This window comes from Maniola hyperantus, chromosome 4 (genome assembly GCF_902806685.2).
Source record: "Maniola hyperantus chromosome 4, iAphHyp1.2, whole genome shotgun sequence".
NCBI classification, from domain to species: Eukaryota; Metazoa; Arthropoda; class Insecta; order Lepidoptera; family Nymphalidae; genus Maniola; species Maniola hyperantus.
In genome coordinates, this window is record NC_048539.1 from 9,828,075 (window position 1) to 9,972,253 (window position 144,179).

At 36.1% G+C, this 144,179-nt stretch overlaps 2 protein-coding genes and 1 long non-coding RNA gene across 4 annotated transcripts; 1 reads left to right on the forward strand and 2 right to left on the reverse strand.

The window, feature by feature from the left end:
- Positions 1-11,297: 11,297 nt before the first annotated feature.
- Positions 11,298-93,520, reverse strand: LOC117996882 (uncharacterized). Of its 2 annotated transcripts, XM_069498367.1 has the most exons (11): positions 93,190-93,520; positions 44,143-44,388; positions 17,619-20,709; positions 17,297-17,535; positions 16,637-16,713; positions 16,179-16,554; positions 15,575-15,705; positions 14,767-14,916; positions 13,662-13,813; positions 13,200-13,360; positions 11,298-13,035 (listed from the first exon to the last, which is right to left on the reverse strand). In XM_069498367.1, the coding sequence occupies exons 2-10, from the start codon at positions 44,216-44,218 to the stop codon at positions 13,240-13,242; spliced, it is 4,413 nt and encodes a 1,470-aa protein (XP_069354468.1). In that variant the 5' UTR covers positions 44,219-44,388; positions 93,190-93,520; the 3' UTR covers positions 11,298-13,035; positions 13,200-13,239. The 2 variants fall into 2 exon arrangements, with proteins under 2 accessions (XP_069354468.1, XP_069354467.1); XM_069498366.1 differs by having other exon boundaries at positions 11,298-13,360.
- LOC138402235 (uncharacterized) lies at positions 33,618-36,560 on the forward strand. The gene is made up of 3 exons (XR_011236646.1): positions 33,618-33,985; positions 34,100-34,294; positions 34,985-36,560. It is a non-coding gene; the product is annotated as an uncharacterized lncRNA (long non-coding RNA).
- Positions 93,521-117,894: 24,374 nt separating the features above from the next.
- On the reverse strand, positions 117,895-122,821 carry LOC117996953 (odorant receptor 4-like). Its single transcript, XM_034985095.2, has 9 exons — positions 122,550-122,821; positions 122,142-122,294; positions 121,826-122,008; positions 121,283-121,466; positions 120,379-120,475; positions 120,151-120,252; positions 118,591-118,679; positions 118,416-118,482; positions 117,895-117,971 (listed from the first exon to the last, which is right to left on the reverse strand). The coding sequence occupies exons 1-9, from the start codon at positions 122,818-122,820 to the stop codon at positions 117,912-117,914; spliced, it is 1,206 nt and encodes a 401-aa protein (XP_034840986.1). The 5' UTR covers position 122,821; the 3' UTR covers positions 117,895-117,911.
- Between the last annotated feature and the right edge of the window lie 21,358 nt (positions 122,822-144,179).

Here is a 144,179-nt window from a genome sequence, read left to right on the forward strand (position 1 = left end):
CGTGAGGGGGCCGCGGCCGACCCAGTCGATGGCTTCGGTGAGGTCTCTACTAACGAAACTGTTACTGACTTTCATATTAAAGGAAGCTTTGTGTTTCAACCCAAAGTTTCCTGTCATATCAGAGTTTGGCTTTGTCTATACTGATATTACTAAAGTTTTTCGCTCACCTATTCAAAAAGTAACGTACCTCCAGACTTTGCTCTACAAAGTACGCATATTAGTATTTACTTAACGGGGAAAGAGGGTAGTTTTTTGCCTATAGTGCTCGGAAGATCTTTTTCGCAAAATTTTCATAGAGCTTGGTAGAAGATTTAATATAAATTACAGGTATTTTATTATAAAGTTTTTTAGTTACTTAATAGAGTTATTAATAATGGCTCCGTCGTTAACAGTGCGGTTTAAATAAATGAAAATAAATCAAAGTTAAATTGATTATTGTTGATTATATTTGATTATTAATAAATGATCCATACTTAATATTATAAATGTGAAAGTATGTCTGTCTGTCTGTCTGTTAGCCTTTCACGGCTCAACCGTTCAACCGATTTTGACGAAATTTGGTACAGAGATAGCTTGCATCCCGGGGAAGGACATAGGCTACTTTTTGTCCCGGGAAATTGAGGAGTTCCCCTAGGATTTTTAAAAGGTTTTTAAAATCCATGCGGACGAAGTCGCGGGCGTCATCTAGTTAAAAATAAATGAATAAAATAAAATTATACTTTTTATTAAAAAAATTAAAATTTTGTCTTTTATTTGTTTTAATATCAAATAGTTGGTTATAGGTAGATCGTATATACATATATACTATACCTACCATCGTTTCGGAAAGAAAATTAAACTGAGAAAATCTGCCAGAAAATGGCCTTTTCAAAAGGCAACATGATACGATAATTTTACGAATTGTTTTTTCTTGAAGTAAAAACTGGTAGCTAGAGTTATCAGTGGCCCTACCGCGGTTGTTTGACAGCTACAATGTCACGATCGCAATCATCTCTGATTGGTTAATGCTCGCTCACTATTGGCCACAATGCATTGTTGCAACAAGAATCGCACAAATTCAGCCAATCAGAACAATAGAGATTGTAATAATGATTGATGCAGGTTTTAGATAATCGCCCTACGGGATGATCCAAGGCTCCAACATGAAAACAAATAAAAAGCTGCTTCAGTTTCGACGGGGCAAAGTTTTCCTACCCAGTCACCATTAACCAAAATTACACAACAAACAAAAACTCTTTGCGAGAAGATCCAAGAAATAAATTGTTATGTAGATATAAGAATTTATTTTGCAGTAGGTAACTTTGGACAAGAAAAATAGATTTATTACATTTGGTGTTGAACTTATTAGAATTGTATTCGGAGTGCGCTCCATACAATCAGAGTTTGTTCTTATTTGAATATTAACCAATCAAACTCATGAGCATGTTCAATTTTGTATTTACTTACTAGTACTTAGTAATTAAATACTTACCTGTGTTTGTTGTTTGTCAGATTTTCGGAAAAACATGTAGTTTCATAGTTGCGCGAGCTCAAATAAAAACTTTGTCTTACTTCTTACGCTGAATTATGATTTTTATATTGCTTCTGAAGCAGCCCGAGTACAATCAGTGCGATGTCTCTAATAGATTTTGCAATTTGCTACCTTTGTTTTTGAAGAAACCGCGGGAAAGAGTTGTCGCAATGATTGTGCTTGGGCTCCTTTACCAGTAGGTACATAATAGTCTATTTTATGGTAAAGGAGTTGATCTAATATTTAACAATGTTAAACATGATAAATATTTCTCTTCCTCTCTAATTAAGTGTAAAGTTTATGTTGGGAATAATTAACGATTAAATTATTTAACAATAGTAGGTACTATAAGCGAAAAAGTGATGATAGTCTAGTGTTTAAGACGTCGGTCTCCTATTCGGAGGTCCAGGGTTCAATCCTGCACTTCCAACTTTTCAAAGATACAAGCGTTTAAAAAAATATTGTTACAATGGCGAAGGAAAAAACATCGTGAGGAAAGCTGCAGGCCTGAGAGTTCTTCACAATGTTTACAAAGGTGAAGTCTCTCAATCTGCCACTAACCAGGGTGGTGGATTATGCTCTAAGGTCTTTTCTTTCTTATGAGAGAACTATGCTCAGTAGTAGGCCAACGATTGGCTGAGATGAGGTGATGAGGAGGAGTACAACGAGAGGAATTTCATTCCACGTCCCAAACAGTTCAGCTATTGAGGCGTCCTCGCTATTGTGCTACATGTTTATTGTATGTCAAAACAAAACTAGAGTTTCCACTATTTTATTCATTTTCATTAGATAAAGTTGTCTTTTGCCATTAAAATAGCTGTAGCTGGCGGCAATGCGCTATTTGCATTGAAATTCAAATTAAGCAACAAAAACAAAAAGCCTTTAATGTATATTTTCTCTTGTTTATTACTAAGTGGATTTTTTTGCCGAGTGTTCAGAGAAATATGAAGTAGTGTTGACAAGTGTATTCTAGTCAAATAACTGTGATAGTCTAGTGGTTTGGGCGTCCGCTTCCTATACGGGAGGTCGGGGGTTCGATCCCGGGCCCGCACCTCTAAGTTTTCTAAGTTATGTGACGGAAAACATCGTAAGAAAACCTGCATACCTACCTGAGAGTTTTCCATAGAGTTCTCAAAGGTGTGTGAAGTCTGTCAATCCGCACATGGCCAGCGTGTTGGACTATGGCCTAACCCTTCTCATTCTGAGAGGAGACCCGTGTTCAGTAGTGAGCCGGCGATGGGTTGATCGTGATGAGAGTACCGATGAAGGATGAGAAATATTGTACATCGACTTTTGGAAAGATAAAGCGGTTTCGTAGAGCGTTGTCTCTGTCGTTGAGACCGACGAAACGTCACATAGGTATGAGTGACAAAGACGCTCTACCACAGTTTTACGATATACAAAACGGTGGCTCTGAAGCCGACATCCCTTTCTAAAAGTCGATGTACAATATTTTCTGCAAACTAGTGTACCTAATGTGTTTTTGCTTTTACACTTTATTATTATTATCAATAGAGAAGACGTTTCTACTTTGATTCAATATTCATTCGAGTGTTAATTAAATACGTGCAAAATATTATAATTGTTTTCTACAGACTAATATCATTAACGATGGGCGTGGGCGTTAAGAGAATTCTGAGGAAATTAATAATTTGAGTTGGTTTGCTTACACAGCTGTAAACAAAAACAGATCAGAAGTTTACTTAAGTATATTTCGAGTGGGTGCCTATATTGAGTTAGGTAGGATGTACCTACTTTCTAATTTTACAGTAAAATTTACCATATCTATTTAATCAAAGGTACAAAATATTTAAGTTATACCTATTTACCATTAAAATGATTGTTTTTTAGGGTTCCGTAACCGGAGGGTGCCATCGAGACCCTATTACTAAGCCTCCGTTGTCTGTCCGCCCATCTGTCCGTCAACAACAACAATTCAACTGCAACAATAATTCGGAATGCGAAATTCGAAATGGTACTGAACCCCTCGTGTGCAAGTCGCACTGGGCCAGTTTTTTATCGATTATAAGGTAGTCCTTGACTGCGATCTCAACCGATGGTAAGTGCAGATGATGCAGTCTAAGATGAAAGCGGGCTAACTTGGCAGGGGTGTCGAAGTTACCCATACCCCTTATCGGTTTCTAGGTTTCTACACGGCAAGGGAACGCTAACACGTTTGGAAACACGGCTTTACCGGTACGGTGGCAACTAGCAACGGTTGTAGCGTCCACCAAGACCAGACTAGAAAAAATTTAAAAATTACAAATTCCCAAGTTGCCACTGCTGGGAATCGAACTCGGGCCCTTCCACATAAGCGCTCACCATTGCACCAAGGAGGTTGTCAATTTAATGTGCTCTTAATGAATCTACTAGCGTTTCTATAAAGGGTGGATTTACTTTATATCTGCTGGTACGTGCTCTGTCCTGAATAAACTGAGGGTGCTGACTGTGGCACGATTTAAAAAAAATTAGGCCTGGAAAATAACATTTAGAATAATCCTTTCGTTTTCACAAATGAAAATGAAATGAAAACAAATATTGATAATGTTGGTATCTATAATATATAACGCTTTACTATGTAAAAAGAAACTGTTTTAGTAGTCGTCGATTTCCCACGCCAGTTCCACTGAGAATTCACTGTCTTTTTCGACGGAGACACTAAAATGGAGGCTGAAGTAACGTGTTTTAATATTTCATCCATATCCAGCACGGCTCTCACCAAAGAGGAGAAAGGATTTCGGCACAAAGTAGGTAACTTTTTCACGTTAAAACGAGCAGCACCTGTACTTTTATTCGATTTGTTGAAGTAATAAGTACTTAGTAAAAAGTAATTACTGTTGCACAACTTACCGACTGACAACGAGATTATAATATTATTTTATGCTACGAACTACGCAGCAAATAATAAGCAGCGCCGGGTCTAGTCCTTGATCAGGGTAAAGCAAGATTATTTTTGGTACCCTTTCGTCAACGCTATCACATCACATTAATTACTTCTTTAACATAAACAAAGTTCCTACCACCATAATATCTATATTCATATATAATGTTCAATCTCACCTTGTGGTAAATATGTCTGTCTGTCTATTTACTAGTTTTCACGGCCCATGTGTTTACCTAATCGATTTTGACAAGGTACAGAAATAGCTTGCATCCCGAGGCTACGTTTTATCCTGGAAAATCAAAGAGTTCCCAACGGATTTTAAAAAAACCTAAATCCATATCGATGATTATTGCAAGCATTATCTATTTAGCACATAGCTTGCATCCCGAAGACGGATATAGGCTACTTTTAATAGGTTTTTAATCAAAAAGTTCCGAAACTGAAACTAACGGGCATCATTTAGTAATTGAATAAGTATTTGGTGTTAATTGGAGCTGCCACACTGCCCCCACCTATCGTGTACCTAACCCCGCGCCTCTCAAAAGGCGCCATCAAAATTTTATTTTCTCTTCGAAATGTTTTTCGCGTTTGATATTAAGTTGACGCCTCTTGACACGCGTCTAGAGCGACCGCACCTGTCGCCATCACCGCACCAGGGCCGGCGCTATTAAAATAATCCCAAATACCTGTCACAAAGTACGAATTATGTGAACTTATAATACAGACATAAGTATTAAAATTAAACTGACTGACTGATACATTTTATCAACGTACATTACACGGACCGCTGCGGACGGACGTACCTAAAAATACGTTTACGTTTCATGATGATCAATCTATCGCCGGCTCACCATTAGCACGGATCTCCTCTTAAAATGAGAAGGGGTTTGGCCAGTGTCCACCACGCTGGCCAAGTGTGGATTAGCAGACTTCACCCACCTTTAGGATCATTATGGAGAACTCTCAAGCATGATGCAGGTTTCCTCGCGATGTTTTCGTTAAAGCAAGTGATATTTAATTGCTTAAAACGCACATAACTGCGAAAAGTTGAATGGTGCGTGCCCTGGATAGAACCCCCGAATATGAGACTGACGTCTAGTAACCACTTGGCTATCACCGCTTTTATATGATTACATTTATAAGATTACATTAATTACTAGTATTATACATACCAAATATAATTCCATTTAATTGGCTCACATTCCGAGAGGTGTAAAGGAAAATCTTGAAGCACTTAAAGCAAAGATTCGTAGACTTTATTAGAGCTCTCCACTAGAGTACTAGAGTACCGTAAGCTCTGCCAAGGCGTGGCTTTTTAGGGAGAGTTTATAAAAGCTTTGAAAGAAACTTACAATTTTACTAGTAAAGCCGCAAGCTTTGAGATATCGCGGTTTTTGAGGAAGGCTAAGTAAGTAGGTACCTTGATCATTTCATGATCCATGTTCTGAATTACTTATTGTAATAATTAATTCTCATTAGAAGTTTCTAATGAGCATTAATTACATATTTTTTTCTTATGAGCATTACATTTTTATCTGAAATGGTGAAGAAAAATGTGATTGAAAACTTTAGAGCACATTTTTCTTTTCCTCTTATTTTAGATACAAAATATTGTTAGGTACTCTAGAGTTTAAGAGCTTCTACAAGTTTAAATACCTACTTATAATATTTTAATGATGCAGGTCGGATTTCATGATGAGCGAACTTAAATATTCTCGTGTATAAGTAATAAGTAGGCACTTTCTCAACTAAGTCCGCCAAAGAGAAACTTTGCGCTCGGGAACTTCATATCAAACAAGAAGGATTTATAGGAAATGTTCACAAGAGTTCACAATAATAGTAGTTAAATCCTCTTATTAGGGATGTTATCATTACACTTTCGATGAAAAAAAACACACACACACGCATCACGCACGTCACCGCACATGCTCCACACACGCTTCACACACGCGCCACCGATTTGATATTATTAAAGAAGCTGATTTTTCTTAAAAAGTTTATCTACATATAAAGATAAATCCTTAGCTGTTTGCTATGCAACCCATATCCGCGTAGAATTGTTTCCAGAATACGAGCTTTTACACTTTGTATCAATGAGCTCTTATCCTCTGCAAAAAAGTCTTTTTAGGTAGAAATTCAAATAAAGCTTAACTTATATATTTTTTTCAGCAGAATATGACACATTTTCTGAGTAAGCATAACAGAGGCAGCGGTATTTAGCGGATTACTTAGGTATATATATTAGGTATATATTTCCATACTTTCTAACCGCGGTACTCAGAGTCGCCAATCGTTAATTCAGTTAAAACGAGACAGATTTATGTGAGAGATATAGCTCTGTCTCGTTTTAACTAAACTTAAGACTCTGAGTACGGCTGTAAGACTCACGGCAAATCTTTGTCGGACAATGACATTGATGGTGTTAGGTATTCTATCCTTGCTGGAAAATGTATGTTGCGGTTACACGCTTTACTATACAATTAATCAAAGCTAAATCCCATACGGCTCAATTATTCATAGCCCGCATACCGCTTACCAAAAATTAATCCGGAAAGTAATTAAACATTTTCGCCTAATTATAAAATGTTGCGCCGTTTTATGGGAATATGATTTTACATTATCCTCCGTTTAATTCATTCCCATTTCGGCGCTTGAAGTTGAAGAACTTGAAGCCGTGGTAATGATTAGGGATCTGCCCATGACCCATTTCATAGATTTTGATTACATATTTATGTATCAGGTATTTATTGATGCTGAACCAGTTTTTTGGATTTGTTAGTGTGGCATATTTTCAGTTGCCACAGAGCAAGATACTAGAGCAATACTATAAAAATGAAATATTATATACCTACTTTTAATTTTTTTAATTTATATGACGGTTAATTTGAATTTTTTATTGTTTGTTGTTATAGCAGCAACAGGAATTTATGACAGAACAGAGCAGTCTGAAAATTTCAACTCTACCTATTACGGTTTATGAGATACAGGCCGCTGACAGACAGACAGGCAAACAGACATACAGACAGATCAACGGACAGCGGAGGCTTGATAATAGGGTTACGTTAGCACTCTTCGGATACGGATCCCTAAACAGGAAAAAAAGTTTCGTCCCTTTAAAAATATTGCTATCAAATATTTTTCCTCGTTGGTGCTTGCTTCTCTTTACGGTTCACCCATTGAACGCTAATTTGGCCTTAAACCGCCAGCTGTAAATCACGGCGAGCCCAACATTCATCACGGTAAAGGATCAAGTTCGACAAAGGGTTTAAAGCTCGCTGCAACGGAAATAGATGATACCTAAAAGAAAAACTTGTGATCACCAGTAAAAGATTCGTTGATAGAAACAAACTGGGTATTTGAAGCTCGCATACTAAGCGCGTGTTTTGACGTTTGATAAAAAGATACTGATTTGACTAGTTGTCAAACACCTGTACGGCGATTATTGTCTAAAACCTGCATCAATCATTATTAAAATCTTAATTGTTCTGATTGGCTGAATTTGTGCGATTCATGTTGCAACAGGATGATATTAGTGAATTTAGTGGACGAAGCTTATTAATCGAGGTTAGCTTACCCAGACGGTGGACACTGACAAATAGTTTGCGACGACTAAATTCCGATTTGTGTGGGTACTCTAGAGCCTAGACTGCAATAAACCTGGTGCTGCTAATTTATTTTGGCTAATTCTATTAAGCTACAGTAATTAGATAAGGTTAGCTTGAAGTTCAATTGGGTATTTGACTACATCAAAAATAAATTATTTCTCAGTGATTATTAAATAGAGGGTCTTCCAAAATACGTAAAATCCACGTCCTTTGTTGGTTTTGAGTGTAATTACCATTTTAAATTATCGATTAAACTAAAAAAAGCACGTCAAATGATTGTGACGTCACACACCGGTATTTCATAGAATATTGCATACTAAGCGCGGGTTTTAAAGTTTGCTTTTTTGCATGGGCATAATTTAAGACCTGGAGAGTGACATAGGCTACTATTTGTCCCGGAAAATCTAAGAGTTCCCACGAGATTTTTACAAAAATCCACGCGTACGAAATCGCGGGCATCAGCATCAGCTAGTATGACATAAAAAATCTTTTCTCCACATCAGTGGTTGGGCATGAAGTATTATTTTTCTTTCTTGCTTTATTAGGATTCTTTCGCGGAATGGTGTCCATTTGTTACTGGCACAGACAAATGTGGTAACAGACCTTGCATCGCTTTGTGGATGACACAGAGTAATATCTCTCGCCGATCTCGGAGTGCTCACTTGTATGATATTGATTGAGTAGATAGTAGAGAGGTAGGTATACTTACCTATATAACACGTCCATATTTTTTCCTTATTTATTTCAATGGTCCGAGAAGAATAAATGGATGGAGACGTAATTATTACTCTCTCCTCTGATAAAAGATTTATTTCAAACTAGATGATGCCCGCGACCTCGTCCGCGTGGATTAAGGTTTTTAAAAAATCCCGTGAGAACTTTTTAACTTTCCGGGATAAAAAGTAGGTTAGCCTATGTCCTTCCCCGGGATGTAAGCTAACTCTGTACCGAATTTCATCAAAAGCGATTAAACTGTTGGGCCGTGAAAAGCTAGCAGACAGACGGACACACTTTCGCATTTAAAATATTAGTATGGATGTCGAGCGATTTAACTCTAGGTAGGTACTCTGGACAAATTCTATCCAATACCTTGATTGACTGACTGTCTACGTGGACACACCAAACGGTTTGACGGTTCACCGTGTCACAGTTCACGATAGTTAGGGAATTTTAACAAAACGTTGAGGCTTCGACGTCACTGGCAGGAGAGGCAGGCGTCAAATATTAGTAATTACCACGGGTAATTACATAATATTGACGCTAGGTAGCTCTAAGGTAGCCCCATTTTTCTTTGATTTCATGTCACCATAGCCTAATATTTGACATATCGTCGATTCAGGATCAAACCGAGAGATCCCTCACTCTAGTTCATTCTGACTATGGTCCGTGGATTAAAATATCAGGTTAATTTTGAAACAAGTAGGACTTCGATGCGTTAGGTATGAAAAAGAAAGAACTTTGGAGCAATTCAATCCTACCTATTGTAGTTTAAGAGAAAAGAGAAAATCAAGATACAGTTAAGAGAAATTATACTACGCCGTCGGCGTCGAAGTCAGTTAGTTGTGTTTAGTAGGTAATCATCATCTTAATCATACTGAGCACGGGTTTTCTCTCAGAATGAAAAGGGTTAGGGGTCACCTCGATGGCCAAGTAAGGTTCAGCAAACTTTACACATCTTTGAGAACATTGTGGAAAACTCTCAGGCGTGCAGGTTTCCACACGATATTTTCCTTTGCGGTTAAAGCAAGTGTTAGTTAATTGCATAAAACGCGCATAGCTTGCTAAAGTTAGAGGTGCTCAGGATCGAAACCCAGTCCCCCCGAATATAAGACCGATGCCTTACTTACTAAAACGCGCCGTCGAGTTTCTGGCTGGTTCTTCTCGGTAGGAAAGGCATTCCAATTTCCGCTCCTATTCCGATTAGATGCATTTGACGATTCATAAGTATAGGTACTTGTACAAAATTTTACTTATTTGAGTAATAAATATTTCAATTATCCATTATGTTTTTTTCTTTGCTATTCTGTTCTTTTCTATTCTATTCTAGGATATCACCGCTTTTAATAAATATTCGTAGTTAAATAAAAGCATCGAAATTCCTGTGAAAAATGTAAATACCGAGGAAGTTTATCTCCCGTAGGTATATTGTTGTTTTGCTCTATCTTTCGCGCACTCTGGCGCGAAGGGACGTGTGACGGGAAACAGTTGGCGAGGTTTACTCTAAAGCCGGCATCAAGCGATTACTTACAGACAGATTTATACCAATTGCCGGCTTGCCCCTTGTTCATACAATAATATTTCCAACAGACGAGTAGGCTCAAAATTGCATTTATTAATAGGTAGGTTTATAACTTTTAAGTATGTACTACTTACCTACTTATATTTATTACTAAAATGTTATCTGCTCAGCGCGGATTTTATGTCTGCATCATGAGGATTTTCCCACGAAAAGAAAGAAGAATAAAAGGATGAGGTGCCGTAAAATATCATTGTTTGCCCGTCGTCCCACCCGTAGTCCCTGGAAGGTATGTATACCAGTTACCACGGGTATTTTTCCTATCTCTCCGAGAAATACAATGCAAATAATAATTATCACAAGATCAATCTGGCATTACGTTACAATATAACATTATTCAATTAGATATCTATACCCAGGTAGGTAGGTACTTTAACCTAAAGATTAGCCGAGTGTCAGATGTCCCGTAACCTTCGTCAAGTGTAATAGCTAAGCTGCAAACACATTAGATTCAGACCAAAAATATTAGAATTACATAGCAATAGAAAATTTTGGCGCAAAATAATTTTCATACAACTAAAAGCTCCCAGTAGGGTTCTAAATGAGGTGTTAGAAGACATTCTGGTGGAACTAAAATGGAGAACGTTTCCATTACAGTGACGCGTAAAATTGTAGAGTAGGATAAATTAGTTTGTTATTTTTTAATCTGTTATAATATTAAGTGCTAGCTTATGCTCGCGACTTCGTCCGCGTGGACTTCTCAAATTTCAAACCCCTATTTTACTCCCTTAGGGGTCCACCCCTATTTTAAAAATCCTCTTGTAGCGGGTGTCTACGACATAATAGCTATCTGCACGCCTAATCCGATCCCTCCAGTAGTTTGAGCTGTGCGTTGATAGGTGATCAGTCAGTCATTTTCCGATCTAATCAGATCTATGAATATTCCTTTTGCTTCTTTTAGCATAGTATTATATTTTCTGTTTTTTGTGTTATAATTATTAATACTTTAGAGTAGGGTAGGGTAGGCTTAATTAAATGGTTAAAATAAATACACTTGATAAGTACATTATAATATTACCTATATTCAGGACCTTACAGGTTTAATTTGTAACTAACTATAGTTGTAATAATTAAATTAAAGTTCTAAATGTACAAAAATGTTTATATACAAGAATAACTATGCATATACGATAATATATCTAGTTTATCTAATTGGTATAAGGTTCAACACATTAGGATTTTACAATAAACAACAATGTTCGCGAAATTTGACGACAAACATGAAAATGTGCAAAATACACAATTAATTGATAAAAATTATACAATACACTTAATAATTATTACGATATTTACAATAAATTGACAAATATTCATTAAATTTTCGTACGACATTTGTGAGTATTAAATAAGTTCATTTGGAATAGTTATACCTACTATAATGTTAAAGATTAAATCCGCTTTTTTGTTGACTGCGTAAATGAAAATACAATATTTTTAGAGTGCATTTATTCTAATAATGAGAATGTAGTTGTGTTAATGAAGATTGACGTTTTCATTTTTTAAATTCTGAGATGTCTCAATTATTATTTGAGCACTTATTTATTTTACAATGTTTACATTAAAAACTACTGCCTATTATAGAAATAGCAAACTGAATAAAATTACAACATTTAAAATGAATTTCATGCGATTTGACACTCTGTTTTGTGTCTAGTTTACGCAGTTACGCAGTCAATTTTTGATATCACAAATTAAAGCGTACGATATAAAGATATCGTTATTGATTACTGTTAAGGTGGCGCGATAATGGCAGTAAGCCACCCACTAACAAAGTAACCACGACGTATAGTTGCTATCGAAAATGATGGGTAATTAGTATAATGGAATACAGAAACAGAAGTTGATGATTTCTGTTAAATGTCTACAATTACACTTACTTCCTTATGTTATTATTAAGTTTATCTCAAACAAGCATACAATGCTTCATTACGATCTATATTTTAGGGTAGGTACTCAAACGTTGTCATTATCATAATTTTGTTCAAATAATATCTAGGTAGGTCATTTCTCGTTACGAATTGTAATAGTTAATGTGTTCTCTAATTTAAACACGAAAAACGTTCTTTCACACCAAAAAATGTATATTGCTTTCCACTATATTTACATCAACAATTCGACTTTTGGCACTAAGGCGTTTCACGCTGACACCGCCGTCTTTATGGGTTCTGAGCAAATGTAGGTATGCCATGATATCTACAGAATTCTGTAAAGACTCACCTAATTCCGACTTAATTTAACGGTGAGCTCTTAGTCTATCTATGTACATCTCACAATCAGTCAAAGTTTCTATTTTGGCAAATTACCTTAATTATTATGGACTTAATTTCGAATCCTCTATAAATTTTTAACAAACCTTTGTTTAAAATAGTCAATAAAAACTGTAGGCCCATCTAACTCGTTTCATCTATTTAGAATAATATTCGTACCATATTGAAAGCTAATCGAAATTCTTTTTTGGCACTGAACTTAGATATTCCTCGAAGTACTACCTACTTCGAGTGCTTATAAAATGTTTTTAAAACGATAGGAAATTTTAGTAAATCGCAATATATCGATGAACAATGACTTGACGATGAAAGCATACCTATTTCACAACCTGTTAATGATGTAAACTGGGTTTTTACGTTAAGTAAGTACTTTTTTAATTTCTTACAGCCCAGCGCAATAGTAGTTAATGAGTTTCTACAAGGTAAGATTGAACCTAGTTACTATTTCTAAACTCGAGGTTTAAAGATGATATTGGGGCCGATTCTCTTGTACACAATCTCTAAAATAAACTAAATTAACAGGTCTATATCTAGTGCTATCCTTTTCCGCAAGCAACATTATGAAAGGGATAGCAATAGATTTAGACGTGTCGTTTTAGTTTAGTTTAGAGATTGTGTACCAGAGAATTGGCCCCAATGTCAAGGGGTTAGTTTAAAGTTTTAATGTTGAGAAAGTTCTAGAAATTGCTGTCGTAGTCAGAGCGGCGACGTGAGTAATGGGAGCGAGGGAACTCCCCTGTGTAACCATATCCTTGTGATCCCGCGCCCGTCTGTCCGTAAAGCTGCGACCCTCCGTATCTGTAAATATTTGATAAGTTATTAATTCAATAGTAGAGTTTTTTAACCATAAATAAGAGAGTTTTACGATTACGCCTAAAGAGAGTTAGTAAAAGAATTAACTTCTATTTAATAGTCTAGGATTGAAATGAAAATATCTAAGGATAAATTTAGAGCGAAATGTTTTGTTTACAAGTATGCTGTGTTTCGAATTTAGTTCCATCTTATGTTGTAAGAAATGACCTTTAAGAAATTTGATTTAATTTTAGAATTTAGAATCCTACAGTTTGAAAGACAAATATGATTTTTGTACTTTTCGTACCCGTTGCCGGTGGTGCCATAAAGCTGTGATCCTCGTCCAGAGTCAGGTGTATAGTGAGACATATACTTTTGGAGCTGCGGAGTCCATTCTGATCGCCAAGAATCGCCTGGGTTTTGGTACGCTAGCTGTTCTATGAACGCTGTCGACATGCGCTAAAAAAATGTTTACAAACAATAAATCAGCAAAGAAAGCATATTAAAATTAGAAATTTACATTAAACACACTTGCGTTGGTAATTATTTATTTATTAAAATATATTAATTTATATAATACTAGCTTATACTCGCGACTCCGTCCGCGTGGACTACACAAATTTCACACCCCTATTTCACCCCCGAGTTGAATAATCAAAAATCTTTTCTTAGCGGCTGCCTACGTCATAACAGATAGCTGCATGCAAAATTTCAGCCCGATCCGTCCAGTGGTTTGAGCTGTGCGTTGATAGATCAGTCAGTCACTCAGTCAGTCAGTCAGTCAGTCAGTCAGTCATTCATTCAGTCAATCAGTCAGTCAGTCAGTCAGTCAGTCAGTCAGTCAGTCATTCAGTCAGTCAGTCAGTCAACAGTCACTTTTCCCTTTTATATAATATGTAGCTACGGACTAGCTGATGCCCACGACTTCATACGCGTGGAATTAGGTTTTTTAAAAATCCCGTGGGAATTCTTTGATTTTCCGGGATAAAAAGTAGCCTTTGTCACTCTCCAGGCTGTACACTATACCCATACAAAAAATCACGTTGATCCGTTGCTCCGTTGCGAATTGCGATGTGATTTAACTACAAACCAACAAACACACTTTCGCGTTTATATTATAAATAGGGGTAGTGGTTTTATTGTTTTATTGCAAACAATTTACAGCCCCGTTATTAATAATTTTATTACCTGCAATGCGCAAGACATAAAATATCCGGAGAATATCTAAAAATGATCAGCTATAAACGTTTTATGGATACTGTAGCAGAAGCAGTGACTTCCTGGGGCTATTATTTTAATATTTGTATCAAATCATATTCTTTTGCCTGTCTACACTTCTATTATCTAAAAGCAACCCTAGTTCATATTTCAATTTTTTTCAAATGATACATGTATTAATTAATGACTCTTACCTTTCCCGTAGGTAAATATGGCAGATCGCGTTCCTTAAGTTGATGCATATCATCGAAGCCACCCATGTGACTCTTATCTAATTCTCGGAGCATGTCTTCACTCAGTGGAATAGGCTGTTTCGTTTTTGTACTCTTCTGGCGATTCACAAGCTGTAAAATAATTTAAGATATTGTAACTAATTAAAAAATTACTATGTTTCAAAACCAAATAGGTAGATGATACCCGCGTGATTTTTTTTAAAACTCTGTGGTAACTGTTTTTCGAAATAAAAAGTAGTTTATGTCACTCCTCAGGTCTTGACTTATATTTTATGCGAAAAATCACGTAGATCTGTTGATTTGTTGTTGTGTGACTAAATGGCAAAGGTGTGAATAAAAAAATGACATCCCGCAGGAACCATTTGTTTTCCCACGATAAAAATTAGGCTTTGTCACTCTCCACGTTTTTATCTATATCTGTGCAAAAAATCATGTTGATCCATTGGTCTGTTGCGGCGTGATTGAAGGACAAACCAACAAACAGACACTTCCGCATTTATGATATTACAGTAGGGATATATCCAATTACATCCATACTAATATTATAAATGCGAAAGTGTGTCTGTCTGTCTGTCTGCTAGCCTTTCACCGCCCATCCGTTCAACCGATTTTGACGAAATTTGGTACAAATATAGCTTGCATCCCGAGGAAGGACATAGGCTACTTTTTATCCCGAATAATCAAAGAGTTCCCATGGGATTTTTAAAAACCTAAATCCATGCGGACGAAGTCGCGGGCATCATCTAGTATATTATAAACCAGTACGTACCACTGTAACACCGAATATAACAACGAATAGCAGTGATGCCAGCGCTATAACAATAACGGCAATACCCCACTGCGGTAATAGAGACTCTTCGTCTGGTTCAATTATAGTAGGTTCTTCGTGCTTTGGCAAAACTGAGGAGACAAGTTTTATTAATTAATAAATTTATTTATTTATTTATTTTACACTTTATTGCACACAACAGAAAGTAAACATTAAAAAAAACACAATACAGGATCTTAATCTAATAGCTGTAGCATGCAAAGGCGGCCTTATCGCTAAAGCGATCTCTTCCAGGCAACCTTTGACGAAAGGAATCACGAAAGCACGGGTTGGTGCGGCAGCCGAAAATGGCCCTAGGTATATTATATTATTATAAATTAGACTACATACACAGTACATTCTAATAATACACAAATATATATAAATATATATGGTACCTATATACATATCTCTATAATATACTACATAATTCTGTTTACATAGCTGTGTGTAATAAATGTATGGTAGGTTAGGTAATATTGATAAACAACAAACTGCTATGCTCAATAGTTAAAAATATTAAAATAATTTATGTTTTAAATTTATCAATTTTTATTTGCTTTACCGATAAATTCAGTATACGCCGGATCCATCACGAATTTTCCCATTTCCAATTTTCCTGCAGATTTGTCGATATTTTTAGTCATTTTTTCATTGCTCTTTTTCATTCTTTCTTCGTCTGGTTGGTCACCTAACATCAAATCAGGATCAAATGTGTCAGGTTCGTCGTCTTCTTCTTCTTCTTCCATCACAGAGCCAGCTTTAGCATCATTAAGAGATTTATGGAAGAACTTTTTAAGTTGCAAAGTATCAACTTTTTCTTCAACGTTATTTAGTTCGATGAAATAATCGACGAGTACAGAGCCTTGACTGAATCCGTCTATGCGAACACCTTTGTACCATTTGCTTAGAAGATCAGATTTTGAATAAACGGAATTGAGCTGTAAAATATATATAATATATTTAATTATTAGTATTTAAGCATTTAATACGATAGTAAAAAACTGTTTTTTTTTAATTTACCTCATGTTTCACCTCCCTTGCCAGCTTTTGCCATTCTTTTGTATGATGGTCTAAAAATTCTGGAACCCACTTAACTCCTGTAAATAAAAAAATTCTATTATTTTAGGGCACTTCTAATAGAGAGAGCCAGTGCGAACCAGACCTTCGTTATCAAAATATATAAAAGGAAAAGGTGACTGACTGACTGACTGATCTATCAACGCACAGCTCAAACGACTGGATGGATCGGGCTGAAATTTGGCATGCAGATAGCTATTATGACGCAGGCATCCGCTAAGAAAGGATTTTTTGAAAATTCAACCCCTAAGGGGGTGAAATAGGGGTTTGAAATATGTATAGTCCACGCGGACAAAGTTGCGAGCATAAGCTAGTTTTATAAAAAGCTGAAACTTTCTCTGCGTGACGAGATTACTATTTTGAAAAAAATTAAAAAAATGACTTTATACTTTGACGTAAGATTTATTACCTGTTATCGCCTAAAGCCACCATGATCCGAACATTGTTTTGTTGAAACATCCAAACAAACGTTCCTCGCAGTGTTGGGAACAATACGCAGAGAAACTATCAGTTTTCATAAAATAACGAAAGTCTGGCACGCGCTGGCTCTCAGTCCACAATGTAATAAAGCAGGGAATAAATCTTCATAAACATACAACAGACCTGAAACAATTTTGATAGTTGCTGCTATATCACATTCATGACGACATACTCCAGGAGTGGTTGGCTGAGGTGGGGCTATCGTCGTTGTGGTCGTGGATATCAATCGGCGAGTCGTTGATTCGGTGCTTATTTCTTGTAATGGTGTTGTAGAAGTCGCGTTGCGTTGTAATTCTAGAAGTCGTTCTATCGAGAAGGGAGTCGTAGATGGCGATGGCCAGCCGGTAAATTCAGTAGAAGCTCTGCAATTAAAAAGTTAAACAATGTTTATTTTAAATAGTATAAAATTAGTTTATAATTTTCATACTTTTAAAAATCCGCTTACCTAGTTGGCCAGCCTTTTTGAATCTTAGGAGTTACTGCAGGTGGGCCAATACTTGATTTTTGAGTTGTGCTTTTTCTGGTTGCTTTGCCTCCTGGCCTCGACGGGAAAACTACTTTGAAGCTTCCAGATGAAGCTGTAGTAGTGCTTGTTGTTGCAATTTCTTCTGCAGATTCTTCTTTATTTGGTTTAAATCCTGCTGGTATCAGGCTGGAAATGTCTTTAATAATGAATTTACTTAATGGATTCTCTTCGGCTTTATCAGAATCGCTGGAATTCAGTTTAAATCCTGGTGGTAAGAATGCGGAAATGTCCGCAGGTACAATAATCGGTATTTTCGGAATTATTTTATTTTTTTCTGTTGTGGCTGTAGTACTAGGCGTGGTCCCTAACTTAAATCCTTTTGGTAAATCTGCTGAAATATCTACCTTTTCTACGGTTTTCAATATATCTTGTTTAGTATTATTGTAAGAATCATTATTATCAGGTTTATAGCCAGGTGGTAAAAATTTGCTTGGGTCGTCGGTTTTAATTTTCTTAAATAAGTCTTCCTGCGTTCTTTGCTTTGGTTTATACTCCTTTGGAAGAAGTGATTTATCATCTAAAATAATGACTTTGTTTTTGGAACTTATACCAGACGATCGTCCTTGTGTAATATTAATACTTCCGATTCCTGTGTGAGGTATTGGAGTCGTCGTGGTAGTTGTGGTAGTTGTTTTGGTGGTAGTAGTTGTCGTGGTACTAGTACGTTTGTCTTTAAACGATTGCCGTGGTTTGTAACCAGGTGGAAGCAAACCTGATAAATCATCCATAACAGTCACTAATTTTTTCTTTGGTTTAGGCGTAGTAGACGTCATTACTCGTGGAGTAAACTTCTTTATTTGCACTGGTAATGGATCTGGAGAAGACCTTTCTGTAGCTACTGAAAATTGCGTACTTTTTAAAGTAAACACGTTCACTGTAGATGGTGTTGTTGTCGTCGTAGTTGTAGTGCTAGTTGATGTTGGTTCCGTAGTTGATTCGGTGATTAACTCAATGTTTTTGTTTTCCTTATTTAGATTTCCTGACAAAACTGCGCTGGATAGTTCTGATTGAATGCTGTCTAGTTTATCGTTTATATTTTCTGTAGATGATGAGCTATTGATAATGCTACTTAAATCTGGCTTAGGGTTTTGAGTTACATTTTCCTCATCTTCCTCAGTCAGTACTTGTTTCTTTTCTTCTTGCTCTACTGTGGGGAAAGGTAAGAATCGGGCTCCAGAAACACTACGACTTGTCTGCACTGATGCCACTACAATCCAACTCTCCGTCGTTACTGGAGACGAGTCATTTGTGTCGTTAGATTCAGAGGTCAGACCGGTTTTAGGAGTTGGTGGATAAGTGACGTCGGGTATAGAAATAGTTCCATTTACAACACTTTTAGTCGTTACAACAGAAACTACTTCCTGCCCCAAAATTGAGGGCGTTTCTATCGAAGGATCTTCTTTCGAAAACGTAAACCTCAAGCTAGGCGCAGTTGTATCGTTATCTATTCCGAATTCAGGTTTATCTATCACGTCAGTATCAATAAACTGTTTAAAGTTATCATCTTTTACTAACGTATTATTACGTTCCATTGCTAGAACTTGGAATGAGTTTTTAGTGCTAGTTTTCATTGGCACCATAGTAGTATCCTCGGCTTCATCAGTGTATTCAGCAGTATGCTCATCAGTATGCTCATCAGTATGTTCATCAGTGTGTTCATCAGTATGTTCATCAGTGTGTTCATCAGTATGTTCATCATTGTGTTCATCAGTATGATCATCAGTGTGTTCAGCTGTATGTTCAACAGTGTGTTGATCAGGTTGTTTATTAAAGTGTTCATCAGTTTGTTCATCAGTAGCATCATATTCATCATAAATATCTGTAACCGGCTCTGCAGAAGTAGTTATAGGCTTAGCAGTGGTAGTGTGTTTAACTTCAGTCTTGTCTTCTTCATCATAATATTCAACATATTCCTCATCATCTTCGACTTCTCCACTAAGATTTTCATCGTGGTTGTCATCAGCATGTTCGCTTGATTTTTCAGTTGTAGAAGATGTAGTAGAAGATTTTATTTGCGTAGAAGTTTCAACAGATGAAGTCATAAGTGCTGAATCATTTGCAATGTTATCAGTATTCATTGAACTCGCATCAGGTTTACTGTCATCAGAATCTCCACTACTATTCGACTTTATAACTTGAACATCAAAAGATTCTTGAGTATTTTTCATTAATTCTCTGAAGGAACTTAGATCACTTATATCATCTTCAAGAAGTGGTTCTAAATCTAAAAGTGGCTTGTATTCAGTGGAAGAACCTTGATTAAAGTTAGGAATATTATAGGATGGATGGAAATTATTGTTGACCTTATAATTGTTTGCTGGTACATTTTGAAGAACTTTCTTAGCGTTTGGTGATGGAGGATCAAAGTGAGAAAATCTTGAGTTAATTGGTTTATTATTTATCTTTTGTTTACTTGCATGCTTTGTAGGATTATACGTTGTAACTTTGTGTCGATCGAATAAATCCTGATCGTCATTATCAAATTCCTCGTCATGTGCAATATGACCAGTTTGCCCGTTACTTTTGAGACTATTGGTATCAAATGGTATATTTTTAAATCCATTATTTTGTAAGTAATCTATATCAGGATTGTTAATGGTTATTTGGCCTAAAAATGTTTCTGGTTTTGATGGATCATTTTGATAAGCAGCGGAGTGTATTTGTGAAATATCAGGCCTTTTCGTTGAAGTAGGATGATGTACAGGAAAATTATAAGGTAGAGCAGGCCTAAATCTTTGCCGCTGTGATGTTGTGAATTCGGGTTGGTTAATATAATATTGCGTTCCAGATTGACTTCTTCCTGTTGGTAGTTGGAATGGGGAAGGGTTCTGGTTATAGTTCGGACTAGGAAATCTCGTATGACCGTCATTAAAAAGCGGCTGTTGCGCTGTGGGAACTGCTCTATAGTTATCTCCATGCTCGAAGAATGATGTTGGCCTACTGTTGGGGAATATAGGCGGTTGAACTTGAGCAAAATTTCTTTCTGGTGTGTAGTAAAAGCCGTTTTCATCTGAAACAATAAAAAAAGACTTTATTAATTATTATTAGTTTTGCAGGTTTGATTGTCTTTGAATTTTTGAATATTAATAAGTAATTCTTAACATTAAAGATTATTTTGTTTAAAAAAAAATAGTTTTTACAAGAGACAGATGCGATGTTTTAAAAAATGTTACGTTGTCGATAAGTAATCAATAAGAAATGCATAGAATGCAGTCCATATTTTCTTTGAATGCAGCTGCTCTAGGACCGGTTGTTAGAGAACAAAAAGAATTTGCAATTTATTAGGTATTCTGTTTAAAGCACTTATAGAAAATTGACATGAAAAAAAATGTTTATGGAATGGGTATGAAATGTGAGATCGATAGGAAAAATTTATCGCACCGCTTTCGCGACAACACTACTCGTAAATATTAGGACAATTTGAAAGCTATGCAAATTTCTGTATTCGGACTATAAGCTCACTTAGCACTACAAAGCTACACTAAACTGTGAGCCAACAGAACAATATATAATGAATTTTACGAGTTAGCTCAGTACGAATTTATCTTTGTTAACTACCTTAATCCAATTTCATACTTCACCAGAAGTTAACATTTTAGTTTATACTTTTTAGTAATATTGTATTGGATAAATTTCAAAACATAACATAACACATCTAGGGACAGCTTTCTATAAATCATTATATAAATGGAGACCCAAGGATCACAATGCGTTGGATTACATTTCTTTTCAAGTCAATTTTGGGAATTTATAATTTTTGTTAATGTTTCTTGAAGGGTTTCGACACACCACGGTCTTGCGCCGCCTGGATCCAGTGGCTCCCTACGACTCACTTGCTGTCTCTGTCCACCCAGTGGGAGGTCTTCCAAAGACCTAGCACCTTGGGCCCCAACGTCTATCGGTGTTTCGAACTATGTGCCCTGTCCATTTTCACTTCGGCAACTCGTTGAGCTATGCGTGCAGTATGTGGGTTAACGATACCCAAAAATCTATAAACGCTCTCCGAGTCCAGTATAATCTACATCTTCAGAATAATGTTGGGACTGCCTCGGTACTGTAGCGCGTCCGGTATGTTTGCGGATAACTGTGTAGACGGCTTCTTCGCAATCATACGGAAAAGGATCGCCTCAATGAAAAGTAGTTTGGAGAGAAGTCCCAACATTATCCTGAAGGTGATAGCAGACAGACAGGACAGCGCTCTCAAAACGCACTGGATGTCTGCATTAGTTAATAAGTATATTAATTATATTAACTAACATAGAATAAGTTTCTTACTAACATAGGTACATACATAACATAACATATTATAATATAGTTACTAACATAGGTTAAGATGGTTACTAACATAATATTGTGGGACTTTGTTGTCTGACAAAATAAAGATTATTTATTTATTTATTTATGTCAGTTACTCTGGTTCTCCTACGGATCTCCTCATTTCTGATTTGATCACGAATAAATAAAACTTACCAACAAGTAAAATTGCATCAAGCGGTAAAACAATTAATAAGGATAGAGCGTATAGGACAGAATTTTCATTAATAGGACAGAAAGCTTGTGATCCAACGTCATTCCATAATGACGAACAACAAAGAGGTACTCGTCTAAAACTATAGGTATGTAAAAGCCTTCTCCCTATTGTTAGAGTTCATGTGAGCTTTTGTTAATTTAGTTGTGCATTATGGTGTACCTCGAAAGGTATGTGTATAGGAACATAATAGGTAGGTATCTATTTTGACTCTGCTTAATGGTCTTCTCTAAAGTTTGCTTAGAACTTGGGCTATCAACAACGAGACCACAGGTGCTGCTGCAGCGATTATTATGCTATAATGGCTCACAGATAAATTTATGTGACATTGTAATATAGGTGATAGCCGAGAGCAGTGATAACAGTGGTTAAGACATCGGCCTCCTATGTGGGAGGTCTAGGGCTCCATCCCGGGCACGTACCTTAAATTTTTCGGAGTTACGTGCGTTTTGAGCAATTAATAATATCACTTGCATTAACAGTGAAGGAAAACATTACGAGGAAACTGTTAAACTGATTTTGACGAAATTGGGTTTAGAAACAGCTTGCATCCCGGAGATGAATATAGGCATTTTTATCCCGGAGAACCAAAGAGTCTCCACGGGATTTTTGAAAACATAAATCCACGTGTATGAAGTTGCCGGCATCATTCAGTAACAATATGAAATTAAATATAACGAAGTATGTAGTTGACCAAAAAGGGATCAACCCTTTACTTTACAAATCCTTTCCCTCAAAAGCGTATTTCATTAATATGAATATTCCTGTGGTTTTCCCATGTCTTTCAGAAAGATAATCTTAAAGGAAATTACTTTCTTGAGTATTATATTCGGAATTAATTAAGGGCAGGGGTAAGGACACGAGAGGGTTCTTAAGCATTAAAGTAAATCGATAAAAAGGGAAGCTAAAGTGTGGAGTTAAAGTGCCGAGATATTTTTGAAACGAAGCTTCTTAACCAGCGTTAGTGATGAGGATCCTGTGTGAGGAGTTGAGGATCTAACTCGCAAAAAGTGAAACGCACCTCAACGCCTGTACAAGTGTATTATTCTTCATATAAATAAGATTATGTTACCGAGTACAAGATTTATTAATAAAACGTGTAAAAGCTTCGCTTGGGGTCTCAAGATTTTAGAATTGCGACCTCGCACCGGTAAGCGCAGCGTTGGAAGATCCCCCACTAGGTGGACAGACGACGTTAAACTAGGCGCAGGGAGCCTCTGGATGCAGGTGGCGATGGCACAAGACTGGGGCGCGTGGAAGTCCCTACAAGAGACTTATGTCCAGCAGTGGACGTCTAGCGGTTGACAATGATGATGTTGATAAAGCTTCGTTTCTGTCTAGTGTCCTAGGAATCCTAAGATAAATCACGACTTTTTTTTTTAATATTTCCCTTAAGTATTATAGTTATTTAAATTTGAATTTTATTTAATCACTATAATAATACGCCTGGTTCTGCTAGACAGTTACTAACCTAAAAATATGGAATCCGGGTAGAATTACAATGGCATCGAAAAGTAGGTCGACGCAATATAAAAACCGACATACGTAGAAAAAAACCTGCTAATAAAAGGTAGTATAAAATGTGAAACTTTTAAGATAAAAATGTAAGTAGAATAAAGTGTATACGACGTTAAAATATAAGCGCAACTTTCAAAGGCTTCATATTATGTGCTCTTGGGTATAACGATCCGAACAAATATCGTTTATCCATTAAATTTTAAAATATTCTGTATCTAGTACCTACCCAGTAAAAATATGAGTTACGACTTTTCTATAAACCTGGAACTTAGGTATCCGATCCAATATTGAAGTGTCAAAACCCAAGCCATTCGAATACAAAAAGGTATTCCTGTGGTTTTCCTAATCTTGAACCCCGAAGAAGAAAATTTTCCCTTGTACACAAACTCAATTAAATCGAACTTATAGATACATATTATAAGATTTGAAGTAACGATTGATTTATATTTAAGTTTAATGAAATTATATGAAACAAGATGATGCCCATGAATTCGTCCGCGTGGATCTAGGATTTTTAACTTTTTTAGGTAACTCTTCATTTCCGGGATAAAAAGTCTATATTCATCTCTAGAGCTATTATATGAGATGTTATATTTGTACCAATCGTCAAAATCGGTTAAGCAGATAGTCCGTTAAAAAGTAACAGAATGATAGAAAAGCAGACAGACAGATACACTTTCGCATTTATAATATTAATATGGATTAATCTAAGAAGGATAACAGCGCTTATTACGAAATGCACTTTCGTTTTGAAGCCAAATTACGAGTATGGCACGAAACACAGGCATCTGTAACGCATTCTACTCCTTTTCCGAAAATTTTGAGAAGATTAATATGATTAAGAGACGCTTCGTGTGAATACCTATTATCCGGTAAAATACCTGGAAAATACCTAGAACACTATGAATTTATGGAATCAAAATTTTGTCTATCTTTATTAGATACGGAAATAACACGTAATACGTGTTGCCATAATTTCCTTTCGAGCAGACGACCCGATAAAATTGCCTCGGTTAAACCTAGCACATTGTCCCGAGATGGTAACACTTTGCGAAACAAACTTGCATTTTTAGCCATTTGTCTTTGTTAATGAGTATGATGAACGTTATTCCATCAGATATACTTAGAATAGAAAACAAATTCCTTGACACCAAAAAAAAAGTTATAGAAAGATCCATAAAATAACAATTAGCTAAGGTGGTAACATGCAAAGGCGGAATGTTTGCTGAAGAAATCTCTTCCAGGCAACCATAATTTACTATGAATGTGGAGTTTTCTCCATACCAAAAAAAATGATTACAAAAAGATCCATAAGATAAATATTTATTTGCTAAGGTGGTCGCACACAAAGACGGCTTTTTGCTAAAGCAATCTCATTCAGGGTCAGGGGTGCTTTTTTGATGTGTGCTCTGGAGTATGAAGTAGGTATGAAGTCTACTCTACATCTCAATGGTCTACACCTCAATGATCATTTCCACGAACCCCTTTCGATGATTTTGATTTTGATTTTGATGATTTTGCGGTTCTCCTCTATGGAGAACCGCAAAAACAGAGTGTATCAGTAGCTATGAAAAGTAACTGCTCTTTCGAGGCCAATAACACCAGTGAATGAAACGCGCGAGTTTATTGCAGAAAAGATTTTATTTACTCGCGGAGGTAGTTCGGTGCATTAACAGATTTAAAAAGATTTAAAATTTTCAAGCACTATAATTGGCGACACGAGTTCCATTTTATCATATTTTGCGAATGTTCCTGTGAAATGATGATGTTTTCATAATATTCTGAGTACATAACGGAAACTGCTTTACTTACGTACTTAGTTTCTCCCTCTATCTATAACTGGACAAGTCTCTTTACGCACTGCATCCGGTCCGAATATCGTTTTTCGGCTTCGTAAATGAAATTCGTATCTAGTGAACTACCTCTCCTCCAAAATATATTAAAACCCGGCTCCTTCGGATCGAGAATTGTCGGATTCGGATCAGATGCAGTGCGTTAAGAGCCTAAGGTGTATAGGTTGAATAGTTTTATATTCATAGGAAATATATAAAAGGAAAAGGTGACTGACTGACTGACTGACTGATTGACTGATCTATCAACGCACAGCTCAAACTACTGGACGGATCAGGCTGCAATTTGGCATGCAGGTAGCTATTCTGACGTAGGCATCCGTAGAAAGGGTTTTTGAAAATTCAACCCCCAAGGGGGTGATAGGGGTTTGAAATTTGTGTAGTCCACGCGGATGAAGGCGCGAGCATAAGCTAGTTATAATATTAGCGCAAAACAGCTGTGTAATATCTATTTTGTTGTTCATAAACAGAACACACCTTTCGTTCTGGAGACTGACATATTATGCTAGATGTTACATGAATGATAGTGTTATTTGATTATCTTGGTATTATTATAAAACTTAATAGCATGGAATATAAAGCGGCATTTTTTAGGAACAGCCGAAATGCTTCAACTACAAAACCTTCATGATACTGAACATTTAAAGGTGTGTAACTATGTGGTTTGCATCTCACCCAGTGACAGTATTTGGCAAGCTTGGTAAATAAATTATTGGATAGGGCCAACTCAGTAATTATTCATCCCCCTACTTGCGTCTTCGCCTTTCTTTCAGAGTTGAAACATTTACTGAGACACATAATGATATTCCTGCTATATGAGGAGAGGAAATTGAGCAACTTATCACAATCAAATGAGACGGCTTTTATATGGCTTTTATGCTCGTTCCGCAGTTACTATCCATTTTTCAACGTAATAAGTTTTGTAGGTGAATTTTTCAAACTTCAGCCAATTCTGCATATATCTCTTTGGATAATATGTACATTTTACCTATTGCCCTATATTCCATTACATAATGTCATAACAAGTATTATATACATTTTTTTTAGTAGGTCATATAAAAATAGACATGGCGTTTTATTAGACCTTCAGTTTCATTTATCAGTACGGTAACGTAAACATACTGCTATACTTTTTTATTAATTTTATAATTGTATAAAAGTTTTAATATTTTTTTAAATATTATTATGGCCGACTTTGACCAAAACCCTTCTTGCCGGCAATGGGTCATGGTGTATTCTGAATTGAAGAGTACATAATAAAGCTCATGAATTTTTATCATTAAACTCATGTTTACTTAACATTCGTATTTGGGGAGGTTACATAAAAAATTAAGGGTATTTAATACTGGGGATGTAGTATGTCGTAAATCGAAGGTAATTAAGCTCACGTATTTAGAGGCCTGCGAATGACGTGGAAAAAGGGGTTTAAAGGCTCTTTATAGCCCAAAGGGTTTTTTGAACGCCATTTAGAAGTCCATGGGTGTTGAAAATTGCCAAATGTTTGCAGTTTGCTGGTTTAGACCGTTAGGAATAAAAAATAATTGGTAAAATAAAGCTTTATTTTTGGAAATCTGTAATTAAAATTACATAATTTAACTTACCAATTTGAATATTGGTACCTATTCAATGTCATCTCAACCGATGAACGTCTATTGCTTGATATACATTTATAGCATTTATCTATAGTTTTAGAGGTTTTATTTAATACTCTTTACTACTAAGTCAAGCTGCGGCTGGACAGATGGACATGGCGGAATTAACTTTAAGGGTGCCTTTAGTTTGGCACAACAATTCTATCGACATACGAGTATAGTCGCGACAGGTTGAGATGGCAATCGAGGTGTGAGGCGGGGGACCCGCGCTTCCCCTCACTGGGTGTGCGGGGCGTTCCCTCTCCGATTGCCATCTCGACCTGTCGCGTACTATAGGCACTATCGTATTTCAGCGCTTTATCTCCTTACCGTTTAACTATTAACGTTGTATGCTGCAAAGTTTCACCTATCGGATTTATCACAATCTTCTTAGAGCATCGTAAAGGGAATTAATCTCCTTTGTTCGTCCGTATAATGGGAGCTCGAGCATATTGAAGAGCTGGTAAAACGATTATTCCATTAGATTTATTGCACTAGTTAGTATTATGTTAGAACCATTGTGAGAGGTATTCTATTATATTATATTATAAATGACGTTTTAAACTATGAATTTTGTTGATAGAGTCTGTTATAGTACGCCAAAAACCCTCACCACCTGGGTGTCTGGTGCACTTCGACCGCCCGTTGTGCCAGATCCTTTTTTCCACGCACATGCAAACTGTGTAACCAACTCCCTTCGGCGGTGTTCCCGCTAGATTACAATATGGGGTTATTCAAGAGGCGGACCAACAAATTCCTAAAAGGCCGGCAACGCATCGGCAGTTACCCTGGTGATGCACATGTTCATGGCCGGCGGTAATCACTTAACATCAGTTGACCCGCCTGCTCGGTTACTCGTTATTTTTCTTAGAAAAAACCGGCCAAGTGCGAGTCAGACTCGCACACCGAGGGTTTCGTACTGTATTTTTCGACATTTAGCACGATAAATCAAAAACCATAATGCATAATAATAATTAAAAAAAACGTTTTTGAATGTACAGGTAAAGTCCTTTCTTAATATGATAGCCCACTAAGTTTAGTTATCTTGCTTAGAAAATTAAAAATACTATATTTGTTCATAAACACATTTTAATTTTTTTGTGATGTAACCACAAATTCACGGTTTACAAATAATTTCCTTTACTTGTGCTATAAGACCTACCTACCTACCTTTATGATACTACGTCAACGGGAAGTACCCTATAGGTTTCTTGACAGACAGACAAGAAAGTAATCCTGTAAGGGTTTCGTTTTTCCTTTTCAGGTACGGAACCCTAAATAAAGAAGTCCAATCTGAACACAGGGCTTCTGACATGCACATGGTACAAAAACAGATATCACCCAGGCTTGTATATTTAATTTTATAGACTATACTTACTTGTTTTGCGCGCACTATACCTAGGTATACAGAATTGAACACGCTTTTTAACTACATATACGATGCCTAACGCCCGTCATTAATTAGAATAGTTATAGCTCTTACTTCGAATTCTAAATTATCCCTAAAGGAACATAAGTCCTCACCTCACGCTACTCAACGTGACACGTGTTACACGTGACAAGTTCTAGTAGGCACATAGCGACAAATGTTGCGTATTAGAAACAAGGAAGTGAATTGTTTCGTTGGTATGTGTCGTGGAATTTCGAGGCCCCAAACGCCATAATAAAATAATTAACTAAATAGGTACTTAAAAATTTGACATTAAGCATAATTAACTAATAGCGAGAAAAAGAAAAGTTGGTACCTACTATATTTATATTTTTAAACTCAGTATTTCTTTTTCATTTGACACCTCAATCGAAATAATAGCAAAAAATATTTTTTGCGAACCCCCACTTTAATGGATCCGTCAGATCGATTTTCTTCGTTTAAAATGTAGCCTTATGTCACCCGGACCATAACAACAAATCAAATGACACCTCATTCATCAAAATCGGCCCAGTAGTTTAGGCGCTACTGTGGAACACACATAGATACAAACACACATACAAAAATAGATTGCTAAATTCATACCCCTTCCCTTTGGCTTTGCCGTAGTCGGGTAAAAAGGCTTCACTTTGGGTTACAGTTCTAATATTTCACAAAAACTCTTGACTGATCCCAAGTGTTTTGAATTAAAAGTTTTCTTTTTCATAACTGGAATTGTTCAGGTCCGTAAAGCTCGGTGGACAGAACAATAGCTGTTAGTAACAAGTTTCGCGTTTTGATTAGTTTGTTTTATCGGTCGTCTTGTCACGGAGTGGAGTTGTAACGATCATTTTACACCGCTAATACTTTGCGACTCAAGGGGCTCAGTAGGGCGATTCATCATCATCACAACAATCATTATTACAATCTCAATTGTTCTGATTGGCTGAATTTGTGCGATTCTTGTTGCAACAATGCATTATAGCCAATAGTGAGCGAGCATGAACCAATCAGAGATGATTGCGATCGTGACATTGTAGCTGTCAAACAACCACGGTAGGGCCACAGCTATTTCGTCACGTCACTTTTTTAGGGTTCCGACGCGATGTTCCGTAGTAAACAAAGAACCCTTTCGTTCGTTTCGCCATGTCCGTCTATCCATTAGCTTAGCTTAGCTTGTGACTATTAGCACAAGAAAGCTGATATTTGGCATAGGTATAATATTTTATTAAGTACGCGGACCAAGAGTTAAGTAGGTACCTACTTAGGTTATATAAAATCTTGAAAAACAATTTTTAGGGTAAGTACTATAGTACGCGACAGGTCAAGATGGCAAGCGGGGATGGAATGCCCCGCGCTTCCGCACAGCCCCCACACTAAGCCGGTGCGGACAAGCGCGTGTGACGTATGGGTGTGCGGGGCAGCCCCCCGCCTCATACCTACGTGGTACCTACATACTATCACTTTCATCATGAAATTATTAATGGCACTATTGATTTTCTCAAGAATTTCATTAGAAATATAAACTTTTTGATTTAATAGTTCATGACAACCATTAATCCCAGTGCTACTTCAGGGTTAATAGTTAGTTTTCTCGAAAATGGAATTGTTCATCTCCGTAACGCGGTGGTCTGGACAATAGTTGTTAGTAACAAGTTCTGCGATTAGTTTGTTTGATCGCTTCTGGGAATTACAACGATATTTCTTAAGGCATGGGATGTTAACACGGTATATTGGAATTCTGTTTTAATATTAAATTACAGCTGTGATAGCCTAGTGGTTAGGACGTCCGCCTTCTAATCGGAGGTCGGGGGTTCGATCCCGGGCACGCACCTCTCTTTTCGGAGCTATGTGCGTTTTAAGTAATTAAATATCACTTGCTTTAACGGTGAAGGAAAACATCTCGAGGAAACCTGCATGCCTGAGAGTTCTCCATAATTATTGCTCTCAAAGGTGTGTGAAGTCAACAAAGTTTTAATTGTAATGAAAAGTTTATGGGTATGTTACTAAAATATGGGCAGATGATCCTTAATCAATGCTTACCTCTTACATACATGGCATACCTACATGGTTTCTGATCCCTAATTAGAGGGCCAACACACGTACAAAGTTTACCGAAATGTTTGAACTTGCTACTCGAGGTACCGGCTCGCATAGTGTGTTTCCCTAATAGGCACCACACCTAATTGAGTTAGCGACTAAGAGTTAAGAATTTTAATAAAATCAAATATACGAGAAACCAGCCCAATTTTCACACCCACCCACCCACCCACACACACACACACACACACACACACACACACACACACACACACACACACACTCACTAATAGTTATAGTTCTAATAATTATAGTAAAAATTGTTAATTTTATAATATCTACCTTACATGCAGATTCCTTTTCTTTTGTATATAAAATGAGCCATCAATTTTAAGGAGAGTGCTGTCGCCTAAAACACAGGTGTATACCTAGCTTAGGGACAGTCGATTTTTCTGTATACCTACATACTTAACAAATTGGTTTTGTTATTATGTATTTTATGTATTAGTTCTCGTAAGTAAGTATGTTTAAGTGTACCTATGTTTGATCAATAAATAAATAATAAAAAATAAAAAAAATTTAGGTCCAATGTTATTGTGGGGGTGTCTGGTGCTCATAGAAACAACCACCAAGTTTGATAGATACCCCTTTTATTGTCCACACTTCACACTGTTACAGAGTTAATAATTATAGATACTTGGATTAAACCACTTGCGGGACCCCAGTGAAGGGGTATTAATTCGAGCCGGAGTGTCTCTCTCTCCGGCGTGCAAAACCAAGTCCGTAGCTCTAGCGAAGAATTGAACACTGATTGATTTGGTCGAGATGTAGCGTTTTATAGACCCACATACTGCTGATTGACAATTTATTATTGGCGTCATTTCTGATATAGCAATTCAGCAATATGCGGCCTAGGCTAGGGTTGTAACACATCCCCCCTTAAACGGAACATCCGGGAATAAAAGGGATGTGAGTATAATCCAAGTTTACAGTAATAGAACACATAGAAATAGACGCGTTGGGAATTTACAGAATTAGAATAACTAAAGTCCCTTAGATGTAGTAATTAGATATACTGTAATGTAAGAGAATTTTTAACAGGAAATTAAGAGTAATTAATATTTATTTCAACCTATCGCAGGTCCACTCACTACTGAGCTCAAGTCTCCATTCAGAGTAAGAAGGGTTGGCCCATAGTCCATCACGCTAGCCAAGTGCAGATTTTTTTAAATTTGCTTAAAATGCATATACCTAACTCGAAAAGTTACAGGTGCGTCGATCCGGGATCAAGCTGCGGTCCCCTCAAATAGAAGGCAGTCTTTACCACTAGGCTATCACCGGTTATTAGATAGATAATTTTTATTTCAGCCTGATGATGGGTGTAAAAATATAAACGACCACTGGTTGAGTGGCTGACGATTATTTTATCATTTATATCTATCACCGCAATTTTATAGTCATGGGAAACGATCTTAAAAAAACAAACATCCCAAGGGGTCCCTCGCAGTCTCACGGACGTTATATTATAATAGAAACATAAAAAAATATATTATTAAACTCATACATTCGGCCTTAACGATGTTAAAAATGGCGGCTCCCAATTTGCCCCTTTGTTGGTATTAGATACGTATGTAGGTACTGTGGAAAATACCTATATTGTGATATTTTAGGGTTGCTGTACACACAGTTGGGTCGGCACACCCGGGCGGTGGAATCGTATACAATAGTGGATGAATGTTCGACATAAAGGCCGCTCGGCCTGCCTGCAGATTTATACATACGGCTGCAGTCGGGCAAAGAATCAATAATTGTAAACCCAGACTCAACTAAACCCACGCAGGCAGTTTCGAAAATCGAACACAATATTATGAAGTCATAAATACTCGGAAATGAAGAAAATTGCGCAAGATCGCTTTTTCACTGGCTGGTCGCAGACCTTCAGTTACATGTAACCTACCTAGAGTTCGGAGTAGAGATCGGGTCGGTTTTGTTGTTAATACAAAATTGCGAATCAAATGTACCGACCAGACCATGTGTATAGAAATAGAAACCCTTATTCTTTTCTACGCATGCTTTATAATATTCCGTAGATAATTTTTTTTTTTTTTTTAAATTAAAAATAACATTCCAAGAAAATGAATTCTTCTAAAGAATTTTCTTAGAAAAAAATCTCGGCTTCATTTCATTCAAAACTTGGTTTGTGCGTAAACATATTAGTACCTATTAGTATTTTGCCAATTATTACGATTATGGCCATCGATGTACAGATGAAACTTCTCAACTTTGTGTTCATCTCATGATTTTTTAGGTACCTACAGGTGTGTATATTTCTATTTATGTATATATACAGGTTATACTAGGTAGATAATTCCAGAATCGAGCTTCCCATATTTATGGGAACTGAAAGCTAAAAATACTTGTAAGAACATTCCATGGCTTGATCTATTTCCATACGAAACGATGCCACTTGTGATAACATAACAGACAACAATGCCCGTTTCTATTATAATCCGACCCGTATGCAAATAACTTTGATAAACCAACGCAGAACTAGTTACTTATGTGATATACAGAAAAAGGAATCACGTTTGAGGCTTATATAAGCTTGAAACCGGTCGACCGACAGAAATGCATTGGTTAGGACCTGCTATGTGATTCTCTAAAGAACGGTTCAACGTTGCCAACATCGATGTGGTCTGCGAGGTAACATCGTACAGATCGACCAGGCCAGCAACGGTTGTAAATTTGTGATTCTGTAGTGGCTTTAAGCTCGTCGGCGATCTTATGGTTGAGACGGGCTCTACGATGTTATCTCGGATGAGCCAGTGATGTCATCCTATTTTTATTTTCATACCGATAAAAAGTTACGATTACGAAATATGGCATTTATAGTGGGTTTAAAATTCATTTATGATTACATTTGCTATTTTTACACAAAGTTAAAGCAATAAATGCAAAATACTATGAGAAATTATCATTATTTAAAAAAATCTTGGACATAGGCAGGAGACCTTTGCCTTTGTTTTGCATCATTAAAAAAAAAGTTGCTTCCCGCCGTGCAAGATGTCAGTCAGCACAAAATTAAAAATGGTATTGGTAAATTACTGATCACCTACACCCTTGAAAAACGATTACTCGACAAAAAACTCTAGTCTTAAAACAAACTGCACGTAATAAATCAAGTGGTTAGTGGAGCACTTATAATTCCTTTACTGCCATGGTGACTTCATAGGTCGTCACAACAACTCAACAAATAGTGCGTGAACTTCGTCTTTGTACGTCGTTTTATCGTGTTTTGTTTTAAAATACAAGTGAGTATTTAATTAAACTTAATTTACTCCGATATCAGTGGCTTTAAACTTGTGTCAGACTGCCTATCAAACTGTTCTTTTGGTGTTGACCAACGATTTAATTATAAATTTCAGTGCCTCGCAATATTGCCCCATCCACTGCTCAACTTGAAAAATTGTTCAAATTTATGGAGTAAAAACCATGGTTAGCAACTGGGCACGCTCGCACTGCCCTTGCTAGAGACCGTAGTCACCAAGCATCACCAAGAAGTTGGACAATATTGGATGAATACAAATGGCTGCATCAAAACTTGGCAACAATAGCAAAAGGTATGTAAATATTATTTTCAAAGACACAATCTACTTTCTAAGCAGAGTATAAATGTTAGTATCTACCTAGTGTTAAATGTTGTCATACAATACAGTATTGGAAAGATAAAAAAGATGATGCAAAGAGAAAATGCAGTAGCATGGTTATTGCTAGAAGAAAGAACAGGCAGTGGTATGGATGAAAATATAGCAGTAGCAGATCTAAATAACCTAATAATTGTTTCTCTTATGGGTGGAGAAAGTTTTGCAAAAGGATAGGAAGATTTTGAATTGTCTGTTATCTATGTTATCTCTATAAATGAATATTTAAATCCTGTTGGAACTCTGCTTTTCTGAGATAAGAAGTTGTCTATGTCAATTTCCGGGATGCAAGCTACCTCTGTACCAAATTACAAATAAATGCATAAATGGGTTAAATAGATGGCCCTTTAAGAATCCTGTGGGAACTCTTTGATTTTCTGGGATAAAAAGTATCTAGCTTATGTCCGTCCTTGGGATGTAAGCTAATTCTGCACCAAATTTCATCGAAATTGGTTTAATTTTTGAACCGTGAAAAGCTAGCAGACAGAAAGACTCACTTTCGCATTTAAAGTTTAAGTAGGTATTAGGTATGGCTAGTATGGGTACGTAATTAATATGAAAAATTATTTAATATAATAATATAAAGTACTATTTTTTTTCTTATTTCAGAATGATATATAAATGATGAAAGTTTACCACACTTGGAGAGTTATTTCGAGCCTGCGGTGTGTATAATATTATTATATATTATATCCTTACCATTATATAAATGCGAAAGTGTGTTTGTTTATTGGTTTGTTAGTTTGTTGGTTTGTCCTTCAATCACGTCGCAACGGTGCAACGGATTGACGTGATTTTTTGCATGGGTATAGATAAAGACTTGGAGAGTGACATAGGCTCTTTTTATCCCGGAAAATCAAAAAGTTCCCGTGGGATTTTGAAAAACGTAAATCCACGCGGACGAAGTCGCGGGCATCAGCTAGTCTATACTAGCTTTTATACCTATGTATAAAAGAAAAAGGTGACTGACTGATCTATCAAAGCATAGCTCAAACTACTGAACGGATCGGCCTGAAATTTGGCATGCAGATAGCTATTATGACGTAGACATCCACTAAGAACGGATTTTTGAAAACTCAACCCCTAAGGGGGTGAAATATTGGTTTGAAATTTGTGTAGTCCACGCAGCCGAAGTCGCAAGCATAAGCTAGTATAAAATATACCTACGGATTTTTTTTGACTAGTTAATTATTTCAACTCTTTCATAATATCTCAACTGTGGCTGTTGCAGGCGAAGAACTTACAAGGGAGATTCATCATCATCATCATCATGATCAACCCATCGCCGGCTCACCACAGAGTACGTACGGGTCTCCTCTCAGAGTGAGAAGGGTTTTGGCCATAGTCTACCACGCTGACCATGTGCGGATTGGTACACTTCACACACCTTTGACAACATTATGGGGAACTCTCAGGCATGCAGGTTTCATCACGATGTTTTCCTTCACCGTTAAAGCAATTAATATTTTATTACTTAAAAAGCACATAACTCCGAAAAGTTAGAGGTGCGTGCCCGGAATCGAACCCCCGACCTCCGATTAGAAGGTGGACGTCCTAACCACTAGGCTATAGGTCGGGGATTCCATCCCGGGCACGCACTTCTAACTTTTCGGAGTTTTGTGCTTTTTATCCAATATCACTTGCTTTAACGGTGAAGAAGAAGATCGTGAGAAAACCTGCATGCCTGAGAGTTCTCCATAATATTCTCAAAGGTGTGCGAGTCTACCAATTTGCACATAGCCAGCGTGGTAGATTATAGCCAAAACCCTTATCACTCCGAGAGGAGACCCGTGCTCTGCAGTGAGCCGGCTATGGGTTGATCACGATGATCATGAATTCTTCTCAAGCAGTGGAGGACACTAAAATTCCTGAGCCTCTAGCAGTTGAGAAGCTTTTAAATCCTGTGGGAATTATTTCATTTTTTTGTACCAAAAGTCTATAACAAAACCCGTCTGTTTTTCTATGGTAAAAAAATGTAAACTAAGTTTATATTGCACTTTTATTATCTTTTCCACACAAATATTAAAAACAAATGAACGAGAAATGCAATAAAATATATTATAATTAACTATTGAAAAACACTAATACACACACGGTATAAGATATAAAATGTACATAACATTAAAATATATGTAAATAGTTAAGATTAAGATAAGGAATAAATAAAGGCTTTGAAATTGAGAATTATCTTTTATTTATTATTGCATCTGTCTTGCACGCCACGAGCGATTAGCAAGGAGTTCTCGGCACCTTTGTCCTTCTTCTAAGCCCTCTGCTCTGCTTTGACGAGGATTCCTTTGCAGCATGCTCATTATCCTATGTTCTTCTCGGATTATGTCATTTGGAAATGACAAGGCTGGTAATGTTGTAGTATGTTGTGTAAAACGTGCATGCAACATGCTAAGTATAATGAATCTTCTGGCCACCATCCCTGGGTCATAATCGCTATGAACTAGAAGGCATCTAAATCTTCGTTTTAAACTCCAAATAATACATACACCACTGCACGACTAACTCTTGATGTAGGGGAGCAAATCCCTTTCTATCATTGCCACAAGTTCCTCCGTGATACTAAATATTCTTACATAATGCGTCCGTCGAGAGCAGACGAAGACCACGTATTTGACATCCTTTTGCACGCCTTTTTATTTTGTATTCCTCTTGTTTAGCTTCTTCTAATAAGAAAAATGTACTTGAGCTAAGCGAGCAGCCATCTGAAGTGAAAAACGATAAATAGTTAACTCAGATATTTTTTTATCATTTAATTATACTTACTATAGAAAATAACAAAATAAAACTCACATTTTCACCTTTCTTTTAAAGTTTTTCTATGTTTACAACGAAATTTAACTCGTGCATCGATGGTGCATCGTAGAGAAAAGCTACACCGGAGACGCTTTTCCGTTTGACACATAGAATCGAAGGCGAGGGCGTACGATGTACTCGAAGGCGAGCAATTAGAATAGCAAATTCCATACATAAATGTCAAAAACCCGTTTCCTACATCGATCACACTCGCTCGTGAAGCGCTAGTGTCGCAAAGGTGAGTCGAACGCGATTAATAGAATAACAAATGTGCTACATCTAAGGAAACATCCGATGTGCGACCGATGTAAATACTATTTTACCTTAGAGAATCACACTGCTGTTTACAACTAATACATTGTTGACCGAGAGCCTGTAGGAAATATTGCGGAGGTGCTTGATATGTCTCATTACAATTGCCACTACAGAAATGAATCGAGACGAAAACGAAAATAATCTAATTCACATACTCGACAGTATACTGTGTAAGTAAGAAGGAAATAAGCAAAGATTAAATCTGCCATTTCCGGTGTTTCCCTAATATCTCGATTTAGTTTAATATTAATTTTATTAAAATTTTAATTAGGTTTTATTCCCCTAATTTCAAACCATAAAGGCTAAAATTGTGTTCTTGAAGATGTTTTTTCGTAGCGTCTATATAGTGAAGTCTCAGTATAGTAAGTACCTACGAATCGAATCGTAGGTACCTACGAGTACGATATTTACTCTGAGGATAAAGTAGACCTGCAAGCCGAACCGCTGTGGTTCGCAAGTTATGGTCATAATATGATTCAAAATTTCATGAAGTTGATATCAAGATACTCACATTGAAATATCACAATGAAAAAACTGTGATATTTCAATGTGAGTATCTTGATGATTATAAAAAATAAAGTAGCAAATGTGATTAAAATTGTTTTTTCAAAAATACCAGAATTATGGTTCTCTGTAAAATTTAAGCTTAACCTGTTTCATGCCATGCAAAGTATCTTGGCATGGTTGATTGAGGAGATCTAAGGTACCTGGCGGCGATCTAAAATTAAAACTTGTAAGCCAACTATGGATCAGTTGGCAAGTCTATTTTGCTAGAGTTTTAACTTTCTTAAAATTACCAAAGCTCTTGGACCATTGAAATGGATAATCGTGCACTACCCTGCCCACGCCTTGGCTTTTATGTTGAGCCCCGTATACACTGTAGGAACGCTCGTGATCCTTTTAGGACGGGCGGCGCTTAGGAACGCAAGTAAAATCACCATACAGTAGATGTGGAGTCATGTAAGATAATATACACCGACAACATAACTCCTGTTTAACCCCTTTAGGGATTGAATTTTCAAAAATCCTTCCTTAGCGGTTGTTTACGTCATAGTAGCTATCTGCATGCCAAACAGCCCGATCATGATCCTTCCAGTAGTTTAAACTGTGCGTTGATAGATCAGTCAATCAATCAGACAGTTTTTTTAAATATATATAGAGTAGCTTATGCTCGCAACTTCGTCCGCGTGGACGAAGTCAATTTTCAAACCACTATTTCACTCCCTTAGGAGTTGAATTTTCAAAAATCCCTACTATAATAGCTATCTGCATGCCAAATTTCAGCCCGATCCGTTCAGTAGTTTGAGCTGTGCGTTGATATCAGTCAGTCAGTCATATATTTAGATTAGGGCGTGCATGTCAAAAATACTGTACAGACTGTACTAATAACTGTTCATCACATAGTGCTATTTTGATGTTTCCCATTTCAGAATAGAATATAAATTAAATATGACCTAAGTATCATATCAATTACCAATTTAATAAAAATAGTAGGTAGATATTTTGTGAAATTTTGCCGCTTTAACGCTTCGTATGTTTCATATTTTCGTCGATCACTTTTTATTATGTAGCATAACTATAAAGATTTGCATCATGCATATTGGCACGGTTCAAGGGATCCGATCGTTCAATAAAAGTAAATTGCACAGCGCTAACACAACGATATTTCGCATTGAGTCTCTATGCATGACAAAAGGTATTGAACATTTTGAAATGTTCAGCTGTAAAAATACGATCATTTATGCTTTGGTATGTAAGTATGTAAAATAACAATGGCTACTCAAAAGAGAGGAGAAAAATATAACAATTTAATCACGGAACAGAATTTTTCTGTTCCATGAATTTAATAAATATAAAATCCATACTAATATTATAAATGCTACAGTGTATCTGTCTGTCTGTCTGCTAGCTTTTTACGGCCCATCCATTTAACCGTTTCTAACGAAAGCACAGAGATAGCTTGCATCATGAAGGACATAGGCTACTTTTTATTCCGGAAAATAAAAAAGTTCCCACGGGCTTTTCAAAAACCTAAATCCACACGGACAAAGTCGTAGGCATAATCTGGACCACAAACAACAAATCTGTACTGATATAATGCAGAAGTTTATGAGTGAATGCTTTGGTAGGAGATCATATCTTTTTAAGACACGGTTTATAGATAGGAATTCAACATGTTTTATAGAATTTTGTTAGGTAAACTAATCAAAATGTTGTGTTAAGTAAGATATAAATTAATATTATTGCCTCAACTACGTATATTCAACTAAAAATCACATAACTTTAGATTTACATTTAAATTATTAAAATCCAGCCCGTTCGAACGCGTGATGAACGCATGGTTCTGATTGTACAAATTCACTCAATAGTTTATACGTAAATAGTTCGCCGTATGAATGGGGCTTAATTTCAGAGTTATCAGAGGACTATTCGTGCTCAAAGCTCTTGAATAATAAATTTAGCAGGTTCACGTGACACGTGGGCGGCACGTTTTACTTAATTTACCGGGCATGGTCGAGATGGGATCGGTTTACCTACTGGATTTCAATCAGTTTTGAAGAGAGCGTTTTAAGCGTATTTTAAAACTGTAAATTAATCTAATATTCATCTGAGATATTATGCGCTTGGTAAAAAATTATTGATGATGTAAATAATCTTAGTCTTGATTTTTATTTCTTAACCTTTTTTACTAAGAAAATTAGATTTTAATGCTAAACTGGACAACCTTTTCTGTTAATGAGGGATTTTAATAATATCATTAGCGTGACGTACGTCGGGGGCGTGCGGACAAATCATCCTAGTCCCATACACCATTCGTCATAACGTCATCCTAAGCCGAGGTCCGAGTCTCACAGGAGGCGCCCTTAGAAAGACGTCGTCCAATGTCGTCGAGACCTAGGGCTCAAACCCAAACTTCTCCCACCGGTGAAGCTGTAATGGCCAGTAGGGCCAGCAGTATTACACAGTCCGAAAGAATAGATCAGTCATAAGGTCAGCATAAAGATTAGAAGTTTCGGGGTTTTACTACCTCAACTCAATCAGCCAAACCTAATTTCGTCGCTGCCTGCAATGCGTTGCGGTACGGTGTGCTTAAATGTTAGAAAAGGTCAGATCTTTTTACTGAAACGCTTCAAGACTTGCCTATGAATAGGCCTTAATTTCAGAACGATTGGGTCGTTCGTGACTTTACCCGGTGAATAATAAATGGAACGCCGTTTAGGCGACAGAGAAAAGTGACCACGATCACTGTGTCATCTAATTCAGCGGGAATGTTTTACTTTTTGAAGCGACTTTTTAAACTTTTCAGGCGCGTTTGGCGATTTTGGGATGGACTAAACAACAAAATATGGAATTTTCATTTTAGATAGGTATTCAATTAATTTGAAAATTAGTTTTTTTTAGTTTTAAGTTTTCACTGTCGGCAGGCTCCACTGACTGCCAATTTTTTCTACTTTGTATCTTTAAATAATAATAGCTTAGTATTTGTGGTAAACCTTTCAAGCAAAATTGTCACTCTTAGTTGAATAAGGCTTAATTTTAGTGTAGGTGGCACATATCGGTTCAACGTGACCACGATGACAGTTTGTTTAAAAGGTCAAATGTTTAATAGCACTGTAGCTCTGTTTTGAAGACTTACTTTGAGCACCTAATTTCAGTAGGATCGGGTCGGTCTTGACTTTTGGGTAAACCGACCCAGTGTTAGTTAATTTTACTAGTAGGCATGTTAATTTGTGAAACATGTCAGTATCTTACCTTAAAGGTGTAATTAGGTAGGTACTCTGTAGTAGAATTTACTTGTAAGCTTGTAAGATTCACTTGGTTGAGGTATAATCAGTACATACAATGAATTTCATGTTCTTCTTAGATCTTAGTCACTGAAGCATAAATTGTGCTTAATTTAGGTGCGATCGGGGCCATGTTCTCAGCTCTACAATAGATCAATAGTAGATATAGAGAGCCAGTTATGAAACACGCAGCAGAATATCTCTTGTTTAATTATAATTGAACATGTCAAAATAAATTTTTACGACCTTATGTTATTCTTTGGTCACAGAGGTCGTAGAGACTTTGATAAACTTTGATGAACTTTGATAAATCCATACTAATGTTATAAATGATAAATTTATGTTTATCTGTTACCTTTTCGCAGCTCAACCGTTGAACCGATGTTAACGGAATTTGGTAAAGAGAGAGCTGATATCCAGAAGACGGATATTATATTAAGATACCTAGATTTTATACCGGAAATTGAACGAGTTCACACGGGATTTTAAAGAAAATATATCCATGCGGACCAAGTCGTATACATCAGCTATATAGTGTTTTCTAAAGCAGAGGGATCTTACGGTCGTTCACCAGGGTATAAGGTAAAACTACTTTCTCGGTAAATAGGCTACCGATATTTGACGCTCCTGTGTGTGTACCTACCTATAGTAAATATGGAGCCAATTCCCTACGTAAAATAGGATACGTAGATAGATTTATTTGGAACGTAGCTAGAACATAAAAGTAGGATAACGTACCTACTTAGTAAATTTTATGAAGTCTGGCTAAAGCGAAGATAATTTTTTTGCCGCGTCTTTCTTTTGTTTTGTAAAGATGCATGTTTAGCAACAGCTTTTATGCTTTTCTAGGTCATTGGGCGATTTGTGTACGAACTTATAAAATGGGAAAACGGGTAGTCAACAACTCGGGTCTAGTAACTTGAAATTTTGCTTGTAGGAGGGTCTCTCTCGAGTTAGCCGCTTTTTAGAAAAAGAACGGAAGGAATATGGATTTTCAGTTCAGTTCTTTTGTCAATGGAGATCAAATGTTTTACCCGTTTCTATAGTTTTCTTGGCTACGAAGGGCACTCGCCAATTTATGTTTGAAGCCTATGAGTAGTAGGTAAATAGGCCGCCATTTGGGCGACACACGTAGCAAGATGACACCAAGGACTCAATTTATTTAGTGTACGGGAAATGGGGAGGATCAAATGTTTTACTGTAACCTGAATATATCGGTTAGAGACGAACACGGAAATGCCTTTCAGATTAAAGTTGAGGGGATAAATTTTTGTTAAGGTATTTATTTCCCGACTGTGTAAGACTCAGAATAACTACCTGTAGAAGAGGCCATATTGCGACACTTAATGCTAGAGCGAGATAACTAAATGCATTAAAGCTATTATTAGAAAGTGACAAAATGATTATTTTTTGTCCTTATCACCGTGGCCACTTTTTTTGTTTGTCAAGATGTATTTGTATGTGAGATCTTGACAAACAACGTGAACTGAGGTTATGTTGACTCAAGTATTTTAAAGAAATAATTGATTTGTTTTGTTGTTTTTTGTTTTTGAAGTTTTTGTGCAATTGTGGGTTGCAGTATACTACAATAGCCGAAGCGAATGTAAAATAGAAGGAATAACATTTCACAAGTAAGTACCTTTGCTTGAGCGAGAGGGACTGAGGGGGCCACGCTAGTTGCATATCTGTAGGTGTACCTATATCAGTGGTGTAAGAGCTCGGCTGTAGTCTCATACAATGGGACGTGTTGATACAATCCAAGATGGAAGTGCGATAACTTGGAAGGGGTAACACATACCCATAATCAGTCCTGCAGCCCAAGTACATTGCGACACATTTCTCTCATGGATTTGCATCGATAAAGCTGCGAGAAAGCATTGTGACACTGATCCAGTGTTGGATGCATGCTGCTGCATGCCATGGCACCAGAACGCTTAATCTCTTGATTGGATTTGACAGTTGGGTGGTAATTACCAGATCAGCCTTAAATTTAAAGTTCCTAAATTTTGATATATAGTCCGCGACGCGCGGCTGGGTATGAGGCGCAGGGACATCCTGCACACCCGCACGTCACCCGGGCTCGCCCTTCAGCGTTCCCTCCCCGATGGCTATTTCGACCTGTCGCGTACTATAGGTACTTAGTTGGTTTTTCCTTAGCTTAATTAAAAGATAAACAAATCGCAGAGACCTTCTCGGAGAAACGCGTAAGCGACGCGATTTGATCGGTGCTTTCTTAAGGTCGATTTTTCACTCATATCGTGATATTTTAATTGTCAGTTGGCGGCTACAAAGTCGTATAGGCTGCGTATAGTGCACCTCTTCCAGCGAGAAGCTAATTGTTTACCTTTTCTTCAAGATATTCCTTATCATAAAGGACTGATACTTTTTTTTCTCATAGACCACTTTCAAAATTTAGCTGATTCCAGTGGACCCCCTGCTGCTACATTTCTACCATATTCCCAAAACTCGACAAAAAATGTGAAGATCTAACTATGGAAATTTGCGTTGCGGCTGAGTTTCAACCACGAATGGGGAGTTTTGTTAATTAATTAATTGATTGTGCTGTGAGTGGATGTCAAAAAAGTAAAGTTGGCCAATCAAAAAAGTGCAAGTCGCTGAGCTTCTTAAAATATTGTCTGCCTACATTAATAGGTAAAGTCAAGCCAACATTTTAGTTCCTCACTATCGAAAGCAGATTTTCGAGGACCCCCACTTACCGACGAATTGTAAGCCCCCATTTTTTGTCACGGTAACGTAGACGCCTTTCAAGTCTACCGTGGACCCCTGGGGGTCCACCTGGACCACTTTGGTAACCAATGGTTTATATGGATGGAGTTAAGTTTACAGTAAGAGGATACATACCTTGACACTGTGTGCCCCTTGCTATGAAGAGGAGGAAAGCAGCGATTGTCGCAAATCGCCAACGTCGCCGTCCCATTGTGTTCTTCTATTTTCACCGTATCATTGATACTTTTAGAATTAAATAGTTCGTCATGGAAAATACTAATGTTTCAATATTGTCTCTCGACTACATAAATATTCCATTTTTGGCACAATGTTATTTGAGCACGCTCGATCACGTGGCGATCATGCCGCCCGCTGTCACATCTGTAACAAAATAAATTGCATTTTAATTTTTGTTTGAAAATTGTATCATCATGATTAACCCATCGCCGGACCACTATTAAGCACGGGGTTCCTATTAGAATGAGAAGGGGTTTAGGCCACAGTCCGCCACACTGGCCCAGTGTGAATTTGCTGATTTCACACACCTTTGAGGACATTATTCTCAGACATTCCGGTTTGCTCATAATGTTTTCCTTCACTGTTAAAGCAAGTGATATTCATTTGCTTAAAACGCAGATAGGTAACTTAGAGGTGAAAATTTTGTGGTGAATACCCAGGATCGAATCCCCGACCTGTCGAAAAGGAGGCCGACGATGTCTTAACCACTACGCAATCACCGCTCTTCATATGCAGAAATGAAAATAGAACATCAATTGTATTATCGTAGGCAATTCTTGGATTGTTCGTTATCAAGGTTTAACCTTTATTTCATTATTATATTTATATTATTATAAATAATATAAACTGTCTGCAGAGTGCAGACTGATCTATCAACGCACAGCTGAAACCACTGGACGGATCGGGCCGGGCATGCAGATAGTTATTACGTGACATCCGCTCATAAAGGATTTTTTTAAATTCAAGCCCTAAGAGGGTAAAATAGGGGTTTGAAATGTATGTGGTCCACGCGGACGAAGTCGCGAGCATAAGCTAGTCTATGTAAGAATAGAGGTGTAGTAATGGCGAATTGCTCGTACTTATTTGTTGTTCTTGCTAATTAAAAAAGGTGGAGACAAAAGAATCGTTACAAAACTTTCATTTTAATTTTTTCTTACTCATTTGCTTTTGTATGAGGAGAATAAATTGTAAAAGTTTTCAAGATATAATAAACGAATAAAACAAAAAATGTGTCTGAGATTACCAGCGGTTTTGTCCGCTTATTTTTATCTTTGTACCTTTGCTTGAATATCTTCTTCTAAATATATAAAAGGAAAAGCTGACTGACTTACTGATCTATCAACGCACAGCTCCAACTCCAGTAAGTAGTTTCGGGTCGGACTGAAATTTAGCATGCGTAGCTAATATGACTTAGACATCCGCTATGAAAGGATTTTTGAAAATTCAACCTCTAAAAGGGTGAAAAAGGGGGTTCAAATTTCTGTGGCCGACGCGGAAGAAGTCGCGGGCATAAGCTAGTAATATTATAAATGCGAAAGTGGGGGTTTTTGTTGGTTTATTGGTTTGTCCTTCAATCACGTTGCAACAAAGCAACGCGCAACGGGTCGACGTGATTTTTTGCATGGGTATAGTTAAAGACGAAAGAGGATTTTTTTGCGGAAAATCATTACGGAAAATAAGTTCCCACGGTTTTTTTAAAAACCTAAATCTACGCGGGCGAAGTCGTGGGCATCAGCTAGTCTTCCAATAATATTCTTTTAGTATACGTTCAAATAATAAACCTTGCAAATTAAACGCGAACTAAGTGTTTGATTATTTTTTGTTCTAGTGATAAACTTTATTAAAATAGTAAGGTAATTTATGTTGATTTTAATACAAGATATGAGAACATAAATAGTTAAGGCCGCATTATCTACAAAAACCTTTATCCTTAAGGTCAAAATTTATCTGAACATTTCGTGGTTGCGTGCATCCCTACAAAGGATATCCGGGTTATATAAAATGTTACGACTCATCCTCAAGTAAATAGGCCTGGCTTGCTTCTCCCGTTATTGGAGCAAATTCCATTCAAAGTGAATAGCGTTATCCATCCAGTGGAAGTTTCGGATCCTTAATCAATAATTCCAAAATTGGATAGATTTAAGACGAGGCTTGAAGTGCTCGACACGAGGTGTCAGGGTTAATATGTACCTGAGTTCGCACGTAATGAAACTACTAATAAACTGATTAACTAGATTCTCCAATGTTAAATTGTACCGAGAGTTGAGACCAACAAACTGGCTTAGCTATATGCTATAAGCGTTCGGGTTACACCCTGTATGTAATACACTGTATATCTCATCATCATCATCATTGTAATCTCAATCTTTCGCCGGCCCACTATTGAGAACAGGTCATCTCTCAGAATGAGAACGGTTTAGGCCATAATCCACCACGCTGGTCAAGTGTGGATTGGCCTATGAGAACAATATGGAGAATTTTCAGATATGCAGGTTTGTCTCACAAAGCCATTCCTTAAATTGTAAATACAAGGTGCGTGCAAAAACAAACTCTTATTATTCTAAGCAAACTTCCTGGTCTATGCAATCTTCCAATGTCGGTATAAAGATATTGAAGGTAATTTAATATCACCTCCCGGAAAAAAGAAATATATTAGAATATTCCACATATTCCAAGTAGACAGCCGTATATTGGGGTTGCAAGTTGGGAAGATAGAGGAAATTGACTCGCAGGAAAATGCGCAAGTCATTCTGTACTTAACATTCACCTCGTGACCTTTCTAAATCATGCTGACTCGTCCTTATGCGTAGGTAGCCATCGACTGGAACCTTCAGTACCTACTTATATAAGAAATTGAGGATTTGATTTATTTCAAGACAATTTTCAAAGGTAGGTGACGGGAAGTATGTGGATGAGTAAGGCGGAGGACGGCATTTGGTGTCGTGCTCTCGAAAAGGTAGGTTAGCCTTTTCGATCTTTGACATAAGTGTCAAAATGTGGCTCGTGAACTGGATAGATGGGTGGAATTTTATATGGAAATCAAATATAGGCACCGCACTTTACTGGCTACAAAAAGGGTAAAGAAAAGTGGCCCTTGCGCGATCCCCAGTGCTCTCTATATAAACGTAGTTTGGTTCTCATTTGAATATTAATTATTCAACTCAAATCGTGGTGTAAACTTTGAAACTACACGTTTATTTACAAAAATTTTACAAACCAAAAACACAGATATTTGTGTCTAGAATGTGCCTAATTTTTTTTATAGAATATTCAACTGAGAACCAAACTATAGTACCCGGCAGGAAATATTGTACATCGACCTTTAGAAAGAGATAGCGGTTTCGTAGGGCGTTGTCTCTGTCGTTGAGACCGACAAAATATCACAAAGGTATGAGTGACAGAGACAAAGCTCTATGAAACTGAAATCTTTTTCTAAAGATCGATGTGCAATATGTACTGCCGGCTACTGTACGTTTGTATTGCAAGCGTTAGGGGGGCGTGCAAAGGTCTACATGGTTATTTTTTTTGGTACCCAAGCAAATTACATTTTGGTGGAAATGGCATAAATATTTTGAAGTAGGATAACAATGCAAAAACCGGAAGAGAAATCCTTCAACGCTTTCCCTATAACCCTTTGATTCAAGATAGTCATAAATCTTTGATTTCAGATAGGAAATAATAAATTTTGCTCGACGAAACGCCTAACGTTATTTTGCCTTTATGAATTTTATTGTTTCATATGAAGTTAGTAGAATCCTGTGTAGCTGATATTCGATAGTAGGACTACTTGTGTTGTTGTGTGCATAGCAACAATTTAAGCTTAAAAAATCTTATATTAAACGTTCCTCACATGAAACAGTATTAGGTCCGTGGATTAGGCGACTATATTTTCACACGTGGATTAGGCGAATATATTTAAATGATAACAAAAATATATATCTATAATGAACTAGAGGATGCCCGCGACTTCGTACGCGTGGATTTAGGTTTTTAAAAATCCCGTGGGAACTCTTTAATTTTCCGGGATAAAAAGTAGCCTATGTCCTTCCCCGGGATGCAAGCTATCGCTGTACCGTTAAACCGAGTTTCGTCAAAATCGGCTGAACGGATGGGCTGTGAAAGGCTAGCAGACAGACAGACACACTTTCGCATTTATAATATTAGTATAGATAAGTTATGCTAGATTTTCACATTGCTAGTTTGGTCCAGATTTATTCCGTTTATTTTGGAATTAATTCAACGTTGAAATCCAAAGCTTTATGAACAAAATTCAATAAAACCGGTTTCAACCGTGAAATATAATATTTTATTCACTGAGTGAAAACTATCAATGATTCGAGTAATGTAGTTCGTGGTAAATTAAGGTACTTATACAGGGAAAAAGTTTCAATGTTTATGACTTAATTACTCGTAATTTGTCAGTTTTAAACAACGTGTCAAAAAAATTTAATTGAACTTTATTGGAAATTTTTGATATGTACTTAGTCCGTACAAAATGACTCCTCGCGCGCCAAGAGGACAGTTTGTAGCACTATGCCAAAGATACTGATAAAATTATGTTTGAATAAAAACTGTTTTATTTCGGGCAGATATTTTATATTTTAAAGTGACTATGTATTTCAATTCCTAAAAACAACTATGCAAATAAAGTGTCCTTTTTACTCTCGATTCTCGATTAACTTCCTGCTCTACCTACGGCAAGCCGAAAACCGATTTTTCTAAGTGTATATGACATATTAATCTTTTAAGCTGAATTTGATGTTCATTGTACATTTCACAATCCATACTAATATTATAAATGCGAATATTATAAGTGTGTCTGTCTGTGTGTCTGTTAGCTTTCTATCCGTTTAACCGGTTTCAATGAAATTTGGTACAGAGATAGCTTTGCATCCCAGGGAAGAACATTGGCTACTTTTGATCCCAGAAAATCAAAGAGTTCCCACGGGATTTTAAAAACCTAAATCCGCGCAGATGAAGTCGCGGGCATCGTCTAGTAACATATAAAACAAAATAATAAACAATTGCATGCCTATCCTATCATAAAGGTATATTTAATGTTCCGGGCGCTCCCACCCTGTAATACGTGAACAGATACGTATAATACGCGACAGGTCGATATGGCAATCGAAGAAGGAACGCTCCGCACACCCGCACTAACCCGGTGCGGGTGAGCGCGGGTGACACGCGCGTGTGCGGGGTCTCCCCCCCCCCCCCCCCCCCCACCCCCCTCTTATACCCCGATTGCGATCTCAACCTGACGCGGACTACGCCTAAGGTTATTTTTTGGCGTTACGTAAAGACCGGTTCTACGGGATACCGCGCTTCTAGTGCTAATTCGAAACCAAATATAAAAAATTCATTCGTGCTATCATGGTCATTCTTTCTATATAATCGAGATATCTGGCAATGTTATTTTTCCTTGAAAACGTTTAAATGGCCTCCGCGCGTTCGTATAATGGCCGATCCGCAGCGTTCGTCGGTTTCGTGCATAGAAACTGTGCTGCAGGCCGGAACGCGCCGCTTTCACGATTTGAATGCCGTGACGTAAAACGCGTCACTACGTTTCTCTACGTACTAATAGGCACGTCCTAGGTTTATATTGTTACGTAGTGCATGAATTCTGTCCAGCAATAAATTCTACATCCTAGATTTATACGTAAATGATACCCAATTTGCCATAGTGGCAATAGGTGATCGTAGATTTTTTTTTATAAAGAGTTCCGGCAATTCTTGTTCTCCCCTTAAAGCTTAATCAAAAATTTTATAGGTTTTTGCAATAATTTCTGGGCTATTTCTAGAACGTGTCTACAAGTTTAGTTGAGTTAGATTAATAAGACCCAAACTACGTTTGTTTGGAGCACGCTACGAATAAACTCCTCTTAAGAAAAAGTCATATATTTTCACATTCGTCAGCTATGATATATTGCGGGCATAAAACGGACATCTAATTAAAGAGGGAGGAATTATGTATGCACACAATAGGCTTGACGATGTTTTGTGTGGTTCCATCATTAATTTCCTGGGGCCATTTAGCGTGCGCAATATTACATGACAGGCTAGGGTTGCTATTGTCATTGTGCTGTACGTTTATTTAATTTATCATTAGGAAGAAAGAAAAAGCGTTTATCTGGGACCCTAGTTATAGAAATAAATAGAGATAAATACTTCATTTGAAACAAGATACGTGATGTGTGGTATCAAAATGGACTCCACTGAGCATTTGTTATATTATATGTGGTGAGAGTACAGGCACAGCGCCAGGTAAATATTACATTTCCTACAAATTACCTGTGACGTGTATTTTTACCTATGGATTTGTATTGTACCCCTATTTTAGCGTTTAAACTATCCTGAGTGATTTTCATTAGGTATATACTATATAATATTATTATTATATTTTCCTCTATTTTCCGAATATTACGTTTTTTTGAATCCTTTCTTAGATTTTCTTCTTTATTTCTCTGTTTGTTTGTTGTTCCCAATTTTAATCAGTCTGTTTAGGGATGAATAGCTGGTTACGATAATTTATGACACGATTTATTTAAAATCATCGTGGTACGTACCTGCTATATCTACCTTATTATTTATTATACACAGTTATTGTCAGGACACGTGGTTATTTACGAATCGACTGCGATCAGAGTGCAGAGTAGATAATATTATCTAGATAGTACCTATAAGGATAACCAGGACTGAGTCACAGAAGAACTGTTAACCAGAAAAGTCCGTCTATCAAAGACAACCAAAGCACAGCCAAAGTTCCATCCAATTAAAAACTTGAGTCAACATTGGTTATCTTGCCCAATCTTATCTGTTGAATTTTGTTTTACTAAGTATATTTACCTACAAATTCGTTTCACGACAGTTTTTCCATTAACCAAGTCTCATAGGAATAGGTATCAATTTTCATTTATCACTGACATTCGAATACACTTTTATTTACGACAAACTGTACCTACATGCGGTGAAATATCAGATTTAAATTCAATGCCCTTGAGAAGTTGATAAAAGTGTTTGTCTTTTAGCCCTGAAATCTAAAATCTATTTAAGTATCTCAAAAGATAAAAATATTACACATAATTATGTTACATAACGTGTTACGCTTACGTACGTAGATATAATAATAATAATAATTATTATAATCAAGAGCGCTATAGCGATGCAAACAATTATCACTTTCTTATTTTCTCTAATTTATATTGTTTCCCTATTACCAGTAGTATTAAAGCTCACTTTGCAACCACTATGCCCTAAAAATATCATAATATAATTCTTCTGAAATCTTTCCTTCACGGACAGTTAGGCACTCAAGTCTGAAAGCACAAGAAATGGCAATAAGTACTTGTGAATGATTTCATTTTTTTTCATATCCGCATAATACGATATGCTTCAAGAATCATCTGGGTGAACGTATTTCAATGTTATTACAGATATCATATAAATAGTTCTGTTGTATTACTTCACACGGTTTTTGCTACGCGATGCAATAATAGTAGGTATTAACCTTATTATTTACGTAAGTCTATCTGTCTAACCCTCTATACATCGATATAAAATGAGTCTTTATCGAAGCCTATAGTCTATGATGTCTTCTAACGCAGTATAAGTTTTCATAGACACAAAGCAAGAAAAACTTTAAAAAAAGGATAGGTAGGTATGGAAATCAACTATTCAACAGAGGATCGGTTAACAAGTATGAGTTTTAAAATCCAATGTACTTACCCATAAATATTGGACTCATTAGATAATTGGTAATTATATAAGGTAAATTAACTAATAGAGAGGGCCAGCGCGTGCCAGACCTTCGTTATTTTATAAAAGCTGAAAGTTTCTCTGCGTATCTCATAACCTTTATATTATAAACAGAAAACATAAGGCGCAATATCAAAGTGAATGAAAGAGTAAAGAAACATAATAAACAAAGACGTTCTAGGTATGTACAGTTATTATCTGGTAAAGTTACAACATTAACATTCATACGATAGTCTGACAGGATATAAAATAGTATTTCGCTCAAAAATATTCGCAAAGGAAATTCCGGTACCGATCAATGATCTACTGGAATTGGAATAAGAAAACGTTACACACGAGTAACGGCATTAATATTTTTTTCCGACCAACATGCACGCGGCATGATGCACGTATGAACAACTATTCACTAAGATTGCTTGTGCACTGAACCGATCTGAATCCGAGAAAACACCTACTGCTCCAGAAAATTTCGACCGAAACGAATATCATTAGTGACAGAATTTGATCTGAATCTGAGAAAATTCGGTTCATTAGTGCTTCATTAATACTTTCTGGAATTTGGATCGGACTAGCAATCTAAGTAGGTACCTAGATATTCCTGAAAGGCCGGCTGTGGCTATATTATTATTACGTTACCGGGATAATATTTATTACGTTTATTTATGTACATATTTATGTATTTCGCAAGCAGTTTCATTTCTGAAAAAAAATAGTTTATGGCAACATCATTATTATTTAATTATATAGGTCTTCTTACTAAATGATGCCCGCGACTTCGTACGCGTGGATTTAGATTTTTAAAAATCCCGTGCAACTCTTTGACTTTCCGGGATAAGTAGCCTTTGTTCCTCTACAGGTCTTAAACTATACTCATGCAAAAAATAATGTCGATCCGTTGCTCCGTTGCGACGTGATTGAAGGACAAACCAACAAACAAACAGATTTTCACATTTATAATAGGGGTGATTAGGATAGATATTAATTCTCGTTATTAAAACTCGTATAATCCGGTTTTCCAGTGCTTGTCTTTGGCTCATAATGTAACGCAATCAATTTCACAAGACCCGTGAAAAAATAAAAATAAAAATATAATATCAAAAAACCGTTACTGTTCAGTTATTTTTGCGTCATAACTGTTGTACTTATTAAAAATAGTAAAGGTCTTGCTGTATTAGGTAATTTAGTTATGGAAAACTAGCTTTTGTTTGAGACTTCGTCCGCGTGATTTTAGATTCTTTATGATCCCGAAAACTGTTTGTTTTCCCGGAATAAATTATCGGTTTGCAGCTATATACTTGTGCCATATTTCGTTAAAATCAGTTAGGTAAGTAAAGAAATACAAACGAACAAATATACACTCTCAGATTTATATACTTATTAAGTAGATAGGTAGGTACCTATGTAGGCATAAACTGTAGGTAGATATTAGTTCTTGATAGGTATGAAACTTTAATTCAAGAAAGTTGGTCAGGGATGGATTAGATTAGGACAACTTTACTGAGGGTTCTAGTATTTTAATTAGGTACCTTTCTAGCATAGAGCGAAAGCAAGCTAAAATACGTTTTTCTTTATTAAACAGGCAAATAAAATATGATGATATCTAGGCACAATTGAATAATTAAAAGTATTTAGATGCTGTCCAAAATTACAATTAAATATTGCAAATACTTTTGTGTTCAAAATTCTAGATAACTAAGCTATTTCGCAGCGTGAGAAATAGGTACCTACACTAAAAACACGAATCTGCGAAATCCAACCAGTTTAACAATCAAACAGCAATAAAAGTCAATTATGGTATTTTTATCTCAATGACAGTCTTTCTTAAAACTAACATTAATTGCTAAGCAATGAACATTACTCAACAAAAGTATTGCATGCAGTAACGCAAGTCCGAGCGTGTCTGCAGCAGATTTAAATTGCCCCTATTGTGGGGTTATGAAATGTTCTCACGGCCAACTTATTGTCATGTGTGGGGCCACAGCTACGAAGGCAAGTGCAGACACGGCGAATAGACGCGAGTAATTGCTATTCAAGAGATTCGTAGAAGAAGCAAGGTAAACTGACATGACATAGCCTAAATCATAGTATGTAAGTCAAAGTTGCAGTGGACAGGGCCTATGCTTGTCATAGGAGCAATGGCTGTTGGAGCCAGTAAGTTCTAAATGGGAGACCGTGTTTTAGATTAAATGATAGAACTAGGTACTATAAAAACCGCGTATGAGTAAGAGTGGATACTGTGAGGCGCCGTCCAACAAGATGGATCGTAGAGTTTAGAGAGGTTAGCGGGAAGTGGCGGGATGAGGATTGCTAAAAACGGTGTGGTGAAACGGTGGAGCTTATGCTCAGCAATGGAGATCCATAGGCTAAAATATGATGATGATGAATAATTTATTGAAATATTAATAATAGCACACTACTTTTATATATGCGAGTAGCTTATACTTATCAAATACAGGCCACATTCAAAATATAAGCAGCATCTATTTTTTTATAAACGAAGGCTTCAAATAAAACAATCGTTCGCTTCCATTCCTCGGTTAGGTGTGTAGGTCTACTTTTTCTTAAGGCCACAAGCTCTTGCTCTTGGCCTTATGAAAACGTAGTGGCCACTTGTCAACTTCGCTGAATAAGAGCTCTGTAGAACTCAATGACAGTGTTTTACTAGCATTCGTATTTTTTCTTTTACTTTTATGGAATTAACCTGGAATTAATAGTCAATGTACACACTTACTTACACACACACCCACACACACACACACACACACACACACATCCACACACCCACACAATCATACACCCACACACATACGCATATACACACGCCATGTGAATTTTTATTTTATTCTATTTTATTTTACTTTATATCTTATTTTATTGTTTAATTTAGATTTTATTATTAAGTAATAGTTAGATACTCAATAATTGTATTGTAAATTAAAAAAGCTTATGTAACAGGGAAGGCTCTGGCTCCCATGACACAGTTTATACTTCTTTGGGAGCCAGTGGTCAAAGTCATGTGTCAAATCTTTTTTTCTGCAAATAAAGATATTTATTTATTTATTTATTTATTTATTTAATGTCAAGTAACAAAAACATTCACACTAATACTATAAATGCAAAAGTGTGTCTGTTTGTCTGTCAGTCTGGTAGCATTTCATGGCCCGTCTGTTCAACCAATTTTGATGAAATTTATTACAGAAACAGCTTGCATCCCGGGGAATGACATAGGCTACTTTTTATCCTAGAAAATCAAAGAGATCCCACAGGATTTTCATAAAACATAATCCACGCGGACGAAGTCGTGGGCATCACCTAGTTATGAATATAAGTCTAGCCAATTTACTTAGTTGATTATATATTTTTGCTCGCTTGCTTCGCCTTTCAAAACATGTTCGTCATCGTTCGTTTAGTGTATACCTTACACACCATAATTATAATTGTTAGATCTACGTAATTTTTTCTTGCAAATTGTTGACCAGCGCTATGGTGTCTAGTTTTTAAATCAATGTTTTTAATACAACTAGATACTTAATTAGTGTTAAACCTTCTTTGAGGTAAATTTGTAAGTTAGCTAAATCATGTGTATTACAGATTATACTGATAGATAGGTAATTAATTAAGGTATTATAGTGCTTTCCATCATAGTAATATTACTAAGGCAGTGTGATCAGTTTAAGCCTAGTCGAGAAAAAGCGAACAGTCTCCATAACGGGCTTTGTATCCGTGACGAATAGTTTAAGATTATTGTAACTATACAGTAAGCAATTAGCACGGGCCATTACCACCCACAAGGTCCTTACTTGCTAAGCTATGTTAAGGTCCGTTTGACAGATCGAAAACGTATTAACTAAACACAACTACGATCGTGACTATAACACGTTAATGTTTATTACTGACCTCTTTGTTGCCTTCAAAACTACTGTTATTGAATGATAAAATTTAATTTTCATATACTTACTATGTTTATAGTGCTACTTTAAATAGTTTGTTAACATCAATTTGTTAAGGTCAACGGTAAAGCGTAATAAACTAATTAAATTATTAAACTTTATTAAAATGACCAAATAAAGATTACACGAACTCGATTAATAAATATTTTTGGATTAAAACAAAATACATTTTAATCTATTTGACCCGTTTGACTCTATGTTGCAATATTATAAGAGTTGCATAGAGGTACAGACAGTACCTACCAATTTATCGAATGACAAGAAGCACGAAAATTTTGAGGCTGTTTGGTGGGATGTCTGGATACATCCCACCAAACAGCCTATTAGAAGTATACCTATTATATGGCACTTCTCTAACTACAAAGCAAATAAAAGTTTGGGTTTAGTTTATCTTTAAAAAAACTAAAGATATAATCAGTAGGTATAGTCCTTATAAAAATATGACATCACTTGAAATATAGGGCTTCGTACAGATCAATGGCGTACGATGTCATAGTGAAAAATGGTTTTTGCAAAATTCATCGCGCACTCCGCGAAAATTCGCATGAAAAATAGCTGTCAACGGCGTGAAATATCAATTGCCATGCATCAGAATGAATGGGAAACTGAAATTAATTGCAAAGGCTCCCTATCGAACCATCACTTGTTTGTTTTTTAAGTTAGGTAAGTACTACGTTTATGAGTTTTTTTTGCTGTTCAATACTCTATGTGAGAGCTCTGAGGGCTTATTATTTAAGAAAAACTATAAGCCCTATATCTCTGAATATTTGAAAATGATATCTTTTGGGTGTTTACCAAAACACGATTCAAACTTCAATAGGAAAATATCTGAAAGCTGCCCCAAATACTTGAGTAGATATTTACTTAAATATTTTTTTATGTATTTTTTTATTATGCAGATAATTACAATTTCCAAAACTGTTGCCTGCCTGCTTTATTACAATTTCTTTCTTGGCCACATTACAGTGAATAAATCTATCCTTTATCAATTTACAGAAGCTGCTACTAGTTAAGCTCTATATGAAACATTATTAATTATTATTTTAAATCATGAATTATTAATTGCATTATTTTATTGGATGGTTTCCAAAATGTTTACCATTCAATCAATTACTTAATTATTTATTATCGTATCGGTTGATGGACAGTACCCACGAGAAATGAATTCGATTTGGTATAGAAATAATATTTACTTAGAAGGCTAACATTATCTTTAAAAACTTAAGTTATTCTAAATTTGAAGTTGGTTAATTTACTTAATGAGAATAAGGGGGCTGATTTTTTTTCGCCAAAAGACCCTTAAATGAAGAATTACCTTGCAGTTTTTAGTTTTTGTATAGGTGATCTGTGAAAATGTCAAATTTAATCAACAGTTAAAATTATTAGCGATTAAAAAAATCGGCAGTCAAATGAAAAGGTTTGTTTTTGTTATCCAATTCTTGCGGTTAGAGTAAAAAAAAAAGATTTATCTCCGAATAAAAAGTGTAACACAAAGTTACACTTTGTCTATGTTTGTCATTGAATTTATAGCTTCTAAATTTCTCAATGGATTACAATGCTGTTTTCACCATAATTTAGAACATTTCAGAAGAAAGGTATATATTTTTAATAAGTAGAGTAATAAGTTTATACGTGGCCGAGCCAGGTGGATCAGCTAATATTGTGTAAATAAGTTGTCAAATAAGATGAATTAATTTAATTATACTCATGAAGACCCTTCTCAATTACCTGGCTATACCGTGAGCAATATTGATGATGTAATTAATAATACTACGATGACATTATTACAATGGAAATACGAATTGGACGGTCTATTTGGGGGTGGGGGCTATATAAATGTTTTCTACAGCTCTGGAAAGAAGTTTTTTTTCTTTTTAGGGTTCCGTACCTCAAAAGGAAAAATGGATCACTTTGTTGTCTGTCTGTCGGTGTGTCAAGGAACCTACAGTGTACGGGTTACATCACACAAAAAAAATTGTGGTCGAATAATTAGTATTTTCAATTTTAGAAGTAGGATAACTATATCTTATTTATTTTTATGCATCATAGTTTTTGAATTATCGTGCAAAATGTCAAAAAAATGCGACTGTAGTACGGATCCCTCGGTGCGCGAGCCTGACTCGCTCTTGACCGGTTGACAAGCAAAAAAGCAAGCATGTTAAGTGATTACTGCCGCCCATGAACATTTGCAGCAACAAACGAACCGCCAATGCGTTAACAGCTTTTCAGGAATTTGTTAATTCGACCCCAACTTCTCTGTGAATAAGAGCTTCTGTAAGTAGGTACCTACCTCTCATATAAAAAATTCAATGTGACCTCAATTTATTACCCTAGATATACTTTTGACTTTGGTACGCGTACGAAGAAAACAAACAACGCACAACTTTTTATATAGAAAGTTCGCCAGATAAATGTAACATTCTCGAGCAATTATTTGTGAATTACCCCATAATATGTTGAGAAAACTACCAAAAAAGAACTAAGAAAAACTATATATTATTACCAAGTGATTCAGAGCAGAGACAGAAGGATCTAATACCCTGTCATTAGAGCCTAGGAAAACGAAACACCTATCGGCTACGATTCAGCGACCACAAGCACGTAAATAGAGCGTAAAGGCTTAGGCAGACAAACCGCGTCAGCAGAGATGCGCGAAAGTCACAGTAAACGCATGTATGATAATATGATTGACTTATATAACTGTCTGAAGACAAATCATTGGTTTGAAATACGCCATACCGCAGAGCGCAATAACGCGACGAATATATCAGCGTGACTCTACGAGCACTACGCAATGTGCTTTGTGAACACTTTCATACAATTCCTTGTTTTGCATTTTTTTATTATAATATATAAAAGTCAGGTCACGTGTGAGTGATGACTGTGATTGTAAGTGATGATGTAGTCTTGAGTTCTCTACGCGACATCGTACCGGAACTTTTAATTACTTGAGGGCATAGCATTGACGGTAGGCTGATATATTACACAAATTGCCCCAGCTGAAAATCGAAACCAGGAACTTCCACTTATAAGACCACAGTGCTTACGACTGCGTCAGGAAGCTCGTCTTAAAAGGCGCGTTGAATTCGCTTTCCTCACGCGTTGAGTCTGTCCAGGCCTTAAAAATTTTATCGTTTTAAGTAACCGATCGAGCTATTATTTCAGAGCGCTGGTAAATACCTCAAGAGTTACGAGGGCGCTATCCGTTGCCAATGAGATACTGTATTGATTAAAATTCTTGGACAGAATTCGTTGGAAATTGAACCCAAATATTACTAGTATTTAGATTAATATTGCATGGTACATACATCTACTCGTGTGGTACATACTGTATCCTGAATTTTTATTATCTGATATGTACACATTGACGTTTATGTTCCGTAAGTAGTAGTTGTCTCTAAGTAATCTAGGGACAAAAACATGCAAAAAGTAAAATGGAAATAGCGCTGAATACGGGTTATAGTTTCTTTACGAAAAGGACTTACTCGAAAGTGGCTTGTTAATTTAGAAGGCCTTCTTTAATGTATACTTTTTGTTTGACACCACATTAGTACTAATGTTAGGATCTATGAGTAACTACGTATGAAAAGGTGAGAAAAGTTTGTCCGGTTTACGCTCGGTAAAACTGGAATGCGCTTGACGGAAAACGGCCTGTGTGACAATTCTAATCACATAATTGAAAAGTTTCGTAGTAGAGACAGGTGCAAGTTTAGGCAACATTTAGATCCATGACCCTCGACCTGAGGCACGTTGTGCCATGACGCAATACCTATATCCTCGCAGACGAAGTCGCAGGCATCATCTAGTAAGTAATATTGAACTTTTCTCTTCCAGTCGTAGAACTGTTTAGTGCTGAGTAGGTACCTGTTTTTTTTTATGTAGTTTTTTTATTAGTGTAAGGTCAAACAGCAATGCATGACTCGATACAATAGTATGACATGATTACCGCATTCCATATTACTCTTTGTGAAACTATTTATACGAGATTGACTATAGGCTAGTATCCTTGATTAGTATTAGTTGTAGAGATTTCCACATTTACATATTATATGTCTGAGAAATAGTTTTAATAATAATAAAAGTATCAAAAAATCCTTCGATAATGAATTTTATATAAAGAAGGGTATATATATATAAGATACTCGTATAAGAGGTAAAAGTTGTTTGGAAGTTGGTAAGTACGGAACAGCTGCGACCTCCTCGCCTTCATACTTCGAGAAAACTTGCTCAAAACTTACAAGCAAGGGTAAGGCCCAGATTAAGATAGATTTATTCTCACCTTGGCTATTTACTATACATATGTGGCGAAACTTCCGTTTTTTGCCTTACGTCCGCTTCCGAATTAAAAAAAACTTGGGCGACGACGTGTTTCATTGTAAGAAATCCTTGAAGGCAAGTTATTATTAGTCTTACTAATAAAAAGGTTCTACACACACACAATTACACATTATGGTCATAAACTGTATAGGTACTTAGTGTGTTACATAAATTGTGATTTTGTTGACCTTTCGCTATTACATTGGTTGTGTATTCAAAATTCGAATAAGTATAGTTTTCATGATGCTGTACTATATTGGTAAAGTATTAATATTATTACTAATTTATTTATTGATCTTCGGATGTCCATGGCTGCGTGATCTCAAATTAATGGATGATGAATATGCAACTGGTTAATTAGATGCTTATTGCGAACTACGTACTAGAAATTAAATGATTTATTAACCTGATCTCTACAGTTATTGAATTAAGTCCCACAACTAATTTCGATTATAATACTGTCCATTCTATTTAAAGATAAGTATAGTTAAGTGACATTAAATATCATTTTCTTTAACGGCGAAGGATAACATCATGAGGACACTGCCTGAAAGTTCTCTATAATATTCTCAAATATTATATGTGAAATGAAGTACATTTGGCCATCGTGGTGGACTATGTCCTTAACCTTCTCATTCTAAGAGAAAATCCCGTGCAGTAGTTGTAGCTATGGGTTAACATGATGATGATGAAGAAGAGACATAAATAAAAGTTTATAAATCATTGCTTCATTACATTTAGATATTAACACACAGGTAGGTTCATTTTAAAATAACGATATCTCTTTTAAAAAGAAGTCTAGGAACTTATTAGTTCTAATGTTTAAATACGCTCTTTACGCAATACATGAATACCTATCTGATTTATAACCACATTTTATGCGAAAAATAATAATATTATTTTATTAAAATATCTACCTACTTAACTATTGTCAATGCGACCTACTTGGGTAAATAGAATAAGGAACGAAAAGGCGAATCTAACAATACCGTTTCTGATTCCCTGTTTCATAACATGAAATATATGTATATCCGGACAAATATTTTCCTGAAGGAATAGGTATTGGCTTGATTCTTGTTAGACGCAAGTTTGGGCAAACTAAAAAGATTCCTTTCCTAATTCCTTTATTCATATCAGAACAAAGAGGCCACTGATGTCAACGTTCAAGTCTCTTTTATTCTGTTGTTGTAGGTATATTCAGATATAGCACAAGAAATAAGCCTTATTATTTCTTTCAATGTTAAAACTAAGTAGGTATTTTTGCTATAGCCCAAAATCATTCGCAGTAAAATATTTTTTATTACTTGTCTTCGTAATGGTGACAAGAATGGATTTATTCGTTGGCAATTTAATAAAAGATAAGTAAATAGTCTTGGAGCAAATTGGATACTCCAAATTAGGAACCTAATTGGACTAGGTCTAGTTTAGTTGGTGACCACGGAAATTGCGACATATATGGAGCATACTTATTACAGTTAAGTAGTCGTCATAGATCCAAAAAATAGTTAAATGACTTAGCCTAAACAGTCACATGTTCTACTTACGGTTGGTTTTCAAAATTATAAATAATAATTAACAATTTTTTCCTACTGCCAAATATAATATGAATATTTTTATTACAGTATCTGTTAAACTGTACAACGCAACTAATACGATTACGTAACTACCATTTGGCACGTAAAGCTGGTGCAGTTCGCAGCCTAGCCTTCCCTCCCTCCCTCCTTCACACTTTCACTCTGTTTGGCCTTCCTTTACTATTTTCGAGTTTGAACTCTGAATGTATGAAATCTATTAATTAATACTAGAGTATGTATAGAGTATCGACGCATTGATAATATATTGTTTAGGTTTATAAAGGTAGACTTTGCGGTACGCGACCGTGACGCACAACGGAGACGCGCGACACAAGTCATATTAATTGCTTACTAAGTTATAAAAGACTTCGTACGCGTGGATTTAGATTTTTCAAAGTTCTGTGGGAACTCTGACTTTCCGGGATAAAAATCACGGTATACCACTCTTCATTGCGCGGCGTGATTAAAAATAAAACAACAAAGACACGCTTTTGCATTTATAATATAGGTAAGTAAGTAGTTGATGATTGATAAGGGCTAAGGCAGCTTTTACTCCTTTCCTGGAGAAATTTCGAAAAATACTGAGAATTGTAATTAGTGAATGTAAAAGTTAATGTAAATAATAATTAATTATGGTTATTGTTACCAAGTTAATAATATGTAACTCCTCGTTATCATCTATCTTGTAGGAATTTTGAAAAATCCGGCCTTATTATACAGGAAATTTCAGAGTTTCCTTTATAATAAGGCCGGATTTTTCAAAATTCCTACAAGATAGATAATAAAGAGCCACAGAGGTGTGCACAGATGCACAGCTTTCCAAGGGTTTGCGCTGGGCGTTGATGAGTGAGTTAGGACTTTTCTTTATATAGGTATAATTCGATAGTAAATAAAGAAGAAGGATTCAAAAAATCTTAGATATTTCTTAGCTGTGTCACAATAATATTAAAATCATGACACCTAAATAAGCGAAATTTATTCGTAATAATAATAATTAGATAGTGATTTGATTACAATGTTTTGCATAATAGGTACCTAAGATTTTAGAGACTCTAAAGACAACAAATTTGTATTTTTATGTAATAGAATGTTAGATAATATGAGGTATATGAAATGCTAATATTTTCTTTCGTTATAATCATCCACTTAGCTATTTTCAAACAAAATATGAATTTGGCATGCTAATTTAAAGACGCCTCCTCTCAGGCGGATGTTTTTATAACATGTTCGTTGTTCGTCTCCATTCACAGATACGGTACGATAAAAGCAGAAATAGAAATAATATTTCTCTAATAGACGACTAACTGACTCATTCAGCCCCAATTCCGATGGGTACAGAGTGCTAACTAAGACGTGCTAATTATGTGAGCATTCTAGAGTATTAGGTACTTAATTATTTATATCCTAGGATAGGCACCTATTAATATAATTATAGAAACCATATTCAAGAGATAGTCTTTATCGGTGCATTTATTAATGCATTCAAACAAAAAAACAGAGCGCGGGATAGCTATTTTATACTTATGCAGTAATTTCACTATCGAAATTAGTTTTATAGGCATTAACCTGTAAAAGGTCAAAGGTAAATAGCGATGAAAACAGGCTACAATGGTTTATTTCGAAAATGTTATACGAATCTGTAAAAGCACTAGTTTTTTTAACAATTTACACATGAGATGCCAGGCTGTGAAATTTTATGTTTACTTATCCATCGAGAATTATTGACCGTCTTTTGGGCCGGCATGCACTTAAAGTGTAGTGGAAAACTGCCCAACCTGTGTCCAGGACGATTTTTACATGTGGCTGCTCTAGACTGGTTTATTAATTGACAGTTTGATCTGCGGAAGAATCCAAGCTAAATGTCACTTGATCACCTTCCCGGGTTGGATCCACAACCGGTATGCGATAGATATATTGTTTTGCATACATTTTGTGTGAGATATATTAATATTATGGTTTACATTTTAATCAAGCAGAAATACAGCGTCTTCAATTTTTTGTTTCGTTATGGAATTATTTATTTCCTGTTTAAAAACTTGGTTAGTTTTGAGATGTTTGGTACTTAATTATATAAAATCAACTTTATTAGGTACTAATAATTTAGGATTACTTATAGATATTAATTTTCTATTTTATTAATCCGTACTAATATTATGAATACAAATTTGTATCTGTCAGTCTGTTAGCTTTTCTAGGCCCGTCTCTTTAACTGGTCGGGTACAGAGCTTGCATCCCAGGGAAGGACAGAGGCTACTTTATTGCCAGGAAAATCAGAGAGATCCCACGGAACTTTTAAAGACATAACGTGGACGAAGTCCCGGATATCATCTGATTGGTTCAGACTACAGAGATAGTTAGCATGCTGGAGACAGGCATGGATTTATTTTTATCTCAGAAAATCAAAGAGTTCCCACGGAAATTCAAAAAAAATTGAATCTACGCCGACGAAGTCGCGGGCATCATGTAATTCTATATACTTGTTGTTTTTTTAGATAAAAAGGTAAATTAGACTTAACGAAACATGAATGTCCACTGATTACATCGTTCCGAGAGATCAAAGTTTTCATTACTGTTAACAATACGATATGGCTACCACAAAAAGGCTTCTGTAACAGCAACTATTTTTGTAGCTTAATGTCACAAAAGTTGTTGACCATCGTGGTCAAGTACTTACCTACTCTAGCAGAACTCCAGGTCAAACTAATGTACCAGTATTAATAGCAGTTTAATTTTTTTAGAGAGGCTTATTAGCAGCACAGCAATTTGCCAAATTGCTGTGACGTCACAATGTCTCTATTTGAGTGACCGCAAATTAAGCAAATGCCGGACGTCCATCAAATTAACTCCGGTCTTGTTCTAATTAGTAAAACCGCAGTCAGATTAAACATTAAATAACTCGATAGATATTTTAATCAATGAAATAACATTTCATTAAAATTTAATTAGGGCAAATAAAATTTCAGCAAATTAATATCCGAAATATTTTGTTAGGTACATACCTACCTATTTACTAAATTTTAATACTGTATCTGTGTCTGGCTATCAATTTCAGTTAGAGGCATCAAAATGGGAAAAATTACAAGAAACACCGTGTTTTTATTTTTCCTTTAAAATGAGTGGGATGATAAAAATCAAAGTGCGCTTTTCAGCTTAAAGTTTTTGTCATACCTAATAGCAAATACTTGGACGATAATAATTCATCCAAGAGCAAATAGGTTTATGACGTCACACGATCGAGCGGCGTCGTATTTCTTGCTCTCATAGATATAATACTCTCTCGCCTCAAAACTAATAAATAATAATAATTAGTTATTCATTAAATATATATTTTTCAGTAAGAAGGGAATACGTATTTTTCAGTTCCTACTTCCTGCACACGTTGTTGAGAATGGTACCAAGAAACAAACTTGTTTAGAGATGGTTTAGAGGCTTGCAGTCGTACTAGAGACGTAGACATAAACTCTACCTAAGACAGACTTGCGGCCGACAGCTAATACTAAGATAGAAATAAAATACTACTTTGAAGAACAAGACGTATTGTACCCAGTACCAAAGTAACAAGGCCGAATAAAATTCGTACATAAAACTTCAGAAGTCAGTGGTTTTCAACATTCATAAAATAACAATGTAAATGATATGAAAACAGAATACAAAACAGTTTGCGAGGTCTTTGTTGAGGTGCTGATATGTGGGGGAGAGACTCCGCTTTGTTCTCGGCGAAACGTATCTCAGGAAGCGGCAAGCGAGGCTGTTTTAGATACAAAAGGGTAATTATTGTTCAGAACAATCTTTCTACGATAAAAACGTTGATATACATGAACGGCTGGTTTCAAGGTCGAATTACTACATAATAATATGGTACTCATATTTTCTTTTGTGAATGGAGAGAAATGAATTGAGGGATGATTTACGCTACGCCGAGCGGGCTGTGTTGTAGCCGGGACAATAGATACGATTTGGTCTAGCATGAATTACTTAACCTACAATGTACAATTCTTTTTACGGACCTCGCCCTGGTACGCGAGCGATCCGAACAGTCTGAAATAAATCCACCCTCTTGAAAATTTATGTAAATATCAATAATATAAAAAAAAGCTGACTGACTGATCTATCAATGCACAGCTCATACCTACTATTAGACGGATTGGGCTGAAATTTGGCATGCAAATAGCTATTATGACGTAGACATCCGTAATGAAAGGATTTTCGAAACTTCGACCCCTAAAGGGGTACAATAGGGGATTGAAATTTGGGTTGTCCACGTGGACGAAGTCGCGGGAAAAAGCTAGTTATAATATAAAATGATTGAAAAATGTACTAGGAATGGCCAAAAAGGCTTATTGGTGTAGTAGGTACTGTTTGCAGCAGAAGTTCAGTTCGGTTCACTAATGAATGACAAAAAACGTATGACAAATTATCAGTTCACCAAAAACTTTTGAAAAACTAATCAAATCACACACGTCGTATACCGCAAACATATCATTTTACAAAAGATCATTTGACAAATATTCTATTCACAAATGTTTTACTTTGCAAATTTGCTGAATGTAAAAATATCATTTAAAAATTTATTATTTCACCAAATAATTTGTTTTTCAAATTCGCGATTTTACAAAATAATAGATGATATCATGGGGCTCCTTTTTTCTGGGTGCGAAAAAAAGAAATAACCCACGAAGGGGATTTTCTAACCTAACCGTTCCGAGTCGGAGTGCCCAAAGTCCCGAGCTCGCTTCGCTCGCTCTTGATGGTGGGAGCGGGGGGGATGAGAGAGACCCCCCACCATAGTGGTGGTCTCTTCTCGTCGACCGGGGCACGTCGACGGAGCCCCGCTTCGCGGGGCTCCTTTTTCTGGGTGGTAAAAAAAGAAATAACCCACGTCACCCACTTCTAACCTAACCGTTCCGAGTCGGAGTGCCCCAAGTCCCGAGCTCGCTTCGCTCGCTCTTGATGGTGGGAGCGGGGGGGAGGAAAGAGACCCCCCCACCATAGTGGTGGTCTCTTCTCGTCGACCGGGGCCCGTCGACGGAGCCCCGCTTCGCGGGGCTCCTTTTTTCTGGGTGGTAAAAAAAGAAATAACCCACGAAGGGGATGGCGGGGTCTTACAGACCCCGCCATCCCCTTCTAACCTAACCGTTCCGAGTCGGAGTGCCCCAAGTCCCGAGCTCGCTTCGCTCGCTCTTGATGGTGGGAGCGGGGGGGATGAGAGAGACCCCCCACCATAGTGGTGGTCTCTTCTCGTCGACCGGGGCCCGTCGACGGAGCCCATTATAGTAAGCAGTCTCTTCCGTCGACCCGGTCGACATATAAAAGATTTGGTGAATTCTTATAGTATTTATCAAACAATTCATTTTATCAAAAAAAAAAAAGTGCGATATGTTGTTTTACTAATTAACACGATTAAAGAAATCAATTGTTTGTCAAATGATATTTTATGAAATGACAATTTGTCTGGTAATTTGTTTTATCAAGTGAATTATTTGTAGAAACATAAGTTTTATAACGATCATAAAACGATTCATAATTTTGCCAAAATTTGTTTGGGAAATGAAACTTTGTCATTTGTTTTTTGTCAATTGATCGGTCACCGTTCAGTTCATTAGCTTCTGCAAGCACCTAAGATAAATGTTATTACTTCTTTAGCAAGTTGTTGGAACATGTCCAGGTGGAAAAGACAGCTGTTATCGTTAGATAGTCATTAAAGTATCGTAAAAGTTGATCACGTAAAGAAAATAGACCATTTACTAAGGTAAGTAACAACAGAATAACGTCAAGATGCGATAAAATCTTTTTGTATTTTTTAACGTACCTACGGATAAAGTGAAAAAAATACTTTAAAAAATACAACTTATTTTAACGTTGAAAGTTTAGTTATCTATAATTACAATAGCGAGTGATTACTATCCTTTGACAAGTTTTATCCTCCATCTCCGTAGGTAAATAATTCGGTAGATCTTCATTAAAATAAAATGGGACCAACCTGGCGGTATATCCTTTCAAATATAAAATAATTGTAGCAATCAGTTTAGATTTGCAGAGTTATTGAGTAAAATTGCAAAAAGTAATACGCTGAGTACCTACCTACGCGCTGTACCTAATGTTTTTGAAATTAGTTTTAAAAAAGCTGTGCTTGTTCGCATAAGCCCAAAAAAAGTTTAAAGTTGTGTTCGTAGACCGTAGTATTACAAATTTTAACGTAAGCAGTTTCAAATCTTAGCGAAATAGGTATAAACGGTAAGTATGAATGAATTAGCACGAACGTAAAATAGTGAAACGTGTACAAGTAATCATAATATTATAGGTCCGTGCGTTTTATTTCCACTTTACCATTTCGCAAGCATTGTCGATATTAATGACAACTAGTTCACCTCCTTGCATCAATAACTTATGACATCAAAGCGTGAAAAGCATCGCGTCACCGAGAAGTTTTCTCCAATTTGTTTAATTTATTAAAGTCATACTTATTACTGGGAAAAATAAGTTTAACGCGTCCAAACTTAGAAAGAGCGTGGCCGCCATAATATCCGCCACTATATTATTGTGACGGCCTAGCTAGAAATATATTTTGATAAGGTAAATATATTTTTTATATTTTTTACCTACGATGTGACAACATGGCGAAAACGATTTCCCTATAGTCAGTAAAATCTGGATTAGATTAATAAGGATACTCTAACCAGTAAATAAAATGCTGGGTCAAAGATTAACCAAGCAAAGTCGTGGTAATACTTTCGATTTCTTAGCACTAGACGACCTCGGCGCACCACGCCTCGCGTCGCCACTCACATATCATACTTGGTCGTGATCTAAAACAGGTTTGCCAACTGGTAGGCGCTAGCAATGGGCATGATTGCTAATTTTAAATCATTTTCATTTGGTGAAATCACTATTTTTCTCAAGTCATTTCACAGGCGATTTTTCACACATAATATGATTGTAAGTACGGAAATTAACTCGGGAAAATAATTCATTAATTTGTGAAACTTATAAAACGATTGTTTACTATTAATTGAAAGCTAGATACTCTTTCTTACACGCAGGAATGCGAGTGTTCTTACTCGCGCGCTCTTTAGTTTACACATGCACGCGCGAAATGTAAGTAATGTAATTTAGGTAATGTAATAATTTTCATACTTTTACAAGATTTTGCTTCGTGAATATTCAAAGGTTATTTTTAAGTAAAATAGCAATGAAATTACGTGATTTTTCACATCCTTTCTGTGAAATATTAAGTTTATGCGCAAATAGCACCTATTTTATAAATAAAAAACCTTATAATTGTAAACATTAGTAAGCACGCCGCAATGTTAGGAAATAATAATTAAAACCAAATTTTTGACCCAAAAGTATAATCATAACGACTGTTGGTATATTTTAGAATGTGTTAACAATTTTAATTAAAATTTTATTATAAGTCGACAAATATTAAAATTAAAATAAGTCCAGTTTTGCAATTCCTATTTAGTAGTTTGATCATGTTATTATTGTTGTATGTTTTTGTGTTTTAAAAGCTTTTATTAATTTCCGACCTCATATAATTACAATCATGCGTTGGTGCCTCAGATGTGCACCATGCAAGATGTCTGAGCGGCCCAACGTTCTAAGTCCTAACGCAAGCTGAGTGGCTGTTTGCGCTGCTGTACAATAAGAAAGGAGGATGGGACAAGTTGGCCGGCATATCCAATAAACACCACTTGAAAATGAAATGAAAGCATATATGCACATATTATTATGGGCAGAACGCTGTAAACCACTGGGGAAAAGAGAATATCACCCCTGCAAGTAGGTACCATAAAAACGTGCAGTTTTCATTAGTATTCATTGTAATTATAAACAGTTCACCTATAAACCGTTTATATTACAGTACTTAAATCATTCCAGTACGTATGTTATTCTCAAAAAATGTCTTCACTGACGTCATTTTGTTCGCACGCCCAGTAAGTACCTGAGAAGAACAATGTTGCAACTTGCATTGCATGCAATCAAGTTCGGTCTTTTCGCGCTCCACACTGCAATGGTTCTGCTTAGGTATCACTCTAAGATTAATTACCGAAGTGATAAGCTGACCAAAAATGTAGCACAGCATGAACTTTTCCATTGTTGATTGAATTTTCAACAGAAAATCGTCACAAAAAATATAACTTTTTTCATGAGATAAACTACAATGTTACAGTAACTATACGTTCTAAGCAATAAACTAACAAGCATTAGAACTATTGGTTACCAGGCCAGAGTTCATACAAAAATGCCCATGGTCCTTTTTATTTTACAATGTATAAATTGTTATTGTTCATAATATATTCGGTGAACAGACATTTATGTTGGCAGGGAAGTTGTTTTACGATGTAAGCTTATGTTGTGGACTTGCTGAAGTTAAAATTAGAGCGTCGGTTTATATTTTATGATATCGTAAAAATACTCAGTAGAGGAAGTAAATAAACTGAAAGATGTATTAAACTAACACAATGCACCCATTTTCGAGACAACAATAGGATTTTCATTGAAAAAAATGGGCTTTATTATTTTTATTCTATCAAAAGTTTTTGACATAAGATTTAGGTACATATACCTAGAAGAGTTCTATCTTTCATCTTCTGAGATCTTTATACTAAAAAAGGATCTGTATCTATAGCTATAGACCCCATAGTAGGTTGGGTAAAAATACAAAGAGTATAAAATATAAACCGGTACTAAAACGCGGAAAAGAAACCTAGTATAGAAGAAGACTCCTTAATGAGACATCTTAAGTAGACGTAAGTAAGAAGGCTGTTAATAAATAAAGAACGGGATTCATGCGATACGATATTTCTGGGCCATGCTTGTAAATAACAGCGCATACAATCTTTTGTGTAAGCGCTCGAGTGTCAGAATAAACTTGTCCAAAGGAATTGGGTTATCCACTTTAGCTGAAGGACGCCGATACAGACTTTACCTCATAAGAGGCGAAACGTGATCAATGGTTGCAGATTTTATAATCTTCGTTAGCCCAATGTACACGTTGTATTTTTGCAAGTTTTGCATTATAACTGAAAACTGAAGTGAATTGTTGTTAAGGTTTAGATCCCATCTCCTAAGGTCCTGGAATATAGATCCTTGAATACGCAGAGTGCGTTGTAAGATCCCCACCATAAAGATTAACGACATCAAGCAATTCTTGTACCGAGGACCGAGGGTGGTGGAATGGTGATCTCAGTTGAATACTTATCCCCTGCCTCATATGTACTTATCAAGCGCCGCCGCCGCACATAGAGCCGCTAGTGTTACAAGTGGCACAGGACCATTGTGTTGTGAAAATCTCTTCAAGAAACTTTTACCTCCCGAGCTGAACCAGAACTGAATATTCATTGCTAGAGTTAACGATGATTTTATATATACCTACACCGTACCATTTACCATCCATCATACCAAAGTTTTACTCGTAAAACTGTGATCATACTATACATATGCATATTAATATTTTAAATGCGAAAGTGTGTCTTTGTCTGTTTGTAGTTTTTCACGGTTCATCCCTTTTAACCAATTTTGATGAAATTTGGTACAGCGATAGCTTGTATCCCGGGGAAGGTCATAGACTACATTTGATTCCGGAAAATCAAAGATTTCACGTAATTTTGAAAAACCTAAATTCATCTGGACAAAGTTGAGGGCATCGATCATCTATTTGAATTTTGATAAATAAAAGAGATAGCTTGCAATCCGGAGAAGGACTTTTTTATTCTAATATGTTTTGAAAAGTGTCCTTATCCCGGAAAATCCAAGAGTAAGAGAAAGAAGATCCAAGAAAAAAGAGTTCCCATCTGGATTTTTAAAATTCCTAAATCAACACGGACAAAGTCGCGAGCATTATCTACAGCAAAAATATAATTAAACTGGTAATTTCCTAGACCATGTGAGGGAAAATTAGACAATATAACGGACCATTAGTCAATGCCAAGAGGCCATGCAATGCATTACCTACCGACTAGACTCTAGAGTCTAATGTGTTCCAACGGCCCTTAATTACACAAGCACAGTAGCCTCTACTAAACTTTACGGCTGTGTCTTATCTTCGCTCAAGATCATCCCATAAAATATTTGCTTAACTTCAATGTCACGGAATATAATTATAATTGTACTTAATACGAATAAGTAGTTTTTAACTACTTTTGCTTATACATTTTTAGCATTTCTTTTAGGTATGTCTATCCTAGTATTTTGACAATTTAATAGTTGTAACATTTCTGCGTTTGTCAATTTACCTTACTAGCAATGAAGTATTACAAACTGTTTGGGAATCTATCTCCGAAGACCCGTCCCTACGCCAGCTGCCAAAATGCTTTTACACTGAAATGAAAAACGTGTCCCATGGCACTGGCATACCTACTCATTTCTAGTAATAATATTATTTCCTGCAATATTGATGCTGGGCAACATAGATTCAAAATGTTTTGCTGTCTAACATCAACATTGCAAGAGATACTCGTAATAATTTTAGTGTGCCACTGCAAAAGTTTTGCAATTCAATATAAAAGCACTTTGGCAGCTTGTGTTGTGGATGGGATGGAAAAAGAACTTCAGAAATAGAAATATGCGTTACGTGCGGCTTTTGCGATTCTTAGGCTTCATTTCCACCAGAGATGTGCGAGGAAGCTAAGCAGTGAGCGAGGTTGAAGGTAAGCTGCGAAACGATGTGTCTAATTCCGCCAAATCTATATGTGGTGTAGCGAGACGGGTAAGATCAGCTATGAAATTGTCTAGCTGTAGCTGTACCGGGAAGGCGCTTGAGGCAAGCTAAGTGATGCATCGCTGGTAGTAGAACCCTAGCTCCAATTCTTACTTAGCTCGCATCCCGGGCTTCAATGTATATGTAAAAAGTTTTTTTTTGTCGAAGCCTTTTCCTTATAAAATCAAACGATCATTTTGGTAATATTATCATTTACATCCTTAACTACGCAACTTAGCACTTCTCTGGTGGAAAGGCAGACGGTCTCGTTGATTCCATTTATAGTACCTATTTAGATAATAAAAGAGGCTTCAATACTCCAGGACTCCAATTCTCCGACGACGCGAATAAACTTTTTGTATTGCACGAAAACGCTTAAATATCACAACCAACTTGTCCTAAGAAATTAGGTCAGAGACACTTAACTGAGAGACATCTATAACGTACTTCAACTCTCGAGGGGCGAAACGTGATCAACGCTTGCAGGTTTTATTTTTTTAATTGTGGATATCGAAGTGTATTATATTTCTGAATGATGCTTTGAGCTGTCGAGATGCTGTGTCATATTTTTAATTGAAATGTTCTGAATTTTTATATACATATATTACTGGATGACGCCCACGACTTGGATTTAGGTTTTTAAAAATCCCAAGGGAACTCTTCGGTTTTCCGGGATAAAAAGTAGCCTATATCCGTATACAGGATGCTAGCTTTCTCTGTATTAAATAGACTGCATGCACGTGGAAGTAGGTTTTCTATACACCCGTGGAAACTGGATACTCTTTGAATTTTCGGAACAGGAACCTATGTCCACCCTCGGGATGAATGCTATCTCTGTACCTTTTGTCAAAATTGTTTAAGCGGATTGAGCTATGAAAAGTTGTAGGCAGACAGACAGAAGGACAGATAGATAAACTTTCATATTTATAATATAGCCATACTGGCTAGTATCACAACAAAATAAATTGACATTCTTACAAATAAGTAATAACACAACCCTTCCTTTTGGCTTTGCCGTAGTCGGGTGAAAATGGATTAAGAATAATAATTTGTTTTTGTGTTGTGAGCACCTTGGCATAGCAAGGTTGTTTCTATTTTCTAAATATCTCAGATAGCTCTATTCGGGATTTCCAAACAAATATCATACGTGCATATTACGAATAAGATATCCTCGATATTCAGGTATTTTTTATTCTTATCTAAGATGATGAATCAAAAGAATTTTTAACCCATTAAAATTTTATCATGGGAAAAACCATGAATCATTGACAATCAAAAGGACACTGACCGTTACATTAAAAATCTGCTATGATACTGATGATTCAGTTTGATTCAGCCCAAAAACCTCTTTTTACTGGCGTTGACGTAAAAATAAATGGGAGTTACCTGCTTGATGCCATTACTAGATATTAGACATGATTATAATATTACCTAGTTTATTTCCGCGATGTTATCCGCGTGGACTATGCTTTCAAATCCCTATTTAACTCCTTTGGGGGTTGTTTTCAAAAATCCTTTTTTAGCGGATGTCTACATCATAATAGCTATCTGCATGCTAAATTTAAGCCCAGTCCGTCCTTTAGTTTGAGCTGAGCGTTGATAGATCAGTCAGTCAGCCAGTCAATCAGTCAGCTTTTCCTTTGATGATGTGAAGATGATGTAGCATAGTAGCGCAAAAAGTAGTGGTTTGAATTTGAGATGATAAGATATCAGGAGAAAAAATATATGCCTCTTCCACATAACATATTTTATTAAAAATCTGAATCCATCAAATAACACGAATTCATCAAGAAAATTCTCTTGGATAAGTACACAATAATAATTATTATCTATCCAAGAGATAAATTTGGTTAATTAAATGGGAGCCATTTTAATGAAATAAGAACAAATATTTAATCAAAGTTGTAATTTGAACCCGCGTCGTGTATGAATAAGTATAGCACCTAAGCCTGCGGGTGGTAGAACAAAAACCCTTGTTAGAATTAGAGAACATGACAAGGGGGAACTCTATAATAGCAAAACGAGTACACTTGAAACCGCCTATGGCTTTATTCGGATTATTTGTATCGTTTGATATACCATTTCCGTGTTATACGAGTTATTTGCGTAATAAATTGAATTCTCTACTATTTTGGCATAATAATAGTTAGTATCCTGTGGCAATACTTCAGAAAAAAAATATTCTTGCCGAATTTACCGAATTTTGAGTAGGTAACCACTCCAAAAGAATAAACTTGACTTTAACCTAGTTCTTTGTTCTTTAGTTTAGTTAGTTCTTTGAATTAGAACCAATTAGAATTATAATTCCATACAGGAACCGATAGTGGCACTGATTTAATAAACTATAAGTACTCCCTCGGTTAAGCTAAGGTTTCCTAGGAAAGCGGTAGCGTCTACCGCTACAACGCAAAATGTAGTCGTCGAATGTAGTGAACTGTGGTCAAGTGCTGTCACTGAAACCTTGTCTAATTACAATTATTACACTGAACAGCGATTGGTCGATACTAATTGCGATTGGTCGATGCTACATTATCGGTCGCTATGGTATGCCACCACTTTCCTAGGAAACTCTAGCTTTATTACAGTAGCCGGCAGGAAATATTGTACATCGACCTTTAGAAAGAGATTTCGGCTTCGTAAAGTGTTGTCTCTGTCAATCATAACTATTGTGACGTTTTGTCGGTCTCAACGACAGAGACTACGCTCTACAAAACCGCTATCTCTTTCTAAAGGTCGATGTACAATATTTACCTACCGGGTACTGTATATTGGTATTATCTGAACTGCTACTCCGTGGTGCACCGTCACTTACGTAGAAATATTGCAAAGAACTTGTAATCGATTTTAATGAACTATAATTTTTTTAAATAACACTATAGTATTTCTACTTACAGATTAAAGATAAATAACAGGACCTTTCAAATAATTGAACTTGTTTTACATCGACGGAATAACATAAGAGTTCCAATACTCCGGAGATTGCCATAAAAATGTACAAAATAAGATATTTTACGCCGGAACAGGAAGCCCTGTCGCGTAGATGGGTATTATATTCTTACTTCTCTTACAAAAAATGTTACGAAACATAATACCTACGACAACGTAATCGGACTTTTAGATTGGGTATTTGGGTATTTTATTTTTACAATCATTAATCATACCTAATGGCAAACCAGTGTTAGGTACTTTTTATTAACTATGTTTTTGAGGTTCCTCTGTTAATTCTACTGAACTTTGGTATGTATTGCTAATCACAATAATTATGTTTTAGTTTCAGTATAGTACGAGAAAATGACATTTAGAAAGTATAATATTACAAATGCGAAAGTGTGTCTGTATGTCTGCCTGCTAACTTTAAAAAAACAAAGAGTTCTCACGGGCTTTTTAAAAACCTAAATCCAGGCCAGCGAAATGTCGGGCATCGTCTAGTAAATGAATAATAGTTTAGTAAAAGCATACATAGGTAGAGTCGAGTCACCTAAATCAAAGAAAATTGCAAGAAAAATGAAACAAAATAAGTATGTGGTAAAAGCATAAAAGGAAGATAGATAATAAATCTCGCTGTCCTTGTCACATTTTCTTATACGATTATTTCATACAAACAATGTTATAAAATAGATATAAGATAGAAATCTAATATCGAAATAACGGTAATGCGAACCCAAACCTTTTGTTTTTATAGAATAGGGCGGAAGATATAAGGAGTACCGCATATTAGAAGATAACATTAGCCTGGGTCTGACACGTTTTTCTTCTAACTCGCCTGTCTATCTATTTTGTCGTTATCTTTAATCTCATTACGTAGGGTCGGCTCTTCTCGTCTCTAACCGCCAAGGCGATCTGTCTTGTGTTGTCAGCGATTTACATTTCTGATTTTAGGTAAGAGTTAAGACCAAGAGGACGCGGTACCCAAGTAGAATCAGTACAATACCAAGTGTTTGGCATCATCGTCTTAACTCTAAAGTCTTGACGCGAATTATTAAGTTCTCGACATCTCAAAACAACCAGCGGAATTTTGAATTGGTTCTAAAGAAATAAGTGTTCCAAATCAGGCAGCAACGCGTGACGCACCTACCTATAGTACGCGACAGGTCGAGTTGGGAATAGGGGTGGGGACACACCGCGCTAACCCGATGCGGCATAGCGCGGGTGTCGTGCGGGTATGCAAGGCGTTCCCCCGCCCCATACCCCGATTGCCATTGGCTGATTGATTGATTGAAATCATTGAGTCATGTTTAAGCCGTCTTCGGGATATAAAACTTCTCTTCTATGTAGTGGGAAAGTTACTTACGTCTTACAATGTTCGCTCGGTAGGTAAGTCTTTCTTTTTGGTTTCACTTCAGCCAGGTATAAAAGAATGAACATCGCAAAGAAACACTCGTATACGTAAGAATAATAGACGGCATCGTTTTGAACTCGAGCATCACTCGATATAGCATTCACAATTCAAATGCATATTGTGAGGGATTCCGTTTGTGAACTCAAGGCTTTATGCTCACTTTGTGTTTGTAAAATAATATTTCAAGAAGAAAACAAGGGGAAATACGACTAGACATACCTATACGAATACATTAAGCTTTTTGAAAGTAAAGATATCAAAAAGTGTATTATAATAAGTACTTAGCTTAGTTCAAAACGTGCCCGTCTGTTTGTTTGTTCATCATGATCAACCCATCGCCGGCTCACTACAGAGCACGGGTCTCCTCTCAGAGTGAGAAGGGTTTGACCATAGTCTACCACACTGGCCATGTGCGGATTGGTTATAGACTTCACGCACCTTTGAGAACATTATGGAGAACTCTCAGGCATGCAGGTTTCCTCACGATGTTTTCCTTATAACTCTGAAAAGTTGAGAGGTGCGTGCCCGGGATCGTACCGCCGACCTCCGATTAAAAGGCGGACGTCCTAACCACTAGGCTATCACAGCGTTTGTTTGTTACCTTCTTACAAATAATGCGATTTCGATGTTGACACCGTGGTTATATCTTCTGTTATGCAGTTGGAGATTGGTCGCTTTTTGCAGCGGGAAAATGTACAGGAATTACTTACATTTCCACGCGAACGAAGTCGCAGGAAAAATTTAGTTATGATCATCACATAATATGATCGCTATGCTCATTCGTATTAGGTACTATTATCTAAGATTTTATGAATTACTTGTATAACTATATTTCTATAATAAGATTATTTATAATGCTAATGCAATTCATTTAGGTTTTTAATACATAATGTGATATAAAAACTTGGTTCATCTTAATATATGAATAGGTATGTACGTAAGAAGATGACGATGGATTTAAAATGTGCATATTATATTTTAATGTAATACGTAAAAAAGAGCTACTGTTGTATAGGTCTAATAAATTCACCTTTTTATTCATTTGAATTCAACATTCTTGCATTCCAATGCCACTCAATTGCACAAAAACACTTTTATCCGCTCTATCTACTCGTTAATTTAAGCCAGTTTGTAAATAATTTAACAATTTATCTATTATTTTATTTGGTATTACATTGTTCCGCCTAATTGTAATAATTATGCAATTTGTAATGTAATGACCTACCGAGTACCGACTGCCGTTTCAACATGTTTCCCGCTATTGTAAAATCGCAGCGGCCGATTCTTATAGCTTACTTGTTTTAATTTCACATTCTAGTAGTTATGCACATACACATGTCACTAACAATAGTTATTGTCTACGATTTTTTTTTTTTTGTCATTTCATGTTGAATTAATCTTACGCCATGCATGGGACGGGCCGAACCGCGGTCGGACAATTTATTTACACCTTACGACAAAAGCGCAGTGCGGCCACACGAGAATATTGTGGTGCGGCGGTACGATACGATACGAGTAGTTTACTACTACGAACTACAGAATCCATACCAATATTTTAAATATTATGAGAGTGTGTCTGTCTGTCTGTTACTGTCACGGCCCATTCTTTCTTTGCAAAGGATACTAGAAACTCTGAGTAAGAATAATGCTAAGTATATTCTGTGCAGCTTTCGAAGTGGATAAAATTTCTTTGAACTGTCCTGGTATAAAAATATTCATTTCTATGACCTTATTTTTAAAATTCTGTGATGTGCTTACTGAATATTTTCCTTCAAGTCGTTTAAAACAGTTTACTCTAAAAAAATTGTAAGGTACGTTCAAGTAGATATTAAAATAAAAATTCATAGTTTTATTTAATTTCATGATTCATTCAACCTTCTTTGAGCAATAAGAGCTCTTTACTTCGGTAGGTACAATACAATTTTCTAGAATCTGAACTAATATAAACTTGTAACATCCTAATAACAGTCGATTTAATTTTAGTATCGAAATTGGTAGTATTTGATTACGTCATTCCGTAGCTCACATTCCAATAGATCAAACGCTAACATTCCGGACACATCGACGTAAGTCGTAAGGCTACTTGTTAAACCAGCTTATACGCGTCGAATTCTTATAGCGTCAACTTATGCTAACTTCCTTACTTACTTTACTATGCTATAACATAATATTGTGGTTTTTTAATTAATTCCTAAGACTATGATTTTAAAATGTAATGAACAGCAAACTTATATAGCCTGATAATAAAATAAATAAAGGGATGTGGCTACCGTGTAATAATATATTAGCATTATACAATTATCTCTGGGCTACCAGGCGTCTAGGGATGCCACGATTATACCTAGGTACATATTATTATTACTAACAATACCAACTCAATACTATTTCAATTATAATGCAAAATTGATTTCGGACTCAATAAAACTAAATGATGATTCAGTATTTAAAGCCTGGAAGACAAACTAAATGAGAAAGCAAATGCTAAGATTTAAAATGTTTGCTGGTTCCTTGTGAATCGCGGCAGTGCAGAGTTTAGCGACAGTGAAAAATAATATCAAATAACTGCATTCCAAGCACTACGATGTGCTCGCTGAAAGCCTGAGACATTTTTAAACTCTTCACGTCCCAACAGAATGCAAGGTCGTGCCTTCGCAATTGTAGAAATTTTATTATCAATATAAGAAACTAAAGCTGAGCTAGTTTTTATTGCGGCCCGAGAGCCTGTATAGCAAGTTTTGAGGAGAGTTTGATAAATCCTGGAAATTGATATAGAGGCTATTAGTGCAAACTAGAAATGGCAGCTGGTCCGTGTCCGTGGTCGACTGCCAAGTATTTCATCATCTGCCCTTGTAACAAACAACATCTCATACATGACATGAAACAGGTGCTGAGAAGTTTCAATTTACTCCTAACTTTAGAGCTACCATTCTTGTCATTTGTTCGAAGACAACTTTAACCATACCTGGCATCTATTCGGTCCAGAATCACCTGCCTTTTGGATTTATACTCACAGATACGCTTTTAAATATAAGTATTATTTTACCTAGAAATTTCAAAATAATACTAAAAGTTACTAAGTAAATTAAAAGTTTTGACTATTTTTACAGCGCCTGTACCTACTACCTACCTACTCGTAACACATCAAACTTTCAGTTTTCATACACGCATGTAATGTTTGTACGAATTTTTTATAAGTGTTTCCTGCGGACAAGCCACGACGTTATTTCTCATTATATAGTTATATGTCTGTCTAGTGCGGTACAATGGTCACGTTCCAGAGATTCCATCGTGAACTATCCGGCCCGACCGCTGACCGCAGGCGCCATTTTATAAAATATCGCGCGTCCAAACTGTACTGTTCTTACATACGTAATTGAATGTTATTTGATGAAACTAAAATTCTAGTCTACGGTCCACAACATTCCAGCATTCCTGAATGTCCGGGAAGCCGTATATTGTAGACCCTCCGTTGCTATTTTATAAAAACTTGCTTCATTGCATACCTAGTAGGTACTTTCTTACTTAAGTACTTTCATGTATAAAATACGATTTACGTATAGTACATAGTATTTACTAAATCGTATTTATTGTCATATTATATTTAGATACAAAATATAATATGACAAGATTATAGTCTGTCTACACGCGGCAGAAATTAATAATGTACATCGACCTTTAGAATGAGATTTCGGCTTTGAGCGTTGTCTCTGTCACTCATGCCTATGTGAGACGTTTTGTCTGTCTCAACGACAGAGACCTCCGATTGGAAGGTGGACGTTCTAACCACTAGGCTACCACAGCTTCTTGGCATTATTATTTATGTTAACAAAAATACTACATTTTCTCTAAATGTATCTTGTAGGCTCAATACGGGGAATTGGATGGAAAAGCTAATGTATTACGTTATACACAGAGTAGATCTCGAAGATCAATCACGTATCTCTATGGTAGTTAATTAACTTAATGTACCTATCTATACTGACTTACTGTTTGTTATTTGATTCGTATTGCTGATAAAAATAGCTTTGCTTTGACTGTTTGCTAACAAAAAGCATTTTTCATTAGGTACACATCACTAAAATATAGGTACTTAGTACCAAAGACAGGCAATGGGCTGAAGATGATGGTGATTATGTTGATTATAAATAAAAATAAAAATAAAACATTTATTTCGACCATATCAAGATAATAAATTTTTTGTTAGTAATAACTAATAAGAACACACACCTTAAAAAACTAATGTAATGTAATTATGATGATTCAGCTTGCATTAAACTTACACAAAATAGATATATTTTATTGATTAAAAACTATGTAGGTATGTAACTAGGTAGCTCGAACATAATTGACTTTGGAAACGAAGATTCATAAATCATAACGTATGTTTGAGAATGTGAACCTAACTTGCAAAAAGTGGAACGAACGTACCAACCCGGCGGACCTCACTGGCTGGGCAGCGCGTATTTTTATCCATACGAGTGAACAAGACAGCGTTCATTTGTTTTTGTATAATTCGTAAGAAGTTTCGCTTCTGTGGGGTGACCCCCGACACTTCACGGCTTTCTTTTAATAGTCCACTAGAAAACAAAGCTACTGATTTCCAAAAGGGTGACAACTCGTATCTAATATTGGCCTTTCTTTGAAGGCGATCACGATCGTTATTCGAAGGTACATTTACACCCTTATATCGGGCTTCCACAGTACAAATTCGTCGACAAAACAAAAGTGTCAGCAAATTCGCGCAGTTTGTTCGTAAGCGTTTTTACCCCTCGAAAAATGCCTCCATTCTTTTTGTTTTGTTCTTGACACGCCCCAAACATGATCTGGGGTAATGTTGAAATGGAATTTGCGTAAATTGAACTTCGCAACTTTGCCTCACAGTCGACGTTTTCATCATCAAAATACATACACACGTCGTAACATACAAGTTTGAGGAGAGTTTTTAAATATTTCCTTTATGACTTCTCGCTTTACGTAAAAGGGGAAATGTGAAAAGACGGAGCAATATTTGTGGCGGACGTAGAATTTTTAAAGGTTTGGTGGTAAATATTTGTATGTTGATAGCAGACTACTATTGTGTTATTATTTTATAATAATATGTAACTAACTTATTCCCACGACTTCGTCCGTGTGGACTACAAAAGTTTCAAACCCCTATTTCACTCCTTCAGGGGTTGAATTTTCAAAAATCCTTTCTTAGCGGATGCCTACGTCATAATAGCTATTTGCATGCCAAATTTCAGCCCGATCCGTCCAGTAGTTTGAGCTGTGCGTTGATAGATCAGTCAGTCAGTTAGTCAGACAGTCAATCAGTCAGTCAGTCACCTTTTTTATATATTTAGATGTATTATTAAGTATTCTGCGGTTCTACCCTCAATCATGCAGGTTTGTTTGTGAAAAAAGCGTATAAAAGTTTAATTTAAAACTTTTTAAGTGCATGCGCATCATACCAATGCTCGTAGTAGGTCATAATGATAATGCAGCACAAAATGATCGCTTCAGTCTGTTAGGAATCCAATGTACTTAAATATCTTCAATTCATCGTTAAAACAAAATCAAATTAAGAGGCTTTACGGGGTACGGAAAAGGTCAGCTGTAAATATTAAACTATATCCCCAAAGGTCACCTCGAGGTTACGCCGACTTGGGTCAACGTTGCCTATAAAACCAGCCACTATGAAATCATTCTACGCTGTTTATTTATGACGAATCTAATAGATATATAAAAATAGAAGTACCAAGGTATTTTAATTTTTAATTAATTAATATTATTTAAATGTATTCAACATACGTAATTAATTTTATTTTACTCAAGTAATTGGATTTCTTTTTCATTAGCAGGTTTGTTCTTGATCATGATCTCATTCTGCTTAATATTAGTGACCTCACGATGACGAAGCAGATTTAATCTGATATTGACGACACCAGCTTCGATACGAGACAAGCTATGATTTTAAGGAGATCACACACGGCTGCAAGATTTGGTTGCATCGGGCGCATCGAAGAAATTTAAATTGTGTCAGCAGGTGATGCGGTGGCGCTGCTGACGTGACCTCTGCTCACGCTTATGGCGCGCCTAATGTTGCTGAACTTCAGTAGGTACTTACTAAAAATGTGTGTCTCTTTTGCACTCTGGCAACTCTTCCTGCTGGTTGGTCTTAGAATACTTGTGCGATTATCTAAGCATATAAAAATAAATGGCAAAATAATCTTTAGCTACGATGAAGTCTACATAACCTTTTTAATTTTTATACTAAAGAAAACAATATTCAGCATGCAAAAACAATATCGATCGTACCTATCTACAGTTTTGTAATAGAATATCGATGATGCCATAAAAACCTCTCAGCGAAACGTGGCTTGTGAGAAAGTGGCAGTTTTCACAGGTTTCGAATGTAAATATCAATAGAGACGAACAATTGCTTTCTAACCTAACCAGTCCGTTCACTTTCCCCGAAAACAGTAATCATTATCATCAATTTAATATTAAGTATTTATATTATGGTCTCTTTTATATTATGATGATACTAAAATTACTTATTAATCACAGTAATAATACTTAATATCACTTTTGTTTTGGTTAATTAATTAACCTTAAATTATTGCAGTTTAAAATAAAGCTTTCAAAGCAAAATTTAATAAAACGCAACGACAACAACCTCAAACAATTTCATTTCAAAAATAATGCCTTTATTTGATACGAAGTTTACAAAACACATCCAAGCTTAGCCTACGCGATGCAGCTGAGTTGGCTTGGTTTCAAGGCTTCCTGCCAAGGTTCAAAGACATGGTAAGAGTTTTTGTCCCGCCTATAATGCTATCATTCTTCTTGAGATAAGGCAATAAACGCCACTTGAACGCAAAGCTCATTTATTTAGGAAAAGACTGCAGTGGATTCCTTTTTAATTCCCCCGCCATGGATTCTTTAGCATTTCATTATGTAAAGTCGTTGTATAGATGGGGGCCTTCTCCAATAAGTCTTGGTACTTTTAAATACTCAATGACTTGCTATTTTTTCGTTGAAATAAAAACCTTTTTTTCTTTTTATTTGAATCAGAACTTGATAGACGTAGGTATGATTAAAGAAAAATCGATTGACTAATTAGAAAATATTCTTTGCGGTTTAATAATCCACTCATTCCTATTTGTTAAGACTCGATTGCGGGAAAACTGCATCAATCATTATTACAATCGCAATCGTTGTGATTGGCTGAATTTATGGTAAGCATTCTTGTTGCAACAATACATTGTAGCCAATAGTGAGCGAGCATCAACCAATCAGAGATGATTTTCCGCAGGTTTAGTTGATAGTTGATAGACAAACAAGCACCTAGGCAGTTTAAAAAGAAAGAATAATTAGAATAGAAGTTTTCAAAGAATATCGACTGCGGTACTGCGTGTACATCGTTTCTGGGTGTTTATTAAATGAACAAGTAATGTATATAATAGAGATCATACGTACACAACTTTCAGGGGAACTTACTATGCCTGTAAATCATCAACATCATCTTGATTTTTAAAATATGCGAGTCAATTTCTTTAATGCAGTTTTCGTCTTTATCTTCAATTGGTAAGTATTTTATGGCTGTTTTAAATTTATAAAAACTAATTGCACGGCAGGCGAATCGATAAACACATCATTGATTATAATCCATCAAACCTAATATACTACTAATATACTAAAATATTATAATATTAAATATAATATGAGTTCAATTTCATGACGACTTCCTCATGGACCATGATAACGCGACTCACATTTACGTATAGTACAGGTGCCTACCTACTCTACTTAACTGACATTAGCGAAGCAACACCTAACTATACTATTCTAGAAAGTTCATTCCATATACGATATCATTAAAAAAGATAGGCAGGTACTACTAAGCAAGGCCACAGGACCATATAGTTCACGAGCAAGAAATAATTAATCATATTCCACGCACATCTCAGTCCTTCGGTCCTATTCACTCACAGAAAGTGGCTCACGTAACAAAGAACGGTAACCCAATACGTGACGAGAAATATGATGGATAATATTATATTATTCTTTATATTATTCTATCGTGGTATACCAATTTATTGTTTGATTGGTTTCGACGGGTCCCGAACTCCCAATGTACCTTATAATATTATATATGCGATATGAACGCGACTTCATAGTCCCTTATTTTCTAACTAGATGACGCCTACGAATTCATTCATGTGGATTTAGTTTTAAAAAACCTCTCTTTAATTTCTCGGGATCAAAAGTAACCTATGTCACTACTCACTCTCCAGGTTTTTAACTACATACCTAGGTATATCCATTCAAGAAATCACACATCGTCCGTCGCTCCGTTGCTCCGTTGCGGCACGAGTGAAGGGCAAATCGACAAACAAACACACTTTCGCTTTTATAATATTAGTAGGGATTGGTATCTACAATTTTTACAATACCGAATTCTATCTAATATCAACTAAACATTGTACCTATAAAGTGGTGATAACCTAGTGGTTAGGACGTCCACCTTATATTCGAAAGGTTGGGGGTTAGCAAAGGTGGGAAAGCACCTCTAGTGCTTACCCGGGATGGACTTTTAAAAGTAATGTGCGGTGTAAACAATGAGATATCTCTTGCTTTAATGGTGAAGGAAACCATGCCTGAAAGTTCTGCATAATGTCCTCAAAGGTGTGAGAATTTTACCAATCCGCAATGGGGAAGCGCGGCGTGGCAGACTATGGCCTAAGCCCTTTTCATTCTTTAAAGAGATCCGTGTCCATCAGTGGGCCGGCAATGGGTTGATCATGTTGTATAAAGAAGCCGACACAAAACGAGCGGTTATTCGAAAAGGTAATTCATCACGATGATCCGGCTTGTTTTATATAGATACGTGTTTTTGCCTACACCTAATCCATCACTCTACTAGAGATATTTCTTAACGACGTCTATACAGTAGGAAATGTGACCTTCTGGCAGAGATTTTACCGTGATTCAGCTTAAGGTATGGATAGGTAATTAACTTACCATTGTTTTCTTAACAACATTATAATATCTAAGGTAATTGGTTCATTTATACAATCGTCTATATCTATACATTACCTCGAATACTAGAAACATTTAATCTCGATAATACAGAGGAGTAGGGACTACAAGATTACCTACACTGAACCTTAAATTCACACTATATTATTAAACATTGCTCTTAAAGAATCAGCTTAAATAAAAATGGAGGCATAACTAATATTTTGTTCTATTTTTGATTTTGGTTTCATTGCGAAGAATAACGCTATCATACGTTGCTTTCGCTGAATTCGCTCTGCCTTTATTTGTGGTACTGTTAAAGTATTTCGAAAGTCCTTTAAGTTGGGATTCATCAACATTTTCTGCTCCGGCCATTCTGCTATTGAAATTATATAATAATTACAACCTCCAAATGCCTGAACAGCTGAAAACTACGAAAATGACAGAACTGAGAGCAGCAAAGCAACACTCAGCATGGCACATTAATGTTGCTAACTGATTTTCAAAATTTTTAATACAAGAAAAAATTACAAGGCTGAGTTTAACGAAGTAGTCCATGCAGTATGCTTGCACTTACTTACTTTTGGAATGAACAAATATTCGTACCAAGGCACACGAGTTATTAGGATAATAATTGTAAAACCCTTTAAATATTAAGAGCATTTAATAGTATATTTACAATACTTGCAAAATTATTCACGTTTTAAAACGTAAGGCCTTGAACTAGATAAATAATAATAAGCGTGCAAAACTCTGTGGACTAGATAAGCATAAACAATTAGAATCAAAACATTTACATAATTTCTATAACAATTGGACTAATATAATTATGTAGTCCAATTGTTAAAGAAATTAGGCACCTACCTAGGCCCAAGTAACCATTCGCGTTGTGAAATTAAAGTTACTTACAAAAATTTTGACCGTAGAAAATTAATTACAAAATAGAACTAAAAATAAAACTAAGTAAAAATATAACTTTCTAACGTAATTTTGTTAGAGGACTCGTGAAATATGCTGTGTACCTACCTGATACAAACAAGTAAATAATCATTTATATTATGTAACTATACGTTATCCTCAGATATACATCAATTGTTTCTTATTTTGTTTTGCGGTTTGTTACCACAATAGATGTGCGTACTAATGTGAAACTTAAGAGTAATATAACACAAGTACCTACCAAGGCTTTGACCTTAAAATTGTTAATGCCCTAAACACCTCTAGACGTCCTAGTATTATAAGTTCTGATTCCGTATAAAATCTAGAAACTTCTTTGTTACCCACGACTTTTTAGATTTCAGTTCGTGATTGTAGGTATCTACCATTGAGTTATTAAGTATTCAAATTCCAATTAATCATAAATACGATTATTTATAGTTAATTCCCAAAATTTAAACAAGAAATTATAGTTGAAGTATTTTGTATAAAGTAAAAGAAGAAGAGAAGAAGTATGCCTATGAAAATTATGTTAATGTTATATGAAACTGAATACTAAATTTAGATTTACCTTTATTTACTAGTTTATAGCAGAAATACGTCATTTTAATGAGTATGTATAGATAATGGCGTAATCACGGCGTAATAAATCTTGATTGCTTTTTAAAGTGTACGTGTTTGAATTATCTAAATCATTTTATTCTTAATTAAATAAAATGATTTAGATAACAGTTTAAAAGAAAAAAAAATTACTTATAGTTTCCTAATTATTATATTTCAGTTGAGATACTTGTGCCAACTTAAACTCATGAACTCCCCTTAAAAAAGGTCCCTTTAAAAAGGAAAATAACCTGTATAATAAATCTTTCGACGAAGTTATCACAGAATTTGGAATTTCACGGGCGTTAATATTTTGTACACGTTCGAGACAGGTTGTTAATGTTCGAAGAGAGCTTGCGTAAGAATCGAAAACAGCGTGGATGGGAGGAGGCGGATACTGCGAGCGACCTCGAAAACGATCTGTGACTCATATATACGACATTTGACTCCAAATAAAGTTAAGAACTTTACTGTTAACGTTCAGACAACCTCTCTGACTCACTGAAAATACAACACTCAAAATTTCAATCACTAATCAAAATCATAAACAAGAGTCAAGAGAGGTATGGCAAGGGTCAGGCGTATCTGCGCCTATAATGAATTAAAAAAAATCTAAAATTAGAATTTTGTTATGTACCTGTGCGGTACTACCTCAGTTAGTTTAGGAAAATTGTGTGATGCCAATTCTACGTGCTGTAAAATCTATATTAAGCACGGACTATGGTGAATAAAAAATATACTGAAGCATTCCCTGCACACTATATCCGCTTGGGCTACCAGCTATCACATAGTAAACCCATTGCAGGCTCCAATAGGTAGGTACTGTAAATGTTCTAGTTCACGGTTTGCGAGTGCAATGCGGCCCGTTCAATGTGCGCGAACTTTTAGTCAATAGGTAGACAAAATGTTACCTCAGTATATCTATTACTACAGATAAAATGTTGTAACTACCACGTAACAGTTACCACAAAAGCGAAAAAGATAATCCAAATCTTAGGTAAGAAATATTCAATGTTATTGAGAAATAAGAATCTTTTGTGGTAATTCGTGATTTTAAATCAATAAAATCATATACTTTAAAAATTTAAATTGATAACAAAATCTTATAAATTAAATTGCAGGTTTTCTACAGTACCTAGATCGGGTAAAGTATCTACTGTCTTAAACACCATGTTAGGTATATAATTGAAATAAGTAATACACAGTGTGTGTGTAATTGGTTATAAAAAACTGTGATAGTGGTTAGGACGTCCTCTTCCTAATCGGAGGTCGCGGGTTCAATCCAATGTGTGTTTTAAGTATATAATTAAATATCACTTGCTTTAACGGTTATGGAAAACATCGTGAGGAAACCTGCATGCCTGAGAGGTCTCCATAATGTTCTCAAAGGTGTATGGCGTCTACCAATCCGCACTTGGCCAACGTGGTACTATGCCAAAAACCCTTCTCACTCTGAGAGGAGGCCCGTGCTCAGTAGTGAGCCGGCGATGGATTTCATCATGACGACAAATTCATAGTGCAATGTTCCTAATAGCAGAAATAGTTTTATTAATTTTCCAATGAATTTTGAATTTCCCAAAGAGGAAACAAAGCTTATACAAGTTGGGCCTCTACAAAGAAACACTACGGCCCAGTCATTTAATCTTACAATTCTCGAGGGAGCACTCGATGTCGCAAAGAATTCCATGGCGACTACGAAATGCAAATTGCCACGGCCAAGCCGGATCTTAATGCGACTGGGTTTTATTAACACTGGCGAGGCTTTGTTTGGTTTGATCTTGGGTTTGATATAAAAACAAAAGGCAGTTTTAGTATTTTGAACTTGAAAAGCTTATATTTTAGCACAGAATAGTATGTATATAATATTATTATAAATATGAAAGTGTGTCTGCCTGTCTGTCTGCTAGCTTTAATTAGATTAACTAGATTTTCACGTTTGGTACAGATATCGCTTGCATCCTGGGGATGGACATAGCCTACTTTTTGTCCCAGAATATCAAAGAGTTCCCACGAGGTTTAAAAAACCCTAAATCCCCGTGGCATTATATTTTTGGTGCAGAGAAAGCTTACATCCTGTATCTATACAGCTGTAGGCTACTTTTTATCCCGGCAAAATCGCGATTCTTCAATAGTTTAATCTTCACGAACGAAGTCGCGGGCATCTAGTTTAAAATATATAAAAAGAAAAGTCCTGATTCCATTATTGACTGAATCATCAACACCCAATCCAAACCCTTGAACCTACAAAGCTACAGAAAAGGTATAGAAGTTTCCTTAATAATGTAGACAAGAAATAAGGTTGATTTTTCTAAGTTTCTTAAGGTTTCTTATGTCTCATATTCTTTGTTCGTTTTGATTAGTAACTTTTGAATAACACATGATTATTTTGTTCACTAATGTCGCGGTAGCTTGGAGAAAACACTAAGAAGGTTGATCGGTTTTGCCTCTGTACTCAATCAACTCACATTGCAACACAATTGCGGCTCCATAAAATTTTAATTCTTCATAATTACGAAAAACAAATTTAACTACCACGGAAAAATCAACACCTACTTATTTACTTTAATACATAATTTAAACATCGTAATAAATAGTTTTATTCGAGTCAAGGCTTTACCTCAATAATAAGGTTCTGTAAAAACTTTAACAAAAACTTTTAACGTGACAAACTAAGCGAGTAACGTGAGAATCAATTAAAATTGAACGTCACCGGAGTTTTGCTGGAATCCTATAATTACTTAGTTAAAACGTACCTAGCTACAAAATTTTACCTACTTAGTTTTATTGTACAACATTTTATACACAGTAGGTGTGTATGAGAATGCTTAAATTGGAAATAAAATACTGCATAATATAAACATCATACCATAGATTAGTTACTGGTTTCGCTATATGCATCATACCTACCGGTTCCTCCTTACAAATCGGTAAAGCACTTGTTTATTTACCTGTTATTGATATAAATGAAAGCATTAATCGTAATTAAACTTATAATTGCAAGCAAACGAGTTCAACTGGCCACTTGACCACGATACTCGATCGTTACGAAATGTTTACGAGGTGGTCGTGATTCAAAAAAAAATACAAAAATTCGTGCGGTTATGTAATTTGTGGAGCGTTGTTACACAATGACTTTCTTAGCATTCTTTGCTTAGTTGTTTATTTTTTGGTCAAACTCTAACGGCAGTTACGCACTCATCCGATCCGAGTCCGTGAAAATACTTTCCTTTTTGTTTTGTATGGTAGCTTATGACAATATGTCGTGGATATTTTATATCCGAATTTTCACGGATTCGGATCGGATGAGTGCGTGATCGTTGTTACTGTAAAAGGTACCATGTAGGTACCTTTTAGTGTAAGAGTACTCGTAAATAATTACCACCTTGCCTATGTAGGTTTGGTGGTAATATTTACGAACCAGTACCTAACCTACCGACATTATTTAGTGAAACAGGGAAAAATAAAGCTGACTAAATTCATTCAATGTATTGTAAACTGGACAGTAAGTAATTCGCTAAACAGAGTGCGCTGTGTACTCACTTACTCACTCACTCACTAGAGTTACTACTCTATTTCCATATTTTTTCAAGTTCTGTTAGATTTGAGAGAAGTCACCGACTTTTATTGTTTACTGGCCGTGGTTTTCCACTACATGCACGGCCGTGCATGTAGTGAAAAATCGGTCAAGTGGGAGTCGGACTCATAGACGAAGGGTTCCATACCACCCTACAAGAAATAACTATAACTAAAAGAAATAACACTTTAATTTTTTTTTTAATTTTCATGGCTGTGATTTTGAAATTTTTATTATTTGTTGTTATAACGGCAACAGAAATACACATTTTGTGAAAATTTCAACTCTCTTATTACGGTTCATGAGATACAGCCCGCTGACAAATAGATAGACGGATGGACGGACAGCGAAGTCATAGTAATAGCGAAGTCATAATAATAGTCCGGCTTCGGGTACGGAGTATTTACACCATTCGGGTACCGGTTCCGTACCCGAATGGTGTAAATGGTGGCCATTCGGGTACGGAACCCTAAAAACCACGGCGGTGAAATTTAGAAAGGTGTTTTTGACATTTCGATAGGGGAAGTAGGGGATGATGGCACACTTTGGAATTTGTGGTGTTTTGAAATAAAAATATATTTTTTATAAATCTCGGAATGCCCGTTGATGGTAAATACCTAGGTACTTGCTGCGATCTTTTTTTTAGAATTTACTCTGGAATACCATAAATAACTAGGTACAGAAGGCTAAATAAGCAGGCCGGGTTCGTTTGATCACGTGACTCGAAAAATATACCTACGGCGCGCGCTGCATCTCTTCGATAGCTCTCGCGAGCTCTATCTCTTATGAGAGAGATGTCTACTCATACTAGTCTACTATAAATAACTAGATACAGAAAACTGTACCCAGGACGGGCTCGTTTGGCCACGGGACCCGAAAAATATACCTACCTACGTCGGTGCACCTCTCCGATAGCTCTCCCAGAGAGAGAAATAAAAGATTCCATTATTATTATTTTTATTAATTGTGAGAGTTTAATTGCGTTTCATGGCGTCGTAACTCGTAACAAAGTCGCTACATATTTATTTAAAGGTATTTTCGGAATGATCCTTCTGTACCTGGAATTTTGTGCTGAAAGTAAAGGGCTTTATCATCAAAAAAGTAAATAATTTGTAACTAATTTTTCTTGGGTAGGTAGGTTCCTATCTAAGAAAGAAACTAATGCCGACTATACCTTGATCGAAATAACTTTCCATCGTTATCATTTAATGATCTCATTATGTACGTAGTCCAAATACCTAGCTCATTGTTGAAAAGCTTTCTTTCTTTTTGATCTGTGTAACAAATTTCACAAAGAAAAGTACCTATTTCCTCGTAAATAATTAAGTTCGTTAAGAGTTTGAAGCGTTGTATTCGACAGAATTGCCCTTTGCTTTCACGTCCAGATCCAAAATAGGAGTGGATTTCATTACATGCTTGGTATACTGGTGGACTATTTTATGCTTATAGCAAACTAGCTGATCTTTGTGTACGTGGATTTAAATTATCAAATATGCTGTGTGAACTCTTTGATTTCTTGGGATAAAAAGTAGCTTATGTCACTCTCCAGGTATTTCTCTATATCCATGTAAAACGACCGTTGATCCGTTGCTTCGTTGCAACGTGATTGAAGGACAAACCAACAAAGAAACACATTTTCGCATGTATAGTATGGGAAGTCATTGTATTAGGGTGCTCGATTTTGATTGTTCCATTAGTTATTCATTTTTCTCTGGATCGGAATACGTTACTGATTGTTAATTATATTATAATAGATAATAGAATTTGAGACTAGTACAATTGAAGCTTCCCAAAAAAATTCTTAATATATCAAAATCGGTCTATAAAAGCCAGAAATATTATGTAGCTATACCTATACATATATACTTATGTAGGTAGAGAAAGAAAAAAGAAAAAGAAAATATGGTTTTGGATACATATAAGCAGTGAAGGGCTATAAAGTATATATACTTAGTACCTACCTAGGTATATATTTAGGTACCTATGACACTATTGTCAGGTCTGTAGTGAAGGCTTTTTACATAAATCAATAAGTTTATATTATTTTATTATATTGATAAATTAATGCAGAATTGTGACCAAAAATCAATTAAGGACTTACATTTTATTAACGATTTTAGAATTTTTGTCATGTATTACTTAAAAAATACGGCTGATAATAATTTTCCCCGTGTTGTGCTTTTATAATGCGCCTCCCCCAAAGTTTATGTAGGTCCTAATTACGTTTAATGTATAAGGTTACGTAAAGTACTTAAGTACTTACCTGATACATTACAAAAAGTAAATACTTGTAATCCGGTAAGTATTTACTTAACAGCTAATTATTTTATCAAATAAGTAAATACAATAATTGGAGAAGCAGTATTAAAAAAATGTAAATCACTATATTTGGAGAAAATCTTAAGAAAACTTACCAATAGCACCAGTGACAATCCAATCTGGGTGTAATAATAATACACAACAAAACCACAGACAGTCCGAGCACCAAGAAACAGGGTTAGGAAATTATATAAAATAAATTCACCAGGGTCAAACAAGTCGCACTAAAACAAACCGCGGACACCAAGCACTTAGTTAAAAAATCAAAATCAGGACATCAACGTAAAGGGATGCGACCTGCGATTACATACGTTTCATAATCGATGTATGAATGTTGTAATATTTACGTAATTTTATCAGGCCGTCAGATGTTTGGAACGATGTAGTATGTCGGTAACTGAGTATACCAGTCTCGGTGAATGGTTGCTCCGCACTGCTGCCCGTAACGGCAAAAGGTCGTTCGTTACCCACATTCTCTTTCCGCGCAAGCCTCCCCAAGTAGAAACGAGACAGGCAAGATTTATATACAATTTACAGTGAGTTAAAACGAGATGGCAGCCTCACAGCTTTGCAGAAAACCCGAAATCGAGACTTGATAGTTTCAACTTAAGACCATGCTTTGCTTTGTGAATTATTTGAAAGATATTTGTAATTTCACAATAGGTAATGTGTGAGCAAACGGATATTATGTTGAAAAGTGTCAATTGTTATATCAAACAATGGGTAAAAAGTGACAATGTAGCAATTCACACGACCTTTTTTTCTCTTGATAATGAAATTATTCTACTCGTAAGTAATTTCAAGTGCAAAAAACCGGCCAAGTGTAGGAACCCTTGGAACTAGAAATCTGAAATAGGCCATAAAGGTTCCATTTATAATGTAGACAAGGGTAGGTTGGATTTTACGAAATTCCTACGGGATAAGGAATAAATATGATTTATATTTTCAGCGAAGCCGCAGATGATTGCTGTAGTAGGTAAAATAATTAATATTCTCATGTTATATTATGGGGTCACTGTTTGTACTAGTGTCTATTTATTGTATTTTAAATTCCTATTCCTAGCTGTTATTATTCTGATCCCCTTTAGGTCACGAATCGTTTAAAAGCAAATCATATGAACTCACCTAAATTCGGTCGTAATATTATTTTGTGTTTCATATTCCACTTTTTCAGTTCAGTGATCTATTCATGAAAGCTCCCTAAAGCTTCGCCAATTACTAGTTATTATTCAAGGCGGAGTTTAGTCGCCAAGCAAAGATATGGAAAAATAGGGTAACTGTGTTAACCTACTTTGATCTCGGTCGGTCATTGGAAGTCAACGGAATTGATTCAATAGAGCACCGAGCAAACTTATTATGAGGAGCGTACTTAGTAATCTTGACATTCATTATGAAGCTAGTAAAGAAATATTCTCAACTTAGTGGAGCAGCATTTCTTTGATTCTAGCATTATTCATATGATGTTGATTGTCTATGTAGGTAGTACTTGTATCTGTTAAATTACAAATTTAATTTGATTTGGTAATATCCATGCAGCTTGATTACATGATTGTGTAGGTACCTGTACCAGTTCAGTACCTAATTAGATTGTATCAATAATTGTGCTAGTTCAACACACGTGCATGCATTATTTTTGGTACCTACCTACTTAGAATTTCCGTAAATGTTATGACCCTGATACTACTGAAGTTACATCAACTTTTTTCATAGAGATCAAGATCCTTGAGATGAAGTTTTTAACGAGTGATACATTACGTAATACTAAGTATATAATAATGATAAAACCTAATATCTAGAACAGTAGGTAATTTGCACTAATGCCTTACTAGTCAGAGTACCTAACAAGCACAATTATTTACCAAAATTGGATTCTAGGGGCATTGTAGGAAAATACAAAAAAAAAACATTTTGTATTATCTTACATAACTAACATAATATTGCCAAAAATGTCTTCATTTAATAAAATATTATAAAGCTATACTAGTAACTGGACCTCAGCAAGACTTGCTTATACTTAGTACCACCGACGGGCAACACCAAAATTTATATATCTATCTGTTTTGACGTCTGTGAATGCGACACGATCGTTGATTGAAATTATATAATTTTTATACCATACACGATAACGAGGTCTATTTATGATTATCCTTAACTAGCTTATACCTGCGTCTAGACCTGGTCATTAGGTACTTACTACTTATCTATTAATAATAGGTATGAGTTTGTAGGTACTCGTAATTTGTAGCGATTAGAAAAAAATCATGAGTACCAAATTCATCATCTCAATTCTCAACCCATCGCTGCGCCAGCCCACCCGAGCATGTATCTCCTTTCACAATGAAAAGGGTTTACCTAGGCCATAGTCTACCACACAAAGGGCGTTTGTGCACTAATCCGTATTCGTGATTCTTCGAAGTGGCCGTCATACAAATACGTACATAATATTCGATTCGTATTTTTTTTCCACGGATACGTAAAATTACGGATGAGTGCACAAACGCCTTAACCAGGTGCGGATTAGTATTAGTATGGATGGTTCGTATGGATTATATTTTACCGCACAGTATCTCTACGAATATACGCGAATTCCACTATATTCGCGCTCAATTAAGGCAAGTCAATAAGCAAACAGAATGTTTGCTTAATGTGATTGAAAAAGGAGTACTACAAACTCGATAGTTTATGTGGTGGAGCGTTGGTTTGCTACTGAAAATACTTACGGCACCACACTTTTATACCCTTCCACTAATAAATTTATAAGGAGGTAAAGTTTGTAAGTTCGGATGTAGGATGTAATTTCCGTAACTCATCCGATTTCAAAAATCTTTCACTTATACATAACTCCATAATCCCCGAGTGATATAAGCTATAAATTTTACCTATGTATTACGGATGAAGTAGCGGGAAAAAGATAGTTGATTTCTGAAAGCACATATGGCTCTCCAAACCACGTTAAGACGTGGTTCACCTTTATTATCACTATGGAGTCAAGACATGAAGTAGACTAGGTATACCTACCTATTACTGGTATAAGAACTATGAAGACGATATCTCGGAGTCCTGAATTTGCGCAAATCTACGAAATATATGGAGATACCAAATCACGACGTTTTTCCATACAAATACAAACTACGCCTTAAGTAGAGCGTTTCTGTACATGGAAGCTTACCTACTTTTAAAACTCTGAGTGTACCTTTTTAAGTTAACATTAACAGTGCCTGAGTACTCGGCCAAAATTGTAAAATTGTGTAGAAATGTAAAATCACGTTTTCTCGTTAATTAATGGCTTTACGCACAGTTAATTTTAACTTGAAAAGTTACGCGAGAATCTATGGCTAACGTCGAATATCCAATGACGCGAAGCAGTTGTAGGAACGGCAGTTGTAGAGATTCGTCTCATAATTATTACTTTATCTCCTTTTTTTTATTTTTTTTATTCAGATACAAGTTAGCCCTTGTCTGCAATCTCACCTGGTGGTAAGTGATGATGCAGTCTAAGATGATAGCGGGCTAACCTGAAAGGGGTATGGCAGTTTTTATTAAACCCATACCCCTTTGGTTTCTACACGGCATCGTACCGGAACGCTAAATCGCTTGGCGGCACGGCTTTGCCGGTAGGGTGGTAACTAGCCACGGCCGAAGCCCCCCACCAGACCAGACCAGAAATTTTTAGACAATATAAAATTCCAAACCCCTGCCAGGAATCGAACCCGGGACCTCCCACTATTAAGACCACAGCGCTCACCACTGCGCCAGGGAGGTCGTCAAAAGTCTTTCCTTGTTTCATGGCTTTTTGTACTGCAAGATCAGCATAATCCATTTCGCCAGTGTCAAGTAGCTTGAAGGAGGCTCGAAGGAAAAAAAACCGGCCAAGTGCGAGTCAGGCTCGCGCACCGAGGGTCCCGTATTACAGTCGTATTTTTTCGACATGTTGTACAATAAATCAAAAACTATAATGCATCAAAAAAACTATTTTAGAATCTACAGGTAAAGCCCTTTCATAATATTATGATAACCCACTTGGTATATTGATCTGATGGATACATACTAATTATTTGTTCTTGAACACAATATTTTAATTATTTTTGTGATGTAACCACAAATTCACGGTTTTCGGATTATTTTCCTTACGTGGGCTATAAGACCTACCTACCTGCCACATTTTATAATTCTAGGTCAACGGGAAGTACCCTATAGGTTTCTTGACAGACAGACAGACAGACAGACATCAAAGTGATCCTATAGGGGTTAGGTTTTTACTTTTAAGGTACGGAACCCAAAAAATGTTCCAATTTCTCAATATTGTTCTTTAATAGAAGGCTTATCATCATATTAATTATTAATTATTTTGTTACTAAACTATCTTCTACCATGTCATAGTCACAGGGTAAGGATAGTAGGTACCTACCTTTTGTGCCATGGTTCTTGATTATTCATTCGTAAGAAAACTATCCGCTTATAGGACGGTAGGCATTTTAATTCTCCTTCTGATTGCCTATTCGCCAACACGAAACACTTCTAACGACTGCACAATTTATGGGATAGACTATAGCCCTAGTCAACATTAATTAAGGCTGCGCGCTCTCACGTATGTATCGGCTCCCACGTAAAACGGCGGTGTTGTTGTTCTGTCCACCCTCATTAGTGCTTTAAAGTGCACTTTATATGTTGCTTAGAGATTTTAATGAAGGGAACAATCAGTATTGGAAAGGTTTATTTATTTATTTTACTCATTACGGGCTTTCACGGTACATTGCAAGCGCGTGCCAGCGCCAGACATCCTATTAATTAATACAATACCTTCCTACTTCGTTTACAGGTGTTTGCTGATTAATATAATAATTTTTGTTTTAAGTACTTACTTTAAAATTCCAAGGACTTGACGCCTGGAAAAATAGTTTTTAATGTATTGACTTATATTGTACACTAGCTTATGCTCGCGACTTCGTCCGCGTGGACTACACAAATTTCAAACCCCTATTTCACCCCCTAAGGGGTTGACATTTTCAAAAATCCTTTCATAGCGGATGCCTACGTCATAATAGCTATCTGCATGCCAAATTTCAGCCCGATAAGTCCAGTAGTTTGAGCTGTGCGTTGATACGTGCGTGCAGTCAGTCAGTCAGTCAGTCACCTTTTCCTTTTATATATTTAGATGCACGAGTGACTCATTACATATACCTACTTTGCCACCTCGTTTACCCTGTTTTTTAGCTTCAAAATCCACTAACTGCCCATCCAATATATTATGTACTAATCTGGAAAAGATACGATTTCAGGACTACCTACGTGTACGTTATCATTTAGATAGAGCTAGTTGCAGATTACAGCTGGGTACATCGCAAGAGTCGCACGCGCTTTACTTAATGCAATTTATCCATACTGAAAATGCGAATCTATATATCTTTTGCTGGGTTTAGTAGGTACCTACTAGGTAGTGTGCAACCATTCCTCGGTTAGGTTAGTGGTATAAATACGTCTTTTTGTTTTTTTATAGTTTAGCGTTTGACTACAATCGCAAATCATATATACCTAAGGTGGAGCTTGCCTAGAAGATGCAGATTCACTCTTGACTAGAAGATAGGTACTACATACATTAAAAGTAGAGGATAAAACTGATGCTCGAAAGGCATACCTGCCTACTATTTTTTCTAGGACCTAGCGGATAAAAAGTATTAAATAATATAATCAATAGTATCGAGTCAATTGACGAATAGGTAAAGGTATCTAAACAACCACATTTCGATTTCAAAATAGTTGATTTCAACCAATTCGGTAGCTGTGTAAAAAATATTAATAAACCACACTAGGTATACCAGATTAATATTGTACGTACTTACTCGTAAATACTAAGCTCCCTCCGTAATAGCTGGTTATTAATTCGAATGTCAAACAACCTTGAAAATCTTAGTTCCAAAACAGGAACTATTTAAAAACTATGACACTTCGGCTTTTCGGTTTTAAAATAAATATGCGCGCTATTTCATCATCACCTTTTGTAGGGTTAACATATTAGTAGATCTATAGGACTGTGGACTCTGTAATAATAGTAGATTGTACAACAAGAGCATAAAATAAACTATTTTATGACCGAGTTATACACTCTGCTTTTTACTTCGATCGCGAGGAAATGAAACAATAATAATATATAAGTATAGTATGCGACAGGTCGAGATGGCAATCGGGGAGGCAATCGCACAGCCGCTGCGCTAGCTCAGTGCGGACGAGCGCGGGTGATCTCGAGGATTGTGGAGTTCAATCCAATGTTTTGTGCCTGGCAGTAGAATATGCTCCGCAATCGCAGACTTCTGAGGATTGTTGTTTCGCACCGCTTTCTCACAGAGTTCTCTCTACAGACCACCACTATATACCTAGACTAATGCGCGAAGCAATTGAATTTCGCAAACACCAGAATTTTAATCGTGAGAATGGTTTTAAACTAGCAAGTATGTGGAATCCAGTGGTAGAATTATGCAAACCAAAACAGCATCGTACGACATCAAAAGTTAATAGTGACGTTGTGAGTGTATTTTGCCAGTCAGCTCGTGAAGTTCCAGCGAAAAGAACAAGAAAGAGGGTAGTTCGCTACTGGCCATGACAGCTCGAACTTCATCTCTCGCAGCAACGCAGTGACCACGGCCCGTGAAATTGGGTTGAATTATCGACAAATAAAAACTGCAAATTAATCGTGTTAATGTACTCATTAGGCATTCCGAACCAGTGGTAGATGCATCCGACTATTCGTAAGTGCTTGTAAAAGTTTATACGAATAAAAAAGATTTTTATTTATTTATTTATTTATTTATTATCTACATTAAAATTCATCATTATTATCTCAAGCTATCACCGGCCTACTATTGAGCACGGATTTCCTCTTAGATTGAGAAGGGGTTTTAGGTCATAGTCTAACACGCTGCTGGCAACGTTCAGATTGGCACTAGATATTAATTATTAGTATGGATACAGTACAGAGTATGGATTGGAAAAACTTTTTTAAAGAACAAAATAATTATTATTTTTAAAATTTGTCCGTCTTTTCATCGAGTCGTATGGTAACTCTACATTTATGAAACCAGTCGCTAATTAATGATATGCATAATATCTTCATTTTTAAAATTCTGCTAGAATGAATATTTTTAATTGGTTTGTATTTTGCGATTGTCTTTATTTTTAACTTAAGTATAATATATTTTAATATTACGCATAGATAAGTACAGTAGCTGGCAGGAAATATTGAATATCGACGTTTAGAAAGAGGTTTCGGCTTCGCAGAGCGTTGTCTCTGTCACTCATACCTATGTGACGTTTTGTCGGTTTCAACGACAGAGATCTCTTTCTCTGTCGATGTACAATATGTTCTGCCAAGCAATTTTCAAACTTACAAAAATGTTTTTTAATTAATTAAACTCACTGTAAAATCTCTTCATTTATGCTAAAATGAATAATTTTTACCCGACTGCAGCGAAACCCAACAGGGGGGTTATGTGGTCGACATGTATGTCCGTGATACGTCCACTCGTAATACCCAACAGCTCTACCGATTTTGATAAATGATACGTCATTAGAATTAGATACGTCTTGATAGCGCGATCACGTACGATCGAGTATCACTATGAAAATGTTCTTTTAAAAATCAAAATGGCGGATTTCATGCGCTGTAATGTACGAGTTGAAAAGATGCCGTGCAAACCAAAGTCGGGGTTTTTTTGAAAACTGTTTAAATTGCTGCCCTTGATGCGATACTTGCTTACATAGACATTTTTATTTTGTTTACGGTTTGAACCCCCAGGGGCTGCAGTAGTCATGGGGGTTGAACTTATGTTTATTTCAACGGGTTATCTCTATTCGTCAGAATACATTACGTTGAATTATTATTAAAGTTAAAAATGCCCGATTTAATTTCATGCCTAATACAATAGGCCGAGCAGCATGTAGCAAACAAAGTTCAGTTCAGAAAAGTAAGTAACATTTGAAAATTGCGAATTTATCCAGGCTTTGTTTTACAATGTTTGTTTTCCCATTTTGGTGCTGGGAAATAATAATGATGTTTGACTTTTGAGCTTACCTATTGTTTTGTGTGAATACTCGTGAGTCGTGGGTAATGCGAGTAGTATAAAAAGGTTTTTTTTTTTCAGATTTATATCAATTTACCTAATACAAGACTACTATACAACAAATAAAAACTCCTTCATTGTACTAGCTTAGCTAGTGATACATATTAAAAAAATTCAAATTCCATATTGTGTATCAACTAAAACTATATTAGTCCATCTTATATACTAATACCTAGAATAAAATAACTGACCTTGCTTGACTTGGGCAGAATTTTTGAAATGCTTTCTTACCGGGTAAGTATAACCTACCTATCAATCAATCAATCATTTATTTGCCGAAAATGCATGTTTACAAAGAGGTTACAATTAATTTAAAAACTACTTATCACCATATTATTTTATAATAAGGTTTCTTTCCAAGCTACGGAAACCTTGGTGGGTAATTTTTTCCAGCTTTTTGCAAACGACATACTTACATAATCCATACTAATGTTATAAGTGTAAAAGTGTGTCTGTCAGTCTGTCGGTCTGTCTGTCTGTCTACTAGCTTTTCACGGCCCAACAGTTTACCCGATTTTGATGAAATTTGGTACAGAGTCAGCTTACATCCCGGGGACGAACATAGGCTTTTTATCCCGCAAAATCAAAGAGTTCCCACGGGATTTTTAAAAACCTATGACTCGAATGAAGTGTCGGGCATCGTATATAAAGTCATCCCCTGAGACGCACGACATTATTACGACACGACAAAAAGAAGTATTTTCTCAAATTTATTTCAAAGCCCTCAAGCATTTATTGTGACAATTTCTGAGTCAATAACAACCGCCGGGGCCCACAGTAACTTTATTTCATAGAAAACAGAGAATAAATATTTTTTCCAAACAATGAATCCAATCTTCTGGTCGCGACACTGCGACACGGCTAGGCACGCTTTTATTTTTATATCACTGATTGTTTGCATTGTTTATATAGTTTGTCTATTTTTAAATATTTGTTTTGTGAAATAAAATCGTTATCCGTTCCTACATTACGAACCATACTTTATAAATAATGATATAATATAATAAGGAAATATACAGTCCGCGACAGATGGAGATAGCAACCGGGGTATGAGGCGGGGGGATGCCCTACACGCCCGCACATCACCCGTGCTCGCTCGCACCGGGTCAGCGCGGGGGCTGTTCGGGTGTGTCGGGATCCCTCCCCGATCGCCATTTCAACCTATCGCGTACCTACCTATCTGATTTAGGTTTTATAAGTATGAAGGTAATTCTTTGATATCACTATGTATTACACTTACTTATCCAGACATCAGAAGACTAGCAATTGGTACCTAGGTACATAATTCTTGTTGTAGCTACGAGTATTTTCAAACTAAATTTTTTGTTGCCCCAGATCGACCTTTTTATGTCGCTTTTCTTTTTGGAAACCACTTAAAAGTTTACCTAAAGCTTGAGAAAGTAAACTTTACTTTTAAAAAAGCTTACCTACCACCGTTCAAATAGGTCTTTTGCTTTATTTTTAGGGTTCCGTACCCCATAAGGAAAAACGGAACCCTTATAGGATCACTTTGTTGGATGTCTATCTGTCTGTCTGTCAGCTGTCTGTTTGTCTGTCTGTCTGTCTGTCAAGAAACCTACGGGGTAGGTACTTCCCGTTGACCTAGAATCATGAAATTTGGCAAAGTAGGTAGGTCTTATAGCAGACATTAGGGGGAAAATGAAAACCGTGAATTTGTGGTTACATCACACAAAAAAAAATAGTGGTCATGAACAAATAATTAGTATTTTCAATTATCAATTGTCAAAGTGAGATAACTATATCAAGTGGGTATCATATGAAAGGGCTTCACCTGCGGATTCTAAAACAGATTTTTGTTTATTTTTATGAATCATAGTTTTTGAGTTATCGTGCCAAATGTCGAAAAAATACGACTGTACTACGGAACCCTCGGTGCGCGAGCCTGACTCGCACTTCGCCGGTTTTTTGTTATTTGAAACAAACTTCAGTTCGTGTCTCAAATCATTAGGTAGGTAGTTTAGTCATGCTATACCGACAAGATACCGACCCATTACCGACCTATGACAACGGTGGCCTATAGATATAGAGCAGAGAAAGCAGCACAATTAACCCATTTTGTTTTGTATGTTAGGTTGTGAAAATTACATTTTATTGCTAAGGAAAGTGTTGCTTTCAAAAATTTATGACCCAAACTTCCATTTACACATATTATGACCCAAAATTTATAGACCATTGTTAACTTCGTCTAACGTTATTGTAACATTAAGCTCGACTAATTGCCGAGTGTACAATTTGAATATTCTAAGCCTAAGGGAAATTACAAAGTCGTTTGAACTAATTTGTAATGTACCGAAATGTACCTACAATAAAAGAGGTGACGACAAAACATTTGTGAATAGGTATAAGAGGATTTATGGCGACCTCTCTAGTATTTACCTCGGGTTTTTATTTCGGTTGGGTCAGTTTAGGAGCTAGTCCCAGCTCCTGGGCAGCCGTTGAACTGTACATGCAAGTTTCAACACAAGGCCGTGTTCTATGAAAATCCTTGCGACGGTGTCCAGATGTGGACGTGTGTCAGTTGAAACGATGGCGACGCCATGACGACTACAAACTATGTAATTTCGAATACATAAGCTTTCAAAATGCTCATAAATAAGTAAATCTCATGCGTTTGTTATTGAAATACATAAGTATACAAAATCAGAAATAGATGTATAAATTTAATGAGTACCTACATACATTTTATTATTATTTTTTATTATTATTTTTTTTATTGTTCAAAAACATACATAGGTTACAAGTACATCTGCATATTTAAAAGTAACAAATACATGCTTATAATAAGATACCAATTTTGTTAAGTATACAGAAATACCGACTGTCACTAAGCTAGGTATATACCTGTGTTTTAGGCGACAGCACTCTCCTTAAAATTCATGACTCATTTTATAATAGAAAGGAAATGAAAACGGCATGTAAGGTAGGTATAAAATTAAACATATTTACACTATTTCAGTTAGAAACAGGTGTGTGTCTGTGTGTGTGTGTGTGTGTGTGTGTGTGTGTGTGTGTGTGTGTGTGTGTGTGTGTATTATATATTTATTTTGTAGTAATAATATATATTTTGATATAATATATATATATATATATATATATATATATATATATATATATATATATATATATATGATATATATATGTATTTAATTATATTATCATTTCCAACAACTTTTCAGTATCACAATATGTTCGTGTAAGTAACCACTCTTTGACTCTTTTTTTGCATTCGTTTTTATTTAAGGGATATATATTTAAGACTTTATTTATTTCATTATAGATTCTACAACTATTGATATAGTATTGTCTCCCTGCCAGTTTAGTTTTGTGTCTACCCATTTTACAAATTTGATCCATTCTTCTCTTTGCAAGGTTTTTATCGAAATTTAGGGAATTATGTTTACGTGTTATAATTTGTAGTAAATAGAGCTGGCGAACCGTAAGAACCTTGCAATCTCTATATAGATCTATTGTGGGGAATCTAAAAGGTCTGTTTGTCATAACTTTTAAAATCGATCTTTGTGCTCTCTCTAGCTGTAACAGCAATGTTTTATTGCTACCTCCCCAGACCGATATGCAGTACATGAGTAGCGATTTGACTATCGCATAATATACCATAAAGATAGTACTTTTATCTGCTGATGTCCTAAGCTTCTTAAATATATATATTAATTTTCTTATTTTTGATGTTAACTTTGATATATGTAATTTCCAAGACAACGTGTTATCTATAATAAGTCCAAGATATTTTATATCTGTAGCATATTCTACAGTAGGGCAATCACAATTTGAGGTATTATCAAAAGAGTTACAGATATGGACTTTCAATATGCTTTTATTAGCCGAGGGTTGAGAGGCAGCAGAGGGTGAAAAGGTAAGGAATTTAGTTTTGGTAACGTTTAGGCTGAGTAAATTTGCAGCTAACCAATCTGATACCTTTTTTAGTGCATATTCAGCATTTCTAAACGTATTCTCCCATGTGTTCCCTGTAATGAGTAAGACAGTATCATCTGCGTAAGCTATAGTTTTGCAATTTGGAATAGCCAGGCGACAGAGATTATTTATGTATATAAGAAATAACGTAGGTCCCAATATGCTACCCTGTGGGACCCCGTAGGTGAGAGGCATATCATCGCTTAAGTATTCATTAACTTTTATTTGCTGCGAGCGGTTTGATAGATAATCTTTAAAAATATCCAGCGCTATACCCCTGATACCTATTTTATACAATTTATCAAGTAGTATGGGGATAGAAACAGTGTCAAATGCTTTGGATAAGTCCAGGAAAACCCCAACACATTTTAGTCTCTGGTCTAACGACCTAGTAATCGTTTCAGTTAAATCGAGAGCCGCGTCTTCCGTTGATTTCCTTTTCCTAAAGCCATACTGATTAGGGGATAAGAGATTTTGTGTTTCTAAATAGCTAACTAACCTATTATTTAAGACCTTCTCAAATATTTTTGAAAGCGAAGTAAGCATAGAAATGGGTCTATAATTATTTACACTGCTTCTATCGCCACTTTTGAATACAGGAGTTACCAAAGCCTTCTTAAAACAGTTTGGGAAAATACCCTTCGATAAAGAGAGATTACAAATACTAGAGATAATTGGAGCTAAGGTAGTACAACTTGTTTTTAAAACCTTAGTTGGAATACCATCCCATCCAACTGCGCTATTTGATTTTAGGCTCATTATGATAGTTTCTATTTCCTTTTGATCAATTGGTAATAACCCGAAAGACTTTACTGGAGAGATAGAATCATCCAAGCTACTAATAGGAGAAATGTTCGGTTTTGAGAGAATCTGAGTCGCCAATCTGTTACCCACCTCTACAAAATAACTGTTCACAAGATTAAGAGAGGTTTGAGGATTGGGTTGTAGTTGTAAGAGTTCTAGGGGGGGAGACGGTGTAGAGGTAATATTTGCAACTTTTTTTATTACTTGCCAAGTACCCTTTGTATTGTTTTTAGTTTTTTCAAATTCAAGTTTTTCATAGTTATGCTTTAGTCGTTTTAAAAGGTTGTTACAAAAATTTTTGTATCTGTTGTATGTTATTTTAAAGATATCGTTGTCTGGTGAGCTTTTATGCTTTTTGTGTAGTCGGTCCCGATGTTTAATACACTTTAAAAGCCCAGGCGTGATCCAGGGTTTTATGACAGTTTTTTTCCGTGATGAACGAAATATTCTTGTGTTTGACTTAATAATACCACTCAGAGTATCAACTAACTGATTGGCAGCATGATTTGGGTCTTGCAAGTCAGATATTTTACTAAAATGCTGTGCGTCTATGCTCTTTTTGACACTTGTATAATCAATAACCTGACGATTTTTTGAAGCATATTGCCTAGGAATGCTCATGTCCAGGTTCACGATTACAGGTGAGTGATCCGTTACCGATGCATCCAATACTAGTGTCGTGCTTTTAAATTGAGTTTTTAGTAGAACATGGTCTAAACACGATTTGTTATGTGTTGGGAAAAGATGGGTTGGCAAGATACCATGACTACTGATAAGATTTAAATACTCATGGGAGCGATTGTCATTACTTAATTGAGAAATATTTATATTTACGTCTCCCACAGCAACAAGAGACTTGTAATGTGCCAAATTAGCTAAGACTGTGTTAAAACTGTTCAGAAACCTGTCAATTTGTCTAAATGAAGGAGATCGGTAAATAGCAATGACACATAATTTATCATTTAAGTTACACATTATCGAACTCGCATCAAGCAGTTTTGGGAAAGATATAGTACATTTAATTTCATTCTTTATACATAGTATGACTCCATCGCAACGATTTATCAAATCTTTTGTGCAATGAGTTGTATACCCGGTTAAAGTAGGTATTTGGTTGATGTTTTTAAGCCAACATTCTGTTAAAACAATGATATCTAATTGTAAGCTTATTCGTTTTAATAGGACCTGTAACCCGTCATAATTTGAGTTTATGCTACGAATATTCATTTGAAAGATTTTTAACGATTTTTTATTGTTTGGGATATAGTTACTACATAGTTCGGCTTCACACTCATACGAGGTCATATTACCTACATTTTGGAGATCTGCAATAATATCTCTATAGTCAAAATCCAGCGCTAAAAACTAAAATTACTATAGATGAACTATTAAAGGAATGAGCAGTTTTAAAAACCAATTGCAAAATTATAAGTTTCAATTTCCATCGACAAGTTAGTTTATTAGTGGGTCTTGATTTTATAATATAATTCACTCGTATGCGTGTATTTGTCATTAAGAAGTTATTATAAAAGGTTGGACCATGGTGTATATATACTGGCAAGTTCTTAATGTTGCTGGAAGCAGAAGTTATATAAAAATGTGTATATATGATATTTTGTATAGAAGTGTATAAAAATGTGTATATAAAATTAGTAAAAAAGTGTTGTAATAATTGTATAATATGTAGGTGTGTTTGTTTGTGTAGTAAAATCGCGTTATTTGTATAAAAACGAGGGTTTTGCAATTCTGAGGCACAAAACAAGTTTAGCATAAAAATAAAACATAATATACAAAAATCGTAAGACCAGTTGAGCATTACACTATTATAACATTGCAAAGAGGCATCTAAATATCCAGTTGCTATTGCTAGTCATGCTGTCTTTAATTTAGCTAAGTCCTCTTCAGAATCTACGCGTATTTGCGGAGCACCCTCTTGTTTACGTAGGTATATATGTCCACGAGCGGTCCAGCAGAATGAATACTCATGTGTTTTTGCAAAATCCCGCGCCAAGAAAAAGATTCTTTTACTCTTTCGGGTTAGTAGCTCGGATAAGTAAATCGGTCGAGTGGGGCCTGCTATGTTAATATTCGTGGTATTGAATCTCCGGCCGGTGTTTATTTTATTAAACTTTTTAAAGTTCGAAATGAGATTTTCTTTCAAAACATTTATTACATAGTAAGAATTATCTATGAAATTCTTGTATTTGGTGTAATATAGTTTCTTATACAATATTTCTTTTTCTTTTATCGGTAGGACTCAAATCGGTAACAATTTTTAAATGGACACACCATACAAAATAATTATGAAACTCTTCTGAATGTACGAAGTGTCAAGAAATAAGAACAATTATTTATAAAAGTTACTAAAGGTAACTTAATCTCACAAAGAACTCGAAATAATGAATCAAGCATTCAAAGATTAACTTATACAAACTTGATGTGATTTAAGACCGGAATATTCCATCTTCCGATTCGAAAAGGAATAAGACAAATATGCCTCCGAAAGCTTTTACTGAAATCGGTAGCTTCTATAATATCACAAACGTAACGATTCCATCGGGGTTAGCTTAATACCGGCTTAAATAAATCAAACTCCAGATGTATGTTAAACCATTCCACCCCGAAATTATCATATTACGGATAAAAACGTTTTACATTTAGATAAAAGCTCTAAACGACAAAAACATTACAGGAAAAACCTAAAAAATTGAGTTCACTGGATTCTGATAGCCTTTCGCCTAGGAGATAAATCTTTATATTATTATCTAGTGATTGTTACGTAAAACTCAATTGTAGATGCAGCTGGTACCTATACGAAGAAAGTATAAAAATAGCGATCGAAGGAGCAGGTGGGCTTAGAGCTGTCAAACAATTTGCTGTTCCAGAAGATCCGCCAGTGCAGACTTTTGAAGATAATACCTACTTAACAGGTTATTGGCCAAAAAAAATTAAGTATGTATAAAAAGTTACACAAAAGCACAAAAGTTAAAAGAAAACCTTGCATATCACCACAACAGCAAACTTCTATGTTATCAATATCTGCTCTCTCCAACAAAAAGCTATCCAGCACTTCAGGCTCAAGAGAAATGTGTGAAAAGCGCCAATTTTCTGCCACACATCAATCATGCCCTTTTGTGCGTCACACCAGAATTTGAGTTTCACCTAAGGCGAATACCAATATAATATTGCTGACATAATCAGAAATGATGTGTGTTAAATGTTTAGCGTGGTTTTTATTCATTTGGTGTTAATTGTAGGATAGTGTATCCGAATCGCAAGAACAAAACTATTGAGCCAGATTAGTTTGGTCCAGATCCGTAACATGAAGACTTAAGTGACCTCAACTTTTGTGGCACTACATTTTTGTGTCTATTTTTGTATAGGCTGTGAAGAGAAGTAGCATGGAATAGGACACGCCCAAAATACGCAAGCTTCCGAACCTGCTAATCGATTCTGTAATCGGAGTTACACGTACCGAAATTGCCAGAGTTGCGGAGGCCACTTGCCAATTACGTAGTCTATCTGTCAAAAAACTGGCATTAGAAAACCTTGATACCGTTTTGGTCCGTTATGACCACTTCCCAATATGACAACTTTCCGATATGACTGCTTCCCAATACAGCAATTTCCCGACAAGACTACTTCTCGATACGACCACTGCCCGATACGACCACTTCCCGATACGGCCACTTCCCGATACTAGTAAGACCACTTATAGGTACAATCAATAACTGCCTTGTTGGACTAGTGAATGGATTTAATTCTGCATATTTGTGCAAACCATTTTGAATTAAAAAATACAATCTCAATACAAAGCGATCCAGAGCAAATTCACTTTTAAATAAGATTAATTTTTTATAAGTGAAACGAACTCCGTATTCAGTAAGGAATAGGTATAAATCCTCAAGCTTCAATTCTATCATAAATGTTATCGACCGACCAACACTTTAGCAACACTTGCTCTCGCCTCGTTTTCAACGTTGTCGCAACGACAAAATTACAATTTACGCTTTGACTCGAGTATGTTTCGAGTGCGAACTCAACGATAAATACAGCGATAGAACAGGTCTATATTAGCTTTAGATAGATTTCTATAAAAGTAAATAGAGCTCCAGCCACAAGGTATAGCCCACAGGATCCTATGAATCTTTTTCTTCACTAAATAGAATAAAACAAAAGTCGCAATCCATGTTTGGCTGCGAATTTGCTTTTATTATTATAACTTCTAAACTTCTTTATCACCATCATCACCATTACTAGCTGATGCCCGCGAATTCGTACGCGTGGATTTAGGTTTTTAAAAATCCCGTGGGAACTTTTTAATTTTCCGGGATAAAAAGTAGCCTGTCATGCCCTTGTCATGTCCTTTCTCGGGACGTAAGCTAACTCTGTACCAATTTTCATCAAAATCGGTTAAACTGTTGGGCCGTGAAAAGCTAGCAGACAGACAGGCAGATACACTTTCACATTTATAATATTAGTATGATGGATTTCTATGGATCCATGGATATATAAACTATGTACCTACTATACTACATGGAAATAAGGGTTGGTTAGTATTATTTAATATACTAGTCTTTGACCAGCTCAAGCCACAATATAGCAACTTCAGATTTGACGACTTGCTTTAAGCGCACCGTAAGAGAAACTTTCAGCGAAAATTTCAAAATATGGATGCTAACTAAAAAGACGCAATAAAACCTTTAGTGTAACAAACTGGCATTACATGCTTCCAAGTACGTATGTAGCGACGTGAAAAATCTACTAACTTCGAAAAACTTGTTTTATGAGGGAAATGCATGCCTGGAGAGTGTCTCGTATGTTATTTATGTGCCCATTATGTTTTTATGGTGCCACTGAGAAACGGAATGTTTTAATTTTTACTTGGAATTTGTACCATATTTCATTTGCACAAAAAGCTCTCTGCATGTTTTGAATGCGTAGGTCCCCGATTCCCAAAAAACCTTTTCCCCCAGAAGCTTGTCTACCTTAATTATTTTAACCATTCTCAGGGACGTGTTCAATTCAGCAATTTTCATGTGCTAGTTAAAATTGTTCAGGCGTTGCACTCACGTCAATTCATCAATTATTTTTCCATTTTCCTGTTCGAACAGTGGAGCATGTTCAGCCCGTTGGGATATTCGGCCCTGTGTAATTGGTACATCAATATTCGTCCGTATAAACGTTTTGCATATTTCACAGTACAGCTACTCAGAATACAGCGAGCATTGCAATCCGTATTCGAAAAGTTATCGTTTTTTCGAGCTTCATACTTATTTTAGAAATACTGACACCAGTTTTTTTATTTCATAGTAAGTAAGGAATACATAAGTAATCCTTGCCTAACGTCCTATATAACGATAGAATAGATCACTTTGAAAGAAAAATTGGATGGGCTCTTTGACTGACATGCAGTATATAAAGTCAATCAATTATACGAATCCATGGTACCTATATTGCTCACAGGAATTCGATAGCTTACGTAACCTTTAGTGGAAAAAGCAATTTGTTCTTCTACTCAATTTAGTCCACAAATAAAACATCGGAGGAATAAAATATATAACTCAATCAACAAAATTCTGTACATCTGTGTTGCGTGGGCATCGAACAAGGCTAGGGTTATATTGAATCCCCAAAGTAATTAAGTTATCCGACAGTGATCGCGTAACGATTTTTGGGCAATATTTGCTTAGAGGCCGAATATAAACATGGAGGGATTCGTGCCATAAACCTACCCAATTTTACATCCTACTTTTCTGGGAAATATAAGGTCCAAATTAAAGCAAAATTTCTATATATGCGCTCAAAATGTCAATACAGATAAATAAATAATATGTTAGCCTAGCTTATACCCGCGACTTCATGCACGTGGACTACACAAATTTCAAACCCTGTTAGGGATATAATTTTCAAAAATCTTTTCGTAGCGGCTGTCTTTGTCATAATGAAAATGAAAAATGAAAAATAACTGCATGCCAAAATTTCAGCTCGATATCCCCAGTAGTTTGAGCTGTGCATTGATAGATCAATCAGTCAGCTTTTCCTTTTATATATTTAGAAGATACATAAAATTCAAGTAAAATTGTTTTATTAGAAATCACCATTTCACTTTCTAAAAACAAAAACAAAACAAAACATGCTAATGCATTCGAGGAAACTTTTTTCACTACGTACTTTCAAGTTGAAAATGCGAGTTTACCCATCATTTAAATTCCCATAGGTAGGTAGGTAGGTAGGTACTTTCATATTTCCGTGTGTTGGATACACGGCCGTGTGTTCACTTACTAATACGTGGGGAGTGGGTAGCTATCCTATATCAGAATCAGTACCCTTATTATAAATACGAAAGCGTGTTTGTTTGTTGGTTTGTACTTCAATCACGTCGCAACGTTGCAACGGATTGAAGTGATTTTTCGCATATGTATAGATAAAGGACCTGGAGAGTGACTTAGGCTACTTTTTATCCCGGCAAATCAAAGAGTTCCCACGGGATTTTTAAAAACCTAATTCCACGCGAACTAGCTAGTGCCTTATAAAATACCGACTGAAATGAGTTTCATTTCGGCATTTAATCTGTTTTGCTTTATATTTAATAAAACATGAGCTGAATTTTTATGTAATTGGCTATTAAACCTTTATAAACAAACCTTCATGAAAAGCCTTTGTCGAACTACTTAATTGAAGATAGTAAGAAAAAAAAATATAACTAAGTATTATCAACATAATATTATACTTTTGTCTAGTTAAAAATGTTTTAGCTTTCTCATTCTAATTAAATATTTTTACATTATGTACTTCAATATTAATAAAGTCCATGTACAATATTTCTATTTTTGCGCTATCATTAAGTTTGCTTTACAATTTTCTGCAGGCGCTTGCTCACTATTACGATATAAATGACAAGATATGGTCAAGCGAATTTATTTTTTTGCGGTTTAGAAACCAAATAAATCAGCGCCACCTCTTAGATACCTACTAATCACGATCCGTTTGAAATCCACACGTCACTGAGGTTGCATTGGTGCATAATTAACATTTACGCACCAATAAGTAATAAGTCGGTGCCATTTTGTTTGTTCAATAACCTTGTCCATACGAAGTAAGTATGAATTTTACTTAGCTATATTCATAAACTATCAGAATATGAAATGTATATCTGTCTGTTTCAGTCTGTTTATCTATCTGTTGGTCTGTCTGTCTGACTTTGTGTATTGTCTGATACTTTTTCTTGACGGTTGCTTTCTGTAGACGAACACAATATGCTTACCTACTTCCCTAGGCAGGATATTATAATAATCACTGTAACAAATAAATAAAATTAATAAGTATTTTCTTATGCGCAGCTGTACCAATACAAAGCCAATCACTTTGATGTCAACTTTTCATTATGAAATACAAAAAAGCATGTTTAACTTGGCAAGTTGCAACAAAAAATATTCAGGCAGTCAAACAGCTTGACTCTCGGAAAAAACATTTCACCGTTTAACTTGCGCAGGAACCTGGAATAAATAATATAAACCGTCCATTCGTTTACATAGAAAGTAATTGACAATAATTACCACGTCTGAATATATTCGGCTGCTCGTGCTTAAAAATTAAGCGATTATCATTTTACTATAGTTATCTTTATACTTATATCTTATTCAGTTTCTGTGTAGAAATTCTGTGTATTTTTATTTAATACTAGCTGATGCCCGCGACTTCATCCGCGTGAAATCACTCATACCTATGTGACGTTTTGTCGATCTCAACGACAGAGAAAATGCTCTACAAAACCGCGATCTCTTTCTAAAAGTCGATGTACATTATTTTCCGCCGCGTACTGTATTGTAATGTAAGGTATATTGATATTGGAGCAGATTGCGAGACGCCGAGAGATGTTGATGCAAACTTTGTGCTTTCTCTATGAGTAACGTGACATAACTGCGACAAGGATCTTAAGATTTAGTGGAAAGTCAACGGGAGAAAAGGTTAACCGTAAACGTGAGCTTAATCTTTCCTAGAGAGTTAATATCCTGCGACTACGATCTTTGCTGTTTACTGCACTTTGTCGGCCGTCGGGAGTTACAAAGTGAAATACCTACAGTGAGCCTTTTGAGTAAAATGGTAGATGAAATCCATTGTATAATGCGTACACAAAATGAGTTCTCAGATGCCAACTATCATGTCAAAAGTACGATTCTGGTCCTTATTTTAAAGATGAACCGTACTTTGACATAAAAGTTGACCCAGAGTCAAAATGGCGCGTGAAAACTAATTTTGTACAAACTATAAATATTACTAGTATAAACTAGAATAGATGATGCGTGCGACTCATCAGCGTGGATTTAAATCTTGTTAATAATATAAATAATCCTTTTAAATTTATACCTATTATTGACACAGAAATGCTTTACTTAGGTAACTCGTGCTACGAACTATATTGGATGTAGATCTATCTGTTACTGTCTGTTAACTTCCACCCGATAACCATGGCGTAACAATTGATGGGAAATCACTTGAACCCCTTTGAGCTTTTGTGTACCCTTAAACAAATCTAAATCTAGTTTCGGTTTGATTGTTGACTCGATTCAACTGATAATGGAAACCGAATCCTCCGCGTCTATTTACGGAGCCCTTAATGAAATTGAGTTTATTTTTGTATTCAAATAGGTAACTGTCAATTTATTTTTCTATTTCAATTTTAAAGTCTACTGTTATATTTAATACTGTCTGTTTATGTATTTAAATAACTATCGGCTTTTTAAAATATTAAAGCATCTATAATCTATATATTATCTAAATATATAAAAGGAAAAGGTGACTGACTGACTGACTGATATATTAACGCACAGCTCAAACTACTGGACGGATCGGGCTGAAACTTTCCATGCAGATAGTTATTATGACGTAGGCATCCGCTAAGAAAGGATTTTTGAAAATTTAACCACTAAGGGGGTGAAATAGAGGTTGTAACACTTGTTACGTAGGGGAAGGGCTGCTGCGGCCAAAGAAACGCTGCGAGTTCGGTAATAGCGTATATTTACTAACCACTATTACATGATCCCCGACAACCAGCACTAGGGTACCGAGGGCAGTGCCGACTTGGCGGCTGCAAACCCAGGGAAACCGTAATACCGGTATATTATAGGGATGAGACGTATTTACGCTACCAGGTTTTAAAACCAGGGCTTTGCTTGGAAGTAGGGCGCCCTGGTGCGGGTGGAATTTACTTGCAAGTAATTCTTCACAAATAGGATTGTGCTCCTTATACATATGACAACACGGACCGAATTTCTATGCAAGTATTTTTGCAAGTATTTTCCACAAATAGGAATGTGGACTTTATATGTATGACGACACGGATCGATTTCATATGTCATAAAAAGATTTGGACCTTCAACGTATTTTTTACCTGACTACGGCAAAGCCAAAAGTAAGGGTTATGAGAACGGCCGGGGCTTCGAACTTGCAAGTCTTTCTTCACAAATAGGATTGTGCACCTTAAATATATGACAACACGGTCCAATTTTCTATGCAGTAAAAAAACTTCGAACTTGCAAGTATTTCTCACAAATAGGATTGTGGACTTTATATGTATGACAACACGGATCGATTTCATATGCCATAAAAAGACTTCGACCTTCAACGTATTTTTTACCTGACTACGGCAAAGCCAAAAGTAAGGGTTATGAGAAGGGCCGGGGCTTCGAACTTGCAAGTCTTTCATCACAAATAGGATTGTGCACCTAATACATATGAAAACACGGTCCGATTTTCTATGCTTTTAATACTTTAAAGTATTTTAAAACCTGGTTTTAGACCCTGGTATTTTTACGTACTCTTACTTGGAAGCCCTGGTATTGAATTTAGCAAGTATGTCTCATCCCTAGTATATTAGGCAAGTCCCAAGAGTGCCGACTCGGCGGCTGCAACTTGTAACTTGCGGACGAAGGACACAGAACATTGTACAGCTTTAGGATATATGGGGCCCAACAGCGGTGGGTGATCGCGCGTTATATCCACCTAGTGGCGCCATCTGTTATCGCCGTTGGAACTACTTATATGTTACAAGGTTTAAAATTTGCATAGTCCACGCGGACGAAGTCGCGAGCATAAGCTAGTTTATTTTAGCGTTTAAACTACCGTGAGTGATTTCTATTCTAAATAATATCTGTCCCGGCTGTACTCTTTAGCAAGTTTATATATAAAATCCATACTAATGATATAAATTCAAAAGTGTATGATTGTGTTCGTGCATCCGTCTATCCGTCCGAACGATCGCCCGCCCGCCCTTTGTCCTCCTCCATAGAAAGGATTTTCAGAAATTGCAACCGAGTAAAGCTGGGACTAAGGTTCTTTACAAATATTGTGTGAGAAAAAACCAAGTAACGATAAAATAAAAAATCAACAACTTTCATTCAGTAGTTTTTCAAACAAATTTTCCATCAAGGTCTGCAGCAGATTCCAAGAATATGAAAAAGATCTACACAAACAAAGAAAACCTTCACTATCCATCATCATGATCTACCCATCACCGGCCCACTATTGAGAACTGGTCTTCTCTTAGAATGAGAAGGGTTTAGTTTAGGCCATAGTCTGCCACGCTGAGAAACTTACTAAGAAAACCTTAATACCTACTAATTATTATTGTCTATTGGTGTTAATAGAAATTGGATTAGGTACATTACGTAAATTTCGCGTATAATCCTATTGTCTGAACAGCAATTGTGACTATGCGATACAAGGATGAGCGCAAATCCGTTACGTCATCCATGTTCAAGATGTCGAGTTGCAAGTGACAGCTGCCGATATTATTCTCTATCTATTAGAGGAGTAAGTATATTCGTAATGCGTTCCATATAAACGAATTATAATACCTATTCTTATATGAATACTAGATGATGCCCAGGACTTCGTTCGTGTAAATACAGGATTTCATTAAAATCGGTTAAACGGATGGGCAGTGAAAGTTATTAGACATCACTGGCTAATATTCTTTGAAAAAAAAATTATACACTTTTCCGAATACACTTGGCGGCTCAACTCATAACCAAACGGGGCCCGTCGTACCTATATTTTTTCTTTCCCATTTTGTTTTAAAAATAACACTAAATATATTAGGGAAGGCAAGGATTCTAAAAGTAAACTTGAAGTTAATTAAAACATAATGAAAGCACATTAAAATGTGGCGGACGTAGCCTACCCCTACACAAAGATCTATAAAAATATGGCCGACTCTTGCCCAGTTTGGTTGTAATTTTAGTTAAAATCTTAAGCGGCTTAATTAAAAATTTTGCCCTTCTTCTAGCGGTTTCTTACGACTCATAAAATGTGCTTTCGTTATGCGTAAACCAAGGCGATGGGCGGCACTTAAGGGACTTTTCTATGCTTATTTTAATTGTGATTTGCAATTATGTTTTAAGATATAAACTGGGGGTGATTTGTGCCGGGGAGCCGGGATATATCCTAGCTGTTCTGGCGCAACTGCTAGGCATACTACTTATAAATATCATACTTAAATAAATAAAAATGAATTGCCGAAATGTATGTTATACAAGACTAAGCGCATAACTTCCGAATGGTTGCACCAAATTGGTTAATTCTTTTTTGTTGTGTGTAGGTATAATTTTTAGGACAAGGTTTGTATGAAAGATTTTTTTTGGAAAATCCACGGTTTTTGTTTTTGAGCACAATGCGATACACGGCTCACGGCTTTGTCGATGAAAAGACAGCGTTTTTGATTGTGCGTGGGCTACAGCGCTTCACACTGAAATAGCTTTCTGTATCAGCCTGTAATAAATTATCCTCAAAATGAAATAATCTGCATTGAAACACTAAAAAGATTTTACAACAACATATTTTTATTATTATTTGAATACAATTCCATGCTTTTCCAATTTAATATGTGCAGTGAGCTATAATTTCATAGGTTTTGTGTTTTTACTTATGTTGTCATCATAATATATTTATTTTTCGCTGTACATTGTGTAGAGAAGAGCAAAATATGAGTACGACCTTGTTAATATCTGAAAAATAACAAAATAATTAATTTGAAGTGTCGCCGCCTACAATATTATATTTAATATATTTTTTGTGGTAGGTAGTCCGTAGGTATGTTTTCGTATATATTTCGCGCAGTGAAAATTAATAATTTCCATTTTTTTTCAAATTTCGTCATTGAAATAAAAGGAGATTCATTCTCTCCTGAATATAAGCCATCTAGCTCAACCTTTTCTTGCCCATACAAAACCAACGGGACCCTATTACTAAGACTCCGCTGCCCGTCCATCCGTCCGTCCGTCCGTCTGTCGGTCAGCGGGCTGTATCTCGTGAACCATAACAGGTAGAGAATATAACAACAAATACTTAAAATTACCTACTGTAGCGAAAATTAAAAAAAGTGTGTGTGCGAGACCGACTCGCACTTGACCGTTTTTTTTACTATAAGTAACTCAAAGTTTATAGCTTACCGAGGAGTAGGTTTTGAGTGAGATCTTTGTGAACTTCATAGCAGTGAAAGCGATCGGCTTTTGAGATCTGAAAAGAATATGGATATTAAGGTATTGATATAGGTAAGGTAAGGTATTGGTACTGATATTCTAATTTCTAATACAGAAAAGTTAAGTGATTTATTGAAAAACATACCTACGAATAATGAAAAGAAGAGTACGCCGACAACGGGGACTCGTTTTATACCAACCACTATTGTATACGGCGACAGATATGTTTTCGTTCTAAAAAAATATAACGATGTAAACAAAAACTGATTAAAAAACAGTCAAAGTAAAAGAGAGCGAGAATCATTTTTTGTAGGTACATCATTAAAAAACTGAGGAAAAATAAGTATAAATAAAGTAAAATTATTTAGCGACAATGTATGACAAACTAGGAAAAACTTAATTGTTGGATATAAAAAACTGGCCAAGTGTGAGTCAGACTCGCGCCCCAAGGGTTCCGTACTCGTTTATTTTTTTCGTCATTTTGCACGATAAATCAAAAACTAATTATGCATAAAAATCTGTTTTAGAATGTACTGTACAAGTAAAGCCCTTTCATTATGATACCACGCTTGGTATAGTATAATTATCAAAATTTGAAAATTAAAAATACTAATATTTGTTCATTTTAATTATTATTTTTGTGATGTAACCATAAATTCACGGTTTTCGGATTTTCCCCTTATGTGTGCTATAAGAACTACCTAGCTACCGAATTTCATGATTCTAGGTCAGAGGGAAGTACCCTATAGGTTTTCTTGACAGACACGACGGACAGACAGACAGACAACAAAGTGATCCTATAAGGCTATAAGGGTTCCTTTTCAGGGTTCCGTAGTAAACAAGGAACCCTTATAGTTTCGCCATGTCCGTCCGTCTGTCTGTCTGTCTGTCTGTCCGTCCGTCCTCGGTTAATCTCAGAGAATATTAGTGCTAGAAATCTGTAATTTGGCATAAGTATAAATATTAATCACGCCGACAAAGTGGTGAAATAAAATTTTGATAAATATTTTTTTAGGGTAGGCTACATGTAAAGTGGGGATGGACTTTTTTTTACTCGTTACCCCATAGTGTGGGGTATCGTTGAATAGGTCTTTTAAAAATACTGTAGGTCTGGGAACATCATTTTTTGATTACTAGATCCGTTTGTAAAATATGATGTTTTAAAGTGTTAATTTTTATTAGAGTCAAGTGTCGTCGTCGTCCCCCCCCTCTATCAGCCAAATGGTAGTATATAGGAACGTGAAAAAATCACAGCAGTACTATATATAATCAATTTAAAAACTATCATGGCTAAGTAGGGTTCACAGGTTAAGGAGTTACATCTGTTTTTCTAGGATTGTGACTACGGAACCCTACACTGCGCGTGGCCCGCCACGCACTTGGCCGGTTTTTTTCCTTTTGAGGTACGGAACTTAAAAACATCCTCAATATTGTCGGTGCTCTTCAAAATATGAACGACTAATCTTTATCGGAAAAATGCTTCACAAAACTGAAAATGTTTTTTTTTATGTAACAAAAAATAGCGTTTGGACGTATTTCTGTAGGCTTTTTTCAACGCGAATGCGAGGGTTCATTTCAATGTATTTTTTGGTTTGCTTGCGTCTGCTTCATATTGACGATTTCATAAAAACAAAAGATAACTTTTCTATTCAAGCTCATTGAATACAAAAATATTAAATTTTTTAGTTAGAATAAATGTACTAACAGCGTGAAGAATATCATCAGCATACCAGCACATAGACCCCACTTGAATCAAAATTGACGCTAAAAATAATTTGTTGCTTATTGCCATCACCGGCTCCAGCAGCTAAATGAAATACCGCCAGATTAATAAATAATAATATATTTTGTTTAAAACTAAAATATTATACACTATCGATGATTATTTCAGAACATTGAAGAACAATTAACTCAAAAAGGTGCAATTACTTACCACGATTACAAAGACAACACAGCAAATATTTATAGAACTCATCACTATATTAATTAGATTGACGAGAGAGAACGCTTCTTCCAAACTGTTACAATAGCTGAAAATAAAATAGGTACAAATTATTTTCTTTAATACCGTTTTAATAAGTTTTAGCTATGTTAGAAATTTCCCTGAGGAGATCAGCAGGAGAACCAAGGTCACTGACATAGCCCAAATCATACGTAAGTTGAAGTGGCAGTGGCATACCATATTTGTTATCAGGGCAATTAATAGTCGTTGGCCCTAAAAAGTACTAAGTTGAAGACAGCGTATTAGTAAGCGTAGTGTGGTGGGGCACTCACCAGCACGATGGACTGATGATATAAAAAGGCTAGCGGGAAGTCGCTGGATGAAGAAGGCTGAGGGCCGTGTGTGGTGGCGCTGATAAGGGAAGGCCTCTGTCCAACAAGAGAGATTCACACTCCACAGGCTGATGAACAGTGATGACGATGAGTTTTTATAGCTGATCAAAGTTGTCTTTGCCCACAAGAATTTGTCAGTAATAGGTAGTTTTGTCAAAATCATGAAATCATCTTAGCCCTACTATAAAAGGATATCAATGTGCTACGAAAATGAGGAGATCTTTCACATAGAAAGGCAACCATTAAGTTTAAAAGATCACTTGCTTTAACGGTGAAGGAAAACATCGTGAGGAAACCTGCATGCCTGAGAGTTCTCCATAAAGTTCTTAAAGGTGTGTGAAGTCTACCAATCCGCACTTGGCCAGTGTGGTACACTATGGCCAACCCCCTTCTCACTCTGAGAGGATACCCGTGGTCTGTGGTTATGGATTGATCATGATGATGAAGTTTAAAAGATATTATGGATATTGGGTGTGGTTTGTGGATATTCTCAGTCATCTTGCCTTATAAGTCGTTGATGTAATTTGATGTTAGAGCGTATCTCTTCAAAGTTCTCGTCATCACTCTTCTCTATAGAAGCCAAAGACTCAAAACGCCTTTGCAAGATCCTCAGCAACAGGGCAATATGGCTCGCCATTCCCGAGAAGAGCAAATCAGAAGAAACCATTATCCAAACACAAGTTACTCCTGTAATATTGAAATTTTAAATTATAGTTGTCGAAGAAATACAGAATATTCTTTGAATATAATGTAAAACTATTAGCCTTTGATAAAACTATTCTTACTTTGCATTTTACATTATAAAAGAAAGCTACATTTTCTGATAGGAAAGGCATTTACAAAGGTATGTTGCATAATGAGAGGTTTGAGTGAAATACATCAATACGATTGCTTTATTTTTATCCGGGCTTAGATCAAATTACTCTTAGCTCATTGGTAAAATATTCAATGGGTTTAAGTACTTAGTTAAGCATCTTAGCAAACCTGTGGTAAAAAGGCAGCTAAGTTTATTAATAAACGAAAATTTTGATAAACGAATATTTTACCTTCATACATTTCAAACAAGTAACAACCAACATGTGCAATAGGCCGATGTTTGTCGAAAGGATACCAAGACGCCCATACAAATCCAATCTCCGCCTCTTGCTCTTGCCAAACTCGGTGGAAATATATAATTATTGGTGTCAAGATATAAAACCACACTCCCATAATGTTCACACTAAAGTACCCTATATAAAACCACTTGAAGATTAGGGACATTGTTACAAAAAAAGATTGATTAGAAATAAAGTCAACAAAAAAAGGAAAAGAAAGTATAAAATTTTAAAACATAATAATACAAATCAGCAGGTAAGTACTTACATCGATGGCTAATTCGTAAAGCGGATAAACTTTTTTGTTTAAAGTTCTCCGCATCCTCACACAGAGGAGGCATAGGCCATATCTCAGCTAGTTCATCTACCAATTCTCCAAATACAGATTTTTTGTACCAGAAAGCGAATATTTTAGCAATACCTTTGAAAAAATTAGCGCAATTATAGACAGCTTCAAGGCAAAAGAAAAAGTGCTTTATTTTGTTATCTGAATTAACATATTTTGTCATACATAAATATGTCAGGGCCAGATAGAACTTCAAATATTGGTTCTGTGCAATTCGAATAGAATAAAATTATAATATTATAAAATTATATTACGATACAGATGCAGTTTACAACGTCAGTATTCCTCTTTAGTTCGCGCGCCAAATATAACAGTAAATCGTACACTCACTCAAAACGCCGTAACCAAAGATATGCAAGAGTGGCACGACATCTTCAATGCTAGGAGTGCTTGCGAACGTGAACAGTATGTAAACGAGTTCAGTGAATACGTGAAGGCAGATCCCGCAAACAGATATGATTAAAATAAATTTTTGGAGAAAATAAGCTGCAGCATTCTTAGGTTTGTCGAACGAGAATCCGATATGTTGCATGCTGTATAGTACTATCTTTAGAGATTCCTTAATTTCTTGTTTGGCCGCCTTCCTTGTGGATTCTTCCATTTTGAAGCGGTTGTACTCTTACTATGCGAACAGTGGTTTGTCAGTAGTCTATTTTATAAGTTCACCTACCTACATATATTAGAATACAGAGATTCTGTTTGTTTGTTGAAATATTTTCTGAAAACTTAGTGACAGAAGACGCTTAGTTCCCGATAAACTTTTTACTCGTAAATTAAAATACGAGTAAGTATATTTACGCATGGAGCCATAATAAATAATTGATGATAGAATTTAGAGTAAGCTGTGAAAGCCTAGTGGTTAGGGCGGCTGCCTCCTAATCGGAGGTCGCCGGTTCGATCCCGGGCACGTACCAGCTCTAACTTTTCTGAGTTTCGTTTTAAGTAATTAAATATCACTTGCTTTAGCGGTGAAGGAAAACATCGTGAGGAAACCTGCATGCCTGAGAGTTCTCCATAAAGTTCTTAAAGGTGTGTGAAGTCTACCAATCCGCACTTGGCCAGTGTGGTACACTATGGCCAAAACCGTTTTCACTCTGAGAGGAGACCCGTGCCGTGTAGTGAGCCAGCGATGGGTTGATCATGATGATGATGCTCATGATAATGGGAGTTTGAGCTAACCGTAAACCTTGAAAGTTTTTGATGATTTCTTCTGCACACAGACTTCATCAAATTTAGAAATTATTTGAGTTTCTACTTTTATGAGCTACACACAGGCTACAAACAAGCGTAGTTAGGGAAATAATTTGTATGGATGGAACTAAGAATCCTGGGCGTGTCCTGAGAATTTGTAAATACTAAACTTTGTTCAACACTTGACGTATACAATAAATGATGATGGGTTGATGAATAAGACTCCGCCCATTTTCAAGTTTCAACTCTGTTTGATAAACCAACTGATAAATTTATTAGTTAGGGTTCCATAGAAATATACCTAGCAACTATATTTAGCAGTGATATTTATTAAAACTAGGAAACTTCCAAACGCTCCATAGTTTGAGAAGGATTCCACCTAAGCCGGGTAATCTTTTCATTATCACCATTTCACAATATCACTTTCACTCTCTCACTGTCTTAATTTAAGCGTAAGCTTTAGTAACAAAACTAAAGTTTCGAAATTTACATCAAATGAGACTGAAACTTCTTGATGAACTGCAGCTTGCTAAGGCTGCGTCTACAATGAACCGAAAGCTCAACACCCGAATGCTACGTGTAGGTATAATGCATGGCGGTTCTGTCTCCTCGTTAAATATAGTCGCAACCAAAAACGTCGGATACATATTTTAAGTCTGGAAAAATACTCTTCTACGAGCAAGAAGGACCTGATATCCTTCTTCAATAAGCAACGGAAGAAAATCTCTGTTTTAATACACGTCAATTTAGTTTATAGTTTGTCTGTACAACCTAATTAAACGTCATGGTGCAATATCTATTTAAAATTAAAACCCAGTGAATTAGTCTCTGTGAGAATTATCAGATAAGTAGTAGATACATAAATTCTTTATTGTCATACAATACATTTTGTTACAGTTCTTTGTATGTATACAAAGAAGAAAACAAATAAGAAATAAAGTGCGCAAAGGTGGTTTTGTATTTATCACTAAAAAGATCAGAATTGATATTCGGCCAGAATAGCTTCTATAGCGAAAATTGTAAAATATGCAAATTGCAAAATGTTAAATTGATGAATATTGGTGTTTCAATTATTTTCACAAAGAACCTTTAATCCCGACGGGATTTTCTGTTCCTAGGTATGCATTGTCAGGACAAAAAGGAAAACCCATTCAGTGCCTTATACAATTAAGTAGTAGGTACTTACTATCAAAAGAATATAATAATATAATATTATGATTGTTGTATGAAACAATTGCTCTGCCACAATATAACACACCAACCTTACACACCCTTTTCAAAGCCAAAGTCAAATGATTGATACGCCCAGGATTTGACTTGCAGATTCAAATAATAATAATAATAGTAAAGTTCCGCAAATTGCTAATGCGCTGGAACCATGTCTCATTAACATCGGAAATTTTGACGTGATTTGACGTAGGTATATTTAAGCAAAAATATATAATATAATAATATTTAATGGCAATCTGGGCATGAGGCGGATGAGATGGGGGACGCCCCGCACACCCGCACAGCGCAAGCGCTATCCCGCATCGGGTTAGCGCGGGGGCTGTACCGTACAGCCTGTACTGAGTGTACGGGTATGCGGAGCATCCCCACCCCGATTGTCATGTCGACCTGTCGCGAACCTGTTGTGTATATTTTTATTATACTTCTATTTATTTACTTGGTAAAATTATTATGTTAATATTACATTGACTTTCTTGCACATCCAAAAAGGGGCGATAAAACTTTAAAAGCTTTTAAGTATATTCAACTCAACGATTTACGTAATCCCACAAATGTATTGAAACGATTTCAGTGAGTTTCAACTTCTTACCGGCTTAAATCAATCCAAGTGCGTAAATATCTTATGAAAGTCTACCAAATAAACATGGTAGGTACTTAAAACAGAAAAATTAAAAACCACAAATTTTTTTCCACATCAAATTTTATACTTAAATAATATTAGCGAGAACATCATAGCATAGCAATAATGGCATATCCCATAGTGCTCGTAAGATACGTTCCTTCGGAATGTCGGAATTGGGGCGTCTGATCTTCCAACTCTCTTGGGTATCTGTGGCATCAAGAATCAATGAAAACTGATTTGAGAACTAAGCCACTCCTACTATACATAGAGAGCGGATAAGAAGGATAAGTAGATTTACTTAATAATAATAATTTATGATAGTAATAATTTAATAGAATTATTAAACACTTTATTATTACTAGTACATTATTATTTCCGTAACATCCATAGAAGATCTTCTAGGTAAACGCGTCCCATCTTAGGCCACATCATCACTTCCCATCAGGTGGGATGGTGGTCAAGCGTATACCTATAATGAATAAAAATAAAAAATAAAAAAAAAGATTAGGTATTTATCGCAGTTGGCATACAAATTTAAAGTAACATCGTCGGAAAGGATCTCTACCTAGACATTATTTATTTCATCATTTTATATGTTTTTGTTTTGACTAGAGACCGAACCCTACCTATATAGACACCACTTATTTCAACACATTTCTTTATGTTTTTGTTTTGACTGGAGAACCAAGTATTGATCAACCAAGCACCAACCAACCGACCAAGGATTGATTGTCTAGTAAAATTGCGTGCACTTCTGTAGCATTAGTCCATAGCATTCGTAGCAAAATTAGAAGATAAAAGCCCAACGTTACGCTTCTTCGTCTTCTCGTGCCTTTCCACTATTGGAGCTTGGCCATCATCTCGTCATAATATGAGACAGACAAAAAGCCGAACGGACAAGTTGTGCTACGTTGACTATAATTGCGGTCCATCCTCGGATGTTCCTAAGCCACGACTTTCTTCTTCTACCGAACGCTTCTCTTTTCCCTAATTTGGCTCATCATAATAATTTGAAGGAAACATAACATAGATGACTGAGCTTTTTGCGTCTAATGGTCAAAATTAGCTTTCTATTCTTACCGGTGCGCGTCGTAGGACTTCGGCGTTTTTTTAGTTTTTGGACCCAACTTTTTGCAGCATTCTTCGGTAACACCACATTACGCGCTATAGGTTTAGGTATATAAAAAAACGTTTAATCTAAGGAATATTGATGCTTCAATTACACTCAAAACCAAATATCACACTCGCACGAGTAAGGCTTGCCATATACCTATAGGAAAAGGAATATGGAAAAATAATTGACGAATTCATATGAGTTAAATGCATGAACAAGTTTAACATGTGACTGCACATGAAAATTGGTAACCAAATGTTAACCAAAGCTGATAATTAAATAAGTAACGCTGAATTATTATAATACGAGTATTTTGACTAAAATATTTACGCATACTGGCTGTGGCCTGTGGTCTTCTTCAAGATATTTCTTAATTAATTTAAATGATAATTTTATTGTTTAACTAAAACACAAATTGCGGTGCTGGCTGCTGAAAAGAGTACGCAATTAAATAGGTTTAAAGCATGCGTCCCGTAAAGTTAGAAAACGTTCAGTTCTGTAAATGATGATATTAAAAATATAACGATACCTACGATAGGGCTATTTTTACTATAACTGAATTTCTACTCACTGTTCTACTACTATTACTATTAATATATCCATCTCTTCTATTTACACGGAATCATACATCGATTGTATGTTTCTTTTGCGAGAAATTAGTCGATAGCTAGTCGCTTCCTCATCAGCGCAGCGGAGTGACAAGTGCCTTAGGCCGAAAAGTCTGGTCATAAACTCGGAAATTTTTCGCCACTCGGCGCTTCTAAAGCATATAAAATATGAATCCAATTTTGGCATACATATTGATGCAATCAATAGCATCTGTTGTTTAATAAAAGTATCGAATTGAAAAGAAATGATAAATCTATGTATTACCTAATATTTAAAATACTGTTAAGTTCTTTCTACACTATAGAAAGCTCTTCCACGGTAACTGCAGAGTCAACTGCCAAAGAATAAATAATGGCAGTATTTATATTCAGATCGAGTGCCGAGAAGGCTTTAAGAGTAGCGTTTTCCTTGGTCGGTCCATTTGGACAAGTGCTTGCCTACTTATGCGGATCTCTCAGGTATGCGAGATAAAATAACCCACAAAATTCTAGCTTAGTGCGAATTTTGCACAAACACTTCCAAAACACTTATGCCTACCCTTCTTTCAGTCGGGTAAAACTCTATTCACATAAGTCTGACTACCTCGTTGATCCAGTGTTTATTAGTTAAATTCGACTGCACATCATGAGGTCCCGGGTTAAAGTCCCAGATCAGCCAAATAAAACTATTGGGCTTTCCTGTCAAAAAGTTTTCAGTGACAGCTGGGGGTTGGCTAATTGGCAGTGTAACAACTTAAAATCCACGCCTCGGAACGCAGGAAAGCCAGTAAAGCTGTTGGTCTTGCACCTGCTGTCTCTCCGGTCATGTCGCACTTCCGTCCCATCGAACTATGAGAGTAAGGGGAATAGAAAGTGCGCCTGTGTTTGCGCACAGCCTTGTGAAAATCACCGAGGCTTGATTTCAATTTCTATTAGTGTATGCAACAGTGTATGTGCTTTGGAACGAAAAGTACAAACTAGGCAGGTACAACTCATCATAATAGGAAAAGTAGGGCCGGAAAAAGAGGTGTTGGTCGCAGAAAGAAGTCCTGGCTGGCTGGCATACAAGAGTAGACGGAAACCGCAAGTGCTGCTGAACCAGTTTCGCTGTGCGAAGAATAACCAGAAGTATACGATGCTGACTGCCAACCTTTGTTCGTCAAATAGGCACCTGAAAAGAATAATCTATATTATGAAAGAAACTTTAAAAAGTATAAAAAAGTTAAAAATATTTAAATATTCCAGAACATTTAGGTTTATAAACTCACAAATTCCATTTCTGTGAATAGCCATATTGCCAATCACTGTGACTTCGATGTTGCGGCCAAATAGAGAGGAAATTGAATCGGAGGAACCGAACGATATGTGAAACGAAACTTGACGAATTTTATTTATCCATACCTACTTAATATAAATATGAGTTATCAACTAAAATATCTTACGTAATATAAATCTTTTTCTATTCCATTTTTGTATTATTTCCCCGCTCACACTGGAGTTTGGAGAACCGTGTCGTTATTCATCATTAATCCATAATTAGGCATCTGTTGAATATAATGCAGCGGGTAGTAATCAAATAACAATTGTAGTCGTAAAATATAATGTTAGGTATACGACCTAACTTCTTTTAATATAAGATTAGGTATGTATGTAGGTAGGTATCTGTTTTTTTTTTTTAATCCTAAAATAGGAATTTAATCACGAGGCATAAAAGGCGCATGCAACGATTTATAAATTTACCTTGCAAAGTGTATTGTGTATGCTTAATTTCAATAAATTTACGTTTTTTATTTTATTTAATGTTATCTTATATACTAAAATAATGTTTGTATTTCTATTCGTTTCTTGTCTGTCTGCGTTCGCGCATCATTCATGCGATTAAATTGAAACTTTGTACTGTTATATTGGGACTTGGACTTGGGGGAAAGTTTCTGACATACCTATAGCTAGTAACATCAACGTACAGTAGGTGGCGCGTAAGTCGCGTTACAACTTATGCTGGGCATCAGTTTTTATATATAAACAAAATTTTGTTTTAATTAAAACCTGGACAAAGTTGGAATTATTAATCCCGTCAAAATATGTATTAAATTTTTAATTAAAACAGCGCCAAACAAACGACCACGCTCCAGTAGTTAGCAGGCAGTCATAATCGTACACTGCTCAATTTCATACATTTAATGAAGTCTAGCCACAGAACTCGAAACTCAAGTTAAGCTAATCCACACTAAGTAATATTATAAATCCGCAAATGTGACTGTTTGTTTTTTTGTTACTCCTACGCTTTAACTTTTCAAATGGTTGCAATAGGCTCAGTTACATCCTAGAGGCTACTTTTATCCCAGCAAAATAAAAGCTTCTAGAGATATTTTTTGAGCCAGCCAGCTAGCCAGCCAGCCAACTGGAGGGAAGGTATGTGGGACTCGTCAGCCGAGAGACGAACCGGAATACCCACTAAAATGAAAAAGGTCGTTGCAAATATGAATCTGCAACCGTAAAGTCTCCGCATTAATTGATGCGGACGCGGATGTATCAATTAATACGAATGCTCCGCATTTGCGGATAACACCCCTGGTATGAATAACGAAAATCGCCTACATTCACAGTAAGGGATTTCGCGAGTAATTGATATCAATTAGGGCAGCGTCGCGGTCCTTCATAACGGCCGCCCGCCCTGCGCCCGCCTAAGAAATTGCTCGCAAATCTCGCTGTCTTTTATCAAGATTGTCGCCCTGACAAATTGTGTTTCTGAGGAGTTGGTCTCTTTAATAGGCAGCCCAATAAAGCCAGTTCAAAAGATTCAATCTTAATAAACGATAAAGAAAATGCCATGAACGTCTGAAAGAAAATTAACATTTTTGGTTATAGAGTTGGAGATTTGAATCACAGCAGCAAACCTGGAGACTTCGAACATCAGGCGTTAGAAATCCGTACCTAATGATTAGAAATAAAAAGATTTTTACACAAATAAACTAAAATCAAAACAAAGTCATAATTTATTTATTTCGGGAAGGAACCTACGTATACCTACGTCTGTGACCACTACGACTGCACCCAACGGTTCAAATAATTTTGAATCACAAGTATATTTGAATCACAAAATATGCCTTTCTACGTAGAAAAATTGCTAAGTAATATAAAGCCTTCGCCGCACTTTGCGATGCGCGTTTTGCTTGTTTCATTCTTTAGATAAATTATTGTAATAAACATTTTAACAAAGGATGAATTTTATGTTGTACTATAAAATGCTGTCGCAATACCTTATTAAGACAGAAACAAGGTAAATATACCTACCTCTACCTTTGCAATGGAAAGCAAGCTTTGCCAACAGGAACATTAATTTTTCTCGGTCGCCCGCAGCGCTGCAAATAGAGAGTCTGAATTATACCTACACTTATAAAATGCAAAGTGGGTGACTCGTTCGCTTCCTGTATAATAATATGAATTCCTTTATATAAGATCACAATAACTCCAGAATCTTTAACGCGGTGATATCTTTTTGGTCTTCAAACCACCTCAACGAGCCATGACCCCCAGAGCTTTTGTCTTTCAACTAATTTCTAGATTGGCTAAAATCTGGCTTGATGGGAGGCTATGTATAGTTATTAATTATCAGTTATCACCCTTCCCTTAACGCAAAACGGTTGAAAGGTCAAATAAAATATGACAGAGAAATCAATTCAAGAAATCAATTGGAGGAATTCAGGAATCCATTTCAAATCTAAATAAACTGCGAAATTCAGAATATATAACATTATTTGTGTTCAAAGTTCAATACTCAAGCGATGAATAGGTAAATTACATTGACCTCTACTAAAACAAGTATACGCTCGAACTGCAATTGCTGACCTGTTTTTGAAGGAACTTGATTTTCGACATTTTTTCGCTTATAGCAGCAGTAAGCGTCGTGTCGTGTGCGGTGTGAGCGCATTCTAAACTAAATATTAGTGATGCTGAAGACCATGTGAGACAAGTGTCAATTTTAATCCCGGTAAATTACGCTCGGTGGGGCGTTTCGAATCAGCACAAAAATAAACTAATTTTTTTGGCACACCTTTTCCAGCATACTTCTATAAGTCCGTTTCAGTGGTAAATATAACTAATTATCATGTGACAAATCCCCAATGACTTCTCTCCATAATCTACAATGACGGAAATGCTTCCACCTAATTGTGCTTAATGCATAAAATATGATTATTTTATCATCGACCTTGTTCCATTTATATCATCCCCGTATTCTCCGACGTATGACAATCGCGAACATTATACTAATTAACTGAGCGGCTTTGAAATTTATGTCGTGCGAGATAATTATATGTAAACTGTGCCATTTATGAGTTCCTACTGACTGTTATGGGACTCTCTCTGAATAAAGTTGTTGTATACCTTGTACCTACAGGAGCCGGCAAGAAATATTGTACATCGACCTTTAGAATGAGATTTCGGTTTTGGAGAACATTGCCTCTGTCACTCATGCCTATGCGACATTTTGAGAGACAAAGCTCTGCGAAACCATTATCTCTTTCTAACCGTGACGTAATTTACTTCAAGAAACATATGTCCAGCAGTGGATGTCTATCGGTTGAAGATGATAATTGTACTAGCTTTTGCCCGCGAGTTCGTCCGCGTGGATTTAACTATTTAATAAATCTTTAATTTTCCAGGATAAAAAGTAGCCTATGTCCGTCTGAGATACAAGCTAACTTTCTACCTTTCATCAAAATCGGTGAAGTTAATGGACCGTTAAAGGTAACATGCTGCCAGACACACTTTCGCATTTAAGTAGACCGTATAGTCCGCGACAGGTTGAGAATCGGGGTATGAGGCGGGGGGACGCCCCGCACACCCGCACATCACCCGCGCTCACCCGCACTGGGCATTGCTAATGTGCGGGGCGTTCCCTCCCCGGTTGCCATCTCGACCTGTCGTGTACTTTATCTTATTCAGTTTCAAGTTTTCAAATTGTAGTGTTTTCTTCGTAAAGTTATAAGTAGTTATAAGTAGTTACAACTCTAATTTCCATGCATTGCTGACGGAAAAGACGCGAAAAAATGTCAAACTTTAAATACCCGGTAGGTACCTACTACGTACCTACTGTTGCTTCCCTGTTCTAATTACACCCTACTTTAGACTGTCAGGTGCACACTTTACCCGACCTTTTTGGGTCAAAATTTAATTTGTCTTTATTTATAATTTCATTTAGGATGAACTTTTAGTGACAAGTCTAAAGTTACAAACTTGACACACTTGACATAATGATACCAGCTTAATTAACGTAGATCTATTCTGCACTTTTCCTAGACTTTAAATACCTACTACTTAGTCGTGCTTTTTATTTACTGTTTAATGTAACAAAAATAGTGAGGAAAATGATAGATATTATATTATACTAGCTGATGCCCGGGACTTCGTCCGCGTGGATTTATGTTTACCGGATCCCGTGGGATCCCGTTGTAATAAGTTGTTAATGTAAAATGAATGTGTAAAAAATAAGGATTATTATTTATTGATTTTACACATTGATTCCCAATATTGATTTTGCCCACGACTACAGCCTATAGCAATAATGAAGCTATCTATCAGTGAAATAATTTTTAGAATCGAATCATTAGCCCGGAGATTACCTCCTACATCTAATATTAGTACATAACATTATAATAATAAAAGCACGACCTTTGCAGTTTAATTCGTTTACGGTAGATATACATTATTATTTAGATTCCAATATGAAACTGGATTTACATTTTAGAATGCCGCTGCTATTTGAATATTAAAGCAATTTCCATACTAATTTTGTAATCCTGTATTTCAGTTCTCTATTTCGATTTTTTTTCATGATATGGAATTGCTTTCGCTAGCCTCTGGAGTTAATTATAACCCAAAAAGGAACATAATTACGGGCCGGACCTACACAAAGGCATCGACATAAACCTAGACCCTACTGATAAAATTATGAAAGGTGAATTCAATTAAACCTCGGTCTGCAAAAGACGACTTCCCAAACTCATACAGAGTCGAAAATTTACCACTTAAGGATTTACAACAAAAACTGAGATTGCAATGACTCTTAGTTTACTTATAAACGGAAGCCTAAATTACATCAACTTCCATATTCCTAACTTCAAAAATAACGAATTTCCATTAAAACAAACGGGATGAATTTTCGAAAATACTTAGTGCTCAGGTAAGTACTTACTGAACTAAATCGGATGGTGCCTAAGATGTTGCCGATGGAAAATCTCATCAGGCATACGGCTATCATCATCATCACGATAGAGTCCACTGTTGAACATAGGTCTCTTGTAGGGACTTCCGCACGCCACGGTTTTGTGCCAAATTTTGTGCTGAATCCAACGGCTCGCTGTGATTTGTCTGATGTCGTCCGTCCACCTAGTGGGAGATTTTCCAACGCTGCGCCTTCCGGTGCGAGATCGCCATTCCAGCATACCGCTATAGTCTACACTAATTTTAATAAAGAGGTATAGTTTGTAAGTAATCTCCAGATCTAATGACCTACATCAACTGAAAAAGTCGCGGGCATCAGATAAAATGCAAAACCAATTTATTTGTAAAACAAAGATTCAAACGCTCTACCATTTCGACACAATATCCTTCTTTGAAGAGGGATAAGATACATCATACAACAAAGTAGATATCTCTTACTCGGGAAATATGATCTTGTAAACAAAGACGTGTGTTTACTGGAAAACTCAGTTAAGACGACTGGCTTCCGCTAATTACTTCCATAAATCAGACGAAAGAGAGCTTCACTTAAAACAAGGCTCATTAACGGAATAACTTGGGAAAATTTTGGTTCTTTGTTTTTAATAGGCCGAACAAAAGGTACTTATTAAAATAAGTTTTTTAATAGGGCTTAAGTTAAGGTACCTAATTTGTCGGCCAAAAATCATTGAATTCGGGGTGTGGTAGATCTGATGAAAATTCCAAAAATTAGGTAGTGCCACGGTAGTGCCTACCTAATCAACCCATTCGGCATCCGTGCACTAAGGTTGAAGATAATGAGGCTTATAGTCTATAGAGCATAAGTAATCTCTATATATAAAAATGAATCGCTGAATGTGTTGCTGATTGCAAATCTCGAGAACAGCCGAACCGATTTCGCTAATTCTTTTTTTTAAATATTCCTTGAAGTACGAGGATGCTTCTTACGGAGAGAAAAATTTAAAAATTGCCTGAAAAAGAATCGACTGTTAGGCGGTACGTAGTTCGCCGGGGCAGCTAGTATACTATAACGAAGACTAGGTCAGTTACGAGTTTCAGTCAAAACGAGACTTTATTTTATTTATTTATTTTTATTTTTTATGTACCAAAATTGTAGTTACAAAGTAATAATAAATTAATAATAATTTATGTCAGCAGAGGCGTCTTTACCTATGGTGCAGGGTGTGCGGCGCACACGGGCACCGGGTCTAAGGGGCGCCGAGCGCCCTCTAATGCGACACCTCCAAAGATGCGTCGATGCCGGCGCTCATCATCTTTTAAAATCATCATTTAAAATTGCACCATTTGCATCCGAATTTCCGTTTGAAAATATAACTATTAGTATTCCATTTTGACCCTGCTCCTACTAGACTAAGGGCGCCAGGGTACTGGTTGCACAAGGGCGCCACAAGGGCTAGAGACGCCTCTGTATGTCAGAGAAACAAGATCTTTTTGATTCAAGTAAACATTTTAAATTTTAATGATTCAGTGAACGAATGAAACGAAAGTGCTTTTGAATCATCAAGTGAATACTGCCTGGTTTGGAGTGCCCCTCCTACCGAGAAGAACCAATAAGAAACTCGCCGGTTGCCGAATTCATTTACGTCTGAGCAACACCAAAGTACCTACGCTCTATAGATCTCAGCCCAAGAGCACAATCTATTTAGTTAATATTTGTCCATCCATTTGAGCAACCTCGATTTGAAGTAAACTGAGGCTGCTCAAATGGTGTCCATTCATCTCTAATAATACGTTCGAGGCGGATTGAGCCCCTGTTATAACTAACTATTGGTATCGATTACTTTATTTTGTTTTTAATAACAATCTTGACTAGTCTCTGTTATTTATTTCATGAAACCAAAAATCAGGTATAATCAATATAAATTTACCTAATATACCTACTAAAAGAATGTAGATACCTATTGTATATGCTACTCTCAAAGTTACTTTATTACAACTTTTGTATAAGGGTAAATTTTCTCACAAGTTTGTCGTGAATAACAATCACAGTCGTATAAAATTGACGTCTAATTTGCAAAATAAATATTTCAAAGGAAACTTTTGATGGAAGCCTCTCGCGGGAACAGACGTATCGAGAAAATTTTCCGAGAGAAAGTTACTGTTGCTCAACTTTTCGTTATATAATATCGTCAGGAATAAAAAACAAATTAGGACTGAAAACAATACACAAAAATCGATAGACACACGTGCGCTCTCGAGGCTGTAGGTAGTATCCGTCAAAGTATATTGACCCAAAAAGAGCTTTATGGAAGCACTTGATTTCTCGTTACACAACTCTTATGCCTTAGTTACCCGTAATAGCCACAATCGCATCTCTCAGATGGCTCCAACTTCCAACCAAAATTTTAAGAGATACATTAATTGTGAACTTCTTACCGAAGTCTCAAACGGCGAACAAAGTCCCGCAGTTAAAACTCCAAACTGCGGCTCCACGCTCTGGAACAACTCTGGACCTCCTAAATCCCATCATTTAAGTATGATCAACGCTCTCATTTTGTGCATATTTTAACAGGATTAGTGAATGCTGTTACTCACTTTAATGAAGTTCAATGCCTCATTAAAATTTGAGCGTAGTAAAATATTAGCGATGTAGGCTTTCGCGATTAAATAAAGTATTTAAACTGGTATACCAATTTTTTTTACAATAATTACGTGGTTAAACGACATTATTATGATAATATAATGTGATTAGTAAGTACGTATCACAACAAATCGGATGTAAATTAAATTAATATACGTCTTCGCTTTATTCAAAAGTTACGAGAATACGCTTTATTTCGAAGTTTCTGCTGCTTCTAAAGTCTGAGCACAGGGCTGTGCTTTGCATTCTGTTTTCTTATAGCATTGTAGGTCATTAACAGTAATTGTCTTGTGTAACACAAAAGGGAACTGTCTGCGGTATCATTGCGGTAAGCATTGATAGCTTAGTAGCACTTGGCTGCCATAGAGATATTTAAAGAAGTTTAGAAAATATCAATTATTCTAACAATCTCTCCTATTCATGTGCTACGAAAGTTATGACGTCATAACTTTTCCCGAGTTTGCACAAATACAATTTATCGAGATGACAATCTCAATGACAGAGAGCAAGATTTAGGGGCAATTTTTCAGATGGGAGGCTGTGAATAGCCGCATCGCGTCTTTGAAAGGGACTCGTTAGTCAAAGAAGCTATTGATATCAATTACAATTATATTCGTTTGTTTAAAATATATCATAATAATTATCAACAGCAGACTGCCTAGTCTGATACACCTACTAAATAAAAAAATAAAAAATAAATACGTAATTAAAATAATTAAAAAACCCGTCTTGCTAATAAATAGTAAATAGTAACTGAAAAGCATAATACTTTAAAATAGAAATTGGTCAAGGTCATGAACATAAATGTTAGAAAATGTATGGTAGGCTAATAGTCCTGGTGGTGGTAGGTAGTAAGCCTAAGTAATGCCTCCGCCTGCCATACATTTTCTTACAGTAACTACACAATTGGATCCAAATTATACTAAGATAAATAAAAGGAAAAGCTGGCTGAAAGGAAAGATGGAGCTGAAATTTGGCATGCAAGCTATTATATGACGTAGACGTCCGCTAAGAAAGGATTTTTGAAAGTTCAACCCCTAAGGGGGTAAAATAGAGGTTTGAAATTTGTGTAGTCCACGCGGACGACGTCGCGGGGATAAGCTAGTCAGAAATAAGAAGATTCGTAGAAGAATTTAGTCACGAACCTGAAGTGGCATTGGGATGGAGCCCATATTAGTAGAACCATTGATGTTGATCTAGAGTTTGGACACCGCTCACGCATCGCAAAGTGCAGTGTTGGGAGCCCACAAGTGTCCACCCTCTATGTGGGCTGACTCTCAAATGGCTCTCAAGCTATTCACTGGGGGTCACTAAACACAAGTAGCCCAAGTTTTGTGCCAACTGGCGATCCTTGCAAGAAATTTGGACAGCTTTTTCTTCTTCAACAGCATGTCTTCTTCTTCCTACCACTTCTGTCATTCGTTAACGCATTATCTACCCTTTTTACATGCATATCCTCTTTTACGTAATCCATTCACCTTTTCATTGGTCTTCTTCACCTTTTTTTTCTTTCCACGTGTGACATGCATATTTAACATTTTTCTAGTGATATGATTTTCTTCCCTCCGCATTACATGCCGGACGTCTATCGGTTGAAATGACAACAACTACTTACATAGTAACAACAAAATCTCATTCAACTAAAGCTCCCTAAGCGAAAACCAAACTATCAGTATTCGGTTTAAGGCTGCTAATCTCCTGATCGCGGGGTAATTGAATGGCTTACTGTCGGATCGGCGATGTCTCCCTCGTTCATTTTGTTCATATTATTTTGTACTTACTCTATTATTTCTTAAGTAGGTAGCTGTATATTTTGTAAACTAATTATTCCACTTGCCTTTGTATTGTATTTCTTATGTCTGACACCCGTGACTCCAAGAAAAGCTCTAACATTACGTTAGTAAGCTTCAGCGTGAGCTTTTGTTCGGATAATAATCCGGAGGGTTCTCGAGTTCTGACGCATACGACTTATAGTCGGTAAGGAAAAAAAATTATACTTGCGCAGTACGGCATCTTTTACTACAATTTATCTTCCTCAGTTGCTTACAACATCCTAAATTTTCAGTGAGGTTGTAACTAAAATACTTATTATGAAACAATAGCAGACCCCGGCCTTGGCCGTAATATATCGCAGAAAAGGGTCGTTTACTATATTAAGGCAATGCAAGGGGAAAGGTGGCGAGGCCTCAGGGAGCTCCTGCATATTTATGAGGCTTACGCTCAGGTACAGAAGTCAGTTTAATTAGCATCTGAGTACCGGCATATGTGCTCACTAAATACTAGTTGAAAACACAAAATAATTGGTTTATAGGATACGAAAGTACTACTAGAAATACGCCTTCCTCTCATTTGCATGCTACTAGTAGATACTTAATTCGATTACTTATTGTTAATCTGTTCCTTTCCTCTTTGAGGTTTTATTGAGAGAAGGCGTGCTCCCCAGCGCCATTTGAATATTAAGCAATCAAACAGAGAAATTTTCTAGACACGTTCAATAAATTAATATCTGTGTCCGTGTTTTTACAGATTTCTTAAAAATGTGTAGTTTTAAAGTTACACGAGCTCAAAGATTTTCATACAAATCTCTTACTGAACATGATGTATCTTGGATCATTTTACGGATATGTGGAGAAGCAAACTAAGTTTGTTTGGAGTGTGCTACGATCTGGTTAACGCTCGAAAATGCTTATGTGGTGGTATGTAAGTTCTGAATAATTAAAGGGTAACTTATGAACTTAGGTATTATGACTCAACAGTGGTCTCGTCTACGTAACACATCATAGGATCGTTTAGTACCTACATTAGGGAGATGGCGATTGGCAAGGACTGGGGATCTGCTGAATATTTATGAGGCGTAGGGTCAGGTACCAGAATGCAGAAGCCAGTTTAATTAGCGATAGATTACGTGAACTGGTCTACATGTTTGCAACGTAAACAAAGACCTTATTAAAAATCATTTTTGCACAGGATTGTTTCTATGAAGGTAAATAAAATATTATAGTAGGTAGTAGGTATGTTCTATTTATGTAAGTAGGTAGATAGTGAGCAAACATGCAGGCGAATCCGTAATGTTCAGTGAATAGTGATTACTGTGACCAGGAATACCTATCAGCTGCAGAACCAGACATAGGAAATAATTATAACGTAACGAAACTTGTAATTCTGACTAAGCTTCCGTTTGAATGCATCGGCGCAAAGTTGTCTGTCTATCAGTATTCTACAAGATATTTCAACAAGACTTAAGATAACCATTATTTGACCTGATTTCTCCTTCCCCTTTCTATTATCGTACCTTACCATTGTACCTGGTACCTTCACGGTCATGTACGAAGTGATTTGCTTCCTGGTTTCTAATTCGAACGGCTAGGATTTTCAACGCCCTTTCAGCATCATTTTTTCCTTCACTTTTAATAATAGATAACCTTGAAGAGCGAATGAGCATCTTTTAGGCAAGCGCTCTCCATCTTAGGCTACATCATCACTTGTCTGGCGGCAGGTCTCATTACAAACAAGAGGTAATCTATTTTTTTAATTGGTTTGCATGTTTACAAATGTAGGTACTTATCCTATTAATATTATTTACAAGTTATATACTTAGGTAATAAGAACGTTTAATTCAGTTCTCCAACCTCACAACTTAGACGGAGAGAGACTTAGAGAATTAAGATTATTTTATTTTTAATGTAGTACGTACCTAAACTTTTTACCTATCTAACTACAAGCTTCAGCATCTATCAAAATGGGGTAACAAGTTTTTACGTGAGTTAGTAGTTTAGTACTCATAGTTAATTTCGAGTGCGTTCAAGATTCACGAACACTGGCGTGATTTGTACCGTACGAGGCAATTAGATTTGCATCTTAATCATACCAAGCAAGAGCTTGCTTCGTTGTTGTAAAATTACACTGGCTTAGTTTGCGTAAACTATTCCAAAATGCACTAATGTAATTTCCCTTTCTTATAAGGCTTTGTAAACGTAACTGTAGCATAATTATACTAACAAAGGCAACATAATAATTATACTGGTAGGTATTAGCTGACCCGGGATTTGCTCGTTCAGTTCTTACTTCATCATAAAGTGAAAATATAACTCCTCTTTATTCTTTATCCCGTGGGAATCCCGCTTTATTATAAAGATAGCTTCTGTGCAAAATTTTAGCTTTTTAGGTCTAAGAGTTTTGGCTGGGTGTTGATGAGACTGGTAGTGATTGAATCAAAAGTTTTTTATGTATTAATCATTGGTATTAGTTAATTATTTGTACATGAATGGGGTTGGGAGAGTAGATAGATATTAGGTAGGTATCATAGTGAGAAGTGGGAGATAGATTCATTTGGAATACCTTACCTACCTAGATTCTTGCAAAAAAAAATTGTCAATCGTAAGAATGCCTTACTTATTTTTTCAGAGCCGAAACTCAAATTTTCCAAATCGGCTATTGACAAAAGTCACACACAAAACAATCCGTAAAAGCATATCAAAAACATCAAAATAGTAACAAAACGTCAAAAAAATATCTGTTACCTACCGTACCTAATAGTTTTTTACTAGATTCGCTCCGGCCAATAAACGACTTAGGTACAAAAACTGGTCTCTGCTGTCCCCATCTTTTCATGAGGTATTTCAAAGCAGTTCAACATTTTCTTTTAGTCACCGAACGCTTGAGTTGTTGAGAAGAATCAACGAAACCGTAACGCTGGCTGGAAGCATTCCAATTTTTTTGTACATATTAAACAACTAAGTTATCTGCCTCTACCAAGCTTGTACCTATTCTCAACGACTTAAAGCAAATATGAGGAAAGAAATTGTTGAGAAACTTTGTCGAACTTCAATTTAATCTATTTCTTACAAAAACATTTCTCAAAAATTTTAATTCGTAATGAAAAATAAAAAGCCTGGAATAAAGTTATGAATAACTTTCACTAATCGAGAAATAAATAATATAAGTACTCAATCCATACTAATATTATAAATGCGAAAGTATGCCTGACTCATTCGTTTAACCTATTTTGACAAAATTTGCTACGGAGATAACTTGCATCCCGGGAACGGGTACCTACAGGCTACTTTTTATAATAGAAAGTTAAACAATTTCCACAGGATTTTCATAGAAAAAACCTAAATCCACGTGATAGATGCTGCGGGCATCGTCTAGTAACTCATAAACTTTAACTGCTAAGGGTAAGTATATTTAGTTACCCCTTAATCAACTCAAACATCTTATAAATAGGTATTATACAAGGTGTCACAAGAAACAAAGAATAATAAAATATGATTCTATGAGCAATACTTGTTTTATCCCTAAGATAAAATTAGATTGTAAAGACAATCTAAAAGCACAGCTTCCTTGAAAAATGTAAAATACAGTAGGTACAAAGCGGAACTTTGACAGCGATTTGGTTTTATTTTAAAACTTGCATGTGCGCCCGAGGTAAGAACTTTGCATATGAGAGGATACGAACACCTGCGTAATCGTTCTGCGGAAATATGAAAGTCTAAAGTAAGAAAATCTTTTAGGAGATGAATTATTCGCATAGAGGAAATTTTGTTTCTTTTTGACTTATTTTTCGAGGTGCTGAAAAATTCATAGGTTCATTTTTCAGAACCTGGAAAAATTATTATTATTAAAATACTTATTAGTACTTGACACGAAACGAATACGACAGTTCCATACGATGTTGTTTTTTATGTATTGCGGTTCCACGTGATAGAGGAATAGATACCTACAAAATTAAAGGAATAGATTCCGCCATAGACAGAATATTAGATTAGTGGAATCCGCTATTTAAAATACTTAATTCATTATAAAGTAGCAATCTGCGTTTATGTGTTTCTAATATGAACTAGCAACTACCCGCGACTTCCAATCCATCAGCCTGTATGCGTCTACAACTGGACATACAACAAAACCATCACTCGCGTGGAGTTAGAATTTCTCTTTATTCCCTATCCCATGAGAATTTCGAAAAATCCGGCATCGTTCCTTGTCTGTAATAGGTCCAAGGGTTGGTGCTGGGCGTTGATAAGTTTAGTCAGTGAGTGTGTCAGGACTTTCCTTTATGTAGAAGATACGTTTAAAGCAAGCATATTTATTCATATTGTATAGAATGAACCGTGTGAAACCTGGGCGAGTCAGCTAGTAAGTACATATAATTATGTAAATTCATACAATCGATCTTGTTCCCTCAGAATACAAAACAAACGAGGTATTGTTATAACAGAAGTAGCTCTCGAGTCGTTACAATTGTCAGCGTTATTCAATTAATTGGGAAGACTCAAGACTCTTCTGTATAGCAAACACAATAATAATTTCTTTTACAAAATAACACGTTTATATAATTGAAAATGGGATTTCGTCCTTACATTCCACACCAATTTTTAACCTGCGCAACGCCACGGCAACGGAGTGGTTAAGTATGTGTTAGTTTTAGTTTCTTTGTGGCGCTCACTGAATTTCTTAATCTTCCGAGAGCTTAAAGTTACAAGAAAACAATATGGCACCCACTAGGCATGTTGGAACAAATAAAAAAATAGAAATAGATAGCAAATGAGGTATCGTTTAATAGGTCTTTTAAAATCATAGTTAGGTTTGTTAAACCGAGACCATTTAGCATTTTCGGGGTTTAAAATTTTATTTTTAATTTTTATCAAAATAGCTTGAATAAAGTGCAGCTGAATTAGGTATCTACTTGTGGAAAACGTACCGGGCAAAAGTTAGTTAAAGTGTTAAATTATGTTCAGAAAACCACTAAAGAAAACCTTTTACACTGTTTATTTTACCTTAGAAGGAAAACCTTAGGGTGAAAGTAAAACATCATTATTCAGGCTAAATTGAGTCCTTCCTTCAAAGTCATTGAATTTTCAACGTTTTCCGATAACTAGCGCGAGAGAATAGTTTCCACTTTCCAGTAAGCGCGTTGTATGGGAAATATTGATGGCATCGAGCGCCATGCTATCGAGAGGCAATGAGGCAAATGTTTCCTGGAAGAAGGTACCTATTGTTTAAATATCACTATCATTAGGTACTAATAATTATGTTATGTAAAAAAACGGTGATGGCCTAATGGTTGAGATGTCGGCTTCCTGTTCGGGTGATCCGAGGTTCGACCTAAGCACGCAGCCACGCACCTCTAAGTTTTCGGAGCTATCTGCGTTTTAAGCAATAAAGTATGATTAACAGTGAAGGAAGACATCGAAACCTGCATGCCTGAGAGTTGTCCATAATGTTCTCAAAAGTGTGTGAAGTCTACCAATCCGCACTTGGTCAGCGTGGTGTTCTGAAATGACTAAGGAGACCCGTGCTCAGTAGTGAGCCGGCGATGGGTTGATGATGATGATTATGTAAAAAATGCTAACCGCCGTCATCTGTTTATAAATGTTATGACGACAGACATTATGCAAATAACAAAATAACCTACTTATATTCTGTCTTATTATGTAACAACATAAACCTTCCATTATATGGGTCGAACAAATATGAGCTTTATAGAGGGTTATGTGTTTATGAGCGCGGTAATAGCACAAACATAAGACCGAGAGTAGGATATTAAATGGGTTGTAAATGAAAAACGACTGTCGTCGGGGTGCGTTGACCAAGGACACTGTTTGCTGACCGGCTGGCTTACATACATTTTGACGTCAGAAATGGATGTGTATTAGGCTATTAGCCTAATGGTTCAGATATGTCAGCCTCCTTGGGGGGGGTCCCAGCTTTCGATTCTGGGAATTATATGCGGACAAATAAGTAGTTCTACTTTTAAGTTCTACATATCTCAAACCCGGCTTTACTCACGTCACACGTGTTTTAGTCGACGTTAGCCCGACTTGTTTCGAACACAGCCGGGGTCCTTTTTGAAAGGGCAATCACTCCGCGCACGCGTCGCGGTTGAGACTACGCGCGCTGCCCGCACAGCCCGTTGTGAGGGTGGCTGAGGTGGTCTACTTTTTAGGTTATCCCTAGTTCTCAACCTTCTGTCAGTTGTAGTCAACCTGCATTTGCGTTAATATCTTAATGAACCAAAGCAATTGACAGAATTACTTAATATAGTAATCATCGAATGATATAATACTTACTTGTAGTTAACGTAAATTAATGTAATGACAATGGACTTGGAAAGCATTAACGTGATACGTAGGTAAGTAGGTACGTGTCAGTATTACTATTATTGGATTATAATTATATACCTAGACAATTAATTAGGTGTTACTAATAACGTGAAAGCAAACACGTAACGTCATTAGGTACCTACTCAAAGTTTACACTATGGCGGTCCACAGAGCTTTTCATAGTTTGAATATTATATTAACCAATCGAACCCAATGACATGTAGACATGTTCTGGAAACAATCGTGTGTGATTTGCAGAGTTCCGTATGTTTCTAAGTTACGGGCTCAAA

Bases quoted from the DNA above. Each gene is read 5' to 3' on its own strand.
- LOC117996882 (XM_069498367.1), bottom strand. From the start codon at position 44,218: ATGGGACGGCGACGTTGGCGATTTGCGACAATCGCTGCTTTCCTCCTC. The intron at 16,555-16,636 runs GTAAATTAAAAA...TATATTTTACAG, and splicing joins CAAGGGAGGTGAAACATGAG to CTCAATTCCGTTTATTCAAA. The intron at 14,917-15,574 runs GTACGTACTGGT...ATTATTTTACAG, and splicing joins TTATATTCGGTGTTACAGTG to CTTGTGAATCGCCAGAAGAG.
- LOC117996953 (XM_034985095.2), bottom strand. From the start codon at position 122,820: ATGGAAGAATCCACAAGGAAGGCGGCCAAACAAGAAATTAAGGAATCT. The intron at 118,483-118,590 runs GTATGTTTTTCA...TATTCTTTTCAG, and splicing joins CTTCTTTTCATTATTCGTAG to ATCTCAAAAGCCGATCGCTT. The intron at 117,972-118,415 runs GTAAGCTATAAA...GTTATTTTTCAG, and splicing joins CACTCAAAACCTACTCCTCG to ATATTAACAAGGTCGTACTC.